This window comes from Lepus europaeus, chromosome 14 (assembly GCF_033115175.1).
Source record: "Lepus europaeus isolate LE1 chromosome 14, mLepTim1.pri, whole genome shotgun sequence".
Classification (NCBI taxonomy): Eukaryota; Metazoa; Chordata; class Mammalia; order Lagomorpha; family Leporidae; genus Lepus; species Lepus europaeus.
The window spans coordinates 81241387-81384685 of record NC_084840.1 but is presented as its reverse complement, the minus strand read 5'-3'; the positions used below and the strand labels follow the sequence as shown (position 1 = coordinate 81384685).

At 45.5% G+C, this 143299-nt stretch overlaps 1 protein-coding gene and 3 pseudogenes across 3 annotated transcripts; 1 reads left to right on the top strand and 3 right to left on the bottom strand.

Moving 5' to 3' along the window:
* Positions 1-55010: 55010 nt before the first annotated feature.
* LOC133773484 (MAP/microtubule affinity-regulating kinase 3-like) lies at positions 55011-56428 on the bottom strand (annotated as a pseudogene).
* On the bottom strand, positions 56427-57206 carry LOC133773608 (MAP/microtubule affinity-regulating kinase 3-like; annotated as a pseudogene).
* A 186-nt stretch (positions 57207-57392) lies between these two features.
* On the bottom strand, positions 57393-66905 carry LOC133773482 (leucine zipper putative tumor suppressor 3-like; annotated as a pseudogene).
* Positions 66906-76246: 9341 nt separating this feature from the next.
* On the top strand, positions 76247-143001 carry NUP133 (nucleoporin 133). Of its 3 annotated transcripts, none has more exons than XM_062211047.1 (26): positions 76247-76496; positions 78404-78522; positions 81890-81993; positions 83376-83483; positions 85793-85927; positions 86523-86693; positions 88622-88777; positions 89031-89101; positions 94267-94414; positions 99289-99436; positions 100312-100469; positions 101899-101990; positions 107267-107430; positions 108902-108996; positions 111619-111843; positions 120130-120252; positions 121945-122044; positions 122356-122607; positions 123249-123382; positions 124069-124227; positions 128235-128370; positions 131743-131861; positions 133348-133428; positions 133981-134045; positions 135329-135417; positions 142713-143001. In XM_062211047.1, exons 1-26 carry the CDS (start codon positions 76315-76317, stop codon positions 142847-142849), a joined length of 3471 nt encoding a protein of 1156 aa, XP_062067031.1. In that variant the 5' UTR covers positions 76247-76314; the 3' UTR covers positions 142850-143001. The 3 variants fall into 3 exon arrangements, with proteins under 3 accessions (XP_062067031.1, XP_062067033.1, XP_062067032.1); XM_062211049.1 differs by lacking the exon at positions 142713-143001 and adding an exon at positions 138871-139105; XM_062211048.1 differs by lacking the exon at positions 142713-143001 and adding an exon at positions 136978-137288.
* Positions 143002-143299: the final 298 nt, after the last annotated feature.

Sequence of the window (143299 nt, the reverse complement as noted above, 5' to 3'; positions counted from 1 at the left end):
GCCGTTTGCCTGTTTCCAAGCCCACAGCACTGCAGGTCGTTTGGGACAGGACACCAAAAAGGTGCATCTAGCTGTGAAAGGAAGGGCTGCGGGAGGGAGGTGAGGGGGAAGTCCTAGCCGGCAGCAGGTGCAGTTTCCGATAGGGCCAGGCAACAACTGCCAGATGCCCATGTCTGGGAGAGGCGGGGCCTGGCGACCATGGTCTGCATCCCAGCAACCAACATGAACTCCTCCGTCACCTGAACACACATCTGTCGAGGATCACACACGTGCTCTCTGGGCTCCCTGCCACCAGCTCCCTCCCCAACACACATCCAAGTAAAGGATGTCACTGCAAACCTCCCGAATGAAGGGCCCGGTGTTGGGCAGTGCCACACAGGGAGCATCCGGCACCTTTGCTGCAGCTCCTGTCAGGCGCGTGGCCCAGCCCTCTGAGAAGTGCGGGACAGTCCAAGGACACCCCCTAGTCCTATCCTCGACCTCACGCCCGTGGTTCTCGCCATTCTCAGCGGAAAGGTGGGGGTGATCCTCTTGCCCTTCTGCTTCTCCTCGCATCCTCAGGCCCAGTGGCCCTCTGAGCCCTGTGGCTGGAGTACCACAGACAACCCTCAGCCACACATTGAAACCGGGGGTGGGTGGTGGGGGTAGGGCGTGGGGTGCGTGCATTTCCGGAAGCCCACCCAAGCCCACCCAAGCCCACTCAGCTTCCAATCCCAGAAACTCGTTCCGTCTGAGAGGGAACCAGCTGAGAGCGTCCCGACCGACCACAGACACAACTCCCGTGCCACCTGCCGCTGTCCTACCGAGAGCCACGGGACTGTCAGCCCATCCACGCGGCCAGCAGGGTGCCTGGCACCTGCAGCTCGCACCCGCCCCTCCGCCTGGCTCCCACAGGGTGTCAGCAAGCACTCTCTGGACCCTGGCAGGAAAACCCGCCATGCCCCATAGGGGAGGATGCGAGAGCATGCAGCTTCCCCCCGCCCTCCCCCGAGGACCAAGCCTCTGCCGGCCCCCACACCTTCCCTCTTGAACCCACACTCCGGGCACCGGGCTTGCCCAACCCTCTCTGGACACCTGGAGGGCCTGGGTGCGGGCCCCCAGTGCACGCCCACCCAACAGTCCCGGCGCATTCGGCTTGCCAGCACGTCCGGTGCGCCCCGCTCCATGTCAAGCTCGCCTGGGCCTGGGCCTGGGCCTGGGCCTGGGCGGCATTTGGGGGGCCGACGCCGCAGCTTCTTGACCTCCCCGCGCACAAACTCACCATTGCCGTTCGTCCGGAGAGAGCCGGTCCCAAGACAGCCACAGGCGGGGGCACATCGGGCTGAGGAGATTCCTCCCGAGGTCACCTACCACTCAGCCTGGTGCTCCAACTCGCCTCCGCTCGCTGCTCCAGGACCCGCCAAGCTGGCAGCCTCCATGGGATCACACCCCCCGCCCTCCGCCCACGCACGCAGACGCACCCTGATGTCACAGAGGGCAGGGCCAGGCAGCCCCGCCCCAGGGCTCGCCCCTCAGCCCAAGGCTCCGCCCCCTTCTCACCTACAGGAGGGGGGGCCGCCCATCACCTCTTGACACCTGCCTGGCCTCTCGACACTTGGAAGCCAGGCCCGGCGCGCACCAGCCACACTCTTCTATGCTTTCCCCAGGCAACACGTTTCACATTCAGCAATGCAATGCATCAAGCTTTGCTTTGGATCTTGCCTGGGGGGGTTGCACTGGAAACGGATTATGGAACCCAAGATCACTTTTCTTCCCCTCAGCACATTGGACCTTATGCATCAACATACCTCATGCTCCCTCAGTTCAATGTTCTGAAAATGCAACTTTTGTTTCAGGTTCGCTTCTCATTTTAATTCACTGTGCCTAGAGTGGTTTCTCTACCTCTGCTTGCTCACATCCACATTTCCGCGGGCACAGGACACGGGTGGCCCCAATGAGATCCCCACACAGGACCTGTGGGACAGAGGGGGCACCTCGAGAGGGCACTGCCTTTGGTTCGGCTCACTCCAGCCATTCTGGTCATTTGGGGAGTGATCCAGAAGCTGGAAGTACCCTCCCTCCCTCCGTCCCTCCGTCCCTCCGTCCCTCTCTCTCCCTCTCTCTCTCTCTCTCTCTCTGCGCCTATGCCTCTCCTAGCTCTGTGTTTCGAAAAAATAAACAACATCTGTTTCAAAATGGAATCCCATTTGTCTCTTTTTGTCGTCATGGCCTGTGCTGTTGTGAGCTTGTCCAAGACGCACATCCGTGCCTCGTGCTCTGGACACCGCCACTCACATGGCACAGCCCTCTGAGGTTCTTGGCTCCTGCTTTCCGCCTGGACCATCACCGGCAGTTGGGGGCCTTTCGAGCATGTGGCAGGAACAGGGACGGTCTCCCGCCCCGTGCTAGCATGTCCTTGGGTCCCACTCTCCTCTCGTGCCATGTATCTATCTGTCCCCACAGATACTTGGATGACTTTCAAGGCATAGGAAATTCAGGAACACTCTAGTTGGTTTTTTGTGGGGTGTGGGGTGCGTGGAGTTTCTTTTTTGTTGCGATTTGCTTCTTTCTTGGAAAACCAGAAACAGGCAGAGGACGAGGCAGAAAGACAGAAGGAGAAGGAGAGAGAGAAAGGACTTCCCAGCTACACAATGTTTCCCTTACAGACGTCCTGCTGCCTTCTTTGAGCCCAAGAAATGCTGAGGGGTCTCTGCTTTCCACTCCTGCACTCCGAACAGGCCGCCACCTAGAGCTCACCGATGCATTCAGAGTCACCCCTTCACAGGCTGCTTCCAAGGCTGTGCATCTCGCCTCACCGCAAAGCTTCTTTGGGCTCCAGTCATCACAGACGCGTCACATGCCCTCTCCCAAACCACAGACAAAAATGCCTCCTGGCACGGGGCTACAGCGCATCTCCGTCTCTCTTTCCTTCCCCACTAGAAACCGGAAGTCCCCCGCCCCAGAGCCCGACTCCAAGAGGCCCCATGCCAAAACCAGTGGACAAAGTTCTAGTCAGGGCTCAGCTTCTCCAGAATCCCAGGACCCTAAAGCGCCCACAGCAGAACGACTGAACTGGCCCCGTGGGCATCAAAGCGATACACGGCGCATTCATGCCCACAAGAGCAAGCGCTGTCTTGTCCATCTACAAGACACTAGGCACGTGCACAAGAATCCTCTGTGCACACAAGGCAGGGACACCGGAGGAGCCATATGCAAAGGAAAGGGAGAACAGAGAGAGGAACGGAAAGGGATCGGGAAAGGGGGAAGCCAGTCCTTACTCCTCCACCTGCAAGGAGCTCCCTGCTCCCCTCCAGGCTTTGAGGAAACAGTCCACAAGCACACAGCTGGACGCTCCCTTGGATCCTGTCAAGCCTCGTGTCGCGACAACCCAGGGCACGCCTGCCTCGGACTTCCAGGAGACTGTAGCTCTTACAAGAGCAGAGGACTTTGCTCTGTGTCCTTGGGTTTTCTGTTGCTGCTCTCAGCCCTACTGGGGAGCTCAAGAGGCATCAGCTGCACGAAGGACAGGAGGCTTGTCCTCTCCCGAGGTGCCCCGACCTGCAACTGCACTCAATTCAGCTGGCACAGAGCGAAAACCACCCCAACAGATACCAAGTCCGCCTTTTAGGGGACACAGCAGACCCGCAGCTTCCTTGCGTTTCTCATGCAGCTCTCTCTCGTCTTGGGCCTGGGCCACTTCTCCAGAGAGCACCGAGAAAGGACGTGCGCCCCAGTGAACACTGCTAAGCGACTCTCCTGTCCTCCAACCTGGCGGGTGAGGTCAGCAGAGCACTGAGCGTCACCCAGCCACGCCTGCCTCTGGCCTCAAGACGCGCCAACACCTGGGACGCATCCCGGGGAAGCACACGCACTGGCATTCGTGTCCCGCACCTCAAGCCCCCTCATTTCAGCCGTGTGCCTGTTTCCAAGCCCACAGCACTGCAGGTCTTTTGGGACAGGACACCAAAAGGTGCATCTAGCTGTGAAAGGAAGGGCTGCGGGAGGGAGGTGAGGGGGAAGTCCTAGCCGGCAGCAGGTGCAGTTTCCGATAGGGCCAGGCAACAACTGCCAGATGCCCATGTCTGGGAGAGGCGGGGCCTGGAGACCATGGTCCCCATCCCAGCAACCAACATGAACTCCTCCGTCACCTGAACACACATCTGTCGAGGATCACACACGTGCTCTCTGGGCTCCCTGCCACCAGCTCCCTCCCCAACACACATCCAAGTAAAGGATGTCACTGCAAACCTCCCGAATGAAGGGCCCGGTGTTGGGCAGTGCCACACAGGGAGCATCCGGCACCTTTGCTGCAGCTCCTGTCAGGCGCGTGGCCCAGCCCTCTGAGAAGTGCGGGACAGTCCAAGGACACCCCCTAGTCCTATCCTCGACCTCACGCCCGTGGTTCTCGCCATTCTCAGCGGAAAGGTGGGGGTGATCCTCTTGCCCTTCTGCTTCTCCTCGCATCCTCAGGCCCAGTGGCCCTCTGTGGAGTACCACAGACAACCCTCAGCCACACATTGAACCCGGGGGTGGGTGGTGGGGGTAGGGGGTGGGGTGCGTGCATTTCCGGAAGCCCACCCAAGCCCACCCAAGCCCACTCAGCTTCCAACCCCAGAAACTCGTTCCGTCTGAGAGGGAACCAGCTGAGAGCGTCCCGACCGACCACAGACACAACTCCCGCGCCACCTGCCGCTGTCCTACCGAGAGCCACGGGACTGTCAGCCAATCCATGCGGCCAGCAGGGTGCCTGGCACCTGCAGCTCGCACCCGCCCCTCCGCCTGGCTCCCACAGGGTGTCAGCAAGCACTCTCTGGACCCTGGCAGGAAAACCCGCCATGCCCCATAGGGGAGGATGCGAGAGCATGCAGCTTCCCCCCGCCCTCCCCCGAGGACCAAGCCTCTGCCGGCCCCCACACCTTCCCTCTTGAACCCACACTCCGGGCACCGGGCTTGCCCAACCCTCTCTGGACACCTGGAGGGCCTGGGTGCGGGCCCCCAGTGCACGCCCACCCAACAGTCCCGGCGCATTCGGCTTGCCAGCACACCCCGCGCTCCCCGTTCCATGTCAAGCTGGCCATCGGTGGCATTTGGGGGGCTGATGCCACTGCTTCTTGTCCTCCCCGCGCAAAAACTCACCATTGCCGTGCTTCCGGAGAGAGCCGGTCCCAAGACAGCCACAGGCGGGGGCACATCGGGCTGAGGAGATTCCTCCCGAGGTCACCTACCACTCAGCCCGGTGCTCCAACTCGCCTCCGCTCGCTGCTCCAGGGCCCGCCAAGCTGGCAGCCTCCACAGGATCACGCCCCCACCCTCCGCCCACGCACGCAGACGCACCCTGTTGTCACAGAGGGCAGGGCCAGGCAGCCCCGCCCCAGCGCTCGCCCCTCAGCCCGAGGCTCTGCCCCCTTCTCACCTATGGGGGAGGGGGCCCACCACCTCTTGTCACCTGCTTCGTCTCTCAACATCTGCAGCCTGGCATGATTCGCGACAACCACACTCCTATATGCTGTCCCCAAGCAACATGTTTCACATTCAGCAATGCAATGCATCAAGCTTTGCTTTGGATCTTGCCTTGGGGGTTGCACTGAAAACTGATTATGAAACCCAAGATCCCCCACCACCAGAAATAGTCTCTGCCGCCACTGCCCACGGCTTCAGCACCACCGCCCCTACCTACCTGGGCTTCCTCGCTGACCACTGACTTCTCGACCTCTCATAAGTCAGCACCGCTACTGCTGCATACTTCCTTGCCACTGCCGGCGGATGTTCTGAGCCACTCTGCCCGCTGCGTCCAACACTACGGTGCAGATACAGACAATACTGCAATACTGCAGAGGACACGGCGTTGTGGTCACGTGGGACGTCATGGGCGGAGCAGCTCGGTTCATTCACCAGTGGCTATGAGGAAGGACGCAGCAGCAGCATTGCGATTTCTGATAGATCAAAAACTCTGTGGCAGCGAGGAAGCCCTGGTAGGTACGGGCAGTAGTGGTGAAGCCATGGGAAGCGGCTGTGGAACAGGAGGCAGTTGCGTCTGAGGCCAAGGCACAGCTGCAATTCCCTCCCAGGACACCGACAGAGAGCCGCCGTGGCCACCTGTATCCCTGAACCCCACACAGACGTTGCCGAACTGCCCAAGGTTTTAACAGCACCGCCCCTACCTACCTGCTCTTCTTAGTTAACCAACCTTTTTCCTACCTTTTTTTTGACAGGCAGAGTAGAGTGAGAGATAGAGACAGACACAAAGGTCTTCCTTTGCCATTGGTTCATCCCCCCCAATGGCCACTGCGGCCTGTGCACCGTGCTGATCCGAAGGCAGGAGCCAGGTGCCAAGCACTTGGGCCACCCTCCACTGCACTCCCGGGCCACAGCAGAGAGCTGGCCTGGAAGAGCGGCAACCAGGACAGAATCTGGCGCCCCGACCGGAACCAGAAACTGGTGTGCCCGGGCCGCAAACGGAGGATTATCCTAGGGAGCCGCGGCGCCGGCCTTTCCTACCTTTTAGAAGAGTCGCTGCATCCTTTCCTGCTGCTGCCAGCAGATGAATCCAGCCGCTCTGCTCATGACGTTCCACTTCCCTGAGGCAGCGCCATGTGCGACGTCGGCATCACCCTCTGTGTCCGTAGTGGCGTTGGCGTCAGCGTCCGTGTCCATAGCAGCGTCCACGTCAGCGTCCGGGTCCATAGCGGCATCGGCATCAGCCTCCGTGTCCGTTATGGCGTCAGCGTCAGCTTCCGTGTACATAGCGGCATCAGCATCGGCATCAGCGTCCGTAGCGGCGTCGGCATCAGCCTCCGTGTCCATATTGGCTCGGCGTCACCTTCCGTTTCCGTAGCGGCGTCGGCGTCAGCATCCGTGTGCGTAGCGGCGTGGGCGTCAGCTTATGTAGCAGCTTCGACGTCAGCGTCTGTGTCCGTAGCGGCGTCGGCGTCAGCTTCCGTAGCGGCTTCGACATCAGCGTCCGTCTCCGTAATTGTGTCGGCGTCAGCGTCCGTGTCCGTAATGGCGTCGGCGTCAACGTCCGTGGCGGCGTCAGCGTCAGCGTCCGTCTCCGTAGCGGCGTCGGCGTCAGCGTCCCTAGCGATTAGGGTGAGGGCTTAAGGTTAGATGTGCTTTAGAGTTTAGGTTCAGGCTTGTGTTTAAGTGTTTGAGTTTGGGTTAGAATTCGGATTAGTGTCAGGGATATACTTAGGTTTAGGGTTTCATTATGGTTAGGGTTAGTGTTAGGTTTTGAGGTTAGGGTTAAGATGACTGGTAGATTTACCAATAGTTTTTGGGTTAGTTTCAGTGTTGAGGTTTGTTTACAGCCTAATGTTAGGGTTAGGAATAGGTTTAAGGCTATGCTTAGGTTTGTAGTTTCATTAGGGTTAGGGATAGTGTAGGGATTAGGTTAAGTATTTGGTTCTTGGTAGCATTAGGTTTAGGCTTCTGTCTAGGGTTTGGGGTTAGACTTAGGGTTAAGGCTGAGTTTGGGTTAGGGTCAGAGTTTGGATTAATGTTAGGACAACACTAATGTTTAGGAATTCATTAGGGTTAGGATTAGGGTGTAGATTTAAGATTAGGATGAGGGTTAGGGTGAAGGTTCATGCTTCTGTCAGGTTTAAGGTTAGAGTTAGGTTTAGATTTTGGCTTAAGTTTAGAATTAGGGTTAGGGTTTTGGATATGCTCAGGTTTGGGCTTTCATTAGGGTTATGGTTAGTGTTAAGGTTTCTTGTTAGAATTAGGATGACATTTAGGATTAGGGTTTGGGCTTGCTTTAGTTTTACCTATAGCTTTTGAGTTAGGTTCAAAGTTAGGGTTTGGTTTCAGCTTAGGGCTAGGTTTAAGGTTAGCCTTAAGTTTATGGTTAAACTTAGGGTTAGGATTTCATTAGGATTAGATTTAATGTTAGGATTTAGTTTAAGTGTAAGGACTAGTGTTAGTGTTATTGTTAGGCTTCTGATTAGGGACTACTCTAGTGTTTAGGGTTTCACTAGAGTTAGGGCTTAAGGTGTAAGGTTAAGGTTAGACTGTGTTTTAGGTTAAGCTTCAGGCTTGGGTTAAGTTTACCTAAGTGTTAGGGTTTGGGTTAGAGTTTTGTTTTTGTCTAGGGTTAAGATTAGGGTTAGTGTTAGGGATATGCTTAGGTTTAGGGTTTCATTATGGTTAGGATTAGTGTTAGCATTTAAGGTTAGGGTTAGGATGATGATTAGGGTTAGGATTCCCTCTTGCAATAGGTTTACCAATAAATTTTGTGTATGTTTCAGTGTTAGGGTATTGTTATGGCCTAACATTAGGGTTAGGGTTAGGATTAGGGCTACCCTTAGGTTTGCGATTTCATTAAGCTAGTGTTAGTGTAGGGGTTAGGGTAGTATTAGGGCTAGTGTTAGTGTTAGGGTTAGGCTTCTGAGTAGGTTCTGGATTTAGACTTAGGGTTAAGACTGAGTTTGCATTAGAGTTGGTGTTTGGGTTAGTGTTAGGGCTATGCTAATGTTTGGGATTTCATTAGGTTTAGGGTTAGGATTGGAGTAGGGTTTCAGGTTAGGATGAGGGTTAGCATCAAGGTTTGGGCTTATGTTAGGTTTACCTATAGGGTTCAGTTTAGGGTTAGAGTTAGGTTTTGCTTTTTGCCTAAGGTTCGGGTTAGGATTAGGGTTAGGGATATATTTAGGTTTTGGGTTTCATTAGGTTTAGGGTTAGTGTGAGGTTTAGGAAGGCAGGGTTAGTTTTTGGGCTTGCTTTAGGTTTACCTACAGTGTTCAGGTTAAGTTCAGTGGAAGATTTTGGGGTCAGCTTATTAGGTTTAGGGTAAGTGTAAGGGTAAGGGCTACCCTTAGGGTTCAGGTTTAATTAGGGTTAAGATTACAGTTTATTGTGTAATGTCATGTGTTAGTGTTAGTGTCAGGGGTAGACTTCTGACTAGGTTTCAGTTTTAGGCTTAGGTTTAGGTTTAGGGTTTGGGCTAGGGTTAGTATTAGCATTAAGGTTAGGATTATGCTTATGTTTGGGGTTTCATTAGGTTTAGGATTAGGGTATAGGTTTAAGTTTTAAGGCTAAGAAGAGGATTAGGGCTATGAATTGGGCTTCTGTTAAATTTACCTATATGGTTTGGATTTGGGATAGGGTTTGGTTTTGTCCCAGGATTTGGGTTAGTTTTGGTGTTAGGAATGTGCTTAAGTTTAGTATTTCATTGTGCTTAGGGTTAGTGTTAGGGTTTAAGGTTAGTGTTATGATGATGGTTAGGGTTTGGGTTCACCTTTGCATTATGTTTACCAGTAGTTTTGGGGTTAGTTTCAATGTTATTGTTGTTTAGGTTAGGGTTTGGGTTTAGATTTAGGATTAAGGCTGAATTTGGGCTAGGTTGAGAGTTATTGTTAGGGTTAGGGCTATGCTAGTGTTTGGGTTTTCATTAGGGTTAAAGTTAGGAACAGAGTGTAGGGCTAAAATTAGGATGAAGGATAGTGCTAAGCTTCAAGCTTGGGTTATGTTGTACAATCTGGTTCATTTTAGGGTTAGGGTTAGGAATATGCTTCTGTTTTGGGTTTCATTAGGAATAAGGCTAGTTTAGGGTTTAGGATTAGGATTAGTATGATGGTTAGGATTAGGGATCAAAGTTGTGTTAGGTTTACCTATTTTGGGGGGGATAGGGTTCAATGTTAGGATTGATTTCAGCCTAGGGTTACTGTTATGGTTCAGGTTAGGGCTACACTTAGTTTTAGGATCTCATTAGGGTTAAGTTTAGTGTTAGCATTTTGGTTTTGTGTTAGGGATAGTTTTAGTGTTAGGGTTAGGCTCTGACTAGGGCCTGGGTTTAGACCTAGGGTTATGGTTAGGGTTCAGGCTAAGGTTAGAATTAAGGGTAGTGTTAGGGCTATGCTAATATTTGTGATTTCATTGCTATTAGGGTTATGATTAAGTTGTAATTTTATGGTTAGGAGTAGGATTAGGGTGAAGGTTCTGGCTTCCATTGGGTTTCCTTATAGTTTTCAGTTTAGAGTTAGTGTTAGGGTTTGCTTTATGCCTAGATTATAGTTACAGTTAGGGTTAGGGAGTTGGTAGGTTTTTGGTTTCATTAGTGTTAGAGTTCGTGTCAGGGTTTAAGGTTGGATTTAGAAATACAGTTAGGGTTCGTTTGGGGTCTTGCTTTAGGTTTACCTGTAGTTTTGAGGTTAGGTTCATGGTTAGGGTTTGGTTTTTCTTGTAGTTAGGTTTAGGGTTAGTGTTAGAGTTAAGGCTACACTTAGGGTTTGAGTTTCTTTAGGGCTAGGTTTCATGTTAGGGTTTAGGGTAAGGATTAGTATGAAAGTGAAGGTTAGTGTTCAGGCTTGCATTGATATTAACTATAGTTTTCAGGTTATATTTGGTGTTATGGCTTGGTTGTAGCCTAGGATTAGTGTTATGGTTAGGGTTAGGGCTATGTTAAGGCTTGGGGTTTCATTATAGGGTTAGTGTTAGGATTTTGGGTAAGTTGTAGGGTAGTGTTAGTGTTAGGTTTAGGCTTCTGGCTAGGGGTCAGGTTTAGGCTTTGGCTTAGGGTTAGGGTTTGGGTTAGAGTTAGAGTTATGGTTAGGGTTAGAGTTACACTAATGTGTAGGGTTTCCTTTGAGGCTAGGGATAGGATTGGGATTAGGATTAGGATGTGGGTTAGGGTTAGGGTTTGAGATATGCTTAGGTTTCTGGATTGGTTAGGGTTAGGGTTAGGGTTAGCATTAGGGTTTAGGGTTAGTATTAGGATGATTGTTAGTTTTAGGGTTTGGGCTTGCATTATGTTTACCTATATGGTTTGGGTTCAGGTTGGGTTATGATTTGGTTTCAGCCTAGAATTAGGGTTAAGTTTAGTTTTAGGGCTACACTTAGATTTGGGGATTAATTAGGGTTAGGGTTAAGGTTTAGAGTAAGTGTTAGGGTTAGTGTTAGCATTAGGGTTAGGATTCTGGCTTAGGGTCAGATTTAGGCTTTGGTTTAGGGTTAGGGTTTGGGCTACCACTAGAGTTAAGGTTTGTTTTAGGGCTACGCTAATGTTTAGGCTTTGTTATTGTTATGACTAGGATTAGGGTGTAGGGTTATGGTTAGAATGGGGTTTAGGTTTAAGGTTCAGGCTTGTTTTAGGCTCATCTATAGTTTTTGGATTCAGGTTTGGGTTTGGTTTTTGCCTATGGTTAGGGTTCTGGTTTGCATAACATTCATCTATATTTTTTCCAGATTAGGTCAGAGTTAGGGTTTGATTTCAACCTAGTGTTAGGGTTAGGGCTATGCGTAGACTTATGGTTTCATTGGGTTAGGGCTAGTGTTAGTATTAGAGTTAGGCTTCTGACTATGGTTCGGGTTTAGGTCTGGGGTTAGGATTAGTGTTTGTACTAGGATTAGAGTTGGGGTAAGGTTAGGGCTATGCTAATGTTTGGGGATATGCTTTGGTTTTGTCCTAGGGTTAGGGTTAGTGTTAGGATTTATGGTTAGGGTTAGGATGAAAGGTTTAGAGTTCCCTCTTGTATTAGGTTTACTGATAGTTTTCAGTGCTAAGGTTGGGTTACAGACTGACATTAGGGTTAAAGTTAGGATTAGGGCTGTGCTTAGGTTTATGATTTTATTAGGTTTAGCGTTAGTATAGGGATTAGGGTAAGTATCAGGGCTAGTGTTAGCTTTAGAGTTATGCTTCTGGCTAGGACTCAGGTTTAAACTTAGGGTTAAGGCTGAGTTTGTGCTAGGGTTACAGTTTGCGTTAGTGTTAGGACTATGCTAATGTTTGGGATTTCATTAGGATTAGGTTGTAGGTTTAAGGTTAGAATGAGGGTTAGGGTGAAGCTTCTGGCTTCTGTTCAGTTTATCTATAAAGTTTGGTTTAGGGTTAGGGCTAGGGTCTCCTTTTTTAGGGTTAGGGAAATGCTTAAGTTTCAGGTTTCACTAGAATTAGGATTAGAGTTATGGATTAGGTTAAGGGTTAGGGCTAGTGATCATGTTAGGGTTAGACTTCTGGCTAGGGTTCACATTTAGGCTTAGGTTTAGGGTTCAGGTTCAGGCATATGTCAGTTAGGGTTAGGGCTAGGGCTACACTAATATTTGGGATTTCATTATGGTTGAGGTTAGGATTGAGGTGTAACATTGGGGCCAATGCTGTGGCACAGCAGGTAGATGCCCTGGCCTGCAGTGCCAGCGTCCCATACGGGCTCTGGTTCAAGACCCGGCTACTCCATTTCCAAGCTAGCTCTCTTCTATGGCTTGGGAAAGCAGTGGAAGATGGCTAGGTCCTTGGGTCCCTGCACCCACGTGGGAGATCCAGAGGAAGCTCCTGGCTCCTGGTTTTGGATCAGTGCAGTTCTGGCCATTGCAGCCAATTGGGGAGTGAACCATCGGGTGGAAGACCTCTCTTTCTCTCTCCCTCTGTCTTTCTCTCTCTCTCTGCCTCTCTTCTGTGTAACTCTTACTTTCAAATAAATAAGTAAATCTTAAAAAAGAAGGTGTAATGTTAATGTATGGTTAGGATTAGGGTTAAGATGTTTGCTTGCATTAGAGTTAGAGATATACTTAGGTTTTGGGTTTCATTAGGGTTAGGGTTAGGGTTAGGGTTAGGGTTAGGGTTAGGGCTACAGCTACCCTTATGTTTGATATTCATTAGGGTTAGGGTTACTATTATGGTTTAGAGTAAGTGTTAGGAGTAGGGCAAAGGTTAATCTTCTATGTAGGATTAGGGTTTAGGCTTGGTGTCCAGGCTGAGGTTATATTTTGAGTTAGGATTAGGGATATGCTAATATTTTGGATTTCTTTAAGTTTACAGTATAGTGTAGTGAAGCTGAGTTGAGGATTAGTTTTAAATTTCAGCCTTGCATTAGGTTTACTTGTAGGTTTTGATTTCTTGTTGGGGTTATGGTTTGGTTTTTCCTAGTGTTAGTCATAAGGTTAGGGTTAGAGAAATGCTTAAATTTTGGATTTCACTAAGGTTTGGGTTAGTGTTAATTTTTTTGTTTTATTTGACAGGTAAAGTTATAGACAGTAAGAGAGAGACAGAGAGAAAGGTCTTCCTTCTGTTGATTCACTCCCCACATGGCCACTATGGCCAGAGCTGTGCCAATCCGAAGCCAGGGGCCAGGTGCGTCCTCCTGGTCTCCCACATAGGTGCAGGGGCCCAAGCACTTGGGCCATCCTCCACTGCCTTCCTGGGCCACATCAGAGAGCTGGACTGGAAGACAAGCAACCGGGACTAGAACCTGGTGCCCACATGGGATATCAGCACTGCAGGTGGAGGATTAAACAAGTGAGCCACGATGCTGGCCCCAGGTTAGTGTTAATGCTTATGGTTAGGGTTAGGATGATGGTTAGGATTAGGGTGGGGCTTGCATTAGGTTTACCTATAGTTTTTGAGTTAGTTTAGAGTTAATGTCTGATTTTGGCCTAGGGTTAGGGTTAAGAGGGTTAGGGTTAGGAATAGGACTGTGCTTAGGTTTGGGGTTTCATTAGGATTAGGATTAGTTTTGGGTTGTATGTTTAAAATTAGGGGGAGGGTTAGGGTTAAGGTTTGAACTTGTATTAGATTACATATTGGGTTTGGGTAAGGTTAGAGTTAGGTTTTGAAATTGGTCTAGGGGTTAGTGTTAGGGTTAGGGATACGCTTAGGTTTGGGTTTTGTTAGGGTTAAGGTTAGTGTTAGTGTTAAGAGTTAGGGTTAGTGTTAGAGATAGGGTTTGAGTTAAGCTTAGGTTAGGAGTAGGGTTAGAGGTACACTATTTTTTTTTACTTTTATTTAATGAATATAAATTTCCAAAGTACAGCTTATGGATTACAATGGCTTCCCCCCCCATAACTTCCCTCCCACCCGCAACCCTCCCCTTTCCCGCCCCCTCTCCCCTTCCATTCACATCAAGATTCATTTTCAATTCTCTTTATATACAGAAGATCAGTTTAGTATATATTAAGACTTCAACAGTTTGCCCCCACATAGCAACACAAAGTGAAAAAATACTGTTGGAGTACTAGTTATAGCATTAAATAACAGTGTATAGCACATTAAAGACAGAGATCCTACATGATATTTTTTAAAAATTGATTAATTTTCTATGCAATTTCCAATTTAACACCAGGTTTTTTTTCATTTTCAATTATCTTTATATACAGAAGATCGATTCAGTATATACTAAGTAAAGATTTCATCAGTTTGCACCCACACAGACACACAAAGTGTAAAAATACTGTTTTAGTACTAGTTATAGCATCACTTCACATTGGGCAACACATTAAGGACAGATCCCACATGAGACATAAGTACACAGTGACTCCTGTTGTTGAATTAACAATTTGACACTCTTGTTTATGGCATCAGTAATCTCCCTAGGCTCTAGTCATGAGTTGCCAAGGCTATGGAAGCCTTTAGGGTTCGTCGACTTTGATCTTATTCAATAGGGTCATAGTCAAAGTGGAAGTTCTCTCCTCCCTTCAGAGAAAGAGAGGTACACTATCGTTTTCGGTTTTGTGAGGGTTAGGGTTAGGTTTAGAGTGTAAAGATTAGGATTCAGGTTAGGGGTAAGGTCCAGGTTTGTGTTAAGATTTAACTATAGGATATGGGTTAGAGTTAGGGTAGGGTTGGTTTGGCCTAGGGTTAAGGATATGCATATGCTTTGCATTTTGTTAGGGTTAGGGTTAGGGTTAGATTTTAGGGTTAGGGTTAGGAAGATGATTAGGGTTAGGGTTCTGGCTGGCCATGAGTTTACCTACAGTTTTTGGGTTAGGTTAGGGATAAGGTTTGGTTTTGGCCTAGGTTTAAGGTTAGGGCTATGATAATGTTTGGGGACTTTGGGGGGCTCAACTGAGGGCTACAGTTTGTGTTAGGTCTAGGCCGAGGATTAGGTTTAGGGTTTGTGTTAGGATTGTTTTAGGACTAGTGTTAGGGCTATGTTACAGTTAGGGTTATTGGTAATGTTAGCGTTCTGTGTTGTGATACAGCTAGAGTTAGGTTTAGCACTAGGTCTAAGGCCTAGGCTAGCGTGAGGCTTAGGGTCAGAGTCAATGTTAGGGCTAGGGTTCGGTTCAAGGTTAGGGATAGGGCTGTGCTACTTTTAGTGTTACTGTTAAGATTTTTGGTTAGGGTGAGAGTTAGGACTAGACTTACATTTAGGGCTTGGAATATAGCTTATAGTAGTATTAAGGTTAGGCTGGGCCTAGAGTTAGGGTTAGTGTTATGGTTTGGTTTAGGATTAGGATTTGGGCTATGCTTCTTTTAGGGTTATTGTTAGAACTAGTGGTTAGAGTTAGGGTTACAGGTAGATTACATTTAGTACTTGGGCTAAGTAGTACGCTACTGTTTTGTTAGCCTAAGGCCTAGGGTTATGGTTAAGTTTAGGAATAGGGTCAGGTTTAGTTTTAGGGTTAGGAATAGGGTTATAGCTATGTAACAGTAAAAGTTATTGTTAGAATTTATGGTCAGTGTTAGAGATAGGGCTAGATTTAAGTTTAGTACTATGGCTAAGGCCTGGACTAGTGTGAGGCTTAGGACCAGGACTTGAGCTAGTGTTAGGGTTAAGGTTACAGTTAAAGTTAGGGATATGCTATTAGTTAGAGTTACTATTAGGATTAGTGATTAGGGCATGGATTACTAATAGAGTTATGTTTAAGGTTTAGGCTATGGCTAGGGCTAGCATTAGGGTTAGGCTGAGGCCTAGGGTTAGGTTTTGGATTAGGGTAAGGGCTATGTTACAATTAAGGTTATTGTTATAATTAGTGGTTAATGTTACGGTTGGGACTAGAGATAGGTTTAGCAGTAGGGCTAAGGAGAGGGCCAGTTAGAGCCAGGGCTGTGATTAGGGTAAGGGTTAGGAGTAGGGTTAGGGATAGGGTTAGGATTAGGGCTAGGGCCATGCTAGGGTTAGTGTCCACTTAGTTTTAGAGGGTAGGGTGAGGGGCTAGAGTTAAGTTTAGTGCCAAGGGTAAGGTGTAGGCTAATTTTGTGTTTGTTTGAGGGCTAAGGTTAGGTTTATGGTTAGGAATAGTGTTAGGGCTATGTGACAAGGATATTTTTAGAATTCCTGGTTGATGTTTCAGATAGGGCTAGAGTTAGCTTTAACACTAAGTAAGTCTAAGGTTATGCTCCACCCTAACCATAGACCTATCCCTAGCCGTGGCTCTAATCCTCACACCAGACTTCACCTAAGCCCTACCGCTAAATCTAACTCTATAGCTAACCCTTACACTATTCCCTTACCTTAAACCTAATAGTAACCCTAATACTAACCCTGACCATAACCCTAGGCCTCTGCATAATCCTAATTCTGTCCCTAGCCTTATTCCAAGCATAATCTTAACTCTACTCCTAATGCTCAGACTAACCACTAATCCTAACAATGACACCAACTGTAGAATAGCCCTAGCCTTAGCCCTAGTCCTAATCCTAACCCTAACCCTACCCTAGTGCTGGCCCTAAGCCTCACACTAGCCTTAGCCTTAGCTTTAGAGCTAAACGTAACTCTAGTCCTATCCCTAACACCAACAACAAATTCTAACAATAACATTGTCACATAGTTCTAGTCCTATTGCTAAAGCTAACTCTTACCCTAACCCTAGGCCTTGGCTTAACACAAATGATAGCTCTCTAGCCCAAGCACTAAATTAACTCTAGCCCTGAGACTCACCCTAACACTTACCCAGCCTCTAAGCCTGATACAAGCCCTCAACCTTACCCCACTGTTAAAACTCACTCTAACTCACCCTAAAGCTTGCCCTGGCTCTAAGCCTGAAAAAAGCTCTTAACTTTACCCTCCTGCTATGACTAGCTCTAGCCCTAAACTTATACTAACAACTAATTCAAACATTAACCCTAACCATCACATAATCCTAACCCTATATCTAACCCTAACCCCAGGTCTTTACCTAACCAAAACAGTAGTCATAGCCATAGCCCAAGCCATAAACCAAATCTTCTACAATTCACCTTAACCACTACTTCTAACATGAATCCTAACCTTAGCAAAACCTTAGACCTAAACCTAACCCTATATCTGACCCTAATCTAACCCTGGCCCTAAATCTAATGGTAGCCCTAGCCCTAATCCTCATACTTGCCAGGACTTAGACTTAGTGCTAAATCTAACTCCAGCACTAGCCCTAAAACTAATGACAAATACTAACAGTAACCCTAACTGCCACATAAACCTAACCCTATTCCTAAACCTAACCTTAACCTTAAACAGAACCCTAACCCTAACCCTAGGCCTCAGCCTAACTCAAAGAATAGCCCTCAACATAGCCCAAGCACTAAACTTAACTCTATCCCTGCACTCACCCTAACCACTAAAACTAAACATAACACTAATTGCACCAGGGGCCTAGCTCTAATCCTATTGCAAACCCTAACTCTAGCCATAGCCCTGGACCTAAGCCTCACATTTGATCTGTACTTAGCATTAGTGCTAAACATAACTCTATCCCTATCATGAACACCAATGATAAATTCTATCAACAACCCTAACTGTCACACAGCACTAACCCTATTCCTAAACCTAACCCTAACTCTAACTCTAACCCTACTTTCACCTTAGCCTCAGCCTAACACAAATCAAAGATTAAATTTAGCCAAAGCATGAAAATTAATCTAGTACTAACCCTCGCTCTAACCACAAAACTAAATATAGCACTAATTGTGACATATACCTAGCTCTAATCCTAATCATAACCCTAACACTAAACCTAGCCATGGCTCCAAGCCTCACACTAGCCCTCGCCTAAGCCTTAATGCTAAACCTAACTCTACTGTAAACCCTAAGAGTAAAGGATAATATAGCCCTAACCCTAATCCTAAACCTAACCCTAACCCTAACAGTAACTGTAGGCCTCAGCATAACCCTAACACTAACCCTAGTAATAGCCCAATTCTTAAACCTAACTCTAGTTCTATTGTTCACCCTAACCACTAATCCTAACAGTAACACTAAGTGTAGCATATGTCTAGCCCAAATCCTAACACTAACTCTAACTCTAGCCTTTGCCCTGGCCCTAAACCTCACACTAGCCCTGGCCTTAGCCTTAGTGCTATACTTAATTCTAGTTCTATCCCTAACATCAACCATGTATTCTAACACTAACCCTAATTGTCACATAGCCCTAGAGCTAATCCTAACCCTACCTCTACCCTACCCCTATCCTAACCATAATCCTAGCCCTAACTCTAACCCTAACACTAACATAGCCCTTGTCAAAAAAGCAAACAATAACTCACACTTTAGCCCAAGCACTATACTTAACTCTGGTCCTAACTCTAACACTAACTGACTACTCTAACAATAATCCTAACCAGAGCACAGCCCTAATCCTCATCCTAAACCTAATCCTAACCCTAGCCATAAACCTAGGCCTCAGCCAATCCCTAAACCCTAACCCTAACTTTAATCCTAATCCTAATCCTAAACCTATCCCTAACACTAATCTCAACCTTATCCCTATTCTTTACTATCGCCATAAGCCTCACACTAGCCCAGGCTTTAGTCTTAGGGTTGAAAATAACTCTTGCACTATCCCTAACCCCTAAAAGGAATTCTAACAATACACCTAATGTCACATAGCAATAACCTTATTTGTAATCCTAATCCTAGCACTAACTCTAACACTAACACATGGCCCCAGCCTAACACAAACAGTAGCTCTCACCATAGTCCAATACTAAACATAAGTCTAGCCATAACCCTCATCTTAACAGCTAAACTAAATCTCATATTAACCTTAGCATAGCCCTAACCCTAATCCTAACTCTTCCCTAAACCTAACCTTTATCCTAACACTAGCCCTGCCTCTAAGCCTGATACTAGCCCTCACATTAGCCTTATTGCTAAACTTAACTCTAGCCCTCACAGTAACCCTAACCACTAAATCTAACAATAACCATAATCCTGGAATAGCCCTAACCCTAATCCTCTACCTAATCCTAACCAAAAACTTAACTCTAGTCCTCAGCCTAACTCTATAACTAGCCATAGATGTAGCCCATAACCTAAACCTACCTCTACTGCTAAACCTCATTCTAATCACTAATCTTAACAATAACTCCAATCCCAATCCTAACATAAACCTAACCATAACTCTAGTCCTAACATGAACCTCAGCATAGCCTTAGCCGTATTGCAAGCTTTAAAACAAAATTAACCCTAACCCTAACACTAGAACTAGACTTAAACCTAACCTACACAGTCACAGGCCTTACCCTAAGTGCTATCCTAACTCTAACCCTAACCCTAACACCAACAACAAATTCTAACAATAACACTAACTGTCATATATCCCTAACCCTATTCCTAAACCTAACACGAAACCTAATCCTAATGCTAACCTTAGGCCTTGGGCTAACACAAAGAGTAGACCTTACCTTAGAACAAGCACTAAACCTTACTCTAGCCCTAACCCTCACCCTAATCACTAAAATGAACCTAACACTAACCACAGCATTACCTTATCCCTAATCCTAATCTACCCATAACCCTAACCCTAGGCCAAAACCTAACCCTAACCCTAATCCTACCACTAGCCCTAGCCTTAACCATAACCTTAGTCCTGGCTTTAAGCCTCACTCTAACCCTTGCCTTTACCCCAACTCTAAACCTAATTCTAGCCCTAACCCTGACACTAACCACTATTTCTAAGAATATCTCTAACCATAGCAACGACCTAACCCTAATCTTAAACCTAAACCTAACCCGAAGCCACAACCTATCCTAACACTAGCCCTAGACATAGCCCAAGCCCTAAACCTAACTCTACTTCTAATGCTCATCCTACCCACTAATCCTAACAATAACATTAACTGTAGTATAGCCTTTGCACTAATCCTAACTCTAAAATTATCACTAACACTAACACTAACAAGCACTAACACTAACACTAGACCTGCCTCTTCCTCTAAGCCTCACAATAGCCCTGGTCCTAGACTTGGTGATAAACCAAACTCTAGTCCCATCCTTAACCCCAAAGATGAATTCTAATAATCAACCTGTCACATAACCCCAACCCTATATCTAGTCCTAACTTTCACTCTACACTTAACTCTAACAATAATCCTAGGACCCAGCCTAACATAAACAGTAATCCTCACCTTAGCCCAAGCATTAACACAACTCTAGCACTAGCAGTTACCAAACAACTAAAAATAACATTAACCATATCATAGTCCTAGCCTTAATCCTAACCCTACACTAACCCTAACCTTAACCCTATCTGTGACTCTCACGCTGGCCCTTGTCTTAGCCCTACTGCTAAACCTAACACTAGTCCAAACTCTAACACTAACCACTAATTCTTTTTTTTGACAGGCAGAGTGGACAGTGAGAGAGAGAGACAGAGAGAAAGGTCTTCCTTTTTGCCATTGGTTCACCGTCCAATGGCCGCCGCGGCTGTCGCGCTGCAGCCGGCGCACCGCGCTGATCCGATGGCAAGAGCCAGGTGCTTATCCTGGTCTCCCATGGGGTGCAGAGCCCAAGCACGTGGGCCATCCTCCACTGCACTCCCTGGCCACAGCAGAGAGCTGGCCTGGACTAACCACTAATTCTAACAATAACCCTAACCATAACATAGACCTAACCCTAATCCTAAACCTAACCCTAACCAAAACCCTAAACCTAGGCCTTGCCTACCCTAATACAAATTCTAGCAATAGCCTAAATTTCTCTTAGTCCTCATCCTAACCACTAATCCTAACAATAACACTAATTGTAGCCTAGCCTAGCCCTAATCCAAAACCTAAACGAAACTGAACCCAGCCCCTAACACTTACATTACATTAGACCTAGACCTAGCCTCACATTAGCCCTTTCCTTGGCCTTAGCACTAAATATAACTCTAGTTCTATTCCTTACACCAACCATGAATACTAACAACACTGACTGTCACATAGCCCTAAACCTATTCCTAACCCTGATCTTAAACCTAACCCTAACCCTAAACCTAACACAAAATCTACCCCTAAACTTAGCCCAAGAACTAAACCAAACACTAGCCCTAACCATAACCCTAACCACTAAAACTAAACCTAACAGTAACCATAGCATAGTACTAGCCCTAAAGCTAACTCTAACTCTAAACCTAACACTAACTCTAACCTAACCCTAGTCCTGGCTCTAAGAATCACAGTAGCCCTCTCCATAGACCTACTGTAAAACCTAAATCTAGCCCTAACCCTAACACTAACCACTCATTCTATAATAATCCCAATCCCAAATTAGCATAACCTGATACTAAACCTAACCCTAACCACAATAAAAACCCTAGAGCTTGACCGAAGTTTGCCACTAGCCCTAGCCATAGCCCAAACCCTAAACCTAACTACTTTTAACCCTCACCCTAACCAATACTCCTAAATATAACACAACTGTAGCATAGGCCTAGCCCTAACACTAACACTAAACTAACCCTTGCCCTAACCACTACTCCTAAAAATAACACAACTGTAGCATAGGCCTAGCACTAACACTAACACTAAACTTAATTAAAGCTTAACCTTAACTTTAGCCCCAGCCATGGTCCTAACACTGATAACCCTGGCCTTAGCCTTAGTGCTGAACCTAACACTATACACTTTCTAACAAAACCACCAATTCTAACAATAACCCTGTCAGATAACCCTATTCCTAAACCTAACACTAAACCTAATGAAACACTAAGCCTAGGCCTCAGCCGAACACAAACAGTAGCTCTCACTTTAGCCTAAGCACTAAACCCAACTCTAGCCTCAGCACTAACACTAGCCACTAATTTTAACAATAACACTAACTATAGAAAACCATAACCCTAAGCCTAATCCTAACCTCAGTCTAACACTAACCCTAGGCTTCAGCCTAACCCTAACTCTAGCCCTAACCATAATTCAAACCCTAAATCAACTCTACTCCTAACCATCACCTTAACCACTAATCCTAACAATAAAACTAACCATAGCATAGACTTATCGCTAACACTAACACTAAACTTAACTAAATCTTAATCCTAAACCTAGCCCTAGCCCCATCCCTAAGTCTCACACTGACCCTGGCCTTAGCTTTATGACTAAATCTAACTCTATCCCTACTACTAACAACAACCAAAAATTCTAAAAGTAGCCTTAACTGTCACACAGGCCTAACTCTATTCCTAACCATAAACCTAACACTAGCCATAACCCTAGGCCTTGGCCTAACACAAACAGTTCGATCAATTTACACCTAGCCCTTATCTTAATCCCTAACCCAAATGGTAACCGTAGACCTACCCTGGACCTAACCATATGGCTAAACCTAATTCTAGTCCTATACCTAACACAAACCATGAATTATAACCTGCTGTCGCCTCTGCCGCGTACCCCGCCACTGCCGAGGGTTCATCACAGCCCCCACCTACCTGCGCTTCCTCGCTAACCTGACCACCGCTCACCTCTGAGAAGAGTCGTCAGCGCTGCCTCCTCATCCTTTCTCGTGACAACGCCGACGCGCCACGGACTCGGACGCTGATGCCGACACTGCTACGGAAGCTGACACTGACGCCTCCACGGACACGGACGTTGACGTCGACGCCATTACATACACGGACGCTGACGCCGACGCCGCTACGGACGCTGACTCCCACGCCGACGCTGCTACGGACACAGAGGCTGACGTCGAAGCCGCTATGGACACGGAGGCCGACGCCGCTACGGACGCTGACGCCGACGCCGCCACGGACACGTACGCTGACGCCGACGCCACTACGGACGCTGACGCGGACGCTGACACCGCTACGGAGACGGACGCTGACGCCGACGCGCTACGGACACGGACGCTGATGCCGACGTCGCATAGGGCGCTGCGTCAGGGAGGTGGAACGTCATGGGCAGAGCGGCTGCATTCATCTGCCGGTGGCAGCAGGAACGGATGCGGGGACTCTTCTAAAAGGTAGGAAAGGCTGGCGCCGCGGCTACTAGGCTAATCCTCCGTCTGCGGCCCGGGAACACCGGGTTCCGGTTCCGGTCGGGGCACCGGATTCTGTCCCGGTTGCCCCTCTTCCAGGCCAGCTCTCTGCTGTGGCCCGGGAGTGCAGTGGAGGATGGCCCAAATGCTTAGCACCTGGCTCCTGCCTTATGATCAGCACGGTGCGCCGGACGCAGCGGAAATTGGGGGGTGAACCAATGGCAAAGGAAGACCTTTGTCTCTGTCTCTCTCTCTCACTGTACTCTGCCTCTAAAAAAAGGTAGGAAAAAAGTTGGTTAACTAAGAAGCGCAGGTAGGTAGGGGCGGTGCTGGTGAAACCTTGGGCAGTTTGGCAACGTCTGTGTGGGGTGCAAGGATACAGGTGGCCACGGCGGCTCCGTGTCGGTGTCCTGGGAGGCAATTGCGGCTCTGCCTTGGCTTGAGACGCAACTGCCTCCTGTTTCACAGCCGCTGCCCATGGCTTCACCACTACTGCCCTTACCTACCTGGGCTCCTCGCTGACCGCAGAATTTTCGACCTCTCAGAAATCACACCGATGCCGCTGCGTCCTTCCTCGTAGCCACTGGTGAATGAACTGGGCTGCTCCTCCCATGATATCCCAAGTGACCCCAGCGCAGAGTCCTCTGCAGTATTGCGGTATTGTCAGTGTCTGCACCGTAGTGCTGGACGCGGCGGGCGGAGTGGCTCAGTACATCCGCCAGCAGTGGCAAGGAAGTATGCAGCGGTAGCAGTGCTAACGTTTGAGAGGTAGAGAAGTCAGTGGTCAGCGAGGAAGCCCAGGTAGATAGCGGCAGTGAGCATGAAGCCGTGGGCAGTGGCAGCAGACATTGTTTCTGCTAGTGGGGATCTTTGGTTTCATAATCAGTTTCCAGGGAAACACCCAAGGCAAGATCTAAAGCAAAGCTTGATGAATCCCATTGCTGAATGTGAAACGTCTTCTTGTGGGAAGCATAGAGAAGTATGGCTGGTGCGAGTCAGAGATGTGCCACTGGGTGGTCGGGACGCTCTCAGCTGGTTCCCTCTCAGACGGAACGATTTCCCCTTTCAAGGTGCCCCCTCTACACCACAGGTCCTGTGTGGGGATCTCATGGGGGCCACCCGTGTCCTGTGCCCGCGGAAATGCTGGATGTGAACAAGCAGAGGTGGAGAAGCCACTCTAGGCACAGTGAATTAAAATGACAAGCGAACCCGAAACAAAAGTTGCATTTTCAGAACATTGAACTCGGAGCATGAGGTATGTTGATGCATAAGGTCCAATGTGCTGAGGGGAAGAAAAGTGATCTTGGGTTCCATAATCCGTTTCCAGTGCAAGCCCCAAGGCAATATCCAAAGCAAAGCTTGATGCATTGCATTGCTGAATGTCAATCGTGTTGCTTGGGGAGACAATACAGAAGTGTGGCTGGTGCGAGGCGGGCCTGGCTGCCAGGTGTGGAGAGGCCAGGCAGGTGTCAAGAGGAGATGGGCCCCCTCCCCCATAGGTGAGAAGGGGGCAGAGCCTTGGGCTGGGGGGCGAGCCCTGGGGCGTGGCTGCCTGGCCCTGCCCTCTGTGACATCAGGATGCATGGGTGGATGTCGGAGGGCGGGCAGCATGATCCCGTGGAGGCGGCCAGCTTGGCGGATCCTGGAGAAGGGAGCGGAGGCGAGTTGGAGCACCAGGCTGAGTGGTAGGTGACCTCGGGAGGAATCTCCTCAGCCCGATGTGCCCCCGCCTGTGGCTGTCTTGGGACCGGCTCTCTCCGGACGCACGGCAATGGTGAGTTTGTGCGCGGGGAGGTCAAGAAGCTGTGGCATCGGCCCCCAAATGCCGCCCAGGCCCAGGCCCGGTCCCAGGCCCAGGCCAGCTTGACATGGAGTGGGGAGCGCCGGGCGTGCTGGCAAGCCGAATGCGCCGGGACTGTTGGGTGGGCGTGTACTGGGGGCCCGCACCCAGGCCCTCCAGGTGTCCAGAGAGGGTTGGGCAAGCCCGGTGCCTGGAGTGTGGGTTCAAGAGGGAAGGTGTGGGGGCCGGCAGAGGCTTGGTCCTCGGGGGAGGGCGGGGGGAAGCTGCATGCTCTCGCATCCTCCCCTATGGGGCATGGTGGGTTTTCCTGCCAGGGTCCAGAGGGTGCTTCCTGACACCCTGTGGGAGCCAGGCGGAGGGGCGGGTGCGAGCTGCAGGTGCCAGGCACCCTGCTGGCCGCGTGGATGGGCTGACAGTCCCGTGGCTCTCGGTAGGACAGCGGCAGGTGGCGCGGGAGTTGTGTCTGTGGTCGGTCGGGACGCTCTCAGCTGGTTCCCTCTCAGACGGAACGAGTTTCTGGGATTGGAAGCTGAGTGGGCTTGGGTGGGCTTGGGTGGGCTTCCGGAAATGCACGCACCCCACCCCCTACCCCCACCACCCACCCCCGGGTTCAATGTGTGGCTGAGGGTTGTCTGTGGTACTCCAGCCACAGGGCTCAGAGGGCCACTGGGCCTGAGGATGCGAGGAGAAGCAGAAGGGCAAGAGGATCACCCCCACCTTTCCGCTGAGAATGGCGAGAACCACGGGCGTGAGGTCGAGGATAGGACTAGGGGGTGTCCTTGGACTGTCCCGCACTTCTCAGAGGGCTGGGCCACGCGCCTGACAGGAGCTGCAGCAAAGGTGCCGGATGCTCCCTGTGTGGCACTGCCCAACACCGGGCCCTTCATTCGGGAGGTTTGCAGTGACATCCTTTACTTGGATGTGTGTTGGGGAGGGAGCTGGTGGCAGGGAGCCCAGAGAGCACGTGTGTGATCCTCGACAGATGTGTGTTCAGGTGACGGAGGAGTTCATGTTGGTTGCTGGGATGCAGACCAAGGTCGCCAGGCCCCGCCTCTCCCAGACATGGGCATCTGGCAGTTGTTGCCTGGCCCTATCGGAAACTGCACCTGCTGCCGGCTAGGACTTCCCCCTCACCTCCCTCCCGCAGCCCTTCCTTTCACAGCTAGATGCACCTTTTTGGTGTCCTGTCCCAAAAGGCCTGCAGTGCCGTGGGCTTGGAAACAGGCACACGGCTGAAATGAGGGGGCTTGAGGTGCGGGACACGAATGCCAGTGCGTGTGCTTCCCCGGGATGCATCCCAGGTGTTGGCGCGTCTTGAGGCCAGAGGCAGGCGTGGCTGGGTGACGCTCAGTGCTCTGCTGACCTCACCCGCCAAGTTGGAGGACATGAGAGAGCTGCATGAGAAACGCAAGGAAGCTGCAGTTCTGCTGTGTCCCCTTAAAAGGCGGACTTGGTATCCGTTGGGGTGGTTTTCGCTCTGTGCTAGCTGAATTGAGTGCAGTTGCAGGTCGGGGCACCTCGGGAGAGGACAAGCCTCCTGTCCTTCGTGCAGCTGATGCCTCTTGAGCTCCCCAGTAGGACTGAGAGCAGCAACAGAAAACCCAAGGACACAGAGCAAAGTCCTCTGCTCTTGTAGGAGCTACAGTCTCCTGCAAGTCCAAGGCAGGTATGTCCGGGTTGTTGCGACACGAGGCTTGACTGTTTCCTCAAAGCCTGGAGGGGAGCAGGGAGCTCCTGGCAGGTGGAGGAGTAAGGACTGGCTTCCCCCTTCCCAGATCCCTTTCCGTTCCTCTCTCTGTTCTCCCTTTCCTTTGCATCTGGGTCCTCCGGTGTCCCTCCCTTGTGTGCACAGAGGATTCTTCTGCAAATGCCTAGCGTCCTGTAGATGGACAAGACAGCGCTTGCTCTTGTGGGATGAATGTGCCGTGTATCACTTTGATGCCCACGGGGGAAGTTCTGTCGTTCTGCTGTGGGCGTTTTAGGGTCCTGGGATTCTGGACAAGCTGAGCCCTGACCAGAACTTTGTCCACTGGTTTTGGCATGGGGCCTCTTGGAGTCGGGCTCTGGGGTGGGGCGGGGGGCACTTGCCATTTCTATTTGGGAAGGAAAGAGACGGAGATGTGCTGTAGCCCCATGTCAGGAAGCATTTTTGTCTGTAGTTTGAGAGAGGGCATGTGACATGTCTGTAATGACTTGCGCCCAAAGAAGCTTTGCGCTGAGGCGAGATGCACAGCCCTGGAAGCAGTCTGTGAAGGGGTGACTCTGAGTGCATCGGTGAGCTCTAGGTGGCGGCCTGTGCTGAGTGCGGGAGTGGGAAAGCAGAGACCCCTCAGCATTTCTTGGTCTCAAAGAAGGCAGCAGGACGTCTGTAAGGGAAACACTGTGTAGCTGGGAAGTCCTTTCTCTCTCTCCTTCTCCTTCTGTCTTTCTGCCTCGGCCTCTGCCTGTTTCTGCTTTTCAAATTAAGAAGCAAATTTCAACAAAAAACAAACTACGTGCACCCCACACCCCACAAAAACCAACTAGAGTGTTCCTGAATTTCCAATGCCTTGAAAGTCATCCAAGTATCTGTGGGGACAGATAGATACATGGCACGAGAGGAGAGTGGGACCCAAGGACATGCTAGCATGGGGCGGGAGACCGTCCCTGTTCCTGCCACACGCTCAAAGGCCCCCAACTGCCGGTGATGGTCCAGGAGGAAAGCAGGAGCCAAGAACCTCAGAGGACTGTGCCGTGCGAGTGGCGGTGTCCAGAGCACCGAGGCACGGATGTGCGTCTTGGACAAGCTCACAACAGCACAGGCCATGACAACAAAAGAGACAAAAGGGATTCCATTTTGAAACAGATGTTGTTTATTTTTTCGAAACACAGAGTTAGGAGAGTTAGGAGAGAAAGAGAGAGAGAGAAAGAGGGAACGAGGGACGGAGGGAGGAAGGGGACTTCCAGCTTCTGGATCACTCTCCAAATGAACAGAATAGTTGGAGTGAGCCGAACCAAAGGCAGTGCCCTCTCGAGGTGCCCCCTCTGTCCCACAGGTCCTGTGTGGGGATCTCATGGGGGCCACCCATGTCCTGTGCCCGCGGAAATGCTGGATGTGAACAAGCAGAGGGGGAGAAGCCACTCTAGGCACAGTGAATTACAATGACAAGCGAACGCGAAACAAAAGTTGCATTTTCAGAACATTGAACTGAGGGAGCATGAGGTATGTTGATGCATAAGGTCCAATGTGCTGAGGGGATAAAAGTGATCTTGGGTTCCATAATCCGTTTCCAGTGCAACCCCCCAGGCAAGATCCAAAGCAAAGCTTGATGCATTGCATTGCTGAATGTCAATCGTGTTGCTTGGGGAGACAATACAGAAGTGTGGCTGGTGCGAGTTGGGCCTGGCTGCCAGGTGTGGAGAGGCCAGGCAGGTGTCAAGAAGAGATGGGCCCCCTCCCCCATAGGTGAGAAGGGGGCAGAGCCTTGGGCTGGGGGGCGAGCCCTGGGGCGGGGCTGCCTGGCCCTGCCCTCTGTGACATCAGGATGCATGGGCGGATGTCGGAGGGCGGGCGGCATGATCCCGTGGAGGCGGCCAGCTTGGCGGATCCTGGAGAAGGGAGCGGAGGCGAGTTGGAGCACCAGGCTGAGTGGTAGGTGACCTAGGGAGGAATCTCCTCAGCCCGATGTGCCCCCGCCTGTGGCTGTCTTGGGACCGGCTCTCTCCGGACGCACGGCAATGGTGAGTTTGTGCGCGGGGAGGTCAAGAAGCTGCGGCGTCGGCCCCCCAAATGCCGCCCTGGCCCAGGCCCAGGCCCAGGCCAAGGCCAGCTTGACATGGAGCGGGGAGCGCCGGGCGTGCTGGCAAGCCGAATGCGCCGGGACTGTTTGGTGGGTGTGCACTGGGGGCCCGCACCCAGGCCCTCCAGGTGTCCAGAGAGGGTTGGGCAAGCCCGGTGCCTGGAGTGTGGGTTCAAGAGGGAAGGTGTGGGGGCCGGCAGAGGCTTGGTCCTCGGGGGAGGGCGGGGGGAAGCTGCATGCTCTCGCATCCTCCCCTATGGGGCATGGCGGGTTTTCCTGCCAGGGTCCAGAGGGTGCTTCTTGACACCCTGTGGGAGCCAGGCGGAGGGGCGGGTGCGAGCTGCAGGTGCCAGGCACCCTGCTGGCCGCGTGGATGGGCTGACAGTCCCGTGGCTCTCGGTAGGACAGCGGCAGGTGGCGCGGGAGTTGTGTCTGTGGTCGGTCGGGACGCTCTCAGCTGGTTCCCTCTCAGACGGAACGAGTTTCTGGGATTGGAAGCTGAGTGGGCTTGGGTGGGCTTCCGTGGATTCCGGAAATGCACGCACCCCACCCCCTACCCCCACCACCCACCCCCGGGTTCAATGTGTGGCTGAGGGTTGTCTGTGGTACTCCAGCCACAGGGCTCAGAGGGCCACTGGGCCTGAGGATGCGAGGAGAAGCAGAAGGGCAAGAGGATCACCCCCACCTTTCCGCTGAGAATGGCGAGAACCACGGGCGTGAGGTCGAGGATAGGACTAGGGGGTGTCCTTGGACTGTCCCGCACTTCTCAGAGGGCTGGGCCACGCGCCTGACAGGAGCTGCAGCAAAGGTGCCGGATGCTCCCTGTGTGGCACTGCCCAACACCGGGCCCTTCATTCGGGAGGTTTGCAGTGACATCCTTTACTTGGATGTGTGTTGGGGAGGGAGCTGGTGGCAGGGAGCCCAGAGAGCACGTGTGTGATCCTCGACAGATGTGTGTTCAGATGACGGAGGAGTTCATGTTGGTTGCTGGGATGCAGACCATGGTCTCCAGGCCCCGCCTCTCCCAGACATGGGCATCTGGCAGTTGTTGCCTGGCCCTATCGGAAACTGCACCTGCTGCCGGCTAGGACTTCCCCCTCACCTCCCTCCCGCAGCCCTTCCTTTCACAGCTAGATGCACCTTTTTGGTGTCCTGTCCCAAAAGGCCTGCAGTGCCGTGGGCTTGGAAACAGGCACACGGCTGAAATGAGGGGGCTTGAGGTGCGGGACACGAATGCCAGTGCGTGTGCTTCCCCGGGATGCGTCCCAGGTGTTGGCGCGTCTTGAGGCCAGAGGCAGGCGTGGCTGGGTGACGCTCAGTGCCCTGCTGACCTCACCCGCCAGGTTGGAGGACACGAGACGCTTAGCAGTGTTCACTGGGGCGCACGTCCTTTCTCGGTGCTCTCTGGAGAAGTGGCCCAGGCCCAAGACGAGAGAGAGCTGCATGAGAAACTCAAGGAAGCTGCGGGTCTGCTGTGTCCCCTTAAAAGGCGGACTTGGTATCCGTTGGGGTGGTTTTCGCTCTGTGCTAGCTGAATTGAGTGCAGTTGCAGGTCGGGGCACCTCGGGAGAGGACAAGCCTCCTGTCCTTCGTGCAGCTGATGCCTCTTGAGCTCCCCAGTAGGGCTGAGAGCAGCAACAGAAAACCCAAGGGCACAGAGCAAAGTCCTCTGCTCTTGTAGGAGCTACAGTCTCCTGGAGGTCCGAGGCAGGCGTGCCCAGGGTTGTCGCGACACGAGGCTTGACAGGATCCAAGGGAGCGTCCAGCTGTGTGCTTGTGGACTGTTTCCTCAAAGCCTGGAGGGGAGCAGGGAGCTCCTTGCAGGTGGAGGAGTAAGGACTGGCTTCCCCCTTTCCCGATCCCTTTCCGTTCCTCTCTCTGTTCTCCCTTTCCTTTGCATATGGCTCCTCCGGTGTCCCTGCCTTGTGTGCACAGAGGATTCTTGCGCACGTGCCTAGTGTCTTGTAGATGGACAAGACAGCGCTTGCTCTTGTGGGCATGAATGTGCCGTGTATCGCTTTGATGCCCACGGGGCCAGTTCAGTCGTTCTGCTGTGGGCGCTTTAGGGTCCTGGGATTCTGGACAAGCTGAGCCCTGACCAGAACTTTGTCTACTGGTTTTGGCATGGGGCCTCTTGGAGTCGGGCTCTGGGGCGGGGGACTTCCAGTTTCTAGTGGGGAAGGAAAGAGAGACGGAGATGCGCTGTAGCCCCGTGCCAGGAGGCATTTTTGTCTGTGGTTTGGGAGAGGGCATGTGACGCGTCTGTGATGACTGGAGCCCAAAGAAGCTTTGCGGTGAGGCGAGATGCACAACCTTGGAAGCAGTCTGTGAAGGGGTAACTCTGAATGCATCGGTGAGCTCTAGGTGGCGGCCAGTGCGGAGTGCAGGAGTGGGAAAGCAGAGACCCCTCAGCATTTCTTGGGCTCAAAGAAGGCAGCAGGACGTCTGTAAGGGAAACACTGTGTAGCTGGGAAGTCCTTTTTGTCTCTCCTTCTCCTTCTGTGTTTCTGCCTCGGCCTCTGCCTGTTTCTGGTTTTCCAAGAAAGAAGCAAATCGCAACAAAAAAGAAACTCCGCGCACCCCACACCCCACAAAAAACCAACTAGAGTGTTCCTGAATTTCCAATGCCTTGAAAGTCTTCCAAGTATCTGTGGGGACAGATAGATACTTGGCACGAGAGGAGAGTGGGACCCAAGGACATGCTAGCACGGGGCGGGAGACCGTCCCTGTTCCTGCCACATGCTCGAAAGGCCCCCAACTGCCGGTGATGGTCCAGGAGGAAAGCAGGAGCCAAGAACCTCAGAGGGCTGTGCCGTGCGAGTGGCCGTGTCCAGAGCACGAGGCACGGATGTGCGTCTTGGACAAGCTCACAACAGCACAGGCCATGACGACAAAAAGAGACAAGTGGGATTCCATTTTGAAACAGATGTTGTTTATTCTTTCGAAACACAGAGCTAGGAGAGGCATAGCCGCAGAGAGAGAGAGAGAGAGAGAGAGGGAGAGAGAGAGAGAGAGAGGGAGGGAGGGACGAAGGGAGGGAGGGAGGGGACTTCCAGCTTCTGGATCACTCTCCAAATGACCAGAATGGCTGGAGTGGGCCGAACCAAAGGCAGTGCCCTCTCGAGGTGCCCCCTCTGTCCCACAGGTCCTGTGTGGGGATCTCATGGGGGCCACCCGTGTCCTGTGCCCGCGGAAATGGTGGATATGTGAGCAAGCAGAGGTGGAGAAGCCACTCTAGGCACAGTGAATTAAAATGACAAGCGAAGCCGAAACAAAAGTTGCATTTTCAGAACATTGAACTCGGAGCATGAGGTATGTTGATGCATAAGGTCCAATGTGCTGAGGGGAAGAAAAGTGATCTTGGGTTCCATAATCCGTTTCCAGTGCAACCCCCCAGGCAAGATCCAAAGCAAAACTTAATGCATTGCATGGCTGAATGTGAAACGTCTTGCATAGAGGAGTGTGGCTGGTGCGAGTCGGGCCTGGCTTCCAAGTGTGGAGAGGCCAGGCAGGTGTCAAGAGGTGATGGGCGGCCCCCCTCCTGTAGGTGAGATGGGGGCGGAGCCTCGGGCTGAGGGGCGAGCCCTGGGGCGGGGCTGCCTGGCCCTGCCCTCTGTGACGTCAGGGTGCGTCTGCGTGGGTGGGCGGAGGGCGGGGGCGTGATCCTGTGGAGGCTGCCAGCTTGGCGGGTCCTGGAGCAGCGAGCGGAGGCGAGTTGGAGCACCGGGCTGAGTGGTAGGTGACCTCGGCAGGAATCTCCTCAGCCCGATGTGCCCCCGCCTGTGGCTGTCTTGGGACCGGCTCTCTCCGGACGCACGGCAATGGTGAGTTTGTGCGCGGGGAGGTCAAGAAGCTGCGGCGTCGGCCCCCCAAATGCCGCCCTGGCCCAGGCCCAGGCCAGCTTGACATGGAGCGGGGAGCGCCGGGCGTGCTGGCAAGCCGAATGCGCCGGGACTGTTGGGTGGGTGTGCACTGGGGGCCCGCACCCAGGCCCTCCAGGTGTCCAGAGAGGGTTGGGCAAGCCCGGTGCCTGGAGTGTGGGTTCAAGAGGGAAGGTGTGGGGGCCGGCAGAGGCTTGGTCCTCGGGGGAGGGCGGGGGGAAGCTGCATGCTCTCGCATCCTCCCCTATGGGGCATGGCGGGTTTTCCTGCCAGGGTCCAGAGGGTGCTTCTTGACACCCTGTGGGAGCCAGGCGGAGGGGCGGGTGCGAGCTGCAGGTGCCAGGCACCCTGCTGGCCGCGTGGATGGGCTGACAGTCCCGTGGCTCTCGGTAGGACAGCGGCAGGTGGTGCGGGAGTTGTGTCTGTGGTCGGTCGGGACGCTCTCAGCTGGTTCCCTCTCAGACGGAACGAGTTTCTGGGATTGGAAGCTGAGTGGGCTTGGGTGGGCTTCCGTGGATTCCGGAAATGCACGCACCCCACCCCCTACCCCCACCACCCACCCCCGGGTTCAATGTGTGGCTGAGGGTTGTCTGTGGTACTCCAGCCACAGGGCTCAGAGGGCCACTGGGCCTGAGGATGCGAGGAGAAGCAGAAGGGCAAGAGGATCACCCCCACCTTTCCGCTGAGAATGGCGAGAACCACGGGCGTGAGGTCGAGGATAGGACTAGGGGGTGTCCTTGGACTGTCCCGCACTTCTCAGAGGGCTGGGCCACGCGCCTGACAGGAGCTGCAGCAAAGGTGCCGGATGCTCCCTGTGTGGCACTGCCCAACACCGGGCCCTTCATTCGGGAGGTTTGCAGTGACATCCTTTACTTGGATGTGTGTTGGGGAGGGAGCTGGTGGCAGGGAGCCCAGAGAGCACGTGTGTGATCCTCGACAGATGTGTGTTCAGGTGACGGAGGAGTTCATGTTGGTTGCTGGGATGCAGACCATGGTCTCCAGGCCCCGCCTCTCCCAGACATGGGCATCTGGCAGTTGTTGCCTGGCCCTATCGGAAACTGCACCTGCTGCCGGCTAGGACTTCCCCCTCACCTCCCTCCCGCAGCCCTTCCTTTCACAGCTAGATGCACCTTTTTGGTGTCCTGTCCCAAAAGGCCTGCAGTGCCGTGGGCTTGGAAACAGGCACACGGCTGAAATGAGGGGGCTTGAGGTGCGGGACACGAATGCCAGTGCGTGTGCTTCCCCGGGATGCGTCCCAGGTGTTGGCGCGTCTTGAGGCCAGAGGCAGGCGTGGCTGGGTGACGCTCAGTGCCCTGCTGACCTCACCCGCCAGGTTGGAGGACATGAGAGACGCTTAGCAGTGTTCACTGGGGCGCACGTCCTTTCTCGGTGCTCTCTGGAGAAGTGGCCCAGGCCCAAGACGAGAGAGCGCTGCATGAGAAACGCAAGGAAGCTGCGGGTCTGCTGTGTCCCCTTAAAAGGCGGACTTGGTATCCGTTGGGGTGGTTTTCTCTCTGTGCTAGCTGAATTGTGTGCAGTTGCAGGTCGGGGCACCTCGGGAGAGGTCAAGCCTCCTGTCCTTCTTGCAGCTGATGCCTCTTGAGCTCCCCAGTAGGGCTGAGAGCAGCAACAGAAAACCCAAGGACACAGAGCAAAGTCCTCTGCTCTTGTAGGAGCTACAGTCTCCTGGAAGTCCGAGGTAAGCATGCACGGGTTTTCGTGACACGAGGCTTGACAGGATCCAAGGGAGCGTCCAGCTGTGTGCTTGTGGACTGTTTCCTCAAAGCCTGGAGGGGAGCAGGGAGCTCCTTGCAGGCGGAGAGGTAAGGACTGGCTAAGATTTCAGCAAATTGTATAGAAAAAAATTTCCATAAACAATTGAAACAAGGTCTATTCAAAGTCATTGCACGTGAATGTATTAATTTTACTTCTGTATATAACCTGTTAGGTTCTCTATTAGTTGTGACAGATCAGGTAGAACATACAGTATTTGTCCTTTTGGGATTGGTGTTTTTCACTAAGTATGATGTTTTCTAGTTTCATCTACTGTATTGCAAATGACAGGATTTCTTTTTTTTTTTTTACCACTCTGTACAGGACTCACAATTTCTTTATCCATTTTTCAGTTGATGGGCATTTGGGTTGATTCCATATCTAAGCTATTGTGAATAGAGCTGCAGTAAACATGGAAGTTCAAATAACACTTTAATATGCTGATTTCATTTCCATTGAGTAAATTCCCTGGAGTAGGATGGCTGGGTTATGGTAGATTTATATTCAGATTTTTTATACTGTCTTCCATATTCATTTTACCAGTTTACATTCCAACCAACAGTGGATTAGGCTATTTTTTCCCCACATCCTCGCCAGCATTTGTTGTTTTTTGATTTCTGTATGAAAGCCACTCTAACTGGGGTGAGGTGAAACCTCATTGTGGTTTTGATGGCTAGTGATCCTGGGCATTTTTTCATTTGTCTGTTGGCCTTTTGGATTTCCTCTTGAAAAATGACTGTTTAAGTCCTTGGTCCTTCTCTTATGTGCGTTGTTTGTTTTGTTTGTTGTGGAGTTTTCTGATATGTTTATACATTCTGGCTATTAATCCTTTATCAGTTTCATAGTTTGCAAATAATTTCTCCTATTCTGTCAGTTGCCTCTTCACTTTCCTGTATCTTTTGCAATACAAAGTTTCTCAATTTGATGTAACATTGCTTTAAGCTATTCTGGGGTCTCCTATGTTTCCATTTAAATTTCAGCATCATTTTTTCTATATCTGAGAAGACTTTGGTATTTTGATCGGAATTGCATTGAAAGTGTAAATTGCTTTTGGAAGAATGGGCATTTTTATGATATTGATCCTTCCAATCCATGAAAATGGAAAATTGTTCCATCTTTTTGTATCTTCTTCTATTTCTTTCTTTAATGTTTTGTAATTCTCATTGTAGAGATCTTTGACATCTTTGATTAAATTTGTTCAAAGGTATTTGATTTCTTTTGTAGCAATTGTGTTCTTTCTCACCCATGGCATTTTCTGTGTATACAGAGCTGTTGATTTTTGTGTATTGGTTTTTACATATATATACCATTTTATTTTATTTTTTAATTATTGTCTTAAATTTTTTATGCATTTGTTTTATTTTTCACTTTTATTTAATGAATAGAAATTTCCAAAGTACAGCTTATGGACTACAATGGCTTCCCCCCCCCATAACTTCCCTCCCAGCTGCAACCCTCCCCTTTCCCTCTCCCTCTCCCCTTCCATTCACATCAAGATTCATTTTCAATTCTCTTTATATACAGAAGATCAGTTTAGCATATATTAAGTAAAGATTTCAACAGTTTGCACCCACATAGAAACACAGAGTGTAAAATCTGTTTGAGTACTAGTTATAGCATTAAATCACAATGTACAGCATATTAGCACAGAGATCCTACATGAGGAGTAAGTGCACAGTGACTCCTGTTGTTGATTTAACAAATTAACATTCTTGTTTATGGCATCAGTAATCCCCCTAGGCGCTAGTCATGAGTTGCCAAGGCTATGGAAGCCTTTTGAGTTCACCGACTTTGATCTTATTCTGATAGGGTCATAGTCAAAGTGGAAGTGCTCTCCTCCCTTCAGAGAAAGGTACCTCCATCTTTGATGGCCCCATTCTTTCCACTGGGATCTCACTCGCAGAGATCTTTCAGTTAGGTCTTCTTCTTCTTCTTTTTTTTTTCTTTTCCATGGTATCTTGGCTTTCCATGCCTACAATACTCTCATGGGCTCTTCAGCCAGATTCGAATGCCTTAAGGGCTGATTCTGAGGCCAGAGTGCTGTTTAGGACATCTGGCATTCTGAGTCTGCTGTGTATCCCGCTTCCCATGTTGGATCGTTCTCTCCTTTTTTATTCTATCATTTAGTATTAGCAGACACTAGTCTTGTTTGTGTGATCCTTTTGGCTCATAGTCCTATCATTATGATCAATTGTGAACAGAAACTGATCACTTGGACTAGTGAGATGGCATTGGTACATGCCACCTTGATGGGATTGAATTGGATTCCCCTGGTATGTTTCTAACTCCACCATTTGGGACAAGTCAGCGTGAGCATGTCCCAAATTGCACATCTCTTCCCTCTCTTATTCCCGCTCTTATATTTAACAGCAATCATATTTCAGTTAAGTTTCAACACTTAATAATACCTGTGCATTGATTACAATATTCAACCAAAAGTATTAAGTAGAACAAACAAAAAAAATACTAAGAGGGATAAGGTATTAAGTTGTTCATCAACAGTCAGGGCAAGGGATGATCAAGTCACCATTTCTATAGTGTCCATTTGATTTTAACAGGTTTCCTTTTTGGTGCTCGGTTAGTTGTCACTGTTCAGGGAGAACATAAGATATTTGTCCCTTTGGGACTGGCTTATTTCACTCAGCATAATGTTTTCCAAATTCCTAATGGGGATCATATTTCAGTTAAAATTTAAACACCTAAGCATAATTGTGTGTTAATTACAGAGTTCAACCACTAGTACTAGAACAACAAAAACAAAAAAAAACTAAAAAGGATAAAGTATTATGTTGTACATCAACAGTCAGGACAAGAGGTGATCAAGTCACTGTTTCTCAGTGTCCGTTTCACTTCAACAGGTTTCCCCTTTGGTGCTCAGTTAGTTGTCACCGGTAAGGGAAAACAAATGATATTTGTCCCTTTGGGATGGGCTTAATTGACTCTGCCTGATGTTTTCCAGATTCCTCCATTTTGTTGCAAATGACCGAGTTTCATTGTTTGACTGCTGTGTAGTATTCTATAGAGTACATGTCCCATAATTTCTTTATCCAGTCTACTGTTGATGGGCATTTGGGTTGGTTCCAGGTCTTAGTATTGTGAATTGAGCTGCAATAAACATTAAGGTGCAGACAGCTTTTTTGTTTGCCGATTTAATTTCCTTTGGGTAAATTCCAAGGAGTGGGATGGCTGGGTTGTATGGTAGGGTTATATTCAGGTTTCTGAGGAATCTCCAGACTGACTTCCATAGTGGCTTAAGCAGTTTGCATTCCCACCAACAGTGGGTTAGTGTCCCTTTTTCCCCACATCCTCTCCAGCTTCTGTTGTTGGTAGATTTCTGAATGTGAGCCATTCTAACCAGGGTGAGGTGAAACCTCATTGTGGTTTTGATTTGCATTTCTCTGATTGCTAGTGATCCTGAACATTTTTTTCATGTGTCTGTTGGCCATTTGGATTTCCTCTTTTGAAAAATGTCTATTGAGGTCCTTGGCCCATCTCTTAAGTGGGTTGTTTGTTTTGTTGTTGTGGAGTTTCTTGATTTCTTTGTAGATTCTGGTTATCAACCCTTTATCTGTTGCATAGTTTGCAAATATATTTTCCCATTCTGTAGGTTGCCTCTTCACTTTCCTGACTGTTTCTTTTGAAGTACAGAAACTTCTCAATTTGATGCAATCCCAAATGTTAATTTTGACTGTGACTGCCTGTGCTTCTGGGGTCTTTTCCAAGAAGTCTTTGCCAGTACCTATGTCTTGCAGGGTTTCTCCAATGCTCTCTAATAATTTGATGGTGTTGGGTTGTAGATTTAAGTCTTTAATCCATGTTGAGTGAATTTTTGTGTAAGGTGAAAGGTAGGGGTCTTGCTTCATGCTTCTGTACGTGGAAATCCAATTTTCCCAGCGCCATTTATTGAATAGACTGTCCTTATTCCAGGGATTGGTTTTGGATCCTTGATCAAATAGAAGTTGACTGTAGAGTTTAGATTGATTTCTGGTGTTTCTATTCTATTCCATTGGTCTATCCATCTGTTTCTGTACCAGCACCATGCTGTTTTGATTACAGCTGCCCTGTAGTATGTCCTGAAATCTGGTATTGTGATGCCTCCAGCTTTGTTTTTTTTTTGTACAAGATTGCGTTAGCTATTCAAGGTCTCCCGTGTCTCCATATGAATTTCAGCATCATTTTTTCTAGATCTGAGTAGAAGGTCTTTGGTATCTTGATTGGTATCGCATTGAATGTATAAATTGCTTTTGGGAGAATAGACATTTTGATGATATTGATTCTTCCAATCCATGAGCATGGAAGATTTGTCCATTTTTTGGTATCCTCTTCTATTTCTTTCTTTAAGATTTTGTAATTCTCATCATAGAGATCTTTAAAGACTTGGTTAAGTTTATTCTACCTTAAGATCTCTGTGATTTTTGTGTATTGATTTTATATCCTGCTACTTTGCCAAACTTCTATGAGTTCCAATAGTCTCTTGGTGGAGTCTTTTGGATCCCTTATATATAGAATAATGTCATCTGCAAATAAGGATAGTTAGATTTCCTCTTTCCCAATTTTTATTTCTTTGATTTCTTTTTCTTGCCTAATGACTCTGGCTAGAATTTCTAGGACTATATTGAATAGCAGTGGTGAGAGCAGGCATCCTTATCTGGTTCTGGATTCCAGTGGGAATTCTTCCAACTTTTCCCCATTCAATATAAGGCTGGCCATGAGTTTGTCTTAAATTTCCTTGATGGTTTTGAGGAATGTTCCTTCTATACCCAGTTTGCTTAGAGTTTTCATCATGAAAGTATCTTGTATTTTATTGGGTGCATTATCTGCATCTGTTGAGAAAATCATAGGATTTTATACTTCAGTTTTTTAATGTGATCTTATCACATTGATTGATTTACAAATGTTGAACCATTCTTGCATACCAGGGATAAATCCCACTTGGTCTGGGTGAATGATCTTTCTGATATGTTGGATTTGATTGGTTAGAATTTTGTCGAGGATTTTTGTGTCTGTGTCCATCAGGAAAATTGGTCTGTAGTTTTCTTTCTCTGTTGTGTCTTTTCCGGGTTTAGAAATTAAGGTGATGCTGGCTTCATAGAAAGAATTTGGGAGCGTTCCCTCTCTTTTGATTGTTCTGAATAGTTTGAGAAGAATTGGAGTCAGTTCTTCTTTAAATATCTGATAGAATTCAGCATAGAAGCCATCCAGTCCTGTGCTTTTCTTTGTTGGGGTGGGGGGTCTTTATTATTGATTCTTTTTGTCTTTTTTTAACAGTTTTCCTGTTAAAGTCTATTTTGTCTGATACTAGGATGGCTACCCCAGCTCTTTTTTGGTTTGTGTTAGCATAGACTATCTTTTTCCATCCTTTCACTTTCAGTCTGCATGCATCTTTGTTGGTGAGATGTGTGACTTGTAGGCAGCCAGTAGATGTGTTTTGATTTTTAATCCGTTCAGCCAGTCTGTATTTTAACTAGAGTTAAGGCCATTTGCATTCAAGGTGACTACTGATAAGTAATGAATTTGCCCTGCCATTTTCCCATAAGTATTCCTATTTTTTACTTGGATTTCCTTTGTGCTTTTACTGGGAGATTCTTTCTTTTCCCTTCTTTTGCAGTGATGACAATGTTTCTGTTTTTCTGTGTGCGGCACATCCTTAAGCAATTTCTGTAAGGCTGGATGAGTGGTGACAAATTCTTTCAATTTCTGTTTGTCATGGAATGTTAGGAAACTGGTGCAGTTTTAGCCAGGTGGCCACATGGCCCAGCTACCTGAGCCAGGCTCCATCCCCATCCTAATGGGATTCACTGCTTCTGCTTCCCTGCCCGCCCTCAGGCAAAGTTTTAAAAGGGCCTGTTCCTGAACACGTGCTCTCTTGGCTCTTGGTTCTTCTCTCCTGCGCTCTCCTCTCTCTTGGCTCATCTCTCTATCTTCTCTCCTCTGTCTCTCTCTCTCTCTCTTTTTTTCCTTTGCCACCCCTTCACTCTGGTCTGTAGGATGTTCCCAAATAAACCATTTCCCTTACTCCGGTGTCTGGTGTGCTTTGTGACGGCTAACATTAAGAGATATCATTGGTGCCATGACTTGGGTAAAGTTATATTGATAATCTAGCATCCCCCAGTGCTTTGGGGTCCTGGATTTTTGCTAGTCGTGAAGCACACCTCCGGAACTCTTTCCAAGCCACCGAACACTCTGCGATCTCCATCCAAATATCGACCTTCCAAATTTTGAGGTAAGACGCGGAACGGGAAGCTCTCACGGTGACTCTACTTTTCTACTGAGTTGTGGTCTACTCTCGTCTACATTCGCCTGAGGCTTTTCTACTTTCGTCCAAGGTCGTAGTGCAAGACACCACTACTCCTACTTAAGGCCTTTAGCCTCTACGGACACTGTGTCCAGGCAACAGTGGGTGCGAGTGATGACTCCATCACTGTTTGGCTCTTTACAGGCTAGCCCTGGGCTTCAGTGGGTGCTTGGTGATGACCCCGCCTTCTGCTCCCATATTCTCTTGCTAGTCAGATAGCCAGGATGCAAGGATGCTTGCAATCCACGGATCTGACTCTACAGGTTGCAATGGGAACTTTTCTCGAACCACGTTCCATCTGATGGTTCTTCTCAAATGGCCCCAGCCCTCAAAAAGTGGCCCCTCCCTGAGGGATCGGAAGTCGGAGTAGTTTGACCCTGATAACATCTTTATCACTTCCATGAGTGTTCGGGAAAATGGAAGGAGATTCCATATGTTCAAGCCTTTTCCTATCTTCAATCTAAACTCCCCTGTGTACTTCGTGCTTTCCCGCTCAAGTCCTTCTGGTCTCCAAAATTCGCACTAGGGGTCAGAGGCCTGAGCAAAAAATCCTTTCTTCTACCCTGATCCTGTTCCTGCAACTACCACAACCTCCTTTGATCCTGCAGATGAGCCTCCCCCTTACTGCTCCAATCTACAGGCACCGGCTCAGCCGCCTCCTGAGGCCTCAGTGGCTGAAGTTCCAGTGCCATTATCTCCAACACAGCAGCTCCGACCCTGGCTGCATCCTCACCTCCCTCTCCCATCAAATTCCAGGGGGTGGGGTCAACCTCTACTCCCACCTCCACTGCAGTCTCTTCCATCTTATCTCAAGCCTCTTGCTTATCCATTCCTCAAAGCCATTCTCTGCCCCGAGTTCCTACCCCTACTCTCACGGTATCTTCCCCTCCCACCTAGAAATTTGGACTTTATCTTAGAACCAGCCCTAGCCCAAAGTCTACTATATCTGCCTTATCAGTTTGGATATAGCGGTCTCCATGGTCTCCAACTGGTCTTTTGTCCCTCTCTGGTCCCAGTCTTAGCATAAGAATAACAAGGGAATAGTAGTCCAACCCTTTTGGGCTCCCTGCTTATTGAGAAACAAATTAGGTATCCCACCCTTCTGATGGCTCTTTGTTTTATCAGGAGCAAGCCAGACAGGAGAATCAGATTTCCTGCATGGACCTGGCCCACTGTAACTAATTTTTCTTTAAATCTAAAAAGATCATTACCTTTAAAAATATTCCTTTGTAAAATGCTGAACTTATTTTGCAATTTATTTTAACAGGTTTCCGGGTAATCAGTACTCAATGAAACAGCAATGGGTAATTAGTACTTGTCTTAGATTAATGCAATTTTAATTTAAATTAAATTCAGATAAAATATATCAGCATCATAAGTCATTTAGGTATAACTGCCAATTTAAATTGGGTAAAGGCAAATGAAATAAATGACTAAATGTAAACTTTTGTATACTCAACGTGTTATATTCTATAAAAAACTATTTGGGTTAGTTTACAAGTTGTCTATGAAAATAGTTGAACACTGTTTAAAGTAACTAAGGCTAAAATTTGATGTATTAACTTAATCTTAATTTGGAGATTTTCAACAGGTTATTTCAAAATGTAAATCAAGGACATTGGCAGATGGAAGATGTCACAAGTATACTGATCTGTTTCTCTTTGACATAGAATTAAAATCTGGTTCTATGTTAAAGCAATGAGTTAAAGTAATCTATTGTCTTCTTGATGTCTGTTAAATTCTAATTGTTTAAAAACAGCTGAATTTTTATTAGGAGCTATGGATTATCTAAATATGTGCTTATTTTCAAACATTTAAATAATCACCTTGTAACAATGATCAATAATGTAGATTATGTCATGATGTTAAAGAATCTTCAACCAGGTATTTTGGATTTTGAGCCTTCTTGGCATTCTCGACAGGCATTCAAAAAAATCAGTTTCAAAAAATTTGGACTCTGAAATTTCCAGTAAATTCTGGACTTCGGTTTTTCCATTTCGGGCCAAACTGAAAAAACTGAAGGACCTATGTCTCTCATCTTGTAGAGACACCAACTAAACAGGCTATTTGGAGTATATTAGAAGTACTGTCAAGATGCGAAGTGGTGCTAAATTTTAAGTTTCTATAATATAAAATGCCATTAATACAAATGTCTGAGAATTAAAAAGTCTAATGATCTTGTGTTACTAGACATGACAGTTAATCTCAATGAGAAAGCTCCAGAGGCCTAACGATGGAAAATGCTTTGTAAAATCCTACAGGTGCTTTCAGAAATACTGTGTGCAATAAGCAAATGCCTCTTGTTGGTATGTGAGTTTATAATTTTAAATGTGGCAACTTAAAGTCTTTTGTCATCCTCAGTTTTATATATCAGATTTGCTGCTCATGAAACTAAAGCGTTGTTGGTTCTGTGTTTAGCTTGTCCTCCTATAGGTTCTGATGAACTTTTTCCAGCCACTTCTATTGTATTCAGTACTTTGGGATGGCTCTATAAACAAATGAAGCCAATAATGTATTAAAGGTACCAACTGAGAGAAAATATGGTTAACTGAGATTACTAAAAACAAAAGTAGGCATAAACTCTTTGTGTGGTCCCAGGGGTAGATCAAACGAATACCCACAGAGGCCAGATTTCAACTACCCTCGATTCCACTCAGCTGTGCAGAATTACTTCCCAACTGAGTCAAAAAAAAAAAAAGAGAGAGCAAGGGAGGGAGAGAACAATCTGTGTGAGTCACCTTTGGCACACCCTTAAACCTGAAGAATCAAACAGAAATCTCTGGCCACACCCATCACAGCCTCTAAGAATCCATCAAAGCAGACAGCCCATTTAATCTAGAGGCATAGTATAACGAGAAAAAAACACCACAGCAAAAAAAAAATTATCTCCAATATGCCAAACAACAAACGCAAAAACCGAGGTAACAAGAGCAAGGAAGACACTATGATGCCCTCAAATGAACAAGACACCCCAATTCAGGATTATTAAGATGAAGAAATAGAGGAAATGCAAGAAGCGGATCTCAAAAAGTTGATAAGAACATTAAGAAGTTCTCAAAAACAAATTCTTGAACTACAGAAATCCTTAATGGACAATATAGAAAATCTCTTGCGCGAAAATGAAATATTAAGGAGGAATCAAAATGAAATGAAACAACTAGTAGAACATGAAACTGTGATATTGACAAAAAACCACAATGAAATGAAGAACTCAATAGATCAAATGACAAACACATTAGAGAGCCTTAAAAACAGAATGGGTGAAGCAGAAGAGAGAATATCAGATTTAGAAGACAGAGAACAGGAAAAGAAACAGTCAAACCAAAGAAAAGAAGAGGAAATCAGAAATCTAAAAAATATTGTCGGGAATCTACAGGATACTGTTAAAAAACCCAACATTCGGGTTCTAGGAGTTCCTGAAGGCATGGAGAGGGAGAAAGAATTAGAAGGCCTTTTTAGTGAGATACTAGCAGAAAATTTCCCGGGTCTGGAGAAGGACAGAGACATCCTAGTACAGGAAGCTCATAGAACTCCTAATAAATATGACCAAAAGAGATCCTCACCACAACACGTCGTAATTAAACTCATCACAGTGAAACATAAAAGATCTTAAAATGCGCAAGAGAGAAACATCAGATTACTCTCAGAGGATCTCCAATTAGACTCACAGCTGACTTCTCACCAGAAACGCTACAAGCGAGGAGGGAATGACGAGATATAGCCCAGGTACTAAGAGAGAAAACTATGAAAACTAATATTCTCTCTAGGAGAGAATATTATATCCTGCAAAGCTCTCATTTGTGAATGAAGGTGAAATAAAGACCTTCCACAGCAAACAGAAATTGAAAGAATTTGTCGCCACTCGTCCAGCCCTGCAAAAGATGCTTAAAGATGTGCTACACACAGAAACACGGTTATCAATATGAAAGAAGTTAAAGGAAGGAAACCTCATAGAAAAAGATCACAGGAATCTCAAAGCATGTATTAGAAAATATCTTTGGCAAATGGCAGGGCAAAGTTACTGCTTCTCAATAGTCACGACATTGAACGTTAATGGCCTGAACTGCCCAGTTAAAAGACGCCGATTGGCTGATTGGGTTAAGGAATAAAACCCATCTTTTTGCTGCTTACAAGAAACACATCTTTCCAACAATGATGCATACAGACTGAAAGTGAAAGGCTGGAAAAAGATATACCATGCCAACAGAAATTTAAAAAGAGCGGGCGTAGCCATCTTACTTTCAGACAACATAAACTTTACCACAAAAACTGTTAGGAGAGACAAAGAGGGGCACTATATAATAATTAAGGGATCCTTTCAACAGGAAGATATAACGATTATCAATGTTTATGCCCCTAATTGCAGAGCACCAGTTTATTTAAAAGACTTGTTGAGGGACTTAAAGGGAGAATTAGATTCCAATACAATAGTTCTGGGGGACTTCAATACTACACTCTCAGAGATAGATCAACAGGACAGAAGATCAACAAGGAGACAGCAAGACCCCTACCTTTCACCTTACACAAAAATTCACTCAACATGGATTAAAGACTTAAATCTATGACCCAACACCATCAAATTATTAGAGAGCATTGGAGAAACCCTGCAAGACATAGGTACTGGCAAAGACTTCTTGGAAAAGACCCCAGAAGCACAGGCAGTCACAGCCAAAATTAACATTTGGGATTACATCAAATTGAGAAGTTTCTGTACTTCAAAAGAAACAGGAAAGTGAAGAGGCAACCTACAGAATGGGAAAATATATTTGCAAACTATGCAACAGATAAAGGGTTGATAACCAGAATCTACAAAGAAATCAAGAAACTCCACAACAACAAAACAAACAACCCACTTAAGAGATGGGCCAAGGACCTCAATAGACATTTTTCAAAAGAGGAAATCCAAATGGCCAACAGACACATGAAAAAAATGTTCAGGATCACTAGCAATCAGAGAAATGCAAATCAAAACCACAATGAGGTTTCACCTCACCCTGGTTAGAATGGCTCACATTCAGAAATCTACCAACAACAGAAGCTGGAGAGGATGTGGGGAAAAAGGGACACTAACCCACTGTTGGTGGGAATGCAAACTGCTTAAGCCACTATGGAAGTCAGTCTGGAGATTCCTCAGAAACCTGAATATAACCCTACCATACAACCCAGCCATCCCACTCCTTGGAATTTACCCAAAGGAAATTAAATCGGCAAACAAAAAAGCTGTCTGCACCTTAATGTTTATTGCAGCTCAATTCACAATACTAAGACCTGGAACCAACCCAAATGCCCATCAACAGTAGACTGGATAAAGAAATTATGGGACATGTACTCTATAGAATACTATACAGCAGTAAAAAACAATGAAACTCGGTCATTTGCAACAAAATGGAGGAATCTGGAAAACATCAGGCAGAGTCAATTAAGCCCATCCCAAAGGGACAAATATCATTTGTTTTCCCTTATCGGTGACAACTAACTGAGCACCAAAGGGGAAACCTGCTGAAGTGAAACGGACACTGAGAAACAGTGACTTGATCACCTCTTGTCCTGACGGTTGATGTACAATGTAATACTTTATCCTTTTTAGTATGTGTTGTTGTTTTTGTTGTTCTAGTACTAGTGGTTGAACTCTGTAATTAACACACAGTTATTCTTAGGTGTTTAAATTTTAACTGAAAAGTGATCCCTGTTAAATGTAAAAGTGGGAAAAAGAGATGGAGGAGATGGACAATTTGGGACATGCTCAAGCTGACTTGCCCCAAATGGTGGAGTTAGAAACGTGCCAGGGGATTCCAATACAATCCCATCAAGGTGGCATGTGCCAATGCCATGTCACTAGTCCAGGTGATCAATTTCAGTTCACAATTGATGACTCTGATAGGTCTAAGAGTCAAAGGGATCACACAAACAAGACTAGTGTCTGCTAATACTAACTGATAGAATCAAAAAGGGAGAGAACGATCCAACATGGGAAGCGGGATACACAGCAGACTTATAGAATGGCAGATGTCCTAAACAGCACTCTGGCCTCAGAATCAGCCCTTAAGGCATTTGGATCTGGCTGAAGAGCCCGTGAGAGTATTGTAGGCATGGAAAGCCAAGACACTCTGGCAAAAAAAAAAAAAAAGAAGAAGAAGACCTAACTGAAAGATCTCAGCGAGTGAGATCCCAGTGGAAAGAACGGGGCCATCAAAGATGGAGGTACCTTTCTCTGAAGGGAGAAGAGAACTTCCACTTTTGACTATGACCCTATCAGAATAAGATCAAAGTCGGTGAACTCAAAAGGCTCCCATAGCCTTGGCAACTCATGACTAGAGCTTAGGGAGATTACTGAAGCCGTAAACAAGAGTGTCAAATTGTTAAGTCAGCAACAGGAGTCACTGTGTACTTACATGTCATGTGGGATCTGTCCTTAATGTGTTGTCCAATGTGAAATGATGCTATAACTAGTACTAAAACAGTATTTTTACACTTTGTGTGTCTGTATGGGTGCAAACTGATGAAATCTTTACTTAGCATATACTGAATCGATCTTCTGTATATAAAGATAATTGGAAATGGAAAAAAAAACCTGGTGTTAAATTGGAAATTGCATAGAAAATTAATTTTTAAAAAATATCATGTAGGATCTCTGTCTTTAATGTGCTGTACACTGTTATTTAATGCTATAACTAGTACTCCAACAGTATTTTTTCACTCTGTGTTGCTATGTGGGGGCAAACTGTTGAAATCTTTACTTAATATATACTAAACCGATCTTCTGTATATAAAAAAAAAAAAGATCGGAGTTGGTGAACTCAAAAGGCTCCCATAGCCTTGGCAACTCATGACAAGAGCCTAGGGTGATTACTGACGCCATAAACAAGAGTGTCAATTGTTAAATAAACAACAGGAGTCACTGTGCACTTACACCCCATGTAGGATCTCTGTCCTTAATGGGTTGTACTTTGTGAATTAATGGTATAACTAGTACTCAAACAGTACTTTACACTTTGTGTTTCTGTGTGGGTGCAAACTGTTGAAATCTTTACTTAGTATATACTAAATTGATCTTCTGTATATAAAGATAATTGAAAATTAATCTTGATGTGAATGGCATGGGAGAGAGAGTGAGAGATGGGATGGTTGTGGGTGGGAGGGAGGTTATGGGGGAAAAAGCCACTGTAATCCAAAAGCTGTACTTTGGAAATTTATATTTATTAAATAAAAGTTAAAAAATAAGTTTTATTTGTTTATTGAAATGCAGAGAGAGAGAAACTTTCCATCCACTGGTTCACCTCTCACATGCCTTCAGTAGCCAGGACTAGGCCAGGCAAAGCCAGGAGCCCGGAATTCTCTCCAGATCTCCCACATGAGTGGCAGGATCCCAAGTACTTGGGTAATCATCTGCTGCCTCTCAGGCATATTATCAAGGAAGCTGGACTGAAGGCAGAGGTGAGACAGGCACACCAGTATGGGATGTGGGTATCCAAAGTGGTGGCTTAGCCTGCTGTACCACAATGCTTGCCCCCACTAATGGTGTTTTGGGAATGGAACCAAGAGTCAAACCCAGTTACTCCAAGATGGAATGCAGGTGTCTTAGTTGCTACATCAAATACCCATCTCAGTATCATTTTTATGTAAGGTGAAAGGTAGGGGTCTTGCTTCATGCTTCTGCACGTGGAAGTCCAATTTTCCCAGCACCATTTATTGAATAGACTGTCCTTGCTCCAGGAATTGGTTTTAGATCCTTGATCAAATATAAGTTGGCTGTAGAGTTTAGATTGATTTCTGGTGTTTCTATTCTATTCCACTGCTCTGTGCATCTGTTTCTGTACCAAGAACCATGCTGTTTTGATTACAGCTGCCCTGTAGTATGTCCTGAAATCTGGTATTGTGATGCCTCCGGCTTTGTTTTTGTTGTACAAGATTGCTTTAGCTATTCAAGGTCTCCTGTGCCTCCATATGAATTTCAGCAACATTTTTTCTAGATCTGAGAAGAATGTCTTTGGTATTTTGATTGGTATCGCATTGAATCTATAAATTGCTTTTGGGAGAATGGACATTTTGATGATATTGATTCTTCCAGTCCATGAGCTTGGAAGACTTTTCCATTTTTTGGTATCCTCTTCTATTTCTTTCTTTAAAGTTTTGTAATTCTCATCGTAGAGATCTTTAACGTCCTTTTATTCCAAGGTATTTGATTGTTTTTGTAGCTATTGTGAATGGGATTGATCTTAGCAGTTCTTCCTCAGCCGTGGCATTGCCTGTGTATACAAAGGCTGTTGATTTTTGTGCATTGATTTTATATCCTGCTACTTTGCTAAACTCTTCTATGAGTTCCAATAGTCTCTTAGTAGAGTTCTTTGGGTCCCCTAAATAAAGAATCATATCATCTGCAAAGAGGGATAGTTTGACTTCTTCCTTCCCAATTTGTATCCCCTTAATTTCTTTTTCTTGCCTGATGGCTCTGGCTAAAACTTCCAGAACTATATTGAATAGCAGTGGTGTGAGTGGGCATCCCTGTCTGGTACCAGATCTTAGTGAAAATGCTTCCAACTTTTCCCCGTTCAATAGGATGCTGGGTTTTTCATAAATTGCTTTGATTGTATTGAGGAATGTTCCTTCTATACCCAGTTTGCTTAGAGTTTTCGTCATGAAAGGATGTTGTATTTTATCAAATGCTTTCTCTGCATCTGTTGAGAGAATCATATGGTTTTTCTTCTGCAGTTTATTAATGTGGTATATCACATTGATTTGCAAACAATGAACCATCCCTGCATACCAGTGATAAATCACACTTGGTCTGGGTGGATGATCTTTCTGATATGTTGTTGCATTCTATTGACGAGAATTTTATTGAGGATTTTTGCGTCTGTGTTCATCAGGGATATTGGCCTGTAGTTTTCTTTCAATCCTGCATCTTTCTCTGGCTTAGGGATTAAGGTGATGCTGGCTTCATAGAAAGAATTTGGGAGGGTTCCCTCTCTTTCGATTGTTCTGAATAGTTTGAGAAGAATTGGAGTTAGTTCTTCTTTAAATGTCTGGTAGAATTCAGCAGTGAGTCCATCTGGTCCTGGGCTTTTCTTAGTTGGGAGGGCCTTTATTACTGTTTCAATTTCTGTCTCAGTTATGGGTCTGTTTAGTTTTTGTATGTCTTCATGGCTCAATTTAGGTAGATTGCATGTGTCCAGGAATTTACCCAGTTCTGATGGATTTCCCTGTTTACTTGCATACAACTCTGTAGTAATTTCTGATGATTCTCTTTATTTCTGTGGTTTCTGTTGTTACATTTCCTTTTTCATCTCTGATTTTATTGATTTGGGTCTTTTTTTTTAGTTAGTTGGGCCAATGGTGTGTCAATTTTGTTTATTTTTTTAAAAAGCCAGCTCTTCGTTTGGCTGATTTTTTGTAATTTTTTTTATTCAATCCTGTTGATTTCTTCTCTGATTTTAATTATTTCTCTTCTCCTACTACATTTGGGTCTGGTTTGCTGCAGATTTTCTAGATCCTTGAGATGAATTGAAAGCTCATTTATTTGGTGCCTTTCCAATTTCTTGATGTAGACACCTATTGCTATAAACTTTTCTCTCAATACTGCTTTTACTGTATCCCATAAGTTTTAATATGTTGCGTTGTTTTCCTCATTTACTTCCATAAAGTTTTTGATTTCTCTTTTAATTTCTTCTATGACCCAGTGTTCATTCAGGAGCATGTTGTTCAGTGTCCATGTGTTTCGATACTTTCTAGGGATTCCTGAGTAGTAACTTCATTCCTTTGTGGTCTGAGAAGCTGCATGGTATGATTCTAATTCTTTTGAATTTGCTGAGACTTGCTTTATGGCCTAGTATGTGGTCAATCCTAGAGAAAGTTCCATGCACTGCTGAGAAGAATGTAAATTCTTTAAATGTAGGATTGAAAGTACTGTAGATATCTGTTAGATCCATTTGGGCAATAGTGTAGATTAAATCTGCTGTTTCCTTATTGATCTTCTGTCTGGTTGATCTGTCTATTTCTGAGAGTGGAGTATTGAAGTACTCCAGTACTATTGTATTGGAATCTAATTCTCCCTCTAAGTCCGTTAACATATCTTTTAAATAAACCGGTGCCCTGTAATTTGGTGCATAAACATTTATAATAGTTACATCTTCCTGTTGAATTGAACCCTTAATCATTATATAGCGCCCCTCTTTGTCTGTCTCAACAGATTTTGTGTTTAAGTTTATTTTGTCTGATATTAAGATGGCTACAACTGCTTTTTTTGGTTTCTGTTGGCATGGAATATCTTTTTCCAACCTTTCACTTTCAGTCTGCATGCATCTTTGTTGGAAAGATGTGTTTCTTGTAGGCAGCAAATAGGTGGGTTTTGTTCCTTAATCCATTCAGCTAGTCTGTGTCTTTTAACTGGAGAGTTGAGGCCATTAATGTTCAATGTGACTATTGATAAGTAGTAATTTTGCCCTGCCATTTTTCAAAAGAAATTTTCTAGTATATGCTTTGATCTTCCTGTGATCTTTTTCTATGAGGTTTTCTTCCTTTACTTCCTTTCATATTGATGGCCATGTTTCTGTGTTTCTGTGTGTAGCACATCTTTAAGCATCTTTTGCAGGGCTGGACGAGTGGTGACAAATTCTTTAAATTTCTGTTTGCTATGAAAGGTCTTTATTTCACCTTCATTCACAAATGAGAGCTTTGCAGGATATAATATTCTGGGCTGGCAGTTTTCTCTCTTAGTACCTGGACTATATCTCGCCATTCCCTCCTCGCTTGTAGCGTTACTGGTGAGAAGTCAGCTGTGAGTCTTATTGGAGATCCTCTGAGAGTAATCTGATGTTTCTCTCTTGCACATTTTAGGATCTTTTCTTTCTGTTTCACTGTGGTGAGTGTAATTACAACATGTCATGGTGAGATCTCTTTTGGTCATGTTTATTAGGGGTTCTATGAGCTTCCTGTACTAGGATGTCTCTGTCCTTCTCCAGACCCGGGAAATTTTCTGCTAGTATCTCACTAAAAAAAGGCCTTCAAACCCTAACCCTTTCTCTCTTTCCATGCCTTCAGGAACTCCTAGAACCCGAATGTTGGGTTTTTTTTAACTTTTATTTAATGAATATAAATTTCCAAAGTACAGCTTATCAATTACAATGGCTTCCCCCCACCATAACTTCCCTCCCACCCGCAACCCTCCTTTTTCCCGCTCCCTCTCCCCTTCCATTCACATCAAGATTCATTTTCAATTCTCTTTATATACAGAAGATCAGTTTAGTATATATATTAAGTAAAGATTTCAACAGTTTGCCCCCACATAGCAACACAAAGTGAAAAAATACTGTTGGAGTACTAGTTATAGCATTAAATAACAGTGTACAGCACATTAAAGACAGAGATCCTACATGATATTTTTTAAAAATTGATTAATTTTCTATGCAATTTCCAATTTAACACCAGAGTTTTTTTTTCCATTTCCAATTATCTTTATATACAGAAGATTGATTCAGTATATGCTAAGTAAAGATTTCATCAGTTTGCACCCACACAGACACACAAAGTGTAAAAATACTGTTTTAGTACTAGTTATAGCTTCACTTCACATTGGACAACACATTAAGGACAGATCCCACATGAGACAGAAGTACACAGTGACTCCTGTTGTTGATTTAACTATTTGACACTCTTGTTTATGGTGTCAGTAATCTCCCTAGGCTCTAGTCATAAGTTGCCAAGGCTATGGAAGAGTTGATCACTCTGATAGGTCTAAGAGTCAAAGGGATCACACAAACAAGACAAGTGTCTGCTAATACTAACTGATAGAATCATAAAGGGAAAAAACGATCCAACATGGGAAGCGGGATACACAGCAGACTCATAGAATGGCAGATGTCCTAAATAGCACTCTGGCCTCAGAATCAGCCCTTAAGGCATTCAGATCTGGCTGAAGAGCCCATGAGAGTATTGTAGGCATGGAAAGCCAAGACACTCTGGAAAAGAAAAACAAAAGACCTAACTGAAAGATCTCTGTGAGTGAGATCCCAGTGGAAAGAACGGGGCCATCAAAGAAGGAGGTACCTTTCTCTGAAGGGAGGAGAGAACTTCCACTTTGACTATGACCCTATCGGAATAAGATCAAAGTCAGCGAACCCTAATGGCTTCCATAGCCTTGGCAACTCATGACTAGAGCCTAGGGAGATTACTGACGAATGTTGGGTTTTTTAATAGTATCCTGTAGATTCCCGACAATATTTTTTATATTTCTAATTTCCTCTTCTTTTCCTTGGTTTGACTGTATATTTTGTTATGCTCTGTCTTCTAAGTCCGATATTCTCTCTTCTGTTTCACTGACTGTTTTTAAGGCTATCTAATGTGTTTGTCATTTGATCTATTGAGTTCTTCATTTCATTATGATTTCTCCTCACTATCACCAGTTCATGTTCTACTAGTTGCTTCATTTCATTTTGATTCCTCCTTAATATTTCATTTTCATGAGAGAGATTTTCTATCCTGTCCAGTAAGGATTTCTGTAGTTCAAGAATTTGTTTTTGAGAACTTCTTAATGTTCTTATCAATTTTTTGTGATCCATTTCTTGCATTTCTTCTGTCTCATCATTATAATCTTGAATTGGGGTTTCTTGTTCATTTGGGGGCGTCATAGTGTCTTCCTTGCTCTTGTTTCCTCAGTTTCTGAGTTTGTTGCTTGGCATTGTGGAGATATTCTTTGGTTTCTTCGCTGTGGTGTTTTTTCTCATTATATTATGACTCTAGATTAAGTGGACTGTCTGCTTTCAATGGATCCTTAGAGGCATGTGATGGGTGTGGCCAAAGAGCTCTCTTTGGTTCTTCAGAGTTAAGGGTGTGCCAAAGGTGACTCACCCAGGTTGTTCTCTCTCTCTCTCGATCGCTCACTCTCTCTTTTTTTTTTTTTTTTAAACTCAGAAGGGACGTAATTTTGCTCAGCTGAGCAGAATTGGGGCTAGTCAGTGTATGAAATCTGGCCTCTGTGGGTATAATATTTATCTGCTGTGCCCCAAGGACCACACAAAGGGTCTGTGCAGTCCTCCATGTGATCTCAAATTTCCCTGCAGTCTCCGACCGGGTTGCCAAGGTTACCGAGTTTGTGTACTCCGTGAGTTCTCTCCCACACCCTCAGATGTATGTCCAAAATGGCACCTGCTCTTTGTCTTGCTTGCCTTTGTAAGCTGAGTGAAGAGAGAGGCTCGTGTCTGTGCCGGTTCCTTTTATTTATTTATTTTTTTCTCTCCTCTACTTAGCCTGGTGAACTTTCCCCAGTGGGGCTTCAGGCCTCATTCCCTCTAGGCTCTTTCTGCCGTTTCCCTGCCAATGTCTCGGGCTACTGACCTCACCTCCCCTTCCAGCACTGGTGCGTAGACTCCACGGCTGGGCTCCCAAGCTGTGGGCATCCTTGCTCTCCCTGTAGGTCCTCCGTGTCACATCCACTGGATCCAGAAGAGTTTCCTCTGCAATTTTTTTCCCAAGCCTTTCCCTGAAACAACAGTAACCCCACTTTTATTAAACTATCTTTTCCCGGACTATCAATGCATGCCCTAACTATTCCACCATCTTCACAATAGTTTCTTAATAGCATCAATTTCAAAGTTTAAATATCTAATTGCCTCATAAATACCATAATTCAAAATGTTTTAATTAAATTAGAATCCAATTAAGTCTCTCTTCTTGAAATTAGTTGCTAGGTCTAAGCATCTGTTAGTATATTGTAGCCCAAAAAAAACTTTTTTTCGGTGTATTAGGAGAAGAAGCCTGATCATTTATACTACAGAGTCTGCCATGATTGGGGTTTTGCTGATTATATCCCTTGGTGCTGATTAACAGGTTTCCCTTTCCTGTGTTCTCTTGGGAACTGGTAGTTGGCTGTGTGAGTTTGATTAGTTTTAGTGTAATTACTCCCTAGGTGATGTACACTGATTTCTTTTTTTTCCCCAGAAATCTTTTATTTAAGAAATACAAACTTTATATATTTCATAACTACAACTTTAGGAACGTGGTGATTCTTCCCACCATATCCCCCCTTCTACCCCTCTTCCTCCTCTCTCTCCTATTCCCATTCTTATTTTTTTACTAACATCTATTTTCTTTTTTATGAGAAAAAATGAATTTTTAATTATCTTGTGACTCTACTTAGAAAAACACACACAAGCAAAGTTCACAACTATAAATTTAAACCTTTTGCACTAAAAAAACCCACAAAACTGAACTGTAAACCTGTATTAATTATCAACTAGTCTGAAGGTTAATTCTTAGCAGTAATTCAGTATTTTCCTCCTTGGCAATTGTAATGGTTCAGCACCAGATGATCTGCAGAGGTACTAGTAACAATGATGGCTGCCAGTGTCAGGAGATGCTCAGTACACACCACTCCCCACACACATGGCCCACTCTCACACCACACAGACAGGAGGCATGTGGATATGGGGTCACACGCTGACTTCCAGGGCAATGGAAATAAGACAGAGGGCACATGGGTCACACATCTTTAATGTAGTGCATTTGTAGAAAAAGGCAGCTTCTGCTCCCAGGCATGTGCTCGTCCTTGGGCTTTATATCATGATTTAGAAGATGCAGACGTTATTGCCTAAATATTATTCTATACATCTCCATCAGTGTTCAGGAAAACACTTTCAAGTGCTACTTAACTTACACCATAATTACTGGGGTACAGCTTTTAGCACTTTTGGAAGCAATATTTTTGAAAGCTATGGATGTCCCTGATATCCACTTAAACCAGACCCCGTTCAGAGACAGTCTTGGCAGCTTGCACACCTCCATTTCCCACTGCACTAGGTTCTCTGCGTGCACATCGCCGTGGACACAGAAGAGCAAGAAGCTCTCCCTCTGCTCATAGTCACAGCTGTTGGCGTCCAGCACTTTGCAGATCTCCCACATCATGTCACTGGGGTTCATGGAGCTGGTGGTCTTCATGCTCCAGGTGAAGCACAGGGAGCGAGGTTTTGCTTCTTTCTTCTTGTCCTTTTGCTCAGCAGATATGTTGCGACTCCTTGTGAGTTTTGAATTTAATTTAGTAAAAATGTTAGTGGAGCCTCGGCTTTGAGTCTGGGACAATGGTGTGACTTCATGGGACAGGCTGGGTGAGGCAGGTGTGCCATTGTATGTTGCAGTTCACTGCTCCAGGGCTGGCCATGGAAAGTGCTACGGGTGGCAGTGCCTCTTGGGAAGAAGATTCGATCCAGAGTGGCTGCACTGCCAGTACTATGAGTTGAAGCAACTGGGGTCCTCTTGTCAGGGATAGTGCTGTTCTTTGCCATTCTGAATCACTGAGTGTCTATCAGCTGTGGTTCTCTCACTGCAAATGTATTTCACCAGATCATTCCACCAGATGTTGTTACTACTGGGGACAGCAGAGCTTTTCTTGTGTTCAGGAATATCTGCCTTACTGAGATTACTTGCATTCCCAAGCATTGGGCTGACTGGAGCAATTCCCTTTCCTCCAACAGCACTGATGCTTGTTCTCCAGGAGGGGATTCCATCTTCTTTGAGGTCACTATCTGCAGTGCTGGTTTGACTCCCTTTTGGATAGGCCACAACTGAAGGAATAGCTGGTCCAGCATGGCCACTGTACCTTCTATGTTTCTGCCTTGTAGAAACACTTCTCTGTGCTTTGTGATGAGGAGATTGACCAGTACTGTTGTTGAGGCCACTGCTTGGCCTAACTTTAGCAAGTGAGAGATTGCTGCTAGAACTGGAATCACTAGCATCCAGCTCTGAAGATTTTCTCTCCAACAACAGATATGTTGCTGTGATTTCATATTTCATTTTACTAAGAGATTTCTTGAATTTCTTCTTGTGAATATCCCATTCCTACCATAATATCTATTCTCTTCTGATCGGAGATGTCTAGTTCAGTTTCGACAAACGGTTTCAGTTCATCTTCCTCATGCCCTGTGTTGACCCACCTGTCCTTCATGATTTGCTCTAGAGTGCCTCATCTGATTGGATTTAGCACCAGGAAGCGTTTGAGGAGGTTTTCACAGTCTGTGGACATGTAGAAAGGGATTCTATATTTCCCTCTTAAGACTCTCTCTTGCAGTTCCTTTAGATTTGCCTGTCAAAGGGAAGGGACCCGCTGACTAGCGTGTACAGGATGACACCGAGACTCCACACGTCAACTTCTGGCCTGTCGTACTTCTTGCCCTGGAAGAGCTGTGGGGCTGCATATGGAGGACTGCCACAAAACGTATCTAGTTTACTGCCAACAGTAAATACATTGCTGAAACCAAAGTCTGCTATTTTAATGTTCATATCCTCCTCTAACAATTGATTTTCAGCCTTGAGGTCTCTGCACAATTCGTTTTTGGTGGCAGTACTGTACTGCAGACAGGATCTGTCTAAATTTAGCTCTTGCCTCTTTTTCCTTCATTCTTCCATGTGCAACCAAATAGTCAAATACTTCACCTCCACTTGCATACTCCATGATTAGGTAGAGTGTTTTTTTCAGTTTCAGTGACTTCAAATAACTTCACTATGTTTGGATGCTTTAAAATCTTCATTATTTGTACTTCTCTGAAGAGCTTTTGTAGACTTGTTGGATTCAACTGAATTTTGTCAATTATTTTTATGGCAACCTCTCTGCCTGTAAGGATATGTCTTGCCAATTTCACTTTTGCAAAATTTCCCTTGCCAATTGTTTTCAACAGTCTGTAGTTTCTGATATAAGGTTGTTCATCTGCACAGGAAGCTATGGAGTTTACACCGAGCTCCAGTGTGCCCAGTGCGAGAGGTAACTTCTTGAGGCCCATCTCCATGTGACGTGTGGTTTTCAGTGTCTCGTTCATTCACTGTGGGCAACTGAGTCCTAGTGGACATTTTACTGCACTCGGGTTCTGAACAGAGCATGGGCGAGAACAAAACTGCACAGCCCAGGAAGCCGGTGCCGTCTGGCCCGCGGGGCCATCTAGATCCCAGGCCTGGCCCAGGCTGTGCCCTGGCAGCTCCTAGGGTTCATCCTCCCCTGCTCGGGTGGCCGCGGCCCCGTGCCTCAGTGCACGCTGCTGGCCCAGGCTACCTGGCCTCCTCCTCCTCCGCTCCCGCCTGCTGCACCCCAGGTTTCAGCTCTGGGGCCTCCACACAGCGCCGCCGGCAACCCCTGAGGAGAAGGAGGCGGAAGAGGATGTGGAGAAGGTGGAGCGCGAGACAGGCCGCCGCGGGCTGTGGACCCCAACCAAGGAGGGGGCTGTGGAGGAGGCACCTGCACCCGGCTACTTTCCTCTCTCTCACTAGCTTTTTGCCTCAGCCTCCGCCCTGCTGGCAGAAAGGAAGACCTTTCTCTCTGTCTCTCTCACTGTCTAACTCTGCCTGGCAAAAAATAAAAAATAAAATAAAGATACAGGAAATGAAACAAGTCCTCCAGTAACTCGAGAACTCCCAGCTATCACATACATGGCTTTTCCAGGTTTGAGGGGTGGGTAGGAAGCAGCTTGTACTAGTCTGTTTTCTGTTGCTGTTAACAAAATACGTGAATCAGAGTACTTTCTAAAGAAAAGTCCATTTTAGAGGTGGAGAGCCCAAGATCAGGCGCCCCCATCCCCATCTGCTTGGCTTCTTGGCTGCCTCATGGTATCGTGGAACAGCGGAAAATGAACCAGCCATGTGCAGAAAGGTCAAGTGCACGGAGTGGCCTGGCTTTATAACAACCAATGCTCAAAATGGCTTGCTCACTCCATGAGACCAGCACCTTTCTCTTCTGAGGGTGGTGCCGGCATGCTTTCATCACCTGCCACAAGGCCCCATGCCTTAATGGCCCCATAACCTCTCACAATTCCATTCTGCAGACCATAGTTTCTGTCCATGAACCTTCAAGGGATGCACTCAGCCCATATCCAAACCATAGCACAGCTTACCGGAAGTCTTCCATAGCTCCTTTGGCTTTGCATATTGTAGGCACTGTCGATTTAAGTCATGTCAAAAGAGTCCTTGAGGGGTGGGCATTTGTCATAGTGGTTAAGATGTCCTAAAGGACATCTTGAATTCCATATGGCAGTGCCTTAGTTTGAATCCTGTATCCATATCTCATTCCATATTCCTACTAATATGCACCCTGGGAGGCAGCAGGTGATGGCTCAAGGAGTTGGGTCCCTGCCACTGGCATGATAGACCTGGATTGAGTTCCTGGGTCCTGGTTTTGGCCTGTTCTAGTCCTGGCTATCGTAGGCATATGGTGATTGAGCTAGCAGATGAGAGATATCTGTGTGTCTCTCTGTATCTCTTCTTTTTGAGTAAAACAAGTTATTTTTTAAAGCACAGAGTGGGGAACACTGTTGATTGGATGTGTAGCAAGGAAGCAAGTTGTATATCCAGATGTGTGTCTGTGTTTCTGAGCTCAACATTGTTTGTCTCCTAATATAGGTTGGTTCTCTTAGAGATGCATGGAATGTATGGGTTGAAATGACTGTCTGTGCCAGGATGCTTCCTCTCCCACTCCTAGGAGTAATCTCTTGTTCCCAGGGCACTGATAGAGTTAGAGCTGAGTATCAGACCTTCAGCTAAACAAGCAGGCCGTGCTTGGGAGAGGTGGACTTTATCCTGAGTGCTTTTCACCTAGAAGGCGCGAGCTGCTGCCGCAGAGCCCCAATCCTAGAAACAGCAGGAGAAGAATGCTTATCACTTATTTTGTCCCAAAACCCGGTCAGAGGGCTTGGGTCCTGAGCACAGCTGCTTGCTAGGACTCAGGGACACAAAGTGCAATGATGATTTTCAAGTTGTGAATCTTTTGAATCATTGCAAAAATCCCTCTGATTCACCTTAAATGTATTTTAAACATAGCACCCCATCTGAACCTATTCCTATACTTTTTTCCCAAGGTGAGATAATCAGCAATGCCTTTCTTAAAACATCCCAAAGGTAGGATGTCATATGATTTTACTTTCGAAGATTTCCCACAGATAATACTCCTAAGAGTGGACTCCCAGTTAATTCCAGTGGATAATCTATATGTCCCCAGAATAAAGACTTCCCTAGAGCAGAATCAACTTTTCCACCTGAACTTTCCCAGGTAAATATATCTGGGAGTAGCCTACAGTGATTCAGTTAGCTTTCAAGGAATCGTGTCTCTCTCTAATAATAAATGATAAAGTGGTAGATCTCAACATAGTGCATGCACACATGAATTGTGTAACTGAAATTATACATAGGATTATGACCACAAAACAGTGCATGTTAATTTTATACCTATTTCTTTTACCAAAAATTGAAGGCTTGTATTTTCATACCAATCTAGATTTTTGGGCAGTGGTTATTATGTGGGTTGACTTAAAACTGGAACAAAATTTAGATCTCAGTGTTAAAGGAGAATAAGAGGATCATTAAAAGAAAAATCGATGGTTATTACATATAAAATATGGTTTTAAGAAACTAACCAGGATTTTAAGATGGTTGAGTAAGGAAGGATGCGCTGATTTTGATCACAGGAAAATATCAGAAAATAACAGGAGGATCTGTGTCCCATGGAGATAGTTGGAGAGGTTTTCCAGTGAGAATTTGCAGTAAGAGAGGCTCTATGGAGCAGCAAGGATTGTACAGACATTCAGCAGCTGGCTGTACACCACCAGCAACTCCTGTGGCTGGTGGTTCCTGCAGCAAGCGACTGGCAGTGAGGCCGCGTTCCCAGAGTGAGGGGAAAGGATTCTACAGGTGATCACGTCGGGGGGAGAGACTTGTGGTCCCCACTGACTTTGATTCCAGGCAGACGAGTCAGGGGGCAGAACCCACTTTGTGCGTGGAGGACACATTGCTGCCCCCCTTCCCCAGCAGGGAAATGCTGCCTTTCTAGAATAAGGCGAGTGGAGGCTGTGGCAGCTCATGCACCTCTTGTGGGTATTGTCAGAGGGAGAAACCCATAGTCCCCATTGACTTTGAATCCCAGTGGGTGGGCGAATTGAAGGTAGGCAAGATGCCCACAGAACTCTATAGGTGGGAAAGTGCCATCTTCCCAGAATAAGGGGAGTGGAGGCACTGGCAGCCAGTGTGCCTCTGGGGGTTTTTGTCAGAGGGAGAAATCTCCTGTCCCCACAGCACGAGCCCCTATTCTGTACTTTTAAAAACTCAAGAGCCAATGAAGGCATTTCTATAAAAATGGGAATTTATATGGGTAAACATTTTGAAACATGTTTTAGTAGATGTGTTTCTTACATTTAAAAATTATTTAAAATGATATACTCATGGCTTCAATTATTTTGTGACTACTTTAAAATTTACTTCATATGATCTAAGTTGAAGATCTATTCATTTATCTACTGTTAAAAGGCCTTGCCTATTTTTTTTATAAATTTTTTTTTTCATTTGAAAGAGTTACAGAGAGAGGTAGAGACAGAGAGGACTTTCATCTGCTGGTTCACTCCCCCAGATGGCCACAATGGCCGGAGCTGCACTGATCTGAAGCCAGGAGCCAGAAGCTTCTTCCGGGTCTCCCACATGGGTGCAGGGGCCCAAGGACTTGGGCCATCTTCTGCTGCTTTCCCAGGCCATAGCAGTGAGCTGGATTGGAAGAGGAGCAGCCAGGACTAGAACCGGCACCCAGATGGATGCCGGCACTTCAGGCTAGGGCTTTGACCCGCTGCGCCACAGCACCAGCCCTGCCTATTTGCTTCTGAACATTGGTTTTTGTTTTGTTTTGTTTTGTTTTTTTGACAGGCAGAGTGGACAGTGAGAGAGAGAGAGAGAAAGGTCTTCCCTTTTGCCGTTGGTTCACCCTCCAATGGCCGCCACGGCCGGCGCGCTGCGACCGGCGCACCGCACTGATCCGATGGCAGGAGCCAGGTGCTTATCCTGGTCTCCCATGGGGTGCAGAGCCCAAACACTTGGGCCATCCTCCACTGCACTCCCTGGCCACAGCAGAGAGCTGGCCTGGAAGAGAGGCAACCGGGACAGAATCCGGAGCCCCAACCGGGACTAGAACCTGGTGTGCCGGCGCCACAAGGCAGAGGATTAGCCTATTGAGCCGCAGCGCCGGCCCATTGGTCTTTTTTACTTTTTATTTGTTGAAGTCTATTTTAGTAGATTATTAATTCATTGACGGTAATGTAAATCTAAAATATTATCTCAAAAAATTAATGAAGTATTAAGTTGAAAAGAAAACAGGCCGGCCGGTGCCGCGGCTCACTAGGCTAATCCTCCACCTGTGGCACTGGCACCCTGGGTTCTAGTCCTGGTTGGGGTGCCAGATTCTGTCCTGGTTGCTCCTCTTCCAGTCCAGCTCTCTGCTGTGGCCCGGGAAGGCAGTGAAGGATTGCCCAGGTCCTTGGGCCCTGCACCCACGTGGGAGACCAGGAGGAAGCACTTGGCTCCTGGCTTCGGATAGGCACAGTGCGCCAGCCGTAGCAGCCATTTGGTGGGTGAACCAACGGAAAGAAGACCTTTTTCTCTGTCTCTCTCTCTCTCTCTCTCTCTCTCTCACTGTCTAACTCTACCTGTCAGAAAAAAAAAAGAAAGAAAAGAAAACAGGCTAGCCACTGGCTTCAGCACCTGATTATCTTACCCTGATTAATCATGTTCTCAGCCCATGTTCTCTTTTGCATTCCTTAAAAGCCCAAACCACTTTCACAGGGTAAGATGATAGTTACTGAGACTCTCAGTCTACTGCCCTCCTTATCATCAGTGGACTGAATTTCCTCCTTTCTTTATCCTCAAACCACCTCCTCATTATTCTGATTCAATACTGTTGGCAAGGACCAGACTTTCAGTAATAAGATTACAAAGGGAGATGAAAAACTAATGTATTTTTGATTGATAGTGTCATATATAGAGAAAATCCTGAGAAATTTTCAAACATTAGAGCTTCAGCAGAGTTGAAGGATACAAAACCGGTATACAAGTTAACCAAATTTTATTTATTATAACACCAAAAAAGAAAAAAATCTTAGGAAAATTTTAAGAAAGAAGTATTAGATGTGTATAATGGGCCAGGTATTGTGACACACGGGTTAACACTTGTGTGCAATGATGGCATCCCATTTTGGAATGCTAGTTCAAGTCCTGAGTGCTCTGCCTCCTCTCCAGCTTCCTGCTCATGTGCCTGGTAGAACAGCAGATGTCCCAAGTACTTGGGCCCCCTCTACTCATATTGGAGATCTGGATGGATTTTCTTGCTTCTGGCTTCAGCCTGGCCTGGCCATGGCCTTTGCAGCCATTTGGGGAAAATCTTGATGTCTGTCGTTCCCTCCTTCTCTGTCAGTCTTTCAAATAAATACTCTTTTTTTTAAAAAAAAGCCTTGCACACTCTAAACTATAAATAATAGTTGGAATTACTTAAGTAGTGAACAACAGCCCATACCTGGGGGCTGACATGGCGACATAGCAGGTAAAACCTCTGCCTACAATACTGCAATCCCATGTCAGCACAGTTCATGTCCAGGCTGCTCTACTTACAACCTAGGTCCCTGCAAATGGCCTGGAAAAGTCAGTAGAAGATTACTTAATGTTCAGGCCTATGCCACCCATGTGGGAGACCTGGATGAAGCTCCTGGCTCCACACCTAGTCATTAACACTCAGGAGTTGGCAACCATTCTACTAGCTTTTGTTAGGTTATGAACACCTCAGGGTTCTGATTTTTTTATCCCCCAGAAAGGAGTGGAGAAAAGAGACAGGGACCAACCTCAACAGAGACAGGTTGCTTTATTGAAGCACAGAGGGGTGGCAGTCTGTTCTTGCAAAGAGACTGCACACAGGGCACATGTAGGGCTGGGCTATTATCTGGACTCCATAGGTGGGAGAGAGAACTTGCTTCCAGGAGCTTTCCAGAAGCCTTATAGGCCTTTCACTTATCTTGTTTAGCAAGCTGCTTTGTAAGCTGTTTTGCAAGGGGATATGAGAGGTCATGAGTGGCTCTCCTACAGGAATGGGGGGGGTCTCTGGCAGGAGGGAGGAAGTGGGGGGGAGGGTGACATTCTTGTGAGCCTTATTGTCCTTTATATTCTGCCTTGAGTTACAGGATCCAAGTAGGAGTCACTCAGCTGACCAAGTGACTGTGGTGGGGCCCCTGCACCCATGTGGGAGACCCAGAGGAAGCTCCTGGCCTCAGATCAGTTCAGCTCTGGCCGTTGTGGTCATCTGGGGAGTGAACCAGTGGATGGAAGGTCTCTCTCTCTCTGGCTCAATCTCTCTCTGTAACTGTGTCTTTCAAATAAAGTAAATCTAAAAAAAGAGAGAGAATGAAAGAGTAGATGGAAAAATTCTCATTCTTCCTCTCCCTCATATGTCACTGTCATTCTGCTTTACAAACTAATAAATCTTAATAAGAAAATAGTTTCTGGGTGATACTGTATCCTTTGTTAATTTAATAAAACTAGCTTTTCAGTGCTGTGCAACATTACTTTCTTTTTAAAGATTTATTTATTTATTTGAAAGAGATATGCAGAGAGAGAGAGAGAGAGGTCTTCCATCCAATGGTTCACTCTCCAATTGGCCGCAGTGAGCGCCACTCAGAAGAAGGGCTTTGGCCAGTCCACCAGACTAACATTCCATAGAGACTCTGATCATCCTATGGGGTACCAGGTGAGAGGAAGGAGGGATCATCATACATATAAAAGTAAAGTTCCTAATTTTCTTGGCATTTGGGGATAAGGTGGAGGATGCTGATACTAAAGGTCTAGAACCTTCTCCTTTCTTATCAATGACTCCCCTGGCATGGTGGGCCCAGGGCCAGCCAACTGAGGTTCATGAGAAGTGGCTGTGAGGAGTAAACCGCTCCCAATTACTCATTGACTCCCAGGACATTGTTGGTTAGCTCCAGGTCAGTAAGTGAAAGCCTGATAGACCATAGGAAGTAAGCCTTGCTGAGAATGGTCAGCAGTATCCCCCAAGTTCGCAGCAGGTTAACACCAGGCCAGAACAGACCTCTGACGCCCATCTGGACCCATGGCTATTGAGCAACACTCTGCTACTCATCACATTCTTTCTTTCATTTTTCTTTCTTTTTTTTTTTCCAAGAGGCTTTCTCCATTTTATTTCTTTGGGAAAAGAGGTAGAGATATATATTTACATAATTTCTTTTGTGAATATCTTGAAGCTGAGACTGTCATATTTTCTATTTGTTTTTCCTACTAATGCCTTCTCTCCTCCCAGGCCCTGTGGCCCAGGCCCAGGTTCTGGGGCAAGTGCAGTGAAGGGTGAAGGCAGTGGTCGCCAGGGCGGCCTCCTCCCCAGCCCAGAGACATGGTGAGGACCACCCAGCAGGGGTTGTGCACGACTAAGAGGCCACGTGCAGGGGCATTTCTGTCTTTGTGGGGGATTCACAGTGCATTAAATAGACACCAGTCATGGGAGGAGATTGGAGAGAGTGCCACTGGACACAGCAGGACCCACAGTGGTGGCCCAGACCCCCAGAGGGGCTGGGACAACCTCATGGCACAGCAGGCCTGCCACCTCCCTCTCCAACAAGGGGTGCCAAGAAGGGGGGGGCACCACTCTCCAGCTGCCTGGGCCCTCAACACTGCTCACTCTGCCCTCCCCTACCCCCTCCGGAGAGGGCAGGCCACTGAGATAGGGCTGGAGCTGGGAGAGCCCTTGGGGGGGGAGGGTCAGGGAAGAGCCTGGTCGCAGCTGCTTTGAGAACCTCTTTAGGGGGCACACAGGGAAGAGCAATGGGCAGGAGGGGTACTGTGGGGACCCGGGCTCCGGACAGGGCTTTTGTCGGAAGGCCGAGTGCCCAGGCAGTGGATCAGATCTAAGTGGACTCAATGTGCTAGAGGCGGGAGGGGTCCAGGCTTTCTTCTCATCGCCCTGTTGCGGGGTGGTCGTGCTGGCGCCCCCCGCGGCCCCGCGCTCATGCAGACGCTGGTTGCTCTGGTACATCTCCTTGTAGGTCAGCTGCAGCTGCTTCTGGTACTCGCTGACCTCCTCCGCCTCCTCCAGCCACACACGGCGCCCCTCGGCGAAGCCAGCGCCCTGGCGCTCCCGGGCGCAACGCTCGGCAGCCACCCCACCTCCTGCCACAGGGCCCCACATCCTGTTCTCCCCACCGGCATCCACCTTACAGTCCACAGAGGCCAGGGAGACGGCAGCGGCCACTCCTACCTGACTGAGCAGCTTGGCCTCGTCGCTCTCGCAAGTGGCCAGCGTCTCAGGGGCCTCGGCCGGGTCCACGGGTGTGAGTGGTGGTTTGAGGCAGGCAGCAGGCAGCTTGCCCTTGCCCAGCTCCAGGGTGGCCTGTTTGCTTCTGAAGGAGTCCCTCGGGCTGAGCGGCTGCTCCTCCTCCTCCCCCCACAGTGAGGCCTGGCCCTGCCACAGTCACCAGCGCAGCCCCACAGTCTCATTCAGCTGCTACCGAAGGAGGGGAAGCTCGCCAGCCTTCAAGCACACCTCCCATTTGGTTTCCTCCATCCGGGCCAGGAAGTCGGCCTGTTCCTTCTGGCAGGCAGCCGCCTTGTCTTCCAGCCCCTCCCGCATCAGCCGGGCTGTCTCCTCCTGCACCTGCCACTGGAGGCCCTGCTGGGCGTGCTGGGCACGGTGGGCCACCTGCGGCAGCCTACCACTACAGACCTGCTGCAGTGCGGCCAGCTCCCGCTCCCATGCCTTCTGCCATTCCTCCAGGACCCAGGCTGCGGCCGCCTCGCTCTGCTCCAGGCTTTGCTGCCACCTCCTGCTCCTCCCACAGCTGCTCTCCAGCTCCTGGCTCACAGCACTGGGAGAGGGTGGTGAGCAGGCTTCAGATGGCAGGCCTCCCCCACTGCCCTCCCCTGATCCCAGGTGACCTGGCCTCCCCATGGATCACGACAACCCACTCTTGCTGGAGGGCCACCCGCCCTCGGAGGTCCCCAGGTCCAGGTAGCCCGACCCCCCACTGCTGCTGCCGTTCCCATAGCTGGCAGTGCCAATGTGGTTGATGTGGCTGGTGGAGCACTGATGGGTGCCAGGTGCTGGCTATAGCTGGAACTGTAGGTGGGCTCTGGCCTGAGTCTGAGGCCACCCCCACTCCCACCCACTGGGGTCATGGTCCAAGACTTGTCCAGTCCACCCTTGAGGCCTCCAGGGCCCTGTCATCCCTCAGGGGTCCCATTGGTCTGTGTGGGACACAAGTTCTGCATGGAGTGGAAATTCTTGGGTACAACAGGCTTCAAGGCAGATGGCCAAACTAGAGGCTCTGAGCACTGGTCTAGCTTGCCAGAGGTAGCCAGGAGCTTGGGTGGGTGGCTGGGCTCACGGTACTGTGACAGGGCCTTGTCACTCCCACTGCTGCTGCTGCTGCCACCGCTGCTACCCACCACATTGCCACAGACGTCAGTGTGGTCACTGCTCCTCAGCTCGCCATTGAGGTTGAGGGAGTTGGCGAGAGCCTTGTCTTCTGAGGGGAAGTGGTCTGGCCGCTCCCTGCCAGCCCCGCTAACGCTGCCACTGCCTTGGGGAGCAGGGAAAACCGCCCTGGCTGCTGCCACCCCCCGTGCGGGTGCCCACGCTCTTCGTGGCAAACTCCTGGGCATGGGCCACCCCACTGCCCACACTGCTCATGGCCGTGATGCAAAGGCCAGGAGGGGATCCCGGCCTGGGTTGGCACACACAGGCAGTGTCTCGAGCTTTGCCATGGCTAAGCCAGGGGTGAGCTTTCCAGAGGCATAGAAGGCTGACGGATCCTCAAGCCTGGGCTCCTCGGAGGCTCAGTCTGCAGGGGCCATGTGCATCCCTCTCGCAGTCGGGGCTCGAGCCAAACCAGCCGTGAGACTTTGCAGGAGCCATCCCGGCCTCCGTTGTTCTCCTTGAAATGGGGGGAACCAAAGTACCTACCTCGCGGAGCTGCCACATGCCAGACGCCCCAAGATGGCGGGCCACATTCTCTCAAAACATTTGTTTAGTGTAGAAAAGATAAACTCCGGATGAGGAGAACTACGCAGAAACAGTAGAATGGGGAGAAGACCTTTGGGTTTGAAACTGGACCACTGTGTTCCAAGGGTGGATCTAAAGTACGTGTGAGCTGGGGGCAAGTTGTCTGTGGTCTTTATTATAAAATGGGAATCTTAATGTCTGCTCCTCAGGGCTATAAGGATCAAGTGCCCCAGATGTGTGTGGTACCTTATATTTGACAGGTGCAGAGTAGGCACACTGAGTATTCAGGCCTGTGCTCGCTTCCTGGCATGCCACTTAGAGCTCCCACCCCAGGACTCTGCTGGATTCCTCCATCCATGGTTGGAGGAGTAGGAGAACCGAATTCAGCTGTGAGTTTGATAGTTTGCTTTAATTCGTATTCCATCTTGTGTTTCGGAGGGCATCATTTTAAAAGAGAAAAGCTTCCAGGGTGTTTTGGAGTTTAAGAATGTGCGTTTTGCCTATCCGGCTCGCCCGGAGGTGCCCATATTTTAGGATTTCAGCCTGCCCATCCCAGCCGGATCTGTCACAGCCCTGGTTGGCTCAAGTGGCTCTGGCAAATCAACAGTGGTTTCCCTCCTACTGAAGCTGTACGACCCCATTTCTGGTAAGTGGTTCACCCAGGGGTGGGGCAGAGGCACTTTCCTCCACCTGTGCAAATCCAGATGCATGGAGTCATCATCACCTGTCTTAAAATGTAATTTATTGGAATGTTTCCCTCTGGAATCACTGTCTTGATTCACTGTTTATTTGCCAGAAAATCTGAGGTAAAAGAAAATATCTAGTCAGGTGGATGCGAGTGAAATCAAAATATTGAGTCTGGAATTCCTTTGTCATGTTGACTACATCAAGAATGGAGTTTATACTTGTATTTCTGCCATGTGTACTGTGTGGAGCACTTGTGCTTTTAATCAAAGAGTTGAAGTTTTTGCCAGTTTACAGAAGTGCCCAGCTGGCTTGTATGATTCCATAGCACCAGAAAGGCAAGACATTTCTTATGCTGTCACTGTTGTCCTCACCAAGCACTGTTGAACACCTTCATTGTATGGAACTAAACCTGCGAGTGACGTCAGAGAGTTAGCATATGATTCTTTAGAAGCTCTGCCACCTGGGACTGATCTTTAAAAGCGAAGTCCAGGGTTTTCCCAATGGATTCTTTCTGTGTTTACCCTGATCACCGGCCCTGTGACACCCCATGACTCTCCTCTCCTCTCTACAAGGAGCTATCAGTCTCGATGGCCACGACATCCGTCAGCTAAATCCAGGCTGGCTGAGGTCCAAGATTGGGACAGTGAGTCAGGTAAGAAAAAAAGTCTTTATTTTTGTTTCACTTTTTAAAAAAAATTTTTGCTTTTGTCATTTGCTATTTCCTTGGCTTTGAATCTCTTGAGAGAGAAAAAATGGAAGCTTTCCAGATATATTTAACTAATTTCACATGGCAGGTTGTTTAGGTTTGTAATGGGCTGTGATTTCCTGAAGACTTTAAGCACTTTAACCAGTTGAAGCACTGACTTTGTATCCAAACCCTGGGGCTGACATTACCTTGTAATGCAGAGAAAATGCTAGAAGCTTCTGTTGACTCATCCTCAATTCCCATCTTCATTACCAACCCCATTCTACTGTTTCAGGGGTAAACAAGCAAAGACTGTGGCATGAACCAGAGTCCTCTTGCGAAGAAACTGCAGACTTCAAAGTGGAATATGAATATAATGTGGTCTCTTAATGAGCTGTTTTCATAAGACCATTTGGAGCAGGAACATTTGCCATGCCATGCCATTCCCAAGCTATGTGCACAGCAGACAAACCTGAACCCCACCTCCCTGTGAGCCTTTCCTTGTAATGAGCTCCCCTCCCTCCATGCCCTACCCCTATCCTCCTCCTGACCCTCACTCCCCTGGGTCAGGCTGACAGGGCTGTGATGGGAGTACTCAGCCATGTAAGATCAGATCATATGATTATGAATGTGGAAAAGAAGTGAGAAGTTTGCCTCCTTTTGAGGGCTACTCCACAAAGCTCTGTAAAAATGTGCTCCCATCTGGTTAGTGTGTGTTTCAAAAAGTAATGGGTGAAGATGCTCCTCCTTTCTCCTTAGTGGAAGGCAGGTCTCACATTTACTGTGATGGTCCTCCCTGGCAGGTGCCATGTGGGCATTTGCCACAGGGTCTCATTTCTCCTGTTTATGATAAAATTTGAGCCTTATTATTATTATTATTATTATTATTTAAAAGGCAGAGTTACAGAGGGAGAAAGGGAGAGACAGAGAGAGAGGAATTTCATCTGCTCGTTCACTCACCAAATGGCAGCAACATCCAGGGCTGGGCCAGGCCAAAGCCAGGAGCCAGGAGCTTCTTCCAGATCTCCCACGTGGGTGCAGGGGCCCAATCATTTGGGCTGTCCTTCTCTGCTTTCCCAGGTGTATTAGCAGGGAGCTGGATCAGAAGTGGAGCAGCCAGGACAGGAACCAGCACCCATATGGGATGCCAGCATTGCAGGCGGTGACTTTACTTGCTTTGGCACAGCACTGACCCGCCTTTTTTTTTTTAAGATTATTTATTTGAAAGGCAGAGTTAGAGAAAGAGAGATCTTCCGTCCAGTGGTTCATTCCCCAGTGCTGGGCTAGGCTGAAGCCAGGAGCCCAGCTCTCCCAATTGGGTGGCAGGAACTCAAGCACTTGGGCCATCTGCTGCTGCATTCCCAGGTGCATTAGCAGCGAGCTGGATCAGAAGTGGAGCAGCTGGACCAATGCCCATTGGGGATGCCTGCATCACAGGTGGTGCCTTAACCTACAGCACCACAATACTTGCCTCAAAATTGGAGCTTTTAAAAAGTATACTGGGTTGGGGCTGGCGCTGTGGCACAGCAGGTAACGCCCTGGCCTGAAGTGCCAGCATCCCATATGGGTGCTGGTTCTAGTCCCTGCTGCTCCACTTCCGATCCAGCTCTCTGCTATGGCCTGGGAAAGCAGTAGAAGATGGCCTGGGTGCTTGGGCTTCTGCACCCATGTGGGAGACTCAGAAGAAGCTCCTGGCTCCTGGCTTCAGATTGGCACCATCTGGGGAGTGAACCATCAGACGGAAGACCTTTCTCTCTCTGCCTCTCCTTTCTCTGTGTAACTCTGATTTTCAAATAAATAAACAAATCTTTAAAAAAGAAAATATACTGGGTGAATTTATGGAGAATGAGGAAGTAGAACCAAGAAAATCTGTTTTCTTTGGGAGCTCCTGAGTAATTTCATAGATGTAAGTATTATATTAGGCCTGTTTGTTTGTTTTTTTTAATTTGGAAGGCAGAGCAACAGAGTGACAGGAAGAGGCAGAGAGAGAGAGATCTTCCATCCACTGGTTTACTTCCCAAATGCCCACAGAAGCCTGGTTTACACTAGGCAAAACTAGCAGCCAGAATCTCCAACTGGGTCTCCACATGGGTCGGAAGGACCCAAACGCTTGGGCTGACATCCTCTGCCTTCCCAGGCACATTAGCAGGAGCTGGACTGGAAGTGGAGCAGCCAGGACTCAAATCAGCACTCACATGTGGGGTGTTGCAGGTGACATGTTGGTGTACGTGGCAGCCCAGTCTGTTGTGCCCCAATGCTGGACCTGTCTGAAGTCTGGTTTTTTTCTTTCAATTTTTATTCTTATTTATTTGAAAGAAAGATATCATTTGCTATTTCACTCCCCAAATTCCCACAACAGCTAGGACTGGGCCAGACCAAAGCCAGGACCTGGGAATGCAATCTGTATGTGTGTTGGGATCCAGGTACTTGGGTGATGACCTGCTGCTTTCCATGGTACACATCAGCAGAAAGTTTGAATTGGGAGCAGAGCCGGAACTCGAACCCAGGGCACTCTGATATGGAATGTGGGTCTAATGTGGGTATTAACATACCTGGGAAAGTGGTGATACCACTGGGCCGAACACTGATCCCTGAAGTCTCTTTTGAATTTCCTGGAAATTTATTTTCTCCAATTTGTAGGAGCCAATTTTGTTTTCTTGCTCTATCGCCAAGAACATTGCTTATGGTGCCGACAACCCATCCTCAGTGACTGCTGTGCAGGTGGAGAGAGTGGCTGCACTGGATAACGCAGCCACGTTCATTCAGAATTTCCCCCAGGGGTTCAACACTGTGGTCGGAGAAAAGGGTGTTCTCCTTTCAGGTGGGTTCTCCTACTGTTCTGTAGCAAATATCTGTGCTCCAAGAAACTCTCCAAGGATTTCCAGACTGCATTAATATTTTCTAATTAGGGTTTTGCTCTTACAGTTTATGAAAAGAGCCTCACCACTTTCTGAAATGTCTGATGGATGTGTGGATAATTTCAGTTTTATTTCCTGCTTCAAAGGTGTTCCAGAAATTCCACTGAGTAGTACTTAACCTCAGCAGGCTTGTTTTCCTTTTTAAAAAATAGAGAGGCAGAGTAAGAGAAAAAACATGCAGGTTGCTTCTGTTAACCAAGATGAAGAGAGCAGAGGTTCTTGTCTTCATGCAAGAAAGAATTTGGGCATGAGACAGAGGAGTAGCTGTAAGCAAGGAAGCAGCTGTGATGGGGAAGGGCATACATCAGAATGGATGGGCACTCTGCAGAAGGAATCAGAGAGGGTGACTAGCCATGCACACTGGGGTAAGCAAGGTTACATATTTTATCTTTTTTTTAAGATTTATTTATTTGAAAGGCAGAATTGAAGAAAGGCAGAAAGAGAAAGAGAGAGAGAGATCTTCCATCCACTGGTTCACTCCCTAGATAGCCACAATGGCTGGAGCTGCAGCAGTCTGAAGCCAGGTGCCAGAAGCTTCCTGCAGGTCTCCCATGTCGGCGTAGGGGCCCAAGCACCCGGGGCCATCTTCCACTGCTTTCCCAGGCCATAGCAGAGAGCTGGATTGGAAGTGGAACAGCTGGGACTCAAATCGGTGCCCACATGGGATGCCGGCACTGCAGGTGGCACTATGCCTCAGCGCTGGCCCGTGAAGGTTACATATTTTAATGGAGAGAATACACCTGCCAGGCCAGGCAGGCAAACAGGCATCTGAGGAGATACTGAGAGTCAGTCTGGATTCAATCTGGGGCTTATTAGGGAATGAGGTCCAGGTCCAGTTCTTCCTGCCTTTCTCCTTCTCCCTCTCCTTCTTCTCCTGGACAAAGAGTTTGCTGGGTGTGAAATAGGTAAAATTCCTCTCAAGGCTTTATTGACCATTGTTACCAGCCTGGTTAGCCCACCTGTCTCCAGGCAGAGGAGGTTCCCCTGGGGTGCCTTCTTTATGGGAAGACTGTGACCATCTGTAAAGTTATGGGATATGGACAGGAATTTGTAATATAAAGTATTAGGTGAGGCCAGCACTGTGGCACAGCAGGTAAAGTACCACCTGCAGTGCTGGCATCCCATATGGGTGCCAATTTGAGTCCCAGCTGCTCCACTTCCAATCTGGCTCTCTGCTATGGCCTGGGAAAGCAGTATAAAAAGACCAAATTTCGGCCGGCGCCGTGGCTTAACAGGCTAATCCTCCGCCTTGCGGCGCCGGCACACCGGGTTCTAGTCCCGGTTGGGGCGCCGGATTCTATCCCGGTTGCCCCTCTTCCAGGCCAGCTCTCTGCTATGGGCCGGGAAGGCAGTGGAGGATGGCCCAAGTCCTTGGGCCCTGCACCCGCATGGGAGACCAGGAGAAGCACCTGGCTCCTGGCTTTGGATCAGCGCGATGCGCTGGCCGCAGCGGCCATTGGAAGGTGAACCAATGGCAAAAAGGAAGACCTTTCTCTCTGTCTCTCTCTCTCTCTCACTATCCACTCTGCCTGTCAAAAAAAAAAAAAAAAGACCAAATTCCTTGGGCCCCTGCACCCTGCATGGGAGACCCGGAGGAAGCTCCTGTCTCCTGGCTTCAGATTGGCACAGCTCCAGCCATTGAAGCCAATTGGGAAGTGAACCAGTAAATGGCTCTCTCTCTGCCTCTCCTCCTCTCTCTGTGTAACTCCGGCTTTCAAATAAAAAATCTTTTTTTAAAAAAAGTACTGCACAGCTTCCAAGGTGTGTTTCCAAGGCTGCTACATTCCTATCCACAGGTGCTTTGTTTTCCTTAGGCCCCTCTTACACACAGAGGCTAATTTCCAACTTCCTAAGCTAACATTCCTCCCTCAAGAGAAGTTACCCATAATCTTACAGGGGTAGAGTAGGTGAAGGTCTCAATTTGTGTATCTTCTAAAAGATGACAGATGGAGGTACTGCTGCTTATGGATGTTCTTCTGTTGCTCTCTGTCCTATGCTGTTTGAGGTTGGCTCTAGTAAAGATTGTCCTGTATGGCCCAGAGGACTTGTCATATCATCCAGTGGGATAGGCTGGAAGCCCTATCCCATGACCATCTGGAGCCAAATGGCTTGCATTCTGTTGGAGGCAAAACCAACGAGCATTGAAGACACGTGACCCAAAGAGCAGCAGTAAAGGGCATGGAAGCTTTAGTGCCAAGGAAGGGCAACAACCAGTATTCCCATGACCGGATGTCAGGTGAAAAATCCCAGCTTTGATCAGCCTGGTCCTGGAATTACGTGGCCTTACTCAAGAAAGGATGGCCATGTACCTGTGCAGTCTGATTGACCTGAAAGCAACATTCTTCCTGGAGCATGGCACAGACACCCCCTTGGGCAGCAGTTAGCACATCTAGGGTCTGCCTGTTTTGAAGGACTGAGTTTAGCCACCCTAGCACAGGGGCCCTCGTCATGACAGCTTTTAACTGGGCAAAGGCTGTGTTTGGTTCTTTCTCCCAAAGGAGGGGGCCCTGCTCTGGCTTGCTCTTGAGAGCCGGATGCAGAACCTGATCCAGGAGCTTTGCTCTCTCTCTCTAATATCTAGGGATCTACAACCCAATAATCTGAGAAATGCTGGAACTTTCTTAAGGGCTGTAGGAATAGGAATTTGCTCTGTGGCTTGTATCCTCTCTGGGGCTAGTCTTCTCTCCCCAGGGGTGAGGACAGTCCCTAAATAAGTAACTTCCTGGAGGACTAGATGTGCTTTCTCCTTGGATACCCAGTAGCCACATCCTGCTAGGAAGTCTTCCTGACCTCCAGGACTTGTCCTGGAAGTGTCAAGCAGTGGCCCTGGCCACTGTGGGAGCTTAGTTACTATTATAGCTTAGTGTAGAAGTACAGCTTCTAAAACAGGAATAAGTTTCAAGCATCTTGATGGTGCTGGGCTGCTCTGGGCTTGACCTTTTCCAGCCAGACATGGTACGATGGAGATGATAAACCTGGTGCAATGGCACCTGATTTTCCTTGTTCCCAAGAAAGGACCTAAGTGGAATGGGTTGCCTGTTGCTCCTCTGACAGCATGGTGCTTCCCACCAGATGCTTGGCAAAATAAACCTATTAGGGTTACTTTGTTTCACCCTGTTCCTAGTTCTGCTACTGATCACCTTAAAGAGCTTCCTGGTATTTACCAAGTTTTCCTGTTATTGTTAGTGTTTGTTACTAATAGTTAATGAGTAAGTCCTAGCAGCTCTGAGATCTTGGGGTAAAGAAGCTAAATAGTTTTGTGCATACCTTGCTTTGTTCTGATAGATTTAAGGAGTTTTAAACTTAAGGAGTTTTAAACTAAGTGTTAAGTTTTGATGATACTGTATCTGTACTTGGATGATGTTAATAATTACCCCATTGTAGTTCAGTAAAAATGAAGAGCAAGAGAAAAAATATAGACTAGGGGTGCAAAGGATAAAGGGCTAACTACTCCTGAGAAGACAGCACTGAATTAAAACTAGTTGCTTGAGCCAACAGGGGAGGGAAGGGCATTCTAGTGAGAGAAACATGCAAAGGTACTGCAGTGGGATGTGGGTTTTTGAAATTATTCCAATGTCAAGTGTAGTGGTGGGGATAGCATAGGGACAAAAAAAAAGCCAGAGAGAATTTTTTAAAAATGTATTCCTATATTTATTTGCAAACAAAAGCAATACAGGAGAGACAAAGAGCTGTTCCATCTATGGATTCAGGTTCACGCCCCCAAAGAAGGCAGGAGCGCGTGAAGCCAGGAACTGCTTCCTCTGATCTCACGTGGGTGGCAGGGGCCCAAGTATTTGGGCCATTGTCTGCTGCCTTAGCAGGCGCATTAGCAGGAAGGAGTAGCTGGGACTCAAACTGGCATATGGGACCCCATATGGGATGCCAGCATTGCATTGCACGTGTAGCATTAATCCACTGCCTCTGCCCCAGCCAGCCAGAATTAAATAGCAAAGCATCTGGCAAAGGAATTTAGCAAATAACCCACGGTCATTTTACACGACCAAGAGCAGGTCTGCCTTTACTTCATTGTGTTGGACACACAGGTGGAGTAAGGCTACACAGATTGGAGTACGGCTAGACAGAGGCCAGGAGACGCCCCCACCCCAAACGGGCTGTGCAGTGACCCAGGAAGAGGTAAGGAGGGCAGTCAGCGCGAATGTGAGAGCTACAGTTCCGGGCATGGTAGGGTGGAGGTCAGCATGAAGAGGACCATGGGCTAGGGCTCTTCTTTTTTACCTTACGGGACAGAGGCGGTAGGAAGACAAGCGTCCTAAAGGGAAACGTGGATTCAGCCTTTAGAAAGAGGATTCTTAAGAGTCTCCAGGCTGCGCAGGAGGGAGTGTGCACTAGGGAGCGGCTGGGGGTCTAGAATTTGGGGTTTGGATCTGGGTTTGCGCGGACGAGACTGTACAGGGTTGTATGGGGAAATGACAAACCTAGAGAAAAACAAATGGAACATTTCAAGTGAAACCAAGGTCAACTTCACGGTATTTCTCCTCCCAAAGATTGGACTCTAAAACATCTTCCATTTCTCGAGACGCTCAAGAAGCACCAGCGTGGGGAAAAGCTTTACGTTCAGGTGCAGGACCAGTGCCACTTAGAGCAGCCGAGAAAGCTCTTAGCTTTTCACTTCCACGCACCTGCAAGGTCGAAAAACCCCCAGCTTGGGATCGCGCGTAAGGGACCCCCACCTCCTTTTCTACGGACTTGGCGAAAGGGCGGCTCGGCGCTGAGCTTGACGTCATCACCGCGCGCCAGCCTATCTCCGTCCACGCCGTCGCGCCGCGCCTGACGTCATCACTAGGCGCCCCTCCCGCCTCGGGTGTTCAATTTTCAGTCGCAAGTCTTGCTCGTGTTCCACGACTGGAACTTCCTCGGGCCATGTTCCCGGCCGTTCCTTCTCCGCGGACCCCGGGTCCTGGGTCCCGAAGGGGCCTGCTGGCTGGAGTTGGGGCGGGTTCCACGCCCCGAACGGCCAGCCGGCGGGGTCTGTCTCTGGGCTCTGCGGTCAGCTCTCCCGCTCTCTTCTCTCCCGTAGGCCGGCGGAGCTCGCTGAGCTCGCGGTAGGTGGTCGCCCCGGGTTGGTTCCAGCGATTGGTAGGCTTCAGGTCGCGGTGGGCCCGTGAGGTGGGCGTTCTGGAAACCTTGGGCACTAGGAGCAGACCAGGGTCGGGGAGGGGGCTGAATAGATTTCGCGGCTTATTTTAGCGTCATTTGATTAACTTACTACGTTCGGGGAAAACTGGGGTTGGCTTCCATAAAGTTTGTTTGACTATATGACATTTAGCATAAATGGCTCCATTTTGGTTTGTCAGTGTGTTGAGGGCCAGCTCAGGCGGTAAGTCCAAAACCATGGTTCTCATAATTTTCATTTAACAATTTCTACTTAATGCTAAGGGCATTAGCGCTACTCCCTATTACTATAATTCTGGCTTTCCAGTCTTACCATGCATACGTTACAATGTCCTCAAGATTAACTTTTTTTTTTTAGATTTTTATTTGAGAGTTACAGACAGAGAGAGACAGAGGTCTTCCATGGCCACGATGGCCAGAGCTGGGCCAGTGTAAAGCCAGGAGCTTTTTCCAGGGAGATTTTGGGTCATGTACTGCTTTCCCAGGCTGTAGCAAAGTTGGATCCGAAAAGGAGCAGCCAGGACTCAAACGAGCGCCCTATAGGATGCCTGCACTGCAGACAGAGGCTTAGCCTACTGTGCCTCAGTGCTGGCCCCATTCTGTGTGATTTTGACATAGCAGTTCAGGAAGCCATTAGTTTGTTCATTAAAGTTCTAGAATTTCTTACCCAGTCCAGTAGTAGATCGTAGTTCCAGAAATTGACATTAGAGTCCTTTTGTAAATCTCTTTAAAGAGAAAGTAATACCGGACTGTGCCTCTTTGTAAATGCTTCAAAACCACTCTCTGTCTGACAAATACTTAGAACAGCCATGACTGGAAATACGACAGTTCATTATAACCAACCATTTACAAAATGTAGTTATTGCTGTGATATTCATAAAACCAGAGTTCAGACTGATAACGTTAGATTTATAGGAATCTCATACAATTTTTGGAATACTCAAGTCAATAGGGTATCATAAATATAGCTTAAAGTTTAGCAGCACTTACAGTTTGGTAATGCTTCTAATGTAATTTAACATACAAGTATATCCCTTGTGACTTTGCAGAGATCCAACTGGAAAATCCCAAATTCAAGGTCAAAATCAAAAAGACTCCAGTTGGAGTTTTATTTGGGCATATTTGTCAAAAATGTTAGAAGATTTAAAACATTTAATTAGATATGATATTAGTGCTTTGTTTTATCAAGATGATGAAAGAGTTTAAAGGCAAATACATTTTGCCTTTCATGACTGTGAGCAGAAACTTTACTCATATGAAGAAGACTCACACTTTTCTTAACTGGAGAAGCTGAGAGAAGCTTAAGGATCTGATGCCCAGTTTCCTAAGTCCTAAAAATATTTTTTTTAATGGAAAAATACATTTAAATACACAGTATATGTAAGCCAGTGGTGGTTGTTTTTAAATATTAATTTATTTGAAAAGCAGAGTTAGGGAAGGAGGGAGAAAAAGAGATCTTCCATTCATCGGTTCACTCCCCAAAATGGCCACAACGGCCAGAGCTGGGCTGCTCCGAAGCCAGGAGTCAGAGTTTCTTCCAGGTCTCCCACCTGGGTGCAGGGACTCATATGGGCCATGCTCTGCTGCTTTCCCAGACACATTAACAGGGAGCTGGATTGGAAGTGGAACAACCGGAACTCGAACCAGCACCCATATGGGATGTCAGGGTCGCAGACGGCAGCTTTACCACCACAACACCAGCCCCAATCCAATTTTTTTTTCCACAGTTGCACTTCATGTTGTGTATCAAGATACCTCTGTTGTGTAAATAAAGATAAAAATTAGGATAATGATCCATTGTATGTGATAAATGAAATAGTATGGTTTCTTTCCTTAGAGGAACACCTACACGAATATTCCCACAGCACTCTATATCTGAGACTGTGAACTACGATGTCAAGACATTTGGATCTTCTCTCCCTGTCAAAGTCATGGAAGCCCTAACGTTGGCTGAAGGTAGGCATCGTCTTTCCACTCGCCTCTGTTAGCAGTTCTGATTGGAGCCCAGATCTGCCATGGAGATGGGCATTTGTGCTTCCTCTGGTATACCAACACTTAAGCGAATAGAAATGGCTAGCTGTCTAGTGTTTCAACTGTAATTGAGATACGTATTGAATTTGAGGAGCAGTATGAGTTCATTGTAGCATAGTCACATTCAGTCTTAAGTGGCTTTAGGAACCATATATGAATAGTTCGTCCAATTTGAAAAGTTGATCAGGTATATGAAGTTTAGTTTTTAAAAAAAGGAGTGCCATGCGTTACTTGGCAGTACAGTCAAGTCCTACCTCCATTTCTGGATCCTGTGTAGTACCTGAGAGGCTGTGTACACAAATTCACGAGGTTCCCACTGTGATGTGCCTTTAAAAGGTTCTGTTGGCAGAGAATTAGTGTGGCAGTTGGAAGACGCAAGGAATACAAGCTTAGAAAAGCAGCATTAAGGGGCCAATAGTGGCAAAATGGGTTAAGCCAACACTTGCAGCACTGGCATCCAGTATCAGATTGTGAGTCCTGGCTACTCCACTTCCTGTCTGCTCCCTGCTAAGTGACTGGGGAAGGCAGTGAAAGAGGACCCAAGTGCTTGCATTTCTGCTATCCGCGTAAAAAGACCCAGATGGGGCTCCTGGCTCCTGGCTCCTGGCTCCGGCCTGGTCCACACTTGACTGTTAAGGACAATTTAGGGAGTGAACCTCCTGATGGAGCATTTTGCTCTCTTTCCGTCTCTGTCACTCTGCCTTGCAGATAAAGAAAAACAACTTGAAGGTTCAGGAGTTGGGCAACAGAGTAACAACAAAATTCAGTGTCCTCAGCATCTGCCTAAGTCATTTCTATAAAGGAATCATTTGCAGAGTTTTGTTATTTTCTGGAACAGTGTTTATCACTGTGGTGACTAAAAAGTACTTTAGTGGTTCATGGCCAGCATTTTAAAAAAATAGTAAATGGAATAAAATGCAAAATATCAGAGTGAATCTCCAGTAATACTATTTATACCGTGAATAACAGTTTTGAAAAAGTTTAAAATACTTTGTTCTAGAGAAAGGAATATTTCTCACCAACTTGAACTTTTACATCTTTGCCCATAAGTCCTTGGGGCTTTTGTTTCCAGACAACTAAACTGCTAACCTCTGTCACACATTGTTCTGTTTTAAATAAGTAAATAAAGATACATATATAATTCAGTTTAAAATGTGATTAAAGTTTCCATCTAAAATGTGATTAAGGGGCTGGCACTGTGGCATAGCAGGTTAAGCCGTGGCCTGCAATGCAGGCATCCCATCTGGGCACTGATGTGAGTCCTGGCTGCTCCACTTCCGATCCCACTCCCTGCTAATGTGCCTGGGAAAGCAGTGGAAGATGGCCCACGTCTGGAACCCTGTACCATGTGGGAGACTGGAACAAGCTCTTGGCTCCTGGCTTTGGCCTGGCACAATTCTGGCCATAGTGACCGTTTAGGGAATGGACCGGCAGATGGAAGATTTTTCTATATTCTCCTCTCTCTCTTTTATTCTATCTTTCAAACAAATAAATCTTTTTTTTTTTTAAGTGATTAAACCTTTTAACCTAATCCTGGTCCATACCATCAGACTGTGTTAGTAACAAATAATACGTACCTAGACTCAAATATAGAAATTCAGAGGAGCAAGTCTCTTTAAAAATAAGGATGTGTAAGCTGAAGAGGTGTGTGAACCTAAGAATTCTTCCCTGCATGGGAAAACTACTAAGTCCTGTGTTAAGTCAAGCCCTTAAAGACTCTCCCTTCAAGGATCTAGAGCTACTGCAGTGCTTTCAGGAAGAAATGAAATTACTTAGTAGATGTTCCAGTTCCGCTAAAAGCCTTGACATGTTGACACGATTTGATGTTTTAGCTTGTACATTACTGATTTCTTCTGTTTTGTACCCCCTCTCCTCTGCCATTCTGCCTTTAAGCAAAGAGAAATCTCAATTAACTAAATTCCTAGGGCTGTTAACATGTTTAGGAAGGTTTACTGCCAGACATGGCAATAGGTTAATTTAGTTTTTGTCACTTAATAGAGAATGTATTTTGTATATCTACATAGTGAAGTAATTTATTATACCTTTAAGCAACTCCTTTTTGAAAATGAAGTTCTTTTTGAGGAACATGATTTTTCTTTGAAATGTTTAATGTAAGTGAGAAGTTATTTGTGTTCCTTGGCTAAAAAATTATGCACATTGCTAAGTTTCTTATAGAGGGCAAAATAATCTGTTTATAATAAAAATGAAAGAATTTTTTTCAGATGTGTTAGTCATTTGTTATATAAACTGCTTATATTGCTATAACAAACTTAAAATGCCACGGTATAGCAGCCTAAAATACTGGGGAAAGTAATTTCTTTTTATGATATTTAGAATGTTATTAGAGATAAACATCAAGAATCAGTAATCTAAAAGGAAAACCTGAGAATTAACAAATCATAGTCTAAAGAGACACAGAACGCTATCTGATTATATGAAATTGAAATACTAATTTCCCCATGTATAGAGAAAAAAAAACAGTTTCCCAGAGGAAGAACAAATATAACTTAGTTTGCCATGATACTCATGCTTGCTTCCCCACAAAGGGAATTGAAGTTGAACAGAAAGTGTGGTGGCGCTCTTGGTGACCCTGTAAGGAGGTGGGCTTGAGACTCCCCAGGCACGGCCACAGGCCTCCTGCCCAGAGGGAGGATGGTGAAGGCTGTGATTTTTGAGTCAGAACTGAAAGAATGCTAAACTTAAGCCCAAGATAGATTTTTTTGCCTTTGGATATATTTCTAAAGTGGCTATCAAAGTTAAGTAGAGAACTTTGTTATCTGTTTTGGTATTTTGTTAAGTTTTGAATATTCAAAAGTAGTTTTTGCTGTGAATACTATTTGCTGTGTATGACAGTTACCTTTTTTGGTGAAGCAGATGATAGTAAAGGTTTTGGTATATGGGGCCAGCACTGTGGTGTAGCAGGTTAAGTTGCAGCCTGCAGCACCAGCATCCCATATGGGTGCGAGTCCCAACTGCTCCACTTTCAGTCCAGCTCCCTGCCAATGTACCTGGGAAGGCAATGGAAGATGGCCCAAGTCCCTGGGCTCCTACCACTCACGTGGGAGACCTGGAAGAAACATTTGGTTCCAGGCTTCAGCCCAGCCCAGCCCTGGTCTTTGTGGCCATTTCTGAAGTGAACCAGTGGATGAAGATCTGTCTCTCTTTCTCTCTCTCTGTAACTCTGCCTTTCAAATTAGTAAATAAATCTAAAAAAAAAAAAAAAGATTTTGATATAAAGAAATTTTAACAGCTTGACCTATTCACACTTTAAACCCCTCTTGTTTTTCTTTAGTTGATGATCAGCTGAGTGTTCATGTTGATGAAGGTGGATGGGCTTGTCTGGTCTGCAAAGAGAAACTGATTATTTGGAAGATTTCTCTGTCACCTATTACTAAGGTAACGACTCTTGAGAGAGCTTGAAGGAGATAGAAGAGAGGGCTATCAATTGGTCCTTACTTTTGACCTTCATTTTCTAGTCAGTAAAGGGTAGTAATGTGCTTCAGGCTTTATGGGTTAGGATTTCCATAGTAGTATGAAATGCCAAGCATGTATACACATTTGTGTATTAAAGAAAAGACTTTCTTCCCATTAGTAATTTTTAAACATCATTTACATTTAAGAAATCAGAGACATATTTTTTAATGAACATAATGCAAATCATTTCAGTGACTGAAATCTAAGACTAAATGCCATCCATAGAAGCTAATGAACTGTGAGTTTGCTTACTTCTGGGAAGAGAGAACTATGTTTTGTTGATTCTACTAAATAATCCTTAACAAGCCAGGAAAAATGATACCGATTGCCAGGTCAGTTTAGAGTTGTCAGCTTCCCACAGGGTTCTCATTTGAGTGTCTTCCGTGGCCTCTTTCCGTTTGGTCACAGTTTAGGCACATTCTGTTGCACCACAAGTTGCTCACTGTGGTGGTGGTATTCCTTTGGGACTTGGAATTCCTGCTTACCCACACTCATCTGCTGGCCTCAATGCTACTGTTGCCTAGGAAGGGAGAATTGTAGTGAGCAGTAGGTGAAGGAACTGTTCTGAGGACGTGCTGTGTCAACAGAGGGATCCTGATGTGGGACTGGGACTCTTAAGATAATTTTCTGGTCAACGTAGTACAATTACTCTGGTCAGACACACATCAGACAAATCCAGACTATGCCAGGCTTCCATAAGAAGCCTAAACACGTCTCTTAACATTGGCTCAGGAGTGGATTGGATTGACATTGATCTGTTCTTGGTTCTAGCTCTTCCATTTTCCCCATTCTCTATCATCAGATACTTTGTTGAAAAATTAATGAAAGCCTGATGAAAAAGAGATGTGAGGAGAAAGATTATTTATAAAATTGTGCTTCCAGCAATGAATGACAATATATGTATGTAGAGGCTGAGAAAGGATGCCTGTTCAAAAAATTATATTTGTGGGTGTGTATTTTGCCTGGAGGTTGGGATGTTCCCATCCCGTGTTGGAGTACCTAGGCTTGAGTTCCATCTCTGGCACACAATTCCAGTTTCCTGCTGATGCACACCCTGGTAGGCAGCGGGGCATAGACCAATGGTTGGGGTTCCTGCTGCTGATGTCAGAGATCTCAATTGAGTTTCTGGCTTCCTAGCTTTGGCCTGTCCTCAACTGGCCAAGCCTCTGCCACTGGGAGTTTTGGGGGACAAACTGGCAGATGGGAGCTGTCTGTCTGCCTCTGTTTCTCAAATAAAATCAATAATAAATATTTTAAAAGTTGGATTTGATATGAAAGATTTTCTGTTTGGGTTTTTCCTACAGTTATCTATTTGCAAAGAACTGCAGCTGCCACCTAGTGATTTCAACTGGAGCGCAGACTTGGTGGCTCTGTCTTCTTCTGCCACCCCCGGGGAAGCACATTCTACTCAGGTAGGTGACTGAAACTTTTGAAATAAAAAATTCTGAAAATAAGGATATTCTAGGCCATGGCTCACTTGGTTAATCCTCTGCCTGGGGCGCCGGCATCCCATATGGGCGCCGGGGTCTAGTCCCGGTTGCTCCTCTTCCAGTCCAGCTCTCTGCTGTGGCCCAGGAGGGCAGCAGAGGATGGCCCAAGTGCTTGGGCCCCTGCACCCTCATGGGAGACCAGGAAGAAGCACCTGACACCTGGCTTCAGATCAGCGCAGCGCCGGCCATAGCGGCCATTTGGGGAGTGAACCAACGGAAGGAAGACCCTTCTGTCTGTCTCTCTCTCTTACTGTCTATAACTATGTCAAATAAAAAATAAATAAATAAAAATAAGGGTATTCTAAAGTTGGAGGAATCATCCCACCTGATTTGGAAACATAGAACTGCAGAAATCAAGACACTAAGCAAAGAGATAGACAGAGGAACAGGACAGAGAATATAGTTACAGACCCACACAACAGTGCCTATCTGATCTTTGACACAGATGTGAAAACAGTTCAGTGAAGAAAGGATGGTCTTTTCAGTACATGGTGTTGAAACAGTTGTTCATCCATAGTTTTTGTTTGTTTGTTTGTTTGTTTGTTTTTATTTGAAAGGCACAGTTACAAAGGGAGAAAAGGAGAGGCAGAGAGAGAGGTCTTTGATCCCCTGGTTCACTCCCCAGTTGACTGCATCGGCCAGAGCTGGGGCAATCAGGAGCCAGGAGCCAGGAGCTTCCTCCAGTCTTCTCACGTGAGTGCAGGGGCCCAAGGACTTGGGCCATCTTCCACTGCTTTCCCAGGCCATAGCAGAGCACTGGATCAGAAGTGGAGCAGGTGATGCCCATATAGGATCCCGACACTGCAGGCAGAGGCTTTATCCTCTACGCCACAGTGCCGGCCCCCCACCCATAGTTTTAAAAAATGAGTTTTCTCCTAAACCTCATGCTGTATACAAAGATCAAATTAAAATGGATCATAGATCTGATTGTGAAATGTGAAACTGTAAAACTTTTAGAAAGAAAGAGAGGGGCCAGTGCTGTGGCACAGTGAATAAAGCTGCTGCCTGCAGTGCTGGCATCCCATATGGGTGCCAGTTCCACTCCCAGCTGCTCCATTTCCAATCCAGTTCTCTGCTCTGGCCTGAGAAAGCGGTGGAAGATGGCCCAAGTCCATAGGCCCCTGCACTCTGTGGGAGATCCAGAGGAAGCTCCTCACTCCTGGCTTCAGATCAGCTTAGCTCTGGCTGTTGCGGCCATCTGGGTAGTGAGCCAGTATATGGTAAACTTCTCTCTCTTCCCCTCTGCCTCTCTGTAACTCTGCATCTTAAAAAAAAAAAAAGAAAGAAAGAGACATAGAAAATTGTCATGACATGAGATTAAGCCGAAAGTTCTTGGAAATCATAAACACATGATCCATACAAGGATAAAATTGACAAAAAGTAATATACTAATATTAAAGTAAGATCAAAACTTGAAGCTTTCTTCTTCCAAAGACAAGGAAATAAAGACACAAGTTACAGACTAGGAGACAATATTTGTAAGTCATATGTCCAACAGAAAGCATGTATTGAGAATGTAAAAAGAACTGCCAAGCTTACCAAAAAAACAGGGCGTGGGCACCTGCATAGACACTTGACCACAGAGGCCATAGGATGGCAAATAGGCACCTGAAGAGTCGTTTACCATCGTGGACATCAGAGAAGCTCAGATTAGATCGACAGTGACCACTGCAGATTTGGTAGAACAGCTGAAATAAAAAATCCTGACACTGCCGGGTGCTGGCAAGGTTATGGAGCAACTATAACTCATATACTGCTGATGCAGAGTGACAGCCACGTGTTCTTCATTTTCTTGTACAGAGGCACTTAGTATATGACTGGAAAATTCCATTCCCTGCATCTCTGCCTTTAACTTAGAGACATGAATACTGTAGCAGCTTTTCTTGTGACAGCCAAATCTGGGAAGAGCCAAGATGCCCTTTAGCAGATGACTGGTTCATCATTCATAAACTGTGGTTCATCATTTAATGGGGTACTACTGAATAGTAAAATGAGATTGACGGTTGCATCTCAAAGACGTATTGATATAAGCCGTTGCCAGTGGTTTACATTCTGTGAGATTTTATTCTGCAATTTTACTGTGTGCTAATTATAAAACTTTTTAAGTAGTTACTTCTAATTTTTTTAATTGTACAGTAAATTTATCCTGCTTTCTTTATATCCGTGCCATCAGACTCCCAGTTTTTGAGTCCTTTTAATAAGATCTCTACTGTGTTACTTGCTTGTTTTAGGCTGTTGCTGTCATGGTTGCCACCAGAGAAGGATCCATCCGTTATTGGCCAAGCCTGGCTGGGGAAGACACCTACACAGAGACTGTTGTAGATTTGGGAGGTGATAAGACTTACAATTTCCTAAAAGCAGTGCAGGTATGGTGGATATTGCTTATATTTATTGGAAAATTGTGTTTTGACTTCTAAGTGAGATTTGAATGAATTCAAATCTAGAGATTTGAACAGATCATTCAGACCAGGGATCCATCAAAACAGTTAAGGAAAAAATGCAAGGATCTTAACACTAACACAAAGGAGATTCTTCACGTAGGACTCTCAGCTAGCAGTGTTGGGTGGTAGTCAGTGGGGTTCATTTCTTTCAGAGACATTTTGTGAGAGTAGCTTGAACCTCAGGCACTGTGAAGAATGTTTTTCTAATATCTACTCTGTGGGTTTACCAAAGAAATAAAATCTCATACTTAAAATTTGTTGCACATGCAATATTGTGAGCCTATAACTTAAAAGTCAGAATTTAAAAATATATGGTGAACTTTTTTCTGCTACAAAAACTTTTCATTTTGAATGGATGGACTCCTGAGTAGAATTATGTTAATAAAATAATATTGTTATTCTTTATTATTCTTTACATTTATTTAAGGTGAAGATAATTTTTCTCTGTATCAAAGCATTTTTGTTCCTCTGTCCTTTTGTTAGATGCTGAACTGAACTAATTTCATAATGTTGTTCACAGGGAGGAAGTTTTATTTTGTCCTCATCGGGAAGCCAACTAATTCGGTTGATCCCTGAAAGCTCAGGAAAGATTCATCAGCATATTCTGCCTCAGGGGCAAGGCATGCTCTCAGGCATTGGGCGAAGAGTTTCTTCTCTCTTTGGAATTTTGTCTCCTAGTAGTGATCTCATAGTAAGTTTATAAAGTAACTGCGTTCACACTTAATTCTTTGTGAAATTGGTTAAGTTGAAAGTTTCTTATGAAGTTGGCATTGCACCATGTGAATAATGGTACATACAAAATAAAACCCTTGATTTTCTTCAGTGAACCATTTTTCTTATGATGATAAATAAGTTCATACTAACCCTCTCCTTACGCTGTAACATTAATACCCTCACTTCAGACACATCATCTTATAAGTACTTTTTTTTAATTAAAACAATTATGTAAGATTTTTTTTTTAAGATTTATTTATTTATTTGAAAGAGTTACACAGAGAGAGGACAGGCAGACAGAGAGCGAGGTCTTCCATCCGATGGTTCACTCCTCAATTGGCCACAACAGCTGGAGCTGCGCTGATCCAAAGCCAGGAGCCAGGAGCTTCTTCCAGGTCTCCCACATGGGTGCAGGGGCCCAAGGTCTTGGGCCATCTTCTGCTTTCCCAGGCCATAGCAGAGAATTGGATCGGAAGTGGAGCAGCTGGGTCTCGAACCGGTGCCCATATGGGATGCCACCGCTTCAGGCCAGGATGTTAACCCACTGCACCACAGCACTGGCCCCAATATGTAAGATTTTACATATGTTTCTTAAGGATTCATTTGACCCTTTAGACATAATCAGAAGTTTGTCTCCACTTTCGGCTATCTGTATGGATGACTTCAGTCTACTTCTGTTGCTGTACTGCTGCCCCATCCTCCAGGACAGCGAAGGGGGGATGCTGGGAACTAACATTTATGGGGTATCTGCTCACTGCCAGCTGCTCTGTATTTGTTATATCATGTAATCATTATAACAACTTGTAGAACATTCCTTCCAATGCAGATATGGGGAAACAGCTTTGGTAAAGTTCAGGTTGTACCACTATTGAGTGGCACAGCTGAGAGTCATAATGAGGCTTGTCTGAATTTGAAGCACTTTTTTTTATTGTGCTTTCTCTCACATTTCAAGAAGCTTATCCTTGCCTGCTTCATTGAATGTTCTTTGAACCTAAAACTTAAAGTGTCCAGAGACGTGTATCATATTCTTCTTTCCTATTGACTGTACCCTCAACCTACAAAACTCATGCATGCCTCCTTTGACCTGTTTCTGTTAATGTCCCCATCACTTTTTCCATGAAGCATGCATAAGACCTTGATTTTTGGGGGGCTTCTCCTTTTAACAGGTACTGTAATTTTAACTTCTGTTGGCTCTTATTGCTATCCCCCTTTTTATGTTCCTTCTCAGGCCCTAACTTACACTCTTAGCAAATTTCACTTAAGGTCCTGAGTCCAGTCCAGTTTACCCATTGGCTTTTCCTGCACCATCAGTGGCTATGGTTAGGGTGATTGAAGACAGTTAGGGTTTTATTTAAAAATCATGTATACTCTGCTTGTAAACACACACACATGCACATCTCTGCTTTATACTTAGAAGGCAGAAATACACACCTGAGTATAACTAATTACATGACCACCAGATTTATTTGATCCCAGCTCTGTGTTCCAAAGCCATCAATAATATCTCCCTTATTAGATTTACGAACTTGCATTCAAGGCTGTCTGCTATATATCCCTGAATTTTCACTCTTACAATTTAAAGAAGCCCTTCTCTCCCACCCCCCCCACCCTTTTTTTTTTTTTTTACAATCTACATTCCAATTTAACAGGACTGCTGCTTGTTCCCTGAGGACTGTGACTTTCCCCTCTCCCAACTCTGGTCTTTCCCGGGCCTTCTGCCTTTATACTTTTGCCTGAGGAAATCCTACCTTGCTTTCAAGGTCTAATTTAGCATCACTCCTTCCTTTGATTATTCTGCTGGAATTACTGAACAAATAGTATAAAATTCATAAAATATGCATTTCAGAAAAACTGCTTATTAATTTAAGAATTTACCCTAGAAACCTCTTTCTTCTCTCCATACAGCTTTCCAGTGTTCTTTGGGATAGAGAGAAGTCAAGTTTTTATAGCCTGACAAGTTCAAATATCAGTAAATGGGAATTAGATGATTTTTCAGAAAAACAAGCACATAGCTGGGATATAAATAGAGCCCTGAAGGAGAACATTACTGATGCTATTTGGGTAAGGAATAATAATATTCATATCTGTAGTTTTCATTTATGGTTATATAATAATGCTGACTCCTACTGTTCAATCTGTAGACATATTAGAACCTACTGACTTATTTGCTTACTGATTTTTTAAATGTGTACATAATTCATTCAACAACTCTTTGAGCTACCGTGGATGAGGCACCTTACTGGGGACTGGAGATGCAAAGGTAAAAAATGATTCCTATACTCAAGAAGCTTAAGTTCTTGATGTTTTCATTTAGGGATCTGAAAGTAACTATGAAGCTATTAAAGAAGGGGTCAACATTCGGTACTTGGACTTAAAGCAAACCTGGTAAGCAAATAATTTGTCATAATGAATATAGATAATAGTTTGGGAAAATTGTTGATGTTTATTGTAAAATGACGAGCAGTCTTACTGTCTGTTGTTCTAAAGCTTATGTTCTCATACTATTAAGTGTTGGTAGGGGTCTTGCTGTGCTTTGTGTAGTGGTACAAGTTCATTTGGGAAATGGAAGCATTTCTCAACCTTAAATGGCATATTCCTACCTTAATTATCTCTTTAGTTAGAGCTGCTTTTCTGCTCTCACACCTGGAGTTTCTCAGTCTTCACTGCCAGCAGATGCCTGCGAGCCTGTCCATTGCTGCGTTGCGCACCTCATGCTGTGATCTTCTTTCATTGGCCATGTCAGGCACACTTCTCCCCACTCTCTTTCTGTTGCTGAAGGAGCCGTGGTAGGCTTATATGCTTTGTGGCTGTGCTGAGTACAGGGGGGATGCAGTAAGGTTTCATCTCAAAGTATAAGTTTGAACTCTGTCAAGGTTTATTCTCAGAGTGAACTTCTTAGAAACAGTGCTGTAAGTGAGGCTTCAGACTCCAAGTTAGTCTGCTAAAGCTAATATCCCATGTTGTTATCTGAGTGTAACAGTCATAGGGAACTTAACAGCTGTTTGTGGCATGACTTCTGTAAGAAAGCCTATGAGTCCAAATATATGAGTAGCAATCTTTCAAAACCTTCAGAAATTGAAAAGGTACCTTCATGTGTTTTAGAGTAGTCTTTAGTGTGTTCTTATTACCTGTTTTTTTGTTTTTGTTTTTTGAAAGATTTTATTTATTCATTTGAGAGGGAGGGACAGAGAGAAAGGTCTTCCCTCCGTTGGTTCACTCCCCAAATGGCTGCAACAGCCATAGCTTGCCCATATAAAGCCAGCAGCTTCTACATCTCCCACTTGGGTGCAGGGGCCCAAGCACCTGGGCCATCCTCCACTGCTTTCTCAGGCCATAACAGAGAGCTGGATTGGAAGAGGAGCAGCTGGGACTAGAACTGGCACCCATATGGGATGCCGGCCCTATGTTTTTGTTTTTGTTTTTGTTTTTTTAAGATTTATTTTATTTGGAAGGCAGAGTTACAGAGAGGCAGAAGCAAAGAGAGAGATATTCTATCTGCTTGTTCACTCCTCAAATGGCCCTAATGGCTGGAGCTGGGCTGATCAGGAGCCAGGAGCTGCTTCCAGGTGTCCCACAAGAGTGCAGGGGCCCAAGGACTTGGGCTGTGATCCAATGCCTTCCCAGGCACATTAGCAGGGAGCCGGATTAGAAGTAGAGCAGCTGGGACTCAAACCAGTGCCCATATGGGATGCCAGCACTGCAGGTGGCAGCTTTACCTGCTATACCACAGCACAGGCCCTACCTGTTTTTGTTTAGTAGAACAAATTCTGCTTGTTCCTTGAAGGGATACTGTAGCTGTTATAATACTGTGTGATTTTTCTCTCTTAGGCTATTGGAGCTATTATCAGGCTCCTTCTTTTACAATCTCTGAAAACCTAAAATCTATCAAAGATGTTGATAAAATGTATTTAAATTTTTTAAAAAGATTCATTTATTTGAAAAGCAGAGTTAGAGATGGGGAGTGACAGAGAGAGCTCTTTCATCCGCGAGTTCATTCTCCAAGTGGCTGCAACAACCAGGTGGCAGGGCTAAGCCAAGCTGAAGCCAGGAGCTTCATCCGGGTCCCCTACGTGGGTTGCAGGGGCCCAAACACTTGGGTCATCTTCCACTGCTTTTCCCTGATCATGAGCAGGAAGCTGAATTGGGTTGCTGGTGACTCATGTGGCAGCTTTACCCACTACGCCACAATGCCAGCCCTTTATTTAGTTTTTTGTTTAAAAGATTTATTTGAAAGAGTTACAGAGAGAGAGAGAGATCTTCCATCTGCTGGTTCACTCACCCCATGGCCTCAGTGGCCAGTGCTGGGCCAGGCTAAAGTCAGGAGCTTCTTCAGGTCTCCCACATGGTGGCAGGGGCTCAAATACTTAGGCCATTTTCTGCTGCTTTTCCCAGGCCATCAGCAGGGAGCTGGATCAGAAGTGAAACAGCTAGAACATGAACCAACATTAATATGGGATGCTGGTGTCAATATTTAATTACCATAAGCATTTTAACTAAATAGAGTCTACCAGTTCTCATTTGTCCAAACAAAACTGTTGGAAATTGAAGACTCCTGCTAGGACATAGCCCACTGTGGGCATATAATGGCCACGACTTTTTCCTGTAGCTTTCAGATTTGGAGCACGTTCAGGACTTACTGCACTGAGCATGACCCGGGGCTCCTTGCCTTTAGGTTGTCATGCTAATGGGATTCTCATTCTTCTTAACTTTACTCCCTATCTTTCCACAGCCAGCTGTCACTCATACCCACAAGGTCTAGTGGTTAGACCTGTCTCGAGTATTTCATGGATGAATGGGTTCCTTCTGTTTAAACACCATGCTTATCTTTATTGATACTCATTGATTTGTTGCTCATTTTGTCCAGAGCAACAACCTAGGCTTACATTTTCAGTGAATAAGCTTATAACATTTTAACTAGATTATTACTGATACAAGGCTCAGATATCTTCTTTTTTTTTTTTTGGACAGGCAGAGTGGATAGTGAGAGAGAGACAGAGAGAAAGGTCTTCCTTTTTGCCGTTGGTTCACCCTCCAATGGCCGCTGCAGCTGGCGAATCTTGCTGATCCGCAGCCAGGAGCCAGGTGCTTCTCCTGGTCTCCCATGCGGGTGCAGGGCCCAAGGACTTGGGCCATCCTCCATTGCCTTCCCGGGCCACAGCAGAGAGCTGGCTTGGAAGAGGGGCAACCGGGTTAGAATCCAGCGCCCCAACCAGGAGTAGAACCTGGTGTGCCGGCGCCGCAAGGTGGAGGATTAGCCTGTTAAGCCACGGCGCCGGCCCAGATATCTTCTTTATTTTAGATGTAAAGCTTTGATTTTTTTATCTTACCTTAGGCAGACCCATGTAAAAGTTTATTAAATTTTTACTGATGTGAAAAACTCTTATATTTCTATCATCTTTATGAAATAGCTTTGTGTTTCCTCAAACATGAAGTTTTCTTTTTTTTCTTTAACAAACTGTGAAGTAAAACTGGTCTTAGCACCACAACCCAAGTAATCCTTTATGGTAGACATCTCCATGTTCATTAGCACTTTGAAATAATGTTAAATCTTTTTTTTTTTTTTTTTTTTTTGTTAAGATTTAATTATTTGAAAGAGATAGAGCTCTTTAATCCACCAGCTCACCTCCCAGATGGCCACAATAGCTGGATCTGGGCCAGGCAAAAGCCAAGCGGCACTTGGGCCATTCTCCACTGCTTTTCCCAGGCCATCAGCAGGAAGCTAGATTGGAAGTGAAGCAGCCAGAACATGAACCAGCACCCATATGGAATTTCCCTGTCATGCTACAATGCTGGCCCCCAATCTTCGAATCTTTAATTTCAATGCAGAGCCTCACTGGAGATAAGAGCTGACTGTTAACCACCCTGCTTGAAACAGAGAGGAAACTGTCAAGGCTACATTCCCTTGAGTCCTCTCTCAAGCCTTTCTTGTGTGTAAAGTTTTTATATGTCATCTATAAACTGCAGGACATTGTCAGTATGTCAAAGATTTGAGCCAAAATCCTTGAATTCCTTTGGCATGTAAGTGGAAGTGGTGTTAGATTGCTAGATTTGAAGTGTCCTGTCATTCGGTTACTTTGTTTCTTATTTTTGTCAGTAGAGGGTGCTGGCTGTCCTGTTAATGTTTCTGAGAATGAATGAAGGTCACTAATAAAGCAGCTAGAAAGCAGCTAGATGTTGAAAGGTTGAGACTAAAGAGCATTTCACTCTGTTAAGGGCAACACCCTTGATGGTCTAAGGAGAATGCAGGCTTTAAGATGCAGAATGGTTTGTCGTCACATACACAGCAGCTTGAAGTTTCTGTAACTGATGGTTAAAATTTTAAATGAAATGTTTTTCCTGTGGACAGAGGAAACTTTAAAGCACTGATTATAGAGCTTGGCTTGGGAAACCTTTCCTGGAAAGGGCCCAAAAGAAACTAATTTAGGCTTTGGGTGCTGCGTATTCTTTGTTGCAACTACTCCGCTCTACCGGGATGATCAATGAAAGACCTGGCTGCCTTCCAGGGCCAGGATTCCTTTACAAAAGTTTGCCTGGGTTTGATTTGGCCTGAGGACTGTATTTTGCCAATCACTAAATTAGATTATTAAATAGTTTTTTTATTTGAAAGGCAGAGTAACAGAGAAAGACATCTCCCATCCAGTGGAGCACTCCCCAGATGGCTACACAGCCAGGATTGAACCATGCAAAACCAGGAGCCAGGAACTCCATCTGGTTCTCCCACATGGGTGGCAGGGGCCCAAATACTTGGGCCATTATCCTCTGCCTTCCAAGGCACCACATTAGTAAGGAGCTGGATTGGGAGCAGAGCAGCCAAGACTGAAACTGGTGCTCTGATTTGGAATTGCCAGCATTGCAGGCGGCAGCTTAATCTGCACCAAAGCACTCGCCCCTGGATGATTTGTTGACCTGTGCCTTACCCCAGTTTTTCTTTTTTTTTTTTTTTTTTAATTCGGGTTTATTGAATCATGATTTTTGTACGATAATTTTTATCTACTTCAGATTCTAGTTCTCTGGTTTTTGACAAATGCATCCAATTGTTTTACCACAATGAAGGTACGGGATAATTCCACTATCCTCAGAAATTACCTGTGCCTTAGCACAACCTTTGCTCTGTTTTCTTTCTTTCCCTATAGTTTTGCCTTTATCAGAACACCATTAAATGGAATCACATTACATATATACATTCATATATATACACAGACTTTTGAGTCTGGCTTCTTCCTCTTCACATAGGCATGTAACATTGATTGAGTAATTTCTTCCTTTTTACTACTGCTGAATAGTATTCCATAGTATGGATGTATTAAGGTTTGTCTATTTCTTCAGCACCTGAAAGCTACTGGGCTGTAGAAACTAGAAAGTTTTAGAAAATTATGGATGAAGCCACTGTAGACATTTACACAGCAGGTTTTTCTGTGAATGTGTTGTTTTCTCTGGATAGATATCTGGCAGTGAGGCTGCCAGGCTGCTTGGGAAGTGTGTCAGGCTGCATAAGCAATGTTAGGAGAAGCTGTTTTCCAGAGTCTAAATCTTTTTTTCCCCTTGATTAGTGATGGGCTCCTGATTTTGGCAGCAGCGTGGCACCCGGCAGACAGTCCCTGTCTCATCTACTACTCTCTTGTAACAGTAGAAGATAATGGCTACCAAATGTCAGATGTGGTGACTGTGGAAGTCACTCAATATAATCCACCTTTTCAGGTAAGAGTCTGTCAGTAGGTTAAGTCATGCAGTGGCCATAACACATTGGGTTTTTTTCTAGCCATTGCAGAGTCACATTCTTTAAGAGATTGATCTATAGGGCTTAGAACTATTTTGAATAGCCTGTTTTCAGAGTTTTTCTCTTTTTGCTGCCTTATACTTTGTTCCTTTGCTCAACCTTAACTCAAGAGAGATGAGAATGGAAGCCATCAGCAGCAGGCAGTTTCTTTCTTCTGCTCCAGTGCTGTGAGGGTTTATCATTTCCTTATTTTAAAAAAATATATATTTATTTGAAAAGCAGAGAGAGAGACAGCTATACAGACATGGAGAGATTGTCCATCTACTGACTTACTCCTTAAGTGCCCAAAATAGCCAGGACTGGGCTAAACCAAGGCAAGAAGCCCAGAACTCAGTCTTGATCTCCCACAGGAGAGAAAGGGACCCAAATGGTTGAGCCACCACCTGTTGCCTCCCAGGTTGCACATTAGCAGGAAGTTGGCATGAGAAACAGAAGCAGGACTTGAGCCAGGCACTCTGATATGGGATGTGGGTGTCCCAACAGCAGCTTAACTGCTGTGCCAAACATTGGGCCCCATTTCTCTATTGTTCAGTGCATAGACAACACTGATGATGAACTGCAGGGTCAAAGTAAGAAAGAAACTTGATACGAATTAGAATTCAGTTTTGGGCCCTCTATGATGAGTGTGCATAGAGTCCAAAAATTTTTGCAGCAAAGTGAATTAATCTTTTAATTCCATTTTCCACAAACTTTTAAAGTACCTTGTATTACAAAAAAAGTCTCCTCATGAGACCGGCGCCATGGCTCACTTGGTTAATCCTCCGCCTGCGGCGCCAGCATCCCATGGGCGCCAGGTTCTAGTCCCAGTTGCTCCTCTTCCAGTCCAGCTCTCTGATGTGGCCCAGGAGGGCAGTATAGGATGGCCCAAATGCTTGGGCCCTGCACCCGCATGGCAGACCAAGAAGAAGCTCTTGGCTTCGGATCAGCACAGCGCCAGCAATAGCAGCCATTTGGGGAGTGAACCAACGGAAGGAAGACCTTTCTCTCTGTCTCTCTCTCTCACTGTCTATAACTCTACCTGTAAAAAAAAAAAGATGAGTGCCGGCGCCGTGGCTTAACAAGCTAATCCTCTGCCTTGCGGCGCCGGCACACCAGGTTCTACTCCCGATTGGGGTGCCGGATTCTATCCCGGTTGCCCCTCTTCCAGGCCAGCTCTCTGCTATGGCCCGGGAAGGCAGTGGAGGATGGCCCAAGTCCTTGGGCCCTGCACCTGCGTGGGAGACCAGGAGAAGCACCTGGCTCCTGGCTTCGGATCAGCAAGATGCGCCGGCCGCAGCGGCCATTGGAGGGTGAACCAACGGCAAAAAGGAAGACCTTTCTCTCTGTCTCTCTCTCACTATCCACTCTGCCTGTCAAAAAAAAAAAAAAGAGGAAGAAAAAGGAAAAACAACAAAAGTCTCCTCTGTTAAAAAAAAAGGATTACATTTCTAGGTAACAGTGCTATAGTCACTAAAGTTCTCCAGAGGTAGAGAACCTTTTCTCCACCAAGGGTCATTTGCATATTTATAATATCACTCATGGACCATACAAAGTTAGCAGCTTAGGGGCTGGTGTTGAGGCACAGCAGGTAAGCCTCTGCCCATGATGCCAGCATCCCATATGGGTGCTGATTTGAGTAGTGGTTCTTCACTTCCAATCCAGCTCGCTGCTAATGCACCTGGGAAAGTGGCAGAAGTTGGCCTGAGTTCTTGGGCCCCTGCACCCATATAGGAGTCTCCAATGAAGCTTCTGGTTTCTGCCTTTGGCCTGGCCCAGCCCTGGTCATCAGTCATTTGGGAAGTAAACCAACAGATAAAACATTGATCTCTCTCTGTCCCTCCATTTTCCTCTGTAACTCTGCCTTTCAAATAAATACATCTGGGGCCAGGCGCTGTGGTGCAGCTGATTAACGCCCTGGCCTGAAGCACCGGCATCGCATATGGGCGCCGGTTCTAGTCCCTGCTGCTCTTCTTCCAATCCAGCTCTCTGCTATAGCCTGGGAAAGCAGTGGAAGATGGCCCGAGTCCTTGGGCCCCTGCACCCATGTGGAAGACCCAGAGGAAGCTCCTGGCTCCTGGCTTTATATCGGCACAGCTCCACCCATTGTGGCCATCTGGGAATTGAACCAGTGGATGGAAGATCTCTCTGTACCTCTCTGTAACTCTGTCTTTCAAATAAATCTTAAAAAATAAATAATAAATAAATACATCTTTTTTTTTTTTTTTTGGACAGGCAGAGTGGATAGTGAGAGAGAGAGACAGAGAGAAAGGTCTTCCTTTTTGCCGTTGGTTCACCCTCCAATGGCCACTGCGGCCAGCACATCGTGCTGATCCGAAGCCAGGAGCCAGGCGTTTCTCCCGGTCTCCCATGCGGGTGCAGGGCCCAAGGACTTGGGCCATCCTCCACTGCCTTCCCGGGCCATAACAGAGAGCTGGCCTGGAAGAGGGGCAACCGGGATAGAATCCGGCACCCCAACCGGGACTAGAACCTGGTGCGCCGGCGCCGCAAGGCAGAGGATTAGCCTGTTAAGCCACAGCGCCGGCCCAAATAAATACATCTTTAAAACAAAGTTATCAATTTGAAGACTAGCCTGCTGTCACTTGAATTTTAAGTGCCACCTGCAGTTTCCTTGACAGGGCCAGACCAAGTGATTTTACTGATCTTGTATAGCCTGCAGCCCAGATGTTCCCCACCTTGTATGAAAAGGCAGGCTCTCTAATTTTAGGCTTATTAGTGACAGTTAAATATACTGTTTAGTAACTATGAAGTTCATGAGAAAAAGCCTTAAGAGTCATAAATTTTTTCAAACTAAATATCTAATTTTGTCAAAGTCTTATTCTTTTAAAAGATGCATTTATTTGAAAGGCATAGTTACAGAGACAGAGGAAGATAGATCTTCGATCCTCTGGTTCACTCCTGAAATGGCTGCAACAACAGGCAGAGCTGGGCTGGTCCAGAGCCAAGAGCCAGAAGCTTTCAGGTCTCCCACGTGGGTGCCACGGACCAAGCACTTGGGCCATCCCCTGCTATTTTCCCAGGCCATTAGCAGAAAGTTAGATCCAAGTGAAGCAGCCAGGACTCAAACCAACAGCTACATAGAATGCCTGCACTACAGACGGCAGTTTAACCTGTGCCACAGCAAAATTCTAATTCTTTTTTTTTCTTTTAAAGATTTATTTTATTTATTTGAATGAGAGAGCAGAGAGAGTAATTTTTTTTTTTTCTTTTGACAGAGTGGACAGTGAGAGAGACAAAGAGAAAGGTCTTCTTTTTCCGTTGGTTCACCCCCCCAGTGGCCGCTGCGGCCGGCACACCACGCTGATCAGGAGCCAGGTGCTTCTCCTGGTCTCCCATGCAGGTGCAGGGCCCAAGGACCTGGGCCATCCTCCACTGCACTCCCAGGCCACAGCAGAGAGCTGGACTGGAAGAGGAGCAACTGGGACAGAATCCGGCGCCCCAACCGGGACTAGAACTCGGTGTGCCAGCGCCGCAGGCAGAGTATTAGCCTATTGAGCTGTGGCGCCAGCCGAGACTAATTCTTAATATGACTTCTTTTTTTCTTTACAAGTAGAGTTATAGACAGAGAGAGAGAGAGAGTTTTTCATTTCAAATGAAAATAAGCATATTTTCTCTGATTATGTAAAAAAAACAAGCTCTTCTCGGTGTTAGAAAAAATTTTCAAACCATGCAGAATGGTACAAAGAAAACAAGTTGGAGAGTAAAAGAAAAATCTTAGTATCCCACTTTTAATGTTTTGTTTTAAGAATTATTTTTCAATGCCAAATAGTTATCATTTTAAGCACTATGTTAATATCATTTAGGAGGCCCTTGCTGTGGCATGGTTGATTAACCCTCCCTCTGCAGCACTGGCATCCCATATGTCCACCAGTTTAAATGGAGTAGTTTATAAACAGCAGATTTGCTCACAGTTCTGCAGGCTTGAAAGGCTCCAACAGAGGCTGGCGCTGCAGTGTAGAAGGCTAAGCCTCTACCTGTAGTGCTGGCATCCCATATGGGCTCCAGTTCCAATCCCAGGTGCTCCATTTTTAATCTGGCTCCCTGCTAATGCATCTGGGAAAGCAGCAGTAGATAGCCTAAGTGCGCGGGCCCCAATCCCACATGGGAGACCTGGATGAATCTTCTGGCTCCTGGTTTTGGCCTGGCCCAGCCCCAGCTGTTGTAGCTATTTGGGGCGTGAACCAGCAGATGGAACATTTCTCTCTCACCCTCTGTCTCTGTCCCTCTCTCTCTCCCTCTCTCTCCCTCTCTCCCCCTCTCTCCCTCTCTCCCTCCCTCCCTCCCTCCCTCCCTCCTTCCCTCCTCCATCTTTCTCTGTCTCTCTTTTTTTTGTATCTCTGCCTTTCAAATAGATGAATCTTTAAAAAAAAAAAAAAAAAAAAGTTCCAGCAGCGGTGATGTCAGGTAGGGCCCATGCCTCAGAGGGGGCCTCTGTGCTGCATCTGCACGTGGCAGAAGGGACACACAGGTGCCAGCAAATCTCTTTTATAAGGAACACTGATCCCATTCATAAGGATAGAGCCCTCTTACCTCCTGGAGTCCCTGCTTCTGAGTGCCGGTGGTGTGGGGTTAGTTTCAGTGTTTGGATTTTGCAGGGACATTCAAGCCACACCAATGTTTATACACTTATTGTGTCCTAGTTTGTAAGTCATCTTATGGATAGTGTTTAGGGTTAGGTGAGCCAGTGATACAGAATTTTACTATTTTTGTGAGATCATGTTATACAAAACTGTGGTAAAATCATAAAAGTATTTTCATTTCCATTCTCATTCAGTGTAATCTTAAATTTAACTTTCAGTCTGAAGACATGATTATGTGTCGGTTGGTGGTTCCCAACTTTTCAAACCAGACTGCGTATCTCTACACTGAAAGTGCTGTCTATGTGTGCTCCACAGGAACTGGGAAATTTTCTCTTCCTCGGGAGAAAATTACCTTTAATACGCAAGGTACAGTAGCAGTTGAAGAAGGCATGATTTGTGAGCTTGTTAGTTGCTCTTAGTAGTTCTTGCTATCTTTCCGTAAGTGTTGCTTCAGACGTGATACTTCCGAGTGTTACCGAGACATCTAACACCACATCTATGGCAGCTGAAGTCAGAGCAGTACTAAAGAAAATTAACATTTTTTCCTCCGTGATAGAAATCAAGAGGAAAAGAACTGAAGCTGAGAGATGTACTTGCTTATTCCTTCTTAGTAAGAGTGACTAATTCTGAGCTGCTATTCTTTCAGTTGGTGTGTCTGGATCCCTGGGTAAGAAGAATCCCAGATGCTAGATTCAGGCAGCAGGTTTAGGATGAGGTGAAGGGGGTGGGCACGGAGGGCCAGGAGTGGAAAAAAGTCAGATTTTCTAATCTAAAAGAACTGGGCAGATTAAAGATGACAGAATGCAGATGAAACCACAGGGTGGAGCGTGGGCCTTCTAGTCATAGGATGAGAGCCTTGACATTAGTAAGTAGGTTGTTAGTGAGGTACTTACTCTCCCATCCACTGGCTGACCCAATATAGACAGAATTGGGCAGGAGGGCTCTGTGAGATTAAAAAAGCCATGCATGTGCAGAGAGAATTTTCTCTGTATTCATTGCAGTCTTACAAAGCTGGTTTTTACTGCTCTTAAAGCAGAAGGACACACAGCCTGCTTCGAGTAGCAGCAGGCTCTTGACATTGGATTCTGGGGTTAAACAGCTGAATTCAGAGTAGGAGCAATATTGTAAAGGAAAAATGTGGTCTTAATATATCTTCAAGATGATTTTTTGCTTAGGGTGGTGGATTTCAGAGAGCATTTTTGTCATGGTTTCATGTATTTGTTTGTATTTTTGTCTCTTAGGAGATAGTATTTTAGGTGCTGGTTCCTGTGGTGGTGTTCCTATCATTTTTTCTAGAAATAGTGGTCTGGTGTCTATTACTTCAAGAGAAAATGTGTCCATATTAGCAGAAGATCTGGAAGATTCTTTAGCTTCTTCAGTTGCTGCTCCAAGCAATGAGGTAATGTGGTTCCCTAAGAATTAAGTCTTATTTTTATCAAAGTATTTCACACAAATGATGCACACACAAAAAGCCAGACAGTTTTAAAAGATTTTGTGATGAAAACATTAGGTACTTCCCTTGTCACCTTTGACTTCTTTCCTAGATCAGCTGCTTTTGAATATTAGTAGTTTCTTCTGTTATTTTTTTCTCTGTTTCTAAGTAGTATGCACTTTTGCTGTTTCCCTGGTAATCAGCTTTAAGCATCTATTGCTTGTCTGTTAGAGTAGGTGAGAATTTGGGGTAACTAACACTCCTGCCTTTACCATCCCAACATAAGCTATTCCACAGTAATAATACGATTATTGTCTGTGGTTTTCGACTCTGGTAAAGTACTGATTAGATTTCCATATCATGCAGCTTTTTGTGTTATTGGAATATTTAATGGCCTCATTTGATATTTGCTTTTTTTTTTAATTTAAAAAAAAATCTGTTGTAGCCACCCACACACTCCTGCAGCTCTGTGAAGTGCTTCTCAGTACTGTGTGATGTTTCCATAGACACATGTCTGGAAACTTAACATCTGCACAGCTGTCGTCCTCAGACTCTCCTTGTGCTTTGTACCCCCTGTCCTGTATACAGAGGTTTGCCTTTGTCTCCCCCAGCTCTGCCATTTGTTTTTCTCCTGATTTGCACTTTCCTGTCCTCTGGTTTCTGTTATTTGTTATCCCAAGGGTGATTTGTGAAAAAGATAGTATGGTTAAAACCATTTTTTTTCTGTCAGAGAATTCTAAAATCTGGAATACACTTTATCCTCAAGATTTTTATCATTTATTTTACAGGAGACTAAAAAGTAATACCGTTTGGGATATTGTTCATTTGAATAATATGTGAGTGCTTAGACTGTTTCTGATTTGGCAGAGTTTCCACAGGAAGTAAATATTTTATTTTGTTACAATCATGCAGTCATTGTAATACTGTATGTTGTGCAGCTGTCTTAGAATACTCCATTTCTTTTTTTTTTAATTTTTTATTTCATAAATGTGAATTTACAAAGTGCACCTTTTGTATTCTTGTGGCTTCCCAACCCCCAACCTCCCTCCCTCCTGTGGCTCTCCCCTCTCCCAGAATACTCCATTTCTTTAAAATTTTTCTGAATAGTTAATCTTACAATCAGCCATTATGCTTCATAGTGTACATTGTGATGAGTTGTATAAGCAAATCTAGAAAAAGCTTGTGTTGGTTATGATGAAGTCCCCAAACACTCATAATATAATGCCTGAATTATCTGTCTTTCTTACAGGACTTTAGTCAATGATTTGATGTGTGTGTAAACAACACATGTGCATGTGTGTGTTCTTTCTGTCATAGGATGGGTCCAGTTTTTAGTTCAGTAATCAAGAATGCTCTGATACCTTCACCTCCAACTAAAGTTTGTTGTTTGTTACAGAGTATGATTTTTGAGAACACTGCAAGGAATGAAACCATAGCACAGGAAGATAAAACCAAGTTGCTAAAAGCTGCCTTTCTGCAATATTGCAGGTATAACATGTTTTCAAAATTATGTGTTATGTCTGAGGACATGTTTTAGTAAAAAGACCACCTTGGAGGCCGACGCAGTGCAGGCATCCCATATGGGTGCTGGTTCGAGTCCCAGCTGCTCCACTTCCAATCCAGCTCCCTGCTGTGGCCTGGGAAAGCAGTAGAAGATGGCCCAAGTGCTTGGGCCTCTCCACCCACGTGGAAAACTTGGAAGAGGCTCCTGGCTCCTAGCTTCAGATCGGCGCAGCTCCGGCTATTGCTGCCATTGGGGAGTGAACCAGCAGATGGAGGACCTCTCTCTGTCTCTGCTTCTGCCTCTCGGTAACTCCTTGCCTTTCAGATAAATAAATGGATCTTTGAAGGAAAAAAAAAAACAAAAAAACAGTTTCGTTGACTGATGAGAGCAACTTGGATACCATCAAGAAGAGAATTTTTCTGAGCTGTGGTATTTTAGCAGACTTAGCCTGAGCTTAATAGCTACAGAAGAGTTAAATCTAGGCTGTTATTCTGAGCTTGGCAGCTACAGAAGAGTTAAAGCTAGGCTAGGAACCTCTTCAGCTAAGGGAAACAATACATCATTAGAAATGTGCAATTTTTTTTTTTTTAAGATTTATTTATTAGGGGCCAGTGATGTGGTACAGTGGGTTAAAGCCCCAGCCTGCGGTGCTGGCATCCCATGTGGTCGCAGGTTTGAGTCCCGACTGCTCCACTTCAGTCCAGCTCCCTGCTAATGGGCCTGGGAAGGTGGCAAGGGTGGCCCAAGCCTGTGCATTCCCAAATGGCCACAATGGCTCAAGCTGAGCCAATCGATTGCCAGGAGCTTCCTTCCGGCCTCTCTTGTGGTTACAGGGGCCCAAGGACTTGGACCATCGTTCGCTCTTTCCTAGGTGCATTAGCAGGGAGCTGGATCAGAAGTGGAGCAGCCAGGACTCAAACTGGCATCCATTTGGGATGCCAGCACTGCAGGTGGCAGCTTTACCCACTATGCCACAGTGCTGGCCCCAAAATCTACATTCTCTCTCTCTTTTTTTTTTTTTTTTTAACAGGCAGAGTGGACAGAGAGAGACAGGGAGAAAGGTCTTCCTTTTCCGTTGGTTCACGCTCCAATGGCCGCTGCGGCCGGTGCACCGCGCTGATCTGAAGCCAGGAGCCAGGTTCTTCTGAACAAAATCTACATTCTTGAAAATAGCATGCAGTAATGTTTTATATGTGACATTAAGGCAAATTAAGTAAGTTGCATATGAAATTTTCTTGGTATTATAAAAGTAGACCTGGCCTATAAGTCAGGTTTTGCTGCATGCAATATTACCACAAAACTTAGTGCTTATTTAATATAGCTTAGGATTCTACCCTTCAACTGTTTGGGGTGGGGGAAGGTGGCAGCTTTACTGGTCCCAGCTGGCTTCACTCATTATAGTCAGGGGCCATGCTGGCTGCTCTTGGTTAGACTTGCTCACATTTCTGGAGCCTTTCTGGGCCACTCTGTCTGCTTCATGTGGCCTCTCCTCAACATATGAATACTTGAGAGTAGATGGCTTTTTGTTGTGGTTGCTGTCCTGTCGTCTGTCTAGCAGCATCCCTACATGCCAATAGCACCCTTCCTGCTAACTTGGGACAACCAAAATTATCTTCATACTTTACCAGTGGTAAGTAGCACTTTGGATTGTTTTTCATATTTTCTGCTAAGGTGATTTTACTGTTTCATAGGATTGGGTTTTTGTTTTTTAAAGATTTATTTTATTATATGAAAGACAAAGTGACAGGGAGAAGTAGAGACAGAGAGAGGTCTTCCATCCACTTTTTCACTCCCAAATGGCTGCTGAGCTGATCCAGAGCTGCTGAGCTGAGCTATTCCAAAGCCAGGAGCTTCTTCTGAGTCTACCACCTGGGTGCAGGGGCCCAAGAACTTGGGCCATTCTCCACTGCTTTCCCAGGCTCATTAGCAGGGGGTTGGATTGGAAGTGGAGCAGCTGGGACTTGGAACTGGTGACCATATGGGATGCCGGCACTGCAGACCAGGGCTTTATCCATTGTGCCACAGTGCCAGCCCCTCATAGGATTGTTTTTAATATTAACTTTGTATTCTTTGGTTTTCACTTTATTTAGCTCAAAAAAATCAATACAAAATCTTTCGTTCGTGACAATGCTAGGAAACATTCTGAAATTATTGATTAGATCTGTGCCATAGTTGACCCTTTTGGTCCCATAACCTATAGTGTAATTAGGTGTTCAGCTTCCATCTGCACTTTCACTTCCAGGCAGTTTTTGTGCATTTCTCTAGTGAGTTTGTCTCCTTTTCAACCAAGAAGTCATTTTAGCCCTTTTTTCTTTTCTTCCTTTTTTTTTTTTAAGGTTATTTATTTATTTGAGAGGCAGAGTTACAGACAGAGGGAGAGGCAGAGGCAGAGAGGTCTTCCATCTTCTAGTTTACTCCCCAGATGACTGCAATGGCTGGAAATGGGCCTGTCAGAAGTCAGGAGCCTGGAGCTTATTCTGGGTCTCTCATGTGAGTGCAGGGGCCTCAGTACTTTGAGCCATCTTCTGCTGCTTTCCCAGGCCATGGCAGAGCTGGATCAGAAGAGGAGCAGCTGACACACAACCCAGCACCCACATGGGATGCCAGCGCCACAGGCAGAGGCTCAACCGACTGTGCCACAGTGCTGGCCCTTTAGCCCTTTTCTAATCTCTTCCAACTTCTCATTTCTTTTCTGCCTTCCTCACAGCAAATGACTTAGCCTCCTATAGCACAGAGATCAGAGAAGCTAGATAAGAACTCCCTGAACTTATAGCATCTAGAAAACAGCCATGTGCCTTGGGCTTGTTTACGTAACACAGAGTTCAGAAGTGGCACAGGAGCAAGCCTCGGTGCACAGGTACCCTTGAGTTTCTGCTTGGGTGACATTTGTTAGTGTGCAGTTGGTCAGAGCAAGTTGAAGGGCTGAGCCCACAGTGAGAAAGCATTCAAGGGAGATGAATTCAGATTTTAGTTGATCCTAGATATGTTTTCTATATGCCATGTATTCTGAAACAGTCTTTATGAGATGTGATAGATTCATATATGATTGAACATTGAATGCAGCCATTGTTCTACCCCTCACTTTTGAGCTGAGTGAGACTATGAACAAATCGCTGAACATTTTTCATTCTGTTTCTTCCTTTGCTAAATGTTGAGTGGGGTAGGAGTTGGAATAGATGAATGGCTCTGGGGAAGAACCCTTCCTTGCCCCTCTGCTAGCTGCTGGTGGTTGCTGCTGGTCTTTCCCATTCTTTGCATTGTAGATGAATCACTCCAGTTTCTGTCTCCATTGTCACTTGGTCTCTGCCCACCGTAGCTGTCTTCATGTTGTCTAAGGGCACCAGTTATTGGATTTAGGGCCCGTCCTAATCCTTAACTTACTACATTTACAAAGGCCTTATTTCTAATTAAGACTGCATTTGTCTGATAACCATTTAGTCACCTCTCTGTATCACAGTGAACACAATCTTCTAGAAAACTAGAAGGCATCATGACTCCTCGGTTCCTTTCTGTTGTCTGTATGATTAAGTTCAAACTCCATAATATAGTTTACAAGGCTTTGTCTACTCTGGCTTTATAATTCATCCCTTCTGATTTAGCTCTTTCCTTTTTTTTTTTTTTGGACAGGCAGAGTGGATAGTGAGAGAGAGAGAGACAGAGAGAAAGGTCTTCCTTTTTGCCGTTGGTTCACCCTCCAATGGCCGCTGCGGCCGGCGCATCTTGCTGATCCGAAGCCAGGAGCCAGGTGCTTCTCCTGGTCTCCCATGCGGGTGCAGGGCCCAAGGACTTGGGCCATCCTCCACTGCCTTCCCAGGCCATAGCAGAGAGCTGGCCTGGAAGAGGGGCAACCAGGATAGAATCCGGCACCCCAACCGGGACTAGAACCCGGTGTGCCGGCGCCGCAAGGTGGAGGATTAGCCTGTTAAGCCACAGCGCCGGCCTCATTTTTTTTTTAAATATTTATTTAGTTAATCCAAAGTCAGAGTTATACACACACACACACACAGAGGTCCTCCTTCAGATAGTTTACTCCCCAATTGGCCGCATGGGCTGGAGCTGCGCTGATCTGAAGCCAGGAACCAGAAGCTTCTTCGGGTCTCCCATGTGGGTGCAGGGGCCCAAATACTTGGGCCATCCTCTACTGCTTTCCCAGGCCATAACAGAGAGCTGGATCGGAAGTGGAGCAGCCAGGTCTCGAACCGGCGCGCATGTGGGATGCTGGCGCTTCAGGCCAAGGCATTAACCTGCTGCACCACAGCATCAGCCCCTGAATTTATCTCATACTTTCATGGGAACTGTGTTTAATCTGCCTTTGGTTTATTGACACCTGGTTGTACTCTGACGTCTGACCAGTTTAGAAGAGTCTGCTTCTTTTAAGGGCTCACTTTACTTGATTGTCCTTTACTTGATTGTTCTGGAAGCTATCTTTCCATATACTTCCCTCCTTGTAGAATCTCATCCTATCCATTGGCTTCAGGTCTCTCTAGAGATCCAGGCTTACTTGCTATTAGACATGGAAATACGCTCTGTGTGCATCTGCATACCCCTCCCTATATGCTCTGCAACTCGTTTAACTTCTTAGCCATCAGGGCTTGGATTGACCGTCTCTTCCTCCAGGTCTTGCCCCTCTGATACATTGCTGTGCTCCATAGTCCTCTGTTCTTTTCCTGTCACAATACTTGTCATCGCTTCTTTAATTTTCTGACATCTAGGTCTGTTTCTTAACATCTTGTTTATCATTCTGTGTGCAGTCTTTAGCTATAAGTATTCTGTATATATTTATTGAATCAGTATATATATATATATAATATTTCTCTCGCTTTTAATTAAAAAGTTTAAATAAAAACACTTCAGGCTGAGATGTATACATGGGACTTTAATTTCACAATTTTTTGTGGTTAGTATCTTTTGTTTAAGAGATGTATTTATTTATTTGAAAGGCAGGGTGATAGCGAGACATCCTCCAGCCACTGGTTCACTCTCCAGATCCACTCTCTGCAAGGGCTGGGCTGGGCCAGGCCAAAGCAGGAAGCCGGAAACTCCGTCTGAGATCCCACATGGGTGGCAGGGACTCAAGTACTTGAGCTATGACCTGCTGCTTCCCAGGAGCATTATCAGGGAGCTGGATGGGAAGCAGAGTAGTAGCTGAGACTCGAAATGGCAGAGCAGTTTAACCTGCTGCACCTCAAAGCCTCCCTCATAGTTAGTTTTAAAAATGTTTTATCTCCCTTAATATTTTTGTTTTCCAATTGTATTTCAGAAAAGATTTAGGTCATGCTCAGATGATGGTTGATGAGCTGTTTTCCTCTCGCTCTGATCTGGGTTCTGATTGTGAACTAGACAAGGCTGTTACCCAAATCAGCATAGACCTGATGGATGACTATCCAGCTTCTGACCCACGGTGGGCTGAATCTGTCCCAGAAGGTAAGAATATTCTGTGTTTCTATAAAAAAAAATTTATAGTATGTAATATCTGTATTAAAATTGTCTCAAGTTAATGGCAGTTCAGTTTTTTTTTTAAAAGATGTGTTTGTTTATTTGAGAGATGGAGTTACAGACAGATAGTGTTCCATAAGCTGCTTTACTCCCCAGATGGGCACAATGGCTGCAGCTGAGCTGATCTAAAGCCAGGAGCCAGGAGCTTCCTCTGAATCTCCCACATGGCTGCAGGGGCCCAAGCACTTGGGCCATCCTCCATTGATTTCCCAGGCTATAAGCAGAAAGCTGGATTGGAAGAGGAGCAGCCCAGACACAAACCATTGCCCATATGGGATGCCAGCACTGCAGGTTTAGGCTTTACCTATTACACCACAGTGCCAGTCTGCAATTCAGTATTTTTTAATCTTTCTTGTAAAGATTTTGAAAAGGCCTCAGAACAGACCTAGATGATAGACTATGAGGGAACATTGGAGCAAATCCTTATATTCTATCTGAGGCATATTACTGAGCTTTCTCAAGATTTTTATTTCTAAAAGGAAGTTGGTGGGGTTGGTGTAGTGGCATAGCAGGTTAAGCTGCTTCCTGCAATGCCAGCATTCCATATGGCTACAGGTTCGAGTCCTGGCTGCTACACTTCCAATCCAGCTCCTTGCTATTGTATCTGGGAAAGCAGCACAAGGTGCCCATGTGCTTAGGCCTCTGCCACCCATGTGGGAGACAAAGAAGAAGTTGATGACTTCAGCCTGGCCCAACCTGGCCATTGTGGCCATTTGGGCCATACCTGCCCTCCCACCCATACTCCGACCCTGACCCCAACCCCTCTTCCCTCTCCCCTTCCCAGTCCCATTCTCCATTAAGGTTCATTTTCAATTAACTTTGTACACAGAAGACCAACTCTATAGTAAGTAAAGATTTCAACAGTTTGCACACATGCGCACACACACAAACTGGGAACAAGTATCACATTTATTCTCATAATACAACTCATTGAGGACAGAGGTCCTGCATGGAGAGTTAGTGCCCAGTGACTCCTGTTGTTCCTTTAACAATTAACACTCTTATGTATGACGTCAGTGACCACCTGAGGCTCTTGACATGAGCTGCCTAGGCTATGGAAGCCTTTTGAATCCACAATCTCCGTCAGCATTTAGACAAGGCCATCAGCAAAGTGAAAGTTCTCTCCTTCCTTCAGAGAAAAATGCATCCTTCTTTGATAGCCCGTTCTTTCCGTTGAGGTCTCACAGAAATCCTTCATGTAGAATATTTTTTTTGCCGCATTGTCGTGGTTTTCCATGCCTGAAATGCTCTCACAGGCTTTTCAGCCAGACCAGCAAGCCTGAAGGGCTGAGCCTTGTTTGGGCCAGTCACCTGCCCCGTGTTAGGTTTCATATTATTAGCAGTCATTATCCTAAGACCTGTCTGTTGTGTGTTTCAGTTTTGTTACTCTTTTTTGCAGAAGCACCTGGGTTCAGCAATACATCACTGATTATTCTTCACCAGCTGGAAGATAAGATGAAAGCCCATTCTTTCCTTATGGACTTCATTCATCAAGTAAGGGTCCAGGTTGCTGCACAGGGAGGTGGGGACTCTTGATGTTTGTGCTCTACATTGTCAGCTCTCTTCAGTGTAACAGGAAATACCCCCTCTCTGTACTGAGTTTTTTTTATGTGGGATGTGATGTATTTTCTGTGCTGACTTAAAAGTAAAGTATTCTAGGGCTGTTTGGAGGCTGCATTGAAGATTAGATAAAAAGAAGAAAAATAGTGTATTTGAGGAGAAATGTTCTTTTCAGCTTTTTTTTTTTTTTTTTTGGTAACACAGTATTTTAAGTCCAAGTCCTTTTAAAAACAAGATTTCATTCAGAATTTCTGTGTACTTTTGTGTAAAACCTTAGATTGTCATAGTTGACTTTATATTATTAGAAATATAGTATTAGATTAAGTGATATTAATATATTAAGACAGTGATAAATTCTTATGTGGATTTAAAATATTTGAAAGTATCAGAATCAAATCCTCATTAAAAGTATTTTTCTTTGAAAAGAAGTATCCCCATTTTCATACTGTTTTTGTTTATAATCAGTAATGGTTTCTAGGCATATTTCAGATGCAAATGAAGAAGTTTAATCCTTTTTAAAATTTTATATTATTGGGGCCAGCATCCCATATGAGTTCCAGTTCTAGTCCCGGCTGCCCCTCTTCCACTGCAGCTCTCAGCAGTAGAAGACGGCCCAAGTGCTTGGGCCCCTGCATCCCCATGCGAGACCTGGAAGAAGCTCCTGGCTCCTGGGTTCAGATTGGTACAGTTCCAGCTGTTGCAGCCATTTGAGAGTGAACCAACAGATGGAAGACTTCTCTCTTTGTCTCTGCTTCTCTGTAACTCTGTCTTTCAAATAAATAAATAAATATTCTTGAAAATTTATATTATTTATCTATTTAAAAGGGCAAGGGTGACAGACATGGAGGTAGCTCTTATCTGCTGGTTCACTGTCCAAATTCCCATAGCAGCTGGAGCTGAGCCAGGCCAAAACCAGGAGCCTGGAACTTCATCTGACTCTCCTGAGTGGGTGATATGGGCCAAACATTTGAGCCTTTGCCTTCTGCTTCCCACAGTGCTAGAATCAGGAGCAGGACTGGAACTTGAGCCAGGAATTCTTATATAGAATGTGGGCATCCCAAGCAAAGTCTTCACACCAAATTCCCTCCTCTTTATTCCCATTTTGGCTTATTTTTTTCAAGTCCAGGAATGCCTCTGTGTTAAGGACTCCCCAGTCTGAAACTTTCTGAGATGCTGAGAATGTTCTGTATCTGTATTGTCCAGTATGGTAGTAGCTACCAGCCACATGTGGCTACTCAGTCTTTCATTTGTGGATAGAGCTACTGAGAAACTAAAAATTTATTTGATTTAAACATAAACTAACTTAAATAGCTAGTATGGATAGTAGCTACTTTTTTTTTTTTTTTAAGATTTATTTATTTATTTGAAAGGCAGAGTTTACAGAGAGAGAAAGAGACAGAGAGAGAGGTGTCTTCCATTCTCTGGTTCAATCCCCAAATGGCTACAACTGCCAGAGCTTGGTCAGTCTGAAGCCAGGAACTTCTTCCAGGTCTCCCACACGGGTGCAGGGACCCAGGGACCTGGACCATCTTCTACTGCTTTCCCAGGCACACTAGCAGTGAGCTGAATTGGAAGTAGAGCAGCTACGACTCCAACTGGCACCCATATGGAATGTCGGTGTTTCAGGCAACAGCTCCGCCTGCTATAACACAACACCTGGTGGCTACCTTTCTGGTACAATTCTAGAAGATTCCAGAGATGACTTGATTGTTTTTCTTTTTAAAGATTTATTTATTTTACTTGAAAGTCAGAGTGACACAGAGAGGACAGGCAGAGAGAGAGAGAGAGAGAGAGAGAGAGGTCATCCATCCGATGGTTTACTCCCCAGTTGGCTGCAATGCTGGAGCTGTGCCGATCTGAAACCAGGAGCCAGGAGCTTCTTCCAGGTCTCCCATGTGGGTGCAGGGGCCCAGGGACCTGGCTGGGCCATCTTTACTGTTTTCCCAGGCCATAGCAGAGAGCTGGACAGGAAGTAGAGCAGCCAGGTCTCGAACCTGTGCCCATATGGGATGCCAGCACTTCAGGCCAGGGCGTTAACCCACTGCACCGCAGCGCCGGCCCCGACTTGTTTTTAATCTCACATTCTGCGTTAATTTTTTTCTAAGATTTATTTATTTGAAAGACAAAATTAGAGCAAGAGATGTTCCTTCTGCTGGTTCATTCCCCAAATGGCTACAACAGTCAGGACTGGACCAGGCTGTAGCCAGGATCCTGGAACTCCATCTGATTTTCCTGTGTTAATGGCAGGGGAGCACTAGGGCCATGCTTTCCAAGGCACATTAGCAGGGGGCTGGATTGGAAGTAGAGCAGCCAGGACTTAATCCAGCAGTCATGTGGGTTGCTAAGGTCTTGAAAAAATTTATTGGTGTAGACAGAAAAGAGCAGTTGAACTATATTTAGAGAGAGACAGAGTGTGTGTGTGTCTGCGTCTGTGTGTGTTGTGATTTGAATGCTGGCCTGCATCTGGTGCAAATACCCTTTTATATGTTATTCTAATGCTGTCATCTTTGGTGTGACTATAATGCTTTCTGAGAAGATGTGTTTGTCTGTTGCCAGGTTGGCTTATTTGGACGTCTGCGCACTTATCCAGTGAGAGGGATGCCAATGGCCACGCGACTGTTGCTTTGTGAGCATGCTGAAAAGCTGTCTGCTGCCATTGTTCTCAAGAACCACCACTCTCGCCTTTCCAACCTCGTGAACACAGCCATCTCCCTTGCTTTGAACAAGAGGGAACGTGAGATTCCATCCAGCCTAACTGCTGCCGACATCTTTTTTAGAGAGGTAAGATGGGTCCTTTACCCTTCACATGCTTTCAAAGATTTACTCATTTATTTGAAAGGCAGAGTTACAGAGAGACAGAGAGGGAGAAAGAGGTGTTCCATCTGCTGGTTCACTCCTCAGTTGGTCATAATGGCCGGGGCTGGGCCCTTCTTTCAGGTCTCCCACACAGCTTGCTGCTCTCCCAGGCCATAGCAGAGAGCAGGATTGGGAGTGGAACAGCTGGGACTCAAACCAGTGCCGATAAGGGATGCCAGCACTGCAGGCAGCGGCTTCACCCGCTATGCCACAGCACTGGCCCTGTACTTTTTTCCCAAGTACACCCCTGCCTTCTGCTCCCTGCTAGGTTAGACAAATGTGAGGTGCCAGCAGATGGCCAGAGATCAGAGTAGTTATTCTAATTCCTCCCTCATGTGCATCCACAACTCCTGGCTGGCTGCTATCTCTGCACCACTAGTAACTGCCCCCTGAGGCCTCAGTGTAACAGGGGTGATGATGGACCCCCTGTGTTACTCTCTGATCCTTCCTTAATTCTGCCTACTCCCTTGTAAACTGTCCCTTCACTGAACTCTTTCCCCACCTTCCACCCAGAATCCTGATACACCTCACTTTAAAAATCTGATTCCAGTTATGACGGGAAAAAAGTCTGCAGTAAATTTAGAAGGGAAAAAACAGTGAAGATGCTAGCCAGCTTGCGGCGACTGAATTTCGGATTTCACTCAGATCTTCTGCTGGGCCAGTGCTCCACAGCCTGGCGAGGCTGCAGGGTAGAGTGCACTCTTTGCCTTTACAGATGTGCTATTAAGACACAGGGAGCCCAGTTACCTCAGCTGAGGCCACAGACCCTGGCTCTGAGCAGAGTGCCACTTCTTGTTTAGACATTTTGTAGATAGATTGTCTCTGAAGTGTATGGTCCTTAACTAGGAGAGCCCCCTTCACCCTTTGTGGCATTATCTGATTATAGAAACAGTGTCAGCTCGCTCTTCAACTCTGAAATCTGGAGTTTCTTGTACATTTGAGAATTTCTATTTATTTCAAATTTGTTTCCTTCCTTCTATAGTCTTGCTATATTCTAATAGCATGCACCCTATGCCAATAGGTCTGCTTTTTTTCCCTTGATGTTGGATGTACTATAACTTTTTTTTTTTCCCACAGGCAGAGTTAGTGAGAGAGAGAGAGAGAGAAAGGTCTTCCTTTGCCGTTGGTTCACCCCCCAATGGCTGCTGCGGCCGGCGCGCTGCGGCCGGCACACCCCGCCGATCCGAAGCCAGGAGCCAGGTGCTTCCTCCTGGTTTCCCATGCGGGTGCAGGGCCCAAGCACTTGGGCCATCCTTCACTGCACTCCCGGGCCGCAGCAGAGAGCTGGACTGGAAGAGGAGCAACCAGGACAGAATCTGGCGCCCCGACCGGGACTAGAACCCAGTTAGCCTATTGAGCTGCGGCGCTGGCTCTTGCTTTATTTTTTAGCTAGGAAATATGCCAGAAATCAGTAAGAAAGTAAGCAAGCTCACCTCAAATCTTGTGATCTAACAATTATTACAATTTTTTTGTGTCACTTTTTTAAAATTTTATTGACAGTGTACAGATTTCATGTATGTCATATATACAGATTTAGGAACAGTGATCCCTTTGTTGGACCTCTCAGCGATTCCGTCGACCTTGAGAGCGGTGGGAGTTGTCAACAGCACAGTGAAGAGGCCTTTCCACCGGGGCTCTAGAGTCTTAGATTGGTGCCTTCGGACATACACAGCATCACCGATTTGGAAAGGATGTGGAATGGTTGTCATCTTGGGTTGATAGGCTGCTGCAAGAGGTTTCCAGACCTGGTTCTGGATGATCTGGAGTGCTCTCAACCGGGCCTGTAATTTAGGGGCATCGGCAACGGAGTCACTGGCAAGGTCAAGCAAGCCTGCTACTGGTGGGGGCCCTCCATAAAGGATTTCGTATGGTGTCAGCCCGCAATGAGAGGGCGTGTTTCGGACCCGGAACAACACCATAGGGAGGAGTTGGACCCAGTCTTTAACACCAGTCTCCAACGCTAATTTGGTCAAAGTCTCTTTAATTATTCTGTTCATTCTTTCTACCTGTCCTGAACTTTGGAGTCTATAGGCACAGTGCAATTTCCAATTTATGCCTAATGCTTTGGCCACCAACTGACTTACCTGGGAGACAAACGCTGGGCCATTGTCGGACCCGATTACCTTAGGCAAGCCGAACCAGGGGAAGATCTCCTCTATGATCTTCTTGACGACCACCTGGGCGGTTTCCCGTTTTGTGGGGAATGCCTCAGTCCATCCGGAGAAGGTGTCTACAAAAACTAGAAGATACTTATTCCCATAACTGCCCGGCCTTATCTCAGTGAAATCGACCTCCCAGTTGATTCCTGGTCGGTCTCCTCTTACCCTAGCTCCCTCCGGGAGCTTGAGGTGTCTGGCATTTACCTTGGCACACGGAACACAGGATTCAGTCACCTGCTGGACTAAAGAATCAAGTCCGGGGATGTAATAAGACTGCCTATCTTCCTGTAAGGCTGCTTTTAGCTTTTTGTGTCCCAAATGAGTCCATTGATGGAGGCTGGTAATTATTTCTTTAGCCAATTGGTGTGGCAGGACTATTTTCTCTCCGAGCCTCCAAACCCTTATTTGTTCATCATACTCTGCACCGAGCCGCTGGTTCGTATCTAAGTCTTGGTCCGAATAGAGGAAAGGTGGTTCCCTCGATACTTGGGTGGGCTCAATTGTCTTTAACGGGAGCACCTGTTGGCTCAGGGCTGCCGCCCTAGCGGCCTCGTCTGCCATCCTGTTTCCCCTTGCTACGGGGTCGTCTCCTCGTTGGTGCCCGGGGCAATGAATTGCTGAGGAGAATGCTGAGGAGAGTGGCAGCTCTGCTCAGTTTCAGCGGCAAGGAGGAGGTCGTCCACATATTGCAGGAGGACCAGGTCCGGATGGTTGACTCGGAAGTCGGCCAAATCTAGGTGCAGAGCTTCATCAAACAGGGTAGGCGAGTTTTTAAATCCTTGAGGCAACCTTGTCCAGGTGAGTTGTCCTGAAAACCCGGTCTCTGGGTCTTTCCACTCAAAAGCAAAGATGGATTGGCTCTGAGGGCTCAGTCTTAAACAAAAGAATGCACCTTTTAGATCTAACACAGTGTACCATACGTGGGTCGGAGGCAAGGTACTTAACAGATTGTAGGGGTTGGGCACTGTGGGATGCATATCCTCCGTTCTCCTGTTAACCTCCCGCAAGTCCTGTACCGGGCGGTAGTCACCCGTACCAGGCTTCTTTACTGGTAGTAGGGGGGTGTTCCAAGGTGAACGACAAGGTTTTAAAATGCCTAGGTGTAACAATCTCTGGATATGTGGCCGGATACCTTCCTTAGCTTCCTTGCCCATCGGATATTGACGAACTGACACGGGAATGGCCGTGGGCTTCAGATCAAGGGAGGCCGGTTGACGGCCAGCCCTATTCCCGCAGTCTCTGCCCAGGCCTGAGGAAAATCTTGGAGCTTAAAGGACCTTTTTCTGAAGTCAGTACCGAGTGCTGGGCTCCCGTGTCAATCAGGAAGGTTACCGGTCTGCCCCCCACTTCAAGGGTTATCCTGGGCTCAGGGGGGGGCTCCTGGCCCTGACTCACCTAGTCGTCTTCTTCCAAGGACAGGATTGGAACTGGTCTCCTCTTTGGTCCCTGTGTTTTCTTCGGGCAGTCTTTGACCCAGTGTCCTCTTTCTTTACAATAGGCACATTGATCTCTTTCCACCCGAGGCTTTCGTTTGTCTCCCAAATCCCTATTCTGTCCTGGTCTACTCCTTTCTGTATCCTGCACTACGGTGGCCAAAATTCTACTAAGCTCTTGATTACGTCTTTTGTCTCTTTTGTCTTCCCTTTCCTCCTGCTCCTTGCGGATTCTTTCCTCCTTCTCCTCTCGGATCTCCCTTTTGTTGTAAATCTTTTCTGCCTCCTTCATTAAATCTTGTATAGTACGGTAGGCTTCCATTAATCTTTCTAGGAAGCCTGCCGGCGTTTCCTCAGCCCCCTGCACTATTGCACGTACCTTGGCCAAATTGGTGGGGCGCTTTCCAGCCCCTCTGAGACCCGCAAGGAGAATCTGGTGGTAAAGACAAAGTCGCTCCCTACCAGCAACGGTGGTGTAGTCCCAATCAGGACGGGTTGAGGGAAACGCCTCCTCGATTTCGTTTAGCAGTAGGGTCGGTCGGCCATCTGCTCCAGGGACGTTTTTCCGTGCCTCAAGGTAGACACGCTGCTTTTCCTCAGTAGTGAGGAGGGTCTGCAGAAGCTGCTGACAATCATCCCAGGTGGGCTGATTGAGTCAATAAAATTGACTCAATCAGCCCAGTCAGAGCCTGGGGGTCCTGAGAGAAAGAGGGGTTATAGGTTTTCCAATTGTAAAGATCGGAAGCAGAAAATGGCCAGTACTGCATCTGGCCAGCCACCGAGCGAGGAGGAAAAGCCTGCGAAGTCCAGACGCTTCCCGAGCCCCCTGCCTGCCCCCGACGGAGGCGCAGGCGGCTGGAGGGCGGGGAAGGCGCTGAGACTTCTTCCCCTGCCCTCGTGGAATCAGGGGATGGTGCAGAAGGTTGCACATCCCGCTTTGGTTGTTGTGGGAGTTCCTGTGGGGGAGCAGGCTGGCCGGGAAGATAGGGTGGGGGAGAGTCAAAGAGCAGAAAGTCCTGATCAGCCGGAAGAACCGGTGGCTTGTCAGGTTTTGAATCTCGAATCTCCTTCAGAGGGTATAGGGAGGAGGTTGGCACAACCGGGATAGGAGGAGGGGGTAACGGGGTCCGTATGGGCTCCGTCGGGAAGGAGAAGGGTTCTACCCAGGGAGGGGGATTACGTGAAAGATCCTCCCACGTAGTAATGTAGGGCACCTGATCAGGGTGTCCATTGGATTCTGGCTGAAAGACCCGCGCCTTAATCTGTAAAATAATATCGAGGTTAAAAGTGCCGTTCCTTGGCCAGCCGACCTCGAAGGCCGGCCACTCTGAGGAACAGAATTTTGCCCATTGTTTCCTTTTAATCTCCAATGAGAGGTGGCGCGCGCGTTCTCGAACGTCCTTCCAGTGATCTAGAGTGAGACTTAAAGGGGTGGTTATTTGTTGACCCATGTGTGCAAGGATTTTAGCCCAAACAAAAAGAACAGCCAATGCACAGACATATACAGTAAGCAAGACAAACCACATGGCTAGGACAAATCGAACGCTATTGCGCTATTTTTGGGAGCGGCTGCCTGACCAGCCCTCCCCGGGAAGGAGGGAGACTTGGTCTCCGACCCACCTCCAGACCACCCCGGGAGCGTCTTCCGGGGGAACGGACCGAGGGTTTCCCCTACTGGTCTCACAGACCGGAGCGTCCTCCGGGGAACGGACCAGGGGTTGCTGGGCACGCCTGCCTCCCCCACTGGTCTCACAGAGTCAGGTACTGGCCAGTCAGAACACTCAAGACGAAGAACAACAAACAGAAAACACTTAATTATACCTCCAACTGGTCCTGCAGAGAATGGGTCTGAGGGCGACCTCGAGCCCCACGTTGGGCGCCAAAATGTTGGACCTCTCAGTTGTAGAGATGCCCACTTGCTCGAGAGGACGCCCAAAAATCCAGACTCCAGACCAGTTGATGCAAAAAGCATGAGGTATTTATTGTACGTTTGCGCAAACGGGCCCCCACCTCAGGCAGTGAGGAGCCCTGAGCGGCAGTTTCACACAGGTTATATAGTCAACAAATTAGCATATGGGATTGGCCGGTTCGGAGGGACAATTAGCATACCGGAGAGTGCTGAGGAGAGTGCTGAGGAAACCAGCTGAGGAGAGTGCTGAGGGAACCAGCTGAAGAGAATGCTGAGGAGAGTGCTGAGGGAACCAGCTGAGGAGAATGCTGAGGAGAGTACTGAGACTCTCCGAAGGGGAGTGGCAGCTCTGCTCTGGGCATGCCTAGAGGTTCTCTAAAGGGGATAGACTTTTCCTTCCCAGAGAACGTGCCCGCTGGACCCTGGGGAACATCTAACCTCTTAAGAAGCCCCTGATATCTGCCCAGGCCTAGTTTCTTGTCCCTCTCCCCCATAAGGGTCCTTCACCTTGTGGGCTTTATCATAAATAATTTTTCATAGTACAAAGTTTTTAAAAAAAAATTATTAATGACTTGGTTTGAAGGAACTCAGCAAGAGTCTACCTAGCTCCTTTTTCTGCATTTGGATCCAAGGACAAAGCGTAATAGTTAACGCAGTGTATGTACATTTACCAATTAACAGAATAGAAAGAAAGGGTCTGGAAATGATCTGTTGGATATGTAACTCATGAGTAGTGCAGTGATGCTTTAGGAATATCATACAGCATAACTGAACACCTGATTGGGTTTGCCCAAGAATGCTCCCGATAAAAAAAATGATGACATGTAGAACTCCTCACAACAGCATTTGTCTTCACATCTCTTGAAGCTTACTTCTAGTTTTCAGCTTCCTTTGGGAGTAGCTCTCCAGGTCCTCCCACATGGCATAACCACAGTGCCAGAGAAAGAGTACATGCATACAACAAAAGGAACTTTACTTCTTTTTACCTGTCTGCTTGTCCACATTGTCTAGGTGGCAAATTACATTAAAAAAAGATTTATTTATATGTTGCTGGTTCACTCCCTAGATGACCATGATGGCCAGGGCTGAGCTAGGCCAGAGGCAGGAGCCAGCAGTTTCATCCTGGTCTCCCACGAGGTTGGCAGGGGCCTCATTAGTTGGGCCATTTTCCGTTGCTTTTCCTAGGCCAACAGCAGGGAACTGGATCTGAAGTGGAGCAGTCGGGGCCCAAACCAGTGCCCATATAGATTACCAGCGTTACAGGGGTGGCTTTACTTACTACACCACAACACCAGCCCCAGAAAATTATGTTTCTAAAGGGAATTAGCATTTTAGGAAAAACTAGTTAAATCAATTTGTGATTGGTGGGCCATGTAGGGAGATACTTTTTATTTGGCAGCCCTGATATAAAGTACAGTTTTACATCACTTGAAAGGGGGACGTGTTCTGAGAAATCTTTTGTTAGATAATTTCATTGTTGTATAAACATAGAATACTGACACAAACTGAGAAACTACAGTGTCACCAGGCATTGTCAGATTATAGGGCAATCATCATAAATGTTTATTGCTGACTAAACCATATGGTACACAACTGTAAAGTAGTACAGAATCGGCTGAGGGTACAGTCTGCACTGTGACTCTCATCTCTAGTTTGGGAAGTGAGCTGGTACTTCCTAAGGTTTTATAAAAGCAGGTCTAGGCCAGCACCGCAGCTCACTTAGCTAATCCTCCACCTACGGCACTGGCACCCCGGGTTCTGGTCCTGGTTGGGGCATCGGATTCTGTCCCGGTTGCTCCTCTTCCCATCCAGCTCTCTGCTGTGGCCCGGGAAGGCAGTGGAGGATGGCCCAAGTGCTTGGGCCCTGCACCCACATGGGATACCAGGAGGAAGCGCCTGGCTTCTGGCTTCAGATCGGTGCAGCGCACTGGCTGTAGCGGCCATTTTTTTTTTGGGGGGGGGTGTGAACCAACGGAAGGAAGACCCTTCTCTCTGTCTCTCTCTCACTGTCTTAACTCTGCCTGTCAAAAAATAAAAATAAAAATAAAATAAAAGCAGGGTCTAACTGTATTTAAAGCCACTAAATACACATGTGATAAGAAAATCTAGCAAATGTTTTGGTGTCTTATTTGCTTTTGTATTTCCTGGCTTTTTATATCTTCTGTACCTTGATTATATTTTTTATGTCAACAATATAAAAAGTTCTTGCACTTAGTTTTTACAAATTAAATTAAGGTTTCTAGCTTGGGCTATTAGGATGACTTTGACTAAGATCAAAAATACTAAAGGAAGAGCAATGTTTGCAAGAGAGAATGATTTCATCTAGGCCACATTGATTTCATCTAGGCCACATTTTGCATGCATTTATGTCTTGTTCTTTCAGCAAGTTTGTGAGCTCCTTGAGGGGCAACAAATCAGCTTTTTTAAAAAAGATTTATTTATTTGAAAGGCAAAGTTATACACAGAGAGAGAGAGAGAGAGATCTTTTATCCATTGATTCACTTTCCATATAGCTACTACAGCCAGGGTTGGTCCAGCCTGAAGTTAGGATCTCGGAACTCCATCCTGGGAGATTATAACTTGATTTTAAAATTTATTTTCACCAGTAACTCAGTATATTGGTGTAATGAGTGAAACGCAGTGAGTAGTTGCAGTTGTGACCCATCATCATAATTTTGTTGTAAGTGTTGGCTTCTGTTTATCCCCTCAGGTGTCCCAAGTAGATACTATCTGTGAGTGTTTACTGGAGCACGAGGAGCAAGTCTTGAAGGACGCAGCACTGGATTCTGTCGAATGGGCTGAAGTGGTGATCAGTGTGAACAATATTCTTAAGGTATAAAAGTACCATCAAGGCCGGCGCCGCGGCTCACTAGGCTAATCCTCCGCCTTGCGGCGCCGGCACACCGGGTTCTAGTCCCGGTCGGGGCACCGATCCTGTCCCGGTTGCCCCTCTTCCAGGCCAGCTCTCTGCTGTGGCCCGGGAGTGCAGTGGAGGATGGCCCAAGTCCTTGGGCCCTGCACCCCATGGGAGACCAGGAGAAGCACCTGGCTCCTGCCATCGGATCAGCGCAGTGCGCCGGCCGCAGCGCACCTACCGCAGCGCACCTACCGCAGCAGCCATTGGAGGGTGAACCAACGGCAAAAGGAAGACCTTTCTCTCTGTCTCTCTCTCACTGTCCACTCTGCCTGTCAAAAGTTTAAAAAAAAAAAAAAAAAAAAAAAAAAAAGTACCATCAAGACTGTAACAGATTGGCCGGCGCCGCGGCTCACTAGGCTAATCCTCCACCTTGCGGCGCCGGCACACCGGGTTCTAGTCCCGGTTGGGGCTCCAGATTCTGTCCCGGTTGCCCCTCTTCCAGGCCAGCTCTCTGCTGTGGCCAGGGAGTGCAGTGGAGGATGGCCCAAGTGCTTGGGCCCTGCATCCCATGGGAGACCAGGAGAGGCACCTGGCTCCTGGCTTCGGATCAGCACGGTGCACCGGCCCCAGCGCGCCGGCCGCGGCGGCCATTGGAGGGTGAACCAACGGCAAATGAAGACCTTTCTCTCTGTCTCTCTCTCTCACTGTCCACTCTGCCTGACAAAAAAAAAAAGACTGTAGCAGATTAAAGTTCAGAGTCTCAATACACAATAAGCGGTTTCCATATTCAGAGTCTGCATGATCAATAATTTATGAAGTTTTAGCCATTTGCTGTTTCTAAAATGAAAAGTATCAGCTAACTGAATGTGTATATTAATACGCACACATATATGATCTTAATAAAACCTGAATTTCTCCTTGGTAAAAATTAATACATGCATTAACATACCTAGATAGCTCTCATTTCTGTTTTTTTATCTTTTATATCTATTTTTAATTTTACAAATTAAATGTGGTGGAGGTTTCTAGCTTGGGCTATTAGGATGACTTTGGCTACGTGAGACCAGGATAAGCACCTGGCTCCTGCCATTGGATCAGGGCGGTGCGGCGGCCGCAGCGCGCTGGCCATGGCAGCCATTGGAGGGTGAACCAACGGCAAAAGGAAGACCTTTCTCTCTGTCTCTCTCTCTCTCTCTATCCACTCTGCCTGTCAAAAATTAAAAAAAAAAAAAAAAAAAAACTAAAGAGCAATGTTTGCAAGAGAAAATGATTTCATCTAGACCACATTTTGCATGCATTTATGTCTTGTTCTTTCAGCAAATTTTTCAACAAATATTTCAACCAATACAAACATATCTAATAACTCTCATCTCTATTTTCTGACCACTCAGAAACTTGCTGCTTATATTATTGATCAAAATATTCCATCTAATTTTAGCTAATAGACTTTATAGTAGTGATTTTCCTACTTAGGTTTCCATAGTTCTCCAAAATTAAAATTAAGTTGTGGATTAAAACAAATTTCAAAAGCAGAAAAATCCCAAAAGTAATCCTCCAGTCTTTTGCAGGGTACTTTTTTTTAACAGACTTTGGTGTTTCAAATTATTCTCTGAAATGCTGTGATCCATCACTTTGCACATGTGATAACACATTTGATTTGTCTTCCAGGATATGTTGCAGGCTGCTAATCATTATCGCCAAAATAGAAACTGCTTGTATAGGAGAGAAGAAGCACTAGAAAAAGAACCTGAATATGTTCCTTGGACAGGTAATATGCTGATTTATTAATAGCTGTTTACATGTTTCTGATGATCCATCATTTTCAGAAGCTGTGTAATTTCTGTACTGCAGGTGTATAAGTGAAATGAAAAATCAGTGCCATCTTCAAAATGAGAGGAAGGAGCATGTTTACCTGGCTTTGTTAAGGAAATCTCCATAGAGAGGCTGGAATTCAAGCAGTACATAGGCAGACCCATTTGTTTTGGTTTTTAGCAGTGGTAAAATAAGTTTTAGGCATTTGGACTTCCCTGCACCACTATAGAGCTCTTACTTACCAAATTATTTTGTATGATTTCACAGCAACCAGTGGTCCTGCTGGCATCCGAACAGTAATAATACGTCAACATGGAATTGTCCTGAAAATGGTATATCCCCAGGCAGACAGCAACCTGCGAAACGTCGTGACAGAGCAGCTGGTGGCACTGATTGATTGTTTCCTGGATGGTTATGTTTCTCAGCTGAAATCTCTGGAGAAATCCGGTGATCAAGAAAGATACTCTAATCTGGAAGTGGAATACCTACAGAAAAGATCAGATCTCTTAACGCCTCTTCGTAAGTACATAATATTTAGCCAGAGCAATGGGTCTTTGAATGTGCAGAATGCATGCAGGGATCACATAGTTAATATGATGTATTCAGTGTAATAGTGTTACCACAACTGTAACCAAGAACTTAAGTAAATACAAACGTACACAGCTTTCTCTGTTCATTCATTCAGTTTTTTTTCTTTTTTTTCAGTATTTACCAGGTCTGGTACCATAGATGATTCTGGAAACAATTTAAAAATAAACAAGTTAACATGTGAAGGATGTCCTCATAGATCTTAGCATCTAAGACTTCCATGTGAATAACTGCTTTGCAAAGTAGCCTGATAAAGAGCTGTTAGAGGGATACAGATAAAATAGTATGAGCAAATAACATGTTCTTGTTAAGGCTGGGAGTGTTGACTTATTTTACTGGTACATGAAGGAAGGAGTAGTGTTTAGAGAAGCAGTGATAAAGCAGTGGATTGAATTTTTACCTTTAAATTTCTATTGATTATGAAATTGCATGGCAGTAACTGGCAAGGTTTCTATTCCACTAATTATTGTTGGCACGTGATAATAATAAAATTTCAATTAATCATTTTATTCTGTATTTGAAGTTTCTGCTAACGGGGATTTTTTTTCCCCCATCTGTTCTCATTTCCATAGTCACTCTAGGCCAGTACCCATGGGCTGCTTCTCTAGCAGAGAAGTACTGTGACTTTGACATCTTGGTGCAAATGTGTGAGCAGACTGACAACCAGACCAGACTCCAGCGCTATATGACCCAGTTTGCTGACCAGGTGCAAGATGTGGGGTGCATGGGCAGTGGGCTATTTTGTACATTCCTTTTAGTTCCAGTTTCATGAATCTTTCCACTACAGTAGCTCTTGAACACTGTGAGACATTTTAGTCTTCTTTTCCAGCCCAACCTCCACACCACCCCCCAACATCTGGCAAATAGCCTGTGGGGCAAACTGACTGGGGGTTTGGATCTCTCCAGATTCAGATTTATCTTGCCAAACCATGTGGCCATCTGACATAGAATTCTACCCAAGAATGTCCCCTTCTGGAATCTTATAGCCTCAGTACTGTCCAGTAGAACTTTCTGTGATATTGGAGATGTTTATATGCATTGTCCAAAATGAGGGGCAGTGGCCACATGTGCCTGTCCAGCAACTGAAAGGTGGCGGGTATGCCTGAGGAGCTGAATGATGAATTTTAATCACAATTAAACAAGAGCTACATGTAGTACATGGTTACTGTATTGGCCACTATCCATGTAGGGGATAAACTATATTGATGATCTTGAGCAAGATATCCTTTCTGAATTTGTCGAATCTGAGGATTACATTAGCTGATCCTCCAATGCAGCGATGTATTGATTAAAGCAATATTTCTGTTTTGGAGGCCTTTGGAAGGAGTTTAGCATTTCATTATCAGGAATGTAGTTTTCGAATTGTGTTAACATTAACTTTGTCATTTGTAGAATTTTTCAGATTTTCTCTTCCGTTGGTATCTGGAGAAAGGAAAACGAGGCAAATTATTGTCTCAGCCCATTTCTCAGCATGGACAGTTGGCGAATTTTTTGCAAGCTCATGAACATCTCAGCTGGTTACATGAAATTAATGGTCAAGAATTAGAAAAGGTAAGAAGGAGTTAATTATATGGAGTAGATGATGATTTAGTTAGCCTTTAATAATTAAAATAAGACTTTTTAGTCATACATCTCATAAGGGCTTAATATCCAAAATATTAAGGAATTCAACTCAATAGCAAGAAAACAAATAACCTAAGTAAAAAATGGGTGAAAGGCATAGGTAGGTATTTCTCAAAAAGAAGACATATGTGGGCCAGCATTGTGGCATAGCGGGTAAAGCTGCCGCCTGCAGTGCCAGCGTCCCATATGGGCACCAGTTGTTCCTCTTCTGATCCAGCTCTCTGCTGTGGCCTGGGAAAGCAGAAGATGGCCCAAGTGCTTGGGCCCCTGTACCCACATGGGAGACCTGGAAGAAGTTACTGGCTCCTGGTTTCAGATGGGCCCAGCTCTTACGTTTTTTTGTTTTGTTTTGTTTTTTAATTTTTTTTTTTTTTTTTTTTTTGGACAGGCAGAGTGGACAGTAGAGGGAGACAGAGAGAAAGGTCTTCCTTTTTGCCATTGGTTCACCCTCCAATGGCCACGGTAGGCACGCTGCAGCCGGTGCACCGCGCTGTTCCGATGGCAGGAGCCAGGTGCTTCTCCTGGTCTCCCATGGGGTGCAGGGCCCAAGAACTTGGGCCATCCTCCACTGCACTCCCACGCCACAGCAGAGAGCTGGCCTGGAAGAGGGGCAACCGGGACAGGATCAGTGCCCCAACCGGGACTAGAACCCGGTGTGCCGGCACCGCAGGCGGAGGATTAGCCTGTTAAGCCACGGCGCCAGCCAGCTCTTACCCTTTATATGGCTTCAAAGATTTATTTATTTATTTAAGAGTCAGAGAGAGAGTGAGAGGGGTTTTCCATCTGCTGGTTCACTCCCCAAATGGCCACAGTGGCTGGAGCTGGGCCCTTCTTCCAGGTCTCCCACACGACTTACTGCTTTCCCAGACCATAGCAGAGAGCTAGGTTGGAAGTGGAGCAGGGCTAAGGGGCGGGAGCTGTGACATAGTAAGTTAAGTACGTTAAGCTTCTGCCTGTGGTACCAGCATCCCAAATGGCGCTGGTCGAGCTCTGGCTGCTCCTCTTCTGACCCAGCTCATCTATGGCCTGGGAAATCAGCAGAAGATAACTCAGAGTACTTGGGCCCCTGCATCCATGTGGGAGACCTGGAAGAAGCTCCTGGCTCCTGGCTTCATACAAATGGCCAACAGATACATTTAAAAATGGTCAACATCACTAATTAGGGAACTTCAAATTAAAAACATAATGAGGCCGGCACCGCAGCTCACTTGGCTAATCCTCCGCCTGCGGCACTGGCACCCCGGGTTCTAGTCCTGGTTGGGGTGCTGGATTCTGTCCCGGTTGCTCCTTTTCCAGTCCAGCTCTCTGCTGTGGCCCAGAAAGGCAGTGGAGGATGGCCCAAGTCCTTGGGCCCTGCACCCACATGGGAGATCAGGAGGAAGCACCTGGCTCCTGGCTTCGGATCGGTGTAACGCACTGGCTGTAGCGGCCATTTGTGGGGGTGAACCAACGGAAAGGAAGACCTTTCTCTGTCTCTCACTGTGTAACTCTGCCTGTCAAAAAAAAGAAAAAAACATAATGAGACAGCACCTTACTATTATGAGAGTAGCTGTTATCAAGATGACTAAAGTATTAGAGAAGATGTGGACATAAGGGCACCCTGTACGCTGTTGGTAAGGATGTAAATTAGAAAAGCCTTTACAGGGGGCCGACGCTGTGTCACAGTGGGTTAAAGCCCTGGCCTGCAGCACCAGCATTCCATATGGGTGCCAGTTCAAGTCCCTGCTTCTCCTCTTCTAATCCAGCTCTCTGCTATAGCCTGGGAAAGCAGTAGAAGATGACCTAAGTCCTTGGGCCCCTGCACCCACTTGAGAGACCTGGAAGAAGCTCCTGGCTCCTGGCTTTGGATCAGCTCAGCTCTGGCCCTGTGGTCATTTGGGGAGTGAACCAGCAGGATGGAAGACCCCTCCCCTTCCTCCCCCTGCCCTTCTCCCTTGTTCTCCCTTTCTCTGTAATTCTGTCCTTCAAATAAATTTAAAAAATAATTCTTTTTAAAAAAAAAAAGAAAAGCCATTACAGAAAACTATATGGAGTTTCCTCAGAAAATTAAAACTAGAATTAACATATACCATATTTCTGATTATTTATGTGAAATATGTTTTATATGATATATTTTATGTATTTGAAAGGCAGAGTGATATTGAAAGAGACACAGAAAGAGAACTCTTCCATCCACTGATTCACTCTTCAGAGCCAGGCCAATGACAGAGCATAGAACTCCATTCAGGTCTCCCATGTGGGTGGCAGAGGCCTGAGCTCTTGGGCCATCTGTTCCTGCTTTCCCAGGGACATTAAACAGGGAGCTGGATTGGAAGTGGAGCAACTGTACTTGAACTAGCACTCCACATCAGCCAGTTGCTGGCATTGCAGATAGCAGCTTAACCAGCTGCATCACAATGCTAGCCCCCATGTGAAAGATTTCAAATCAGTATTTGAAGAGGTTCCTGCATTCCCATTTTCGTTACAGCATTATTTATAGTAATCAAGTTATGGAATATACCAAGGATTCCATCAACAAGTGGATGGGTAAAGAAGATGTGCGGTGTTAATATGTAATAAAGTAATATTCAGCCTTTAAAAAGAAAAGTATCATTTTCAGGAACATGGATAAACTTGGAGGATAGTATATTAAGTGAAATAAGCAGGCACAGAAAGATAAATACTGCATAATCTCACTTATACGTGGAATCTAAAATAGCTAAGCATACCAAAGCTTAGAGTGAAATGGTAATCATCAGAGGCCGGCCGGAGGATAGGAGAAATGGAGAATTGGGTCAAGGGGTACAAAGATTCAATTAGAAGAAAGGAGTTTCTTTGAGATATGTTGTATAGTGTGATGTCTATAGTTGATAATAATATGTTGTGTATTTCAAAATTGCTAAGAGAAAATTTCAGATGTTCTCACCACAGAAAATGATAGGCATTTGAAGTGATGGATACATTAATTAGCTTGGTTTAATCATTCCACATTGTATGCACATATCATAACATCACTTTTACTCATAAAAGTATACAATTACAATTAATTTATAAGTTTTTGAAAGTTGGAGGTACTACTTACAGATATTTTAAAATGTGCATCCTTGGGGCCAGCGTGGTGGTGCAGTGGGTTGTGCCATGGCCTGCAGTGTGGGGATCCCACATGAGTGCCAGTTCAAGTCCCAGCTGCTCCACTTCCAATCCAGCCCACTGCTAAGGCACCTGGGAAAAGCAGCAGTAATAGCCCAACTGCTTGGGCCCCTTCACCCACATGGGAAACCCAGAAGAATCTCCTGGCTAATGGCTTCAGCCTAGCCCAGACTTGGTCGTTTTGGCCATTTTGGGAGTGAACCAGTGGGTGGAAGATCTCTCTGTCCCTCTCTCTGTCTATAACTCTGCCTTTCAAATAAATAAGTAAATCCTTTAAAATATACACATATGTATGTATTCTTTCCTATTCTCATATAATTTAAATAAAAGATTCTGCTTGATTTACGATGATGTTAACATTACCTGTTATAACTCAATAAAAATATATAGTTTACAATGCTTTGTCTATTACAATAAAATCACAAAAAATTTATAAACATGTATATAATGGTCATTGGCCTTTTATTATAATGAGTATGTGCTTCTAATAAAATTTAATAAAAACACAAATTAACTTGAAAGTTTGTTCTCAATATGATATTCAAATGAATTATAATTGTTATAAAACAGATGTTTTGGATATGTCACTGTCCCCAATAATTAGTGTGTCTGGTAGATGTTTTGTAAGTATTGTGTAATTACTCTGAATATGTCACTGATCACCTCATAGGTTTGCTAATTAACGACTTGTTTTTCATTGGTAAAGCTAAAAGGAAAAAACTAGTTTGGAGTACACTCAGCCTTTATTTCAAGGTTGAATTGATACCCAAGATCTTACCATGGTTTTCATGTTTTGTTTATTGTAGGCTCATGCAACACTTCTAGGTTTGGCAAATATGGAAACTCGTTATTTTGCAAAGAAGAAAACTCTACTTGGCTTGAGTAAATTGGCTGCACTAGCTTCAGATTTTTCAGAGGATATACTGCAAGAAAAAATTGAAGGTAAAAGAATTTGAGCAAAAAGACTGACTAATTGTTATCATTCATACTTCAATGAATTCTTAAGATGTTTTCCTATCATCGTTTAGTAGAATCCATTAGGAACAAGACTCATCCATCTCTACTTAAGAGGAAAACTTTTTTCAATAAGAATTCCTAAATTCAAATGGCTTGACTAAACACTCTGATTATGTACTTTTGGTAGTATATATTATATAAGCAAAAAGAACTGCAAAGAAACACTGACCTTTGTATAGTGGGTTTGTTGTAGGTAGTAGTATGATGCAGTAATTCTGAAATATTCTGTATACCCTGTAGATAGAGAAAATGATTACATATAGTATTATGTTTGAGAACCAAAGAGGAGGGAGATACAAATACTAGTGTAGAAGGAAGGTGAGGAAGAACCCTGTATAATTGCATTTGTATTGGACATAATGGATAGAATGATTTTTTTTAATTTTTTAAAATTTTCATTTTATTTGAAAAGCAGAAATGGAGGGTCAGAGAGATTGAAGAGAGCTTGTGTTGCTGATTCCCTCCCCCCAGATGCCTGCCACAGCCTAGTCTTGGCTGAAACTAAAAGCCTGGAATTCAATTCAAGCCTCCCAAGTAGTTGGCAGTCATCTGCTACCTCCCAGGGTGCACATTAATAGGAAGTTAGATTTAAGGCAGAGGAGCTAGGACTCAAACAGCCCTTAGATGTGGGATATGGGCATCCCAAGCAGCAACTTAACCACTGTTGCCACATGCCTGCCACTGGAATTTTTATAAAAAAGTGTATTTCTCTCCACTGAAAGGGCCTGAAAGCAGTGACACCCCAGTAGCATGGGTATACCTAATTCCATATTTTAGTTTCAAACTACTATTGCCCAGTAAAGAAGGAGGCCATATTGAAAAGATGACCTTACGGGTTTTGGGTGAGAAAGCAAGGTTAATGTAGAGATGTCACAAGAATACAAGGTCCTTGAACAGCCAGCCGTCACTAGCCAACTTCAGGGATAATTTGAACAACAAAAAGAATGGTTTGGGTTCCTTCCACTCATGAGGGAGACCCAGACTGAATTCCAGGCTCCTGGCTTCTCCCTGGCCCAGCCCTAGCTATTGCTGGCATTTGGGGAGTGAACCAGTAGATGAAAGATCTCTTTTTCTGCCTTTCAAATAGAGAAATAAGGAAGGAAAGCAGAGGGAGGGAGAGTTTTAAGATTTATTTGACAAGTGCAGTGGCTTAACCTACTGCCCCGTAACACCAGCCCCAAAGTGCTTACCAGTAAGAAGACAGATTCACATCTCATACTTCCTCAAGATGTGACAGTATGTACCATCACCTGTTGCTAAAATGTTCGACCTGGGACATTTGACAGTACAGTCAGCCTGGGCTGTTCAAAATTGTAGCAACATGAAAGACCAACTTAGATTAAAGAGGTATAAGAGCCAGGATAACCAAATGCAGTGCAAGATTCTTAATTGGGTCCTAGATCATCCCCCAAATAACCAGGGTAACTACGATGAATATTAGGGGGATAACTGGGAAAATTTGAGCATGCTTAATAGGTGAGATTACTGTACTGATGAAATTTTATAGGCCTGGTGATGTATTGTGGTTGGATGTTCTTGTTCTTAGGAAATACATATATTTATTTAAAAATTAAGTATTTAAAAATGAAATGTTACAAAGTCTGCAACCTTCAAATGATAGGCAAAAAAAACTCTGTATGTGGTGAAGTATATATGAAGTTGGATTTTTGGTTGCATTTCTTTTTTTAAAAAAATTTTTTTCAATTTTTTAATATTTAGTTCAAAGTCAAAGTTAGAGGCAGAAGGAGAGAGGTTTTCCATTAGCTGGTTCACTCCCCAAATGGCCGCAAGAGCTAGAGCTAGACTGATCCAGAGCCAGGAGCTTCTTCCAGGTCTCCCACATGGGTGCAGGGACCCAAGGACTTGGACCATCATCCACTGCTTTCTCAGGCCATAGCAGGGAACTGGATCAGAAATGGAGCAGCTAGGTCTCTAACCAGTGCCCATATAGAATGCCAGTACCTCAGGCAGCAGATTTACCCACTGTGCCACAGTACCAGCCCCAGTTGCATTTCTTAACCACAAAGAGTTTAGTCTCTGAGATTAATATTCAGATTTAACTGCTGTCATTTTTCTTTTTGAGGGAATGAGTATAGTGGAAAGAATCTGGACAGATCTGGTTTCAAATATTTTCTCCAGAGCTTATTCTCAGATTTGCCCTCATGAGCCTGAATTTCTTTGTCTGTAAAATGGGTATTTGAAAGAATTGATGATACTGTGAGTTTCTTTTTTTTTTTTTTTCTTTTTTTTAAAGAAGATCAAAAGACAAACATCATTTGATTTTTTTTTTTAAGATTTATTTATTTATTTGAAAGTCAGAGTTACACAGAGGAGAGGCAGAGAGAGAGAGAGAAAGAGAATGGTCTTCCATCCTTTGGTTCACTCCCCAATTGGCTGCGACGGCCAGAGCTGTGCCAATCTGAAGCCAGGAGCCAGGAACTTCTTCCAGGTCTCCCAGTTGGGTGCAGGGGCCCAAGGACTTGGGCCATATTCCACTGCTTTCCCAGGCCAGAGAAGAAAGCTGGACCAGAAGTGGAGCAGCCCTGACGTGAACCTGCACCCATATGGGATGCCGGCACTGCAGGCGGCAGCTTTACCTGCTATGCCACAGCACTGGCCCCACTGTGTGTTTCTTGAGAAAAGTGGCTTTTATATATCAAGGACTCAAGTCAGATATTTGTATTTACCTTTTATGTGTTTTACTTATTTTTTATTATTTGGGAGAATCTTTCTTTAAGCTTTATGGACTACTGCTTGTGGTAATGTGCAGCAGCCTGGAGAATTTATGGCAAGCAAAAGGCCAGCACCTCCACTGGAGATAACCCTGGCTAGTTAGTGGATTTGGTGCATATTCTCACAAGGTTTGTTTTTCTGGTGATATACTCATAGTGTCCTTGAAATCATTTCCATTTACAAATGAAATTATAAACTCTGATAGGAAAAACTTTACTGAATTACCATAAAATGAGACTGAGATATCCCACAGCTGGGAGATTTATCCTTTATGAAATAGCCAGGTGTTCTATAACTTCTTCAAGCAGGAGAATCTGTTTCCTTTCTTTACCTACTTTGGCTACTGGAATACTTCATATGACTTGACACAGACTGTGAATATGTTATTAACATGATCAGCAATCAAGAATAAGTAGAATAACATAAGATCATAGAGGAGGATGGGATCACCTTTAGATAGAGCTGCTTTTTTTTTTTTTTTTTTTAGATTTGCTTTATGATAGCATAAGAGTAGAAGTTACATCATTCTCTCCTTCCCTTCCCCTCTCTTATCTTAAATACTAGAAATGGCTGAGCAGGAGCGCTTTCTACTGCACCAGGAGACCCTACCTGAACAGCTTCTAGCAGAGAAACAGCTGAATCTCAGTGCCATGCCCGTGTTGACTGCACCACAACTCATTGGCGTATGTGCTTTTCAAATCCTTTCAACAATTTTTAAACTCCAGACATCCTCAGACATTTGTTGGGCCGTGTAGTATAGTTTTTAGGAGTCATCTTTCAGCTGCTCCCTCCTGAAAGCTTTCCCCTAGAAAAAGTTGGTGGAAGCTGCTTGGGAACAGGAAGCTAATTAGTAGAAAGCACTGGAACAGCCTCTGCCTCTCCACCTACTCCTAAAAGTGCTTATCCAGGTGAAAAGGAGACATTATTTGAAGTTTTGCTTTTTTATTATTGGACAAATATGTACCAGGAGATAATTTTATTTCTCCAGAAACGTACTTTTCAGGTTGAACTGGATTTGCATGGCCTGTAAGTGCCATGCTCACCCTCTCTGCATTGTAACATTTCTGAGGGCATAGCTGGGGTAAAGGCTGCATTCTAGACAGGCTAGATTTGGTGTTGTATGCATTTGTAGCCTTATCTCTGCTACTAGAGGGAATTTCAAATGCAAAAGTGATATAGAATCACCTAGAATTGCTCTGTTTATATTAAAAAGAAAGCAAACAATTGAAAAACTTGAGAATTTTAGGCTTTCTTGATAATAGATTTACTACAACTGAGCTCACAACAACTTCTGATTGAGTACATTCAATTTGGGAATGTAGGATGCTTTGTGTTGTAACTCACCACTATTTTATGCATCATTAAGAGAGGGGAAAAAAATGCCAATTTTACTCTGGTACACTATCAAGTTTAATACTGTATTCCAATTCCAGAGATTGTGGGAAAAAAAGTGTGTTCCGAAACAGTGAAATAAAAGGGGGTTTCTTTAATAGCTATTCACTTTTTTAAATTTTTTTGTTTGTTATGTATTTGAGAGGGAGAGAGAGAAAGGTCTTTCATCTGCTAGTTCACTCCCTAGATGACTGCAACAGCCAGAGCTGGGCCGATCTGAAGCCAGGAGCCAGGCGCTTCTTCCAGGTCTCCCACATGGTACAGGGCCCCAAGCACTTGGGCCATCATCTTCTGCTCTCCCAGGTGCATCAGCTGGAAAGCTGGATTGGAAGAGGAGCAGCTTGGACTAGAACCAACGCCCATATGGGATGCTGGTGCCGCAGGCAGAGGCTTAGCCCACTCTCCACAGTGCCAGCTGGGGGTTTCTCTTTGGTGTTTTTGTTTTTTCTGAAAGAGACAAACAGATCTTCCACCTGCTCATTCACTCCCCAAAATACCCTCAACAGTGGGGGCTGGGTCATATAGAAGCCAGAAATCCAGAACTCAATCCAGGTATCCCACATGAGTGACTCAATCCAGGGGACCCCAAGGTCTTGAGCAATCACCCGCTGCCTCACAGAATGTACAGGAAGGTAGAATTGAAAGCAGAATTGGAACTCAGACCCAGGCAGTCTGATATAGGGCACAGGTGTGCCATGTAGTGTCTTAACCACCATACCAAATGCTCTTCCCAAAGTTCTCAATTTGTAAAATCTGCCTTATTTTAACTTGCTTTAGCTATATATCTGTGAAGAAAACAGAAGAGCTAATGAATATGACTTCAAGAAAGCTTTAGACTTGCTGGAATACATTGATGAGGTAAGCAGTATTGCTTGACATGATCTCAGGCAACTGAATACATATAAAGAGGGAGGGAGGAATTCCTCTTGCAGTCAGTCATGAAAATGTTTAAATGAAAAAGGACCCTATCTCTACCCTCTTAGAACACAAGGAGCCCTTTAGGAACCAAAGAAAAAGGGCTATGGGGAACTTTTATTTCCTAATAAATTTCTCACTCTCAGATGTCTTTCCGTGCCCAAATATGTTTTTTCTTTCTTTTATAATCATTAATTTTGAATGTGATGTTAACTTTCTTCATCAGTTTATTCTTCATAGTGTACAACCTAAGAGAAGCTGTTTGTCAGCTTTCAAAAGGCTATTGTGAAAATTCTGTAAGATAAGATTCTTTTAACTGGCCATGCAATTGAAATTACTTTGGTAGGTTTTAGAAATATAATATGTGGACTTTTACCTGACCTTGTTTTAAAATTGTAATTCTTTCAAGTGTCTGATAAACTCAGAATATCACAGACAATTCTGAAACTAATTTAAAATTGAGTTTTAATCAAGATTTTTTGTTTTGCTATGAAGGAGGAAGATGTAAATATAAATGATCTAAAACTGGAAATCCTTTGCAAAGCTCTTCAGAGAGATAAGTAAGTTCTTATAGCATGAACCTATGGTAAAGTTTTAGGAAGGGCCTCCACTTTAAGAAGGTAATACCATTATGTCAGTTGTTTTATAAACTTCTAATTGTATTACAACAGACATTACAAAATTTCAAGTGGTTCTACCTGTAATCCTAAAAAAATTTTAATGGTTAAAGAAGTAGCCTAAAGACTTGGAACCATTGATATAATAATAGTAAATCAGGACTTCTGGTTTTAAAATTTAAACTGTCAGCTTGCACAAAAATAAATACACCTGTTCTTTATTTTCACAAATGTCAGGCACATGACTTACAGCACTGAAGGCTTTTTTTTTTTAATAAGAGGCTGTTATAATTTGAGGGCCATTGCGTTCTTTCTCTAAGTGATTAAATAGCGACTTCTTTGTTAGCATCATTTCCCCTCCGCAGAGGATTTCCATCTATGGAAATGGTTGTGTTAAGATTCAATGGCAGAGAAAGACTAAGAATAATCAGTTGTATGGATAGATTCTCTCCAGGAAAAGAATTTTAAAGAGATCATGCCTTGAGTACTAAAAGCACCCCCTATATACTTTTCTCTTTCCTGTGGTGGTGAGAAATTGTGGTAGAGCTATTTTTACTAAAGCATTTCTCCCTTCTCTGGTCACTCCCAGATAGTTAGAATTGTTGTGTAATTTGGTCGCAAAGGTCATCGTCTGCAGATCCAGCTGTGTGCCCACTTGAGTCCCAGGTTCCATCCCAATTACTCAGGAAGACGCTGTCATTTTGTCTACAGTTCCTTGTCCTGGGTTTGTGTTTAAAAATTGTGAAGGTGTCATGTAGGATACATACACATAAATTACTCCAGGCAATGGTTTTGCAGGTTTATATTTCAGTAGCAGGTAGACCTATCTAGATCAAAGAAAGCTGCTCTTATTACTAGGCAGTGGTTTCCATTTTACTTGTATGAAACAGAATATTTTATAACATATTCTAACTATTTCCTGTGCTGTGCAAGATCATACTTGAGAGTCCATGCTAGATTTGTTACTTACTTACAGAACTTTCTTTGGGAGGATACCTCACTATTTGGTTTTGGAAGTAAAATAGATGGTGATACTAAGTGAAGAGCTACTGAGTGTAGCGTCTTGTATGTATTATGGAGACTATACGTGTGTCCAGCATTTAAAGCCTCTTTATCCTAATGATTTCAGAGTGTATCGCAGAACTCAGATTCTGTATCTTCAGAGCCATCAGAACAAAGCTGTGCCGATGATTTCATTTTCCCCTCATAGTGATTTTGTGTTCTAGTTGGTCCAGTTCTGATGGTAAAGATGATCCAATTGAAGTGTCTAAAGACAGCATATTTGTGAAAATCTTACAGAAACTCTTAAAAGATGGTAAGTGGTTTGTTATCACTGGAAATTACAGTGTCAATTCTCAGTTTAAAATTTGAATAATGGGGGCCGGCACCGTGGCTTAACAGGCTAATCCTCCACCTTGCGGCGCCGGCACACCGGGTTCTAGCCCCGGTTGGGGTGCCGGATTCTATCCCAGTTGCCCCTCTTCCAGGCCAGCTCTCTGCTATGGCCCGGGAAGGCAGTGGAGGATGGCCCAAGTCCTTGGGCCCTGCACCCACATGGGAGACCAGGAGAAGCACCTGGCTCCTGGCTTCGGATCAGCGTGATGCGCCAGCCGCAGCGGCCATTGGAGGGTGAACCAACGGCAAAAGGAAGACCTTTCTCTCTGTCTGTCTCTCTCACTATCCACTCTGCCTGTCCAAAAAAAAAAAAAAAATTGAATAATGGGGATTTGCTGAGGTTTCAAATGACAAGGAGATTTAAGACTATTAAACAATATCATACTCAAAATTAGAGAGATTTGTTAATAAAAAGAACTTTTTTTCTACCTCTGTTCTTGGAAGAACATGTATCAAGTCGAGGTCTTTCTACTGGTTCCCTGGGTGCCTGAAGCATGCGAAGTTACCTTGCTGAGTCAGGATGGGCAAGGAATGTCACTCAGGACCCATGGGGCACAAACACTGGTTCTAACATGGAAAAATCAGTACTGAGAAAAGTAATCATGTATTTTAATTTTTCAGTTAACTCTAATGAAGCTTGAACATTTAAAATAGAGGATGAACCATTCTTTTTTTTTTTTTTTTTTTTTTTTTTTTTACAGAGTTATAGACAGAGAGACATAAAGGTCTTCCTTCCATTGGTTCACTCCCCAAATGGCTGCTATAGCCAGTACTACGCCGATCCAAAGCCAGGAGCCAGGTGCTTCCTCCTGGTCTCTCATGCAGGTGCAGGGGCCCAAGCACTTGGACCATCCTCCACTGCCCTCCCAGGCCACAAGCAGAGAGCTGGACTGGAAGAGAAGCAACCGAGACTAGAACCCGGCACCCATATGGGATGCCAGCACCGCAGGCGGAGGATTAACCAAGTGAGCCATGGTGCCAGCCCCATGGATATGAACCATTCTTAAGAACAAGTTAGAAAATATGTTTATAAATGCATTTTAAATAGTAAGAGACTAAAATCCAATTTAGAAACAAAATGGAAACAAGAAGGAAATATGTTTTGCATAGATTTTTTTTTAATTTATTTATTTGAAAGATCGAGTTACAGAGAGAGGTAGAGACAGAGCGAGAGATGTCTTCCATCCGCTGGTTCACTTCCCAAATGGCCGCAACGGCTGGAGCTGTGCCGAGCCGAAGCCAGGAGCCAGGAACTTCTTCTAGATCTCCCACATGGGTGCAGGGGCCCAAGCACCCGAGCCAGCTTCCACTGCTTTCCCAGGCCATAGCAGAGAGCTGGATCAGAAGAGGAGCAGGCAGGACTAGAACCAGTGCCCATATGGGATGCTATATCTAAAGTAGTGAGCAAAATTTCATTTGATGATAAAGATACAAACAGGTAATCAGACTTTTACAGATGAAATGTTTGTTCTTGTGGCAGATTTCTGGCCAGTGGTTAAGATGCTGATGAAGATAATACCTGTCACAAATTGTGATGCCTGGGTTTGATTCCCAGTTTCCAGCTTCAGCTTCCCACCAGTGCAGACCCTGGGAGGTAACAGATGGATGACTCAGGCAGTTAGGTCCCTGCCACCCATGTGGGATACCGGGATTGTGTTCCTGGCTTCAACTTGGCCTAACTCTGGCCATTGTGGGCACATTTCGGGAGTAAACTGATTGGTGGCAGCGCTCGCTCATTCTCTCTCTCTCTCTCTTTCTGTGTCTTAAGAAGAAGTAAGCTCTTTCTCTCTTAACTCTGCCTTTCAAATAAATAAATATTTTTTAAAAAATACTGAAGGTGGTTATCAAACCCAGGCACGCTGGTATGAATGTAGGCGTCTTTTTTTTTTTTTTTTTTTTAAGATTCATATATTTGAAAGGCAGTTACAGAGAGCTAGAGGAAGAGACAGAAACTTTCCATATACTGGTTCACTTCCCAAATTGACTGCAACAGCTAGAGCTGGGCCAGCCCAAAACCAGGAGCCAGGAGCTTCTTCCAGGTCTCCCACATGAGTGCGGGGGCCCAAGTACTTGGGCCTTCTACTGCTTTCCCAGGGAGCTGGATTGGTAGTGGAGCAGCTGGGACTTGAACTGGCCCCCATATGGGATGCTGGCACTGCAGGTGGCAGCTTAATCCATTATGCCACAGCGCCAACCCCAAATGTGTGCATCTTAACCAACATTAGCTGCTAGGCAAAATGGCTATCCCAAGGACACTCATTTTAGTTTTAATTGGAAGAAGCACAATGACAAAAAGCTTTTATAAATTCAGCAGTCTTTCTAAGTGAAGGTGAATTTTATTCATCATTTTGATTTATATCCATTTGAACATTTTCTGTACATACATCTGAAGATACATTATTTAATATTGAATTACACCAGCCTAGTGCCTGATACACAGCAGTCAGTTGCTCAGGAAACATCTGTTCTTGAGTATATAGAATTATTTGCAAATCCACAGCCCCACCTCTACTGTCCTAGATTCTGCTCCTGGCTCCTCCATCCTGTGTTGACAGTTCTCTACTTTCGAGGCACTGGCTTGCCTAGGTGAAGTGGAGGACCCAGAGAGAAGACTCTGGAACTAGCCACAGCAGCCAGTGTTCTGAGGTCAAGAGAGCAAACTCTGTGTGCTTCTCCTTTTAGAGCCTGTCCACATTGACCTGGAAGCACTGTTCTGCAGATAGTCAGCCTCCTATTTCATAGCTGATCAAATGTAAATACAGTTCTACAGCTGATTGCTTGTAACTTGCTTGGAATTGTCCTATACCTTGATTTATGAAAAACAGAAACTTGATTGCCCCACAGTGACAGGATATTTAATGAGTACTTTTGTTCTCAAAGCTGAGTAAAGAACAAGAAAGTTAAAACATTTCCACTGTCAAAAAATGAATAGAGGTGATTGCTGTAGCAAGTTAAGCCATCACTTGGATGCCTGCATCCTATATTGGTGCCCAGGATTGAGTCCTGCCTTTCCTTCCAATCCAGCTTCCCTTCCTGATCATGCATCCTGAGAAGCAGCAGATGATGGCTCAAATACTTGGGTCCTTGCCACCTGTGTGAGAGACCCTAACAAAGTTCCTGGCTCCTGGCTTTGGCCTGCCCAGCTCTGGCTTTTGTGAGCATTTGGGGAGTGAGCCAGCAGATGGAAAATTTCCCTCTTCTGTTTTTCTCCTTTTCTCTTTGGTATTCAACTTTTCAAATAAGTAAATCTTTTTTAAAAACTAGAAATTTAGGGGGCTGACGCTGTAGCACAGCAGGTTAAAACCCAGGCCTGCCAGTGTAGGCTTCCCGTATGGGTGTCAATTCAAGTCCTGGCTGCTCTACTTGGTTCCAGCTCTCTGCTGTGGCCTGGGAAAGCAGTAGAAGATGGCGCAAGTCCTTGGGCCAGTGCACCTGCATGGGAGACCCAGAAGAAGCTCCTGGCTCCTGGCTTCGGATTAGCTCAGCTCTGGCTGTTGGAGCCATTTGGGGAATGAACCAGCAAATTGAAGACTCCTCTCTCTGGCTCTACCTCTCTCTGTAACTCTAAGTCTTTAAAAAAGAAAAAAAAAAATTTAAAACTAAATAAATGAAGATGTATAGCAAAATGAATAATCTTTCTTAAAGATTAATATACTTGAAATTCAGAAAATATCTGTAATGTATCTTTAACACTTCTTTTCTACAATTTAAAAAATAATTGGATATAGTTAGTCTGTCTGTACCTATTAGAGAGATTCTCCAGCTGAGCTTAAAGAATGATTAGGCTATATACTAAACTGATATTCTGTATATAAAGAGAATTGAAAATGAATCTTGATGTGATTGGAAGGGGAGAGGGAGCGGGAAAGGGGAGGGTTGTGGGTGGGAGGGAAGTTTTGGGAGGGGGAAAGCCATTGTAACCCATAAGCTGTACTTTGGAAATTTGTATTCATTAAATAAAAGTTTAATAATTAAAAAAAAAAAAAAGAATGATTAGGCTGGCACCACAGCTCACTAGGCTAATCCTCTGCCTGCTGCACCAGCACCCCAGGTTCTAGTCCCGGTTGGGGCGCCAGTTCTGTCCCGATTGCTTCTCTTCCAGTCCAGCTCTCTGCTATGCCCTAGGAAGGCAGTGGAGGATGACCCAAGCACTTGGGCTCTGCACCCGCATGGGAGACCAGGAGGAAGCTCCTGGCTCCTGGCTTTGGCGCAGCGTGCCAGCCATAGCAGTCATTTGGGGAGTGAACCAATGGAAAAGGAAGACCTTTCTCTCTGTCTCTCTCACTGTCTAACTCTGCCTGTCAAAAAAAAAAAAAGAATGATTAGGACCCAAATACGATGCTTTCCATGAAATGGGTTCTTGTAAAATTGCCGCAGAAGTGAGTTGTGTCTAATTAGGTATCTGGCACTAATATTATATGCATATAAATAAAAAGAATGTATATTTATTATAACAATAGGCCAAAGATGTTATTTTTGGAAACTTTTATTCGCTAATGTGTACAATAGTAAATGTTTTTTTAAAAGACAAAATTGAGCATAGAGAGAGAACCTCGCAATACATTTCACAGGCTTTGACAGCTCCCCGGGTATTTTACTCTGCGGGATGAGTGCATCCTACCCATGTTTAAATCACCCACACAGTTTGTTTTTCCATGACACATTGTATGTATATAGGATAAAATGCCCACATTCATATGTGGAATTCAGTGTTTTTTTCTAATGAGTCACCAACATCTAGTAGTTGAGAGTGGTTTTAGTAAGTTCTGTTTTCTGACTTTTGTTGATTTGCATACAGCAGACAGATGTAATTACGTGGAACACTCAGCAGGAGCTGTAGAGTGCTGCTTTAGCTGAGTTAGTGACTCAGCCTACCAGGATGCCCGCATTCATTCCCCTCATTCCCCTGCTGTTAGCCTGCCTAGATTTTGCAGGCATTTGAATTTCAAACCCTGCTCTAAAGAAAAAGGAGCTGAAGCCGGCTGTGGCTCAGCGGGTAAACGCCCTGGCCTGAAACGCTGGCATCCCATATGGGCGCTGGTTCGAGTCCTGGCTGTTCCACTTCCGGTCCAGCTCTCTGCTATGACCTGGGATAGAAGTAGAAGATGGCCTGAGTGCTTGGGCCCCTGCACCCACATAGGAGACCCAGAAGAAACTCCTGGCTCCAAATCGACACAGCTCCGGCCGTTGCGGCCAATTGAGGAGTAAACCTTCAGATAGAAGACCTCTCTCTCTGCCTTTCCTCTGTGTAACTCTGACTTCCAAGTAAAATAAATAAATCTTTAGGCCGGTGCCACGGCTTAATAGGCTAATCCTCCGCCTTGCGGCGCCGGCACACCGGGTTCTAGTCCCGGTCGGGGCTCCAGGTTCTGTCCCGGTTGCCCCTCTTCCAGGCCAGCTCTCTGCTGTGGCCAGGGAGTACAGTGGAGGATGGCCCAAGTGCTTGGGTCCTGCATCCCACGGGAGACCAGGATAAGCACCTGGCTCTTGGCTTCGGATCAGCACGATGCGCCGGCCGCAGCGGCCATTGGAGGGTGAACCAGTGACAAAAGGAAGACCTTTCTCTCCGTCTCTCTCTCTCACTGTCCACTCTGCCTATCAAAAATAAATAAATAAATAAATCTTTAAAAAAGAGTTATCAGATATTAAGTGTAAAGGAAGGCATGCAGTATAATAAACAGTATAATAATAAACAATATAATACTGTTTTTACAGAGAAAAATCTACTGAACATGTGTTAATTGTAACATGATACAGAAATGCTCTGGATTTAGCCTCATAACTTTATTAACCCTGACTTTTAAAAATGTGTGTTTAGGGCCGGCGCCGTGGCTCAACAGGCTAATCCTCCGCCTTGCAGCGCCAGCACACCGGGTTCTAGTCCCGGTTGGGGCGCCGGATTCTATCCCAGTTGCCCCTCTTCCAGGCCAGCTCTCTGCTATGGCCCGGGAAGGCAGTGGAGGATGGCCCAAGTCCTTGGGCCCTGCACCCACATGGGAGACCAGGAGAAGCACCTGGCTCCTGGCTTCAGATCAGCACGATGCGCCAGCCGCAGCGGCCATTGGAGGGTGAACCAATGGCAAAAAGGAAGACCTTTCTCTCTGTCTCTCTCTCTCACTATCCACTCTGCCTGTCAAAAAAATAAATAAATAAAAATGTGTTTATTGTCATCTACTTGAAAGGAGGGAGGGAGGGAGGGATCAGGAGAAAGAGAGAGCAGTCTTCCATCAGAGAACTTCCATCCTCTGCTTCACTCCTCAAATGCCCACAATAGCCAGGGCTGGGTAAGGATAAAGCCAGAAGCCTGGAACTCCATCCAGGTCTCTCATGTGGGTGACAAGGGCCCAAGTACTTGGGCTATCATCCACTGCTTTCCTAGGCTCGTTATCAGAGACCTGATCAGAAGCAGAGCAGCCAGGACTTAAACTGGCACTCCAGCCTGAGATGTGAGTGTCACAAGTGGAAACTTAACCAGCTGCACAACACCACCTACTCCTTATCAACCCAGATAGTTATTGTATAACAAGTACAAGGAATAAGATGCTAGACAGTTTGAGGATTTTTAAAATAGTATCTGATTTTGAGAATCTTACAGTAATGTAAAAATTGTAAAATACTGTTAGCCTAAGTAATTTAAAAGTTTCTCCAGTTTTGTTATATAGGAAATATGTATGTACATTTTTGTTCCTGTACAGCTCTCAACTTCCCATTTCATTAGTGTTCATTGGTTTTCCTGTTCTGTAGATGACTTGTGAAGAAAGGCTGCTTTCGCCAGTCTAATTTTAGACTTAAACTGTAATACATTCTGGGATACTGTAGTCAGCTTTCATCATGGTGTTTCTACTGGATATTTCCCAAAACGGGGAATGTGTAATTATTTGAAATGCTTATTTTCAAGTAATAATTAAAAATGTACCCATCAAAGTTACATCTTAAGCTGTGAGAAAAGCAAAATATTTCAGATTTTATTAAAGACTTTAAATAGAATGGCTATTTTGACCACTAGGGGGAAAAACCCTCAAGGTGTCTCTGAAGAATGTCATATTGTTAGACCTGAAAGTATGTTTGACAGATGGAAGGAATTTAGCAGAGAGTATTTCTCAAGAGCAGAGTGCCATTATGGTTTAAATTAGAAGCACAGATGTTTGCATCATCGATCATCTTAATTCATTTGAGTTTTAAAGAAGTAAAATCTGCCTTTCTGTCGGTTGATAGGTATTCAGCTCCGTGAATACTTACCGGAGGTGAAGGACCTCCTGCAAGCAGATCACCTTGGAGGCCTCAAGTCCAATCCGTACTTTGAGTTTGTTTTGAAAGCCAATTATGAATATTATGTCCAGGGACAAGTATAATTTTTTTCTAAAACTGATCATTGTTTCTAAAATTTGTGTAACATAAATATTTCAGGCCTTTAGCAACTACATGTTTTCACCATTTTATAAAATGTATGACTGGATTTCTTTATACTTTATTTGGAAGCTAATATAAAATTGTTATATAACTAGTGTTTTGGTTTTCAATTACATGATAATTTCCTTCCTCCTTTTCCACCTGAAAGCTATCAGTTGTTTCTGTATTTATTGCCATTTCTTTTTCATCTCACTCGGTGTGGTGAGTCCTGCTTCTGGCTATTTACAAATGACTTCTAGGTCTGTTTCTCTGACTCTCAAAATCACAAGATTGCACTAGATTCTCTGAATGGCTGTGACTGCATATAATGCGCTAAAGAGAAACTGGGGTGTTTGGTATCTATTTTGGTTAAGGAGAATGGGAAATATCTAGTAAGATAAATCACAAATTTT

Excerpts from the sequence above, each read along its gene's own strand:
- NUP133 (XM_062211047.1), top strand. The coding sequence starts at position 76,315 with ATGTTCCCGGCCGTTCCTTCTCCGCGGACCCCGGGTCCTGGGTCCCGA. Across the intron at positions 83,484-85,792 it reads GGGAAGCACATTCTACTCAG|GCTGTTGCTGTCATGGTTGC; the intron begins GTAGGTGACTGA and ends TGCTTGTTTTAG. Across the intron at positions 107,431-108,901 it reads GGCTGAATCTGTCCCAGAAG|AAGCACCTGGGTTCAGCAAT; the intron begins GTAAGAATATTC and ends TCTTTTTTGCAG.